Consider the following 121,896-nt stretch of genomic DNA (forward strand, 5'->3'; position numbering starts at 1 on the left):
TTTACAAGGTGACTGCAGTTTTCAGTCGGTTAATTGTATAGAAATGTGAGTACGCCAGGTTTTATAAATCTGACTTTCTTTTTTTGACATGCAGGTATTTTTTTTACGCCCGAATCCACGCAGAGTTTTATAAACGAGACCCCTGATTCCTTTCGCATGTCTCCAGGTTTCTATGTGCAGGTCTGGCAGTGACAATTCCACTTCATGGAAAGGAGGTGGTGGGGTGCCATTTACAGCTTCGTCTTACTTATAAACTTACTTAACTCTTTAAGGCAGGGGTCTCCAACCTTTATTGCCCTGAGAGCTACTCTAAACAAAATGAAAATGGCCGAGAGCTCCTCATGTTTTCTAACATTTCTTCTAATAGCTTATTTCAGCCCAAACAAACTGAATATGCTTGTGTCCACAAACTGAATAAGTTGGTGTCCACAACTCACATTTTGCATTAAAACATCACAAAAACTATTTAGTTCACCTGCATGTGCATTTTCTAGTGTATGTCACACTATTGAATTACAGTCATATGAAAAAGTTTGGGACCCCCTCTCAGCCTGCATAATAACTGACTCTCCTTTCAACAAAAAAAGATAACAGTGGTATGTCTTTCATTTCCTAGGAACATCTGAGTACTGCGGTGTTTACCGAACAAAGATTTTTAGTGACGCAGTATTTAGTTGTATGAAATTAAATCAAATGTGAAAAACTGGATGTGCACAAATGTGGGTCCCCTTGTCATTGTGCTGATTTGAATGCCTGTCACTGCTCAATGCTGATTACTTGGTGTGATGAGCTCGTTACGCCTTGAACTTCATAGACAGGTGTGTCCCATCATGAGATATAAAGGGATTTAAGGTGGTCAATTACAAGTTGTGCTTCCTTCCCTTTGACTCTCCTCTGAAGAGCGACAGCATGGGATCCTCAAAGCAACTCTCCAAAGATCTGAAAACAAAGATTGTTGAGTCTCCTGGTTTAGGGGAAGGCTACAAAAAGCCATCTCAGAGGTTTAAACTGTCAGTTTCTGTAACTGTAAGGAATGGAATCAGGAAATGGAAGGCCACAGGCACAGTTGCTGTTAAACCCAGCAGGTCTGGCAGGCCAAGACAAATACAGGAGCGGCATATGAGCAGGATTGTGAGAATGGTGACAGACAACCCACAGATCACCTCCAAAGACCTGCAAGAACATCTTACTGCAGATGGTGTATCTGTACATTGTTCTACAATTCAGCACATCTGTATGGCAGGGTGATGAGAAAGAAGCCCTTTCTGCACTCACGCCACAAACAGAGTCGCTTGTTGTATGCCAATGCTCATTTAGACAAGCCAGATTCATTTGGGAACAAAGTGCTTTGGATTGATGAGACAAAAATGGAGTTATTTGGTCAGAACAAAAAGAGCTTTGCATGGCAGAAGAAGAACACCGCATTCCAAGAAAAACACCTGCTACCTACTGTCACCTTTGGTGGAGGTTCCATCATGCTGTGGGGCTGTGTGGCTAGTTCAGGGACTGGGGCCCTTGTTAAAGTCGAGGGTCAGATGAATTTAACCCAATAGCAACAAATTCTTCAGGATAATGTTCAAGCATCAGTCACAAAGTTGAAGTTACGCAGGGGTTGGATATTCCAACAAGACAATGACCCAAAACACAGTTGGAAATCTACAAAGGCATTCATGCAGAGGGAGAAGTACAATGTTCTGGAATGGCCGTCACAGCCCCCTGACTTGAATATCATCAAAAATTTATGGGATGATTTGAAGCAGGCTGTCCATCAAATTGAACTGAACTGGAGAGATTTTGTATGAAGAATGGTCAGAAATACCTCCACCCAGAATCCAGACGCTCATCCAAGGCTATAGGAGGACAGCGTCTAGAGGCCAAAAGGAGGCTCAACGAAGTATTGATGTCATATCTCTGTTGGGTTGCCCACATTTATGCACCTGTCTAATTTTGTTATGACGCATATTGCATATTTTCTGTTAATCCAATAAACTTAATGTCACTGCTGAAATCCTACTGTCTCCATAAGGCATGTCAGATATTAAAAGGAAGTTGCTACTTTGAAAGCTCAGCCAATGAGAAACAATAATCCAAAGAATTAATAATAACGATTCTTTACATTTATATAGCGCTGTTCTCACTACTCAACACACTCTCCATACAGGGAGGACCCAGGAAGCGAACCCACAATCTCCTTACTGCAAAGCAGCAGCACTACCACTGCACCAGCTGTGAGGTGTTAAGAGGGGTTCCCAAACTTTTTCATATGATTGAAAACATGAATGCTGTCAAAACAAAACAATGCAATTCCAGATACACCGATATGACATATTCATTTGTCATTTTGTCACATGTCACTTCATTCACATGTGTGATGTGTTGTTTAGTGAGTCAGATGACTGGCACTGAGGTGTGTGGTGGAGTGGAGCCCCTCAGGTTCACTCTGATGGAGTCATTTCAATGTCCGTCTGTCAGTCTTGTTCTGAACTTTGACTTCATGACATTCATGTCAGACTCACAGAGGAATGGAGACCCAAACAAAGCAGACATTTTCAGAGCTGCTTGGTGAAGATTCTTCTAGTTATCTGCCTCTACTAAGCTCCAGAAATGCTGAGAATGCTGTTGAGACTTTAACTGTACATTATTTTATAGGTTTACTAATATATAATTTACCAGTAACGGCGCACTGCAATTGTTTTTCATCCTCTTCCTTCCTCTGTACGTTTATCATTCGTTTGCTCAGAGGTTGATGCGCTTGCTGCCACCTGAGCAGCTCTTCTTTTCTCCACCCTAGCGGCCCGCTTCTTCTCTCCTTCTGTTGGCATCTTTTCATGATAAAACTGATTAAGTCAGTGTTTGTGTTGCAATTACTTCGTACTTTTCCTTAATTTTTCACGTAAACTGGCACTTAAGTCTTCAATCTGCCTCAAGAATGATTTAAGATATGAAGAGGTAGGGGAAGTGACAGTGAAGGTGGTAGGGATGAGAATGGCACCCGTACGCATGCGTCACACAGCTGACCTGCTGGCCACTGCCGAGAGTTGATTCTACAATAAAATAAAATAAAAATAAAAAGAGAAATAACCTTGGAGGTCAATCATCACCCAGAAAGCGGATAGTAGACCTCACGTAGTATATGTTTAGCAAATTTCAGGTCAATCGGTCAAATGGTTTGCGAGCTACAGATGATTTAAAATTCTGGACAGACAAACGAACAGCCACGGTAGCGTATTATATAGAAAGATAAAATCCAATGTTTGTCTGTCGGTCCGCTTTTCACGAGAGGACTGCTTAACGGATTTAGATTGTTTTTTTTCTTTTCTAGAATTTTCTGGAACATTCCGGTTGATTTTGCGACTTCTCTCATTTTGCTATCACAGTTCACTTGCCGTACCGATTTACTTGAGCGAATCCAAGATCCACGCGATGGGCCGAGCGGAGGGGCCTTCCTCAATCACTCGCCAGCTTCGGGGCGTGAGCTTTAACTCCGCTTAGCTAGCGAACGAGAGAACAATTGAATTCAACTTTGTTTGATATATAAAATCAAGTGTCACTTAGGTCTTGATGAGTTTGAGTCCGGATATTCTCTTCAGTGTCTGCCACATTGAAAAGAGAGACTGCAATTCAGATTGTGGATCGTGATTTTGTGTTAAAAGGATCGTGATGTGATTTTTTTTTTAAAGATCGCCCACCCCTAATTTGACTAATCAAGTTTTCAAATTTATGTAGGATTCATTAACCCTTTGGTGAGCTACTTGGAAAGGAGTAGCGAGCTACCAGTAGCTCACGAGCGACGTGTTGGAGACTCCTAGTTTAACTCTTTCAGGGCTGATGTCGACTTTTATCAAAAGTAGGAGTTGACGATGGTAATCAACTGTAAACTGTGACAAAACCAACTGTTATGTTTTAGTTGGACTCTCGCTGTTTGAAGGAACATGAGACTCATTGGTTTGACCGAGATTTCCTGTGCTCGCGTAGCAAGGCGCAAACAACGGCAAAAATGGGACTGAGAGATCAAAATGAATGTGTATAGCAAAATACTCCGCAGACGGACCTATTATCTCTGAACTGGACTATGACTTGTCAGACTCTGATTTTGATACAAGTGATGGAAAACGAATGTGAGGCTCCAGCTTCAGCTGATTGGTCCCCAGCTAATTGTGGTACTAGATAGATAGATAGATAGATAGATAGATAGATAGATAGATAGATAGATAGATAGATAGATAGATAGATAGATAGATAGATAGATAGATAGATAGATAGATAGAGTGCATCCAGAAAGTTTTCACAGCGCATCACTTTTTCCACATTTTGTTATGTTACAGCCTTATTCCAAAATGGATTAAATTCATTTTTTTCCTCAGAATTCTACACACAACACCCCATAATGACAACATGAAAAAAGTTTACTTGAGATTTTTGTAAATTTATTAAAAATAAAAAAACTGAGAAATCCCATGTCCATAAGTATTCACAGCCTTTGCCATGAAGGTGCATCCTGTTTCCCCTGTTCATCCTTGAGATGTTTCTGCAGCTTCATTGGAGTCCACCTTGTGGTAAATTCAGTTGACTGGACCTGATTTGGAAAGGCACACACCTGTCTATAGAAGGTCCCACAGTTGACAGTTCATGTCAGAGCACAAACCAAGCATGAAGTCAAAGGAATTGTCTGTAGACCTCCGAGACAGGATTGTCTCGAGGCACAAATCTGGGGAAGGTTACAGAAACATTTCTGCTGCTTTGAGCACAGTGGCTTCCATCATCCGTAAGTGGAAGAAGTTCGAAACCACCAGGACTCTTCCTAGAGCTGGCCAGCCATCTAAACTGAGCGATCGGGGGAGAAGGGCCTTAGTCAGGGAGGTGACCAAGAACCCGATGGTCATTCTGTCAGAGCTCCAGAGGTCATCTGTGGAGAGAGGAGAACCTTCCAGAAGGACAACCATCTCAGCAGCAATTCACCAATCAGGCCTGTATGGTAGAGTGGCCAGATGGAAGCCACTCCTTAGTAAAAGGCACATGGCAGCCCACCTGGAGTTTGCCAAAAGGTACCTGAAGGACTCTCAGACCATGAGAAAGAAAACTCTCTGGTCTGATGAGACAAAGATTGAACTCTTTGGTGTGAATGCCAGGCATCACGTTTGGAGGAAACCAGGCACCGCTCATCACCAGGCCAATACCATCCCTACAGTGAAGCATGGTGGTGGCAGCATCATGCTGTGGGGATGTTTTTCAGCGGCAGGAACTGGGAGACTAGTCTGGATAAAGGGAAAGATGACTGCAGCAATGTACAGAGACATCCTGGATGAAAACCTGCTCCAGAGCGCTCTTGACCTCAGACTGGGCCGACGGTTCATCTTTCAGCAGGACAACGACCCTAAGCACACAGTCAAGATATCAAAGGAGTGGCTTCAGGACAACTCTGTGAATGTCCTTGAGTGGCCCAGCCAGAGCCCAGACTTGAATCCGATTGAACATCTCTGGAGAGATCTTAAAATGGCTGTGCACCGACGCTTCCCATCCAACCTGATGGAGCTTGAGAGGTGCTGCAAAGAGGAATGGGCCAAACTGGCCAAGGATAGGTGTGCCAAGCTTGTGGCATCATATTCAAAAGGACTTGAGGCTGGAATTGCTGCCAAAGGGGCATCGACAAAGTATTGAGCAAAGGCTGTGAATACTTATGGACATGGGATTTCTCAGTTCTTTTATTTTTAATAAATTTGTAAAAACCTCAAGTAAACTTTTTTCACGTTGTCATTATGGGGTGTTGTGGTAGAATTCTGAGGAAAAAAAATGAATTTAATCCATTTTGGAATAAGGCTGTAACATAACAAAATGTGGAAAAAGTGATGTGCTGTGAATACTTTCTAGATGCACTGTAGATAGATAGATAGATAGATAGATAGATAGATAGATAGATAGATAGATAGATAGATAGATAGATAGATAGATAGATAGATAGATAGATAGATAGATAGATAGATAGATAGATAGATAGATACTTTATTAATCCCAAGGGGAAATTCACAGTATATTGACAATATTCACCAGGTAGAACTGCCACTTAACAATGATAAGAGGTAGAGACCACCGTGATCGCTGCTGCCCCACCCACGTGAAGACAGCCTGGCAGCAAACCTGCCGCACATTCTTCACAAACTGGCAGCCACAGCATGCAGCAACAGACGTTTTATGTTGATTTGTGTGTGAAACCATTGCTTTTCAGAAACTGTTTTTTTCCAAAACAATATAAAACATCTGCAGCTTCAAGCTGTGGCCGGCAGTTCGCCGTCTCTTGTGGCTCGAGCTGCTCACGGGCAGCAGGCTGGCTGCCAGTCTGTGATTGCATGGCAGGTGGGTGAGGCAGCAGCAGCGGTCGCAGTGCAACGCCATCAGATTTGTAGCTCTTGTCACTGTAGGTGACGGTCGACTCATGTGAATGCTGCCATAGACACATCAACTACACAGACCTGTCGGGCACCACAGTCGAGGACCAATCAGCCGATGCCACTACCTCACATTCGCTTTCAACATCAGAGACTGACAAGTCTGACCCCAAGACAGCGATGATATGCAAAACGTCGTCCGTGGAGTATTTTGCTTTGCACATTCACTTCAATCTCGTGCCAGATGTCATTTTTCCCGTCTCTTGCTCCTCGCTATGAATGCTGGGAATCCTTGGTCAAACCAACGAAGCTAACGTTCCTTCTATCAAAGAGAGTCGAACGAAAATACAACGGTGAGTTTGGTGACCATCGATTACTGCCATCAGCCCCATCTTGTTGACAAAAGTCGACATCTGCCCCACTCCTGGAGTGTGGACCACCAAGGACAGTCTTTCCAGCGTCTCTTGTCACCATTTGTCCCCATCCGAGTCCTGTCAGCTTGATTTCAGCCTCAGGGTCTCTTTTTCAAGTGTGTCTTGGTCTACCTGTTTTCTTCTTGCCTCGGGGGTTCCATTTCACTAAAAATAATCCATTTTATTTATATTGCGCCTTTCTCAAGCTCCTGACTGACGTATGACATTTGAATCTGATTTTGCCCAAAGTGGGGGACCAAGCCATCCCCCGCCTTCTCCTCAGGATCTCCTCTTTCAGGGGACACTGCTATGTCCTTTGCCATAGGTCAGCATCGCTGATGGTCTTTGGCCAATGAAAGTAAAGAATCCTTCACCGGTGCTGATTCACAAACGTCTGGATCGTTGTCATGGTGGTCTTGGTGGCTCTCCACAGAATGTTTCTATTGAAGAGACGTATCTTGGTGGATCTGTTGGTGTCTTTGGAGCTCCAGATGTTCTTGGGCTGGATGAGTGTTGCTCTTGCCTTGATGATCCCAGCCTTGACGTCCATATCTGTTCCTCCTTGCTTGTCCACCACACTGTCATGGTATGCGTGGACTCGTAAGTCCTCCAGGGGTTTCACCTAGGGCAGCAAAAGTGGTAGAGCCCACCCTGCCCATTTGGATAACTTAAGAGCTAATCATTCATTTACAAAACACATCTCAGCCCAAACGGAGTCCTTGGTGGTGTCCCGTGTGGGTGTCCCTTGAGTTTGCTGAAAGGCCACAAGGCACAATATTTTATGAGACTCAATATTATCAGACTTTGAGATTTGATCCACCTTGATGTCTGGATCACTTGCCCCTTGAGTTACCAAAATGGTGGAGGGGGTGGTGGTGAAGGTTACCCTCAACTTTCATTAACGGCACCCTAGACGACCACCTATGTCACCTAATGGTTAGACTGGCTCTCCTCAGGCTAAGAATCGTCACAAGGAGCTCACTGTTACAATCTGAAGTCCATTTTAGGGTAAAAGATGTTCAGAACTGATGCCAAATCTCAGCAGAGCTGGAACGGGCAGAGACTTAGCCGCTACCTGAGGTCCTCAGGCCCACCCTGTCTTCCTCAGCAGCGGCACACAGTGAAGCGTTTCCCACCACCCACCCGTGCACCTCAGTTCGTCCGCTTGGCAGTCAGTCTCTCAGCACGGCAGCTGTTGCTTTGTCGTTTTGCCCGTGTGCCAAGTGAAGATGTGCGCTGGCACTGAATCAAATTGTCAGGGCAGGCCACGTTATCGACGCGGCTAAGTATTTGTTCTTCTTGGATGCCCTCTGGTTAACTGCAAGGGCTTTTGTTGGAGAGGAGAAAATCCATCTGTGCGTCGATAATAAAGCCGGTGGGCCAGCGATGAGTGGTGCGACAGGAGATCAAAGGAGGGACCGGGGTGGGGTGGGGGGGAACCTGCCAGCAGACCATGGAAGATGGGCACACTGAGGCCTAGCAAGGCAGGCATTTTGGTCTTGTGAAATGTGTGTGTTTGTGTGTGAGGGAGATGACAACCTGTGTGCGTGTTAAATATATCTGCTGTGAAACGGTGCCTTGTGCATGGGAAAGGCGCTATATCAATAAAATGTATTATTATTATTCTGATTATTATTATTATAGTGTGTCTACATACACATGAGGTGTAATTGTAAGAGTGTGTGCGGTGGTGCAGCTGGTTCTTTTGATGTATACGTAAAGTTGTGAGGACACGTGTGTGTTTTTGTGTGTCAGTGAGAGTGTGTTTGTATGTCTGTCTCATTGGATGCATGAGCTGTAAAGTGTGTGTGGTGGGTGGGGTGACACTGTGTGTAAATGAGTGTGTGTCACTGTGTACACATTGTGGGTAGGAGAAAGTGTGTATGAGTGCGAGTGCAGGAAATGTGAATGTGTGTGTCATTTTGCACATATGGGGTGAGCGTGTGTACATGGACGTGTGTGTGATTGAGTTGGACGTGTGTATGTGCGTGTGAATTAATGCGTGTGACGTGTGAAAGTGGGAGGGTGTGTTCATAGGTGTGTCTCATTGTATGCACAGGTGTGTGTAAATGTGGTGATGTGGGTACGACTGTGCACTTGGACTGTGAGTGTCAGTGTGGGAGTTTTGAAAGTGTGTTTAATTTTGCACATATTGTAAGTGGTGTGTGTGTGTGTTAGTTAATGTGTCTGTGTCGTTGTCTGCATGAGTGTTTCTATTGTGTACATATGTTTGTGAAAATGCATATATGTATTTCCAGGTTGTGTGTGTGTGTGTGTGTGTCATTGTATGCAACAAGTGGTAAGAGTGCATGTGGTTGTATGTTGTTGTGTGTAAATGCTTGCGTTACTCTGATCATATCTTAATAATATGCGTACATTTTTATTTTTTTGCACATGGGTGTATAGGTGTGTAAATGTGTGCGTGAGAAACTGTGAGCTGTAAGTGTGTATGTGTTGACGTGCAGGGCCGAACTAAGACCTTTAGAGACCCCAAGCACTTTAAAGATTTTGTTGCCCCCCCCCCCATATATATGAGCTGCACTCACTCTCAGGGTCCAACTGAACGGGACCACTGACATGACCGAGATAAGACTGAGCACGTGAGCCTCGGTGGATCGTGTGGTGTTTACCAGATTCTAATTATGTCTGTAATCCCAAGATTAACATAAATCATTTGTTTTTGTGATTATTATTGCATTACTTGTTATATTATTATATACATTGAATGTGGGAGACCCTATTTGTGGACCCTGGTTCAGCTATATCATTTGCAGTTTTGCACCATAGGATTCATCGGAAATCCAGGAATGGAAAATTTCTGTGGTGCCCCCCTTCCCTTGAGCACCACAACCTATTTTGTTTAATGGCAAATTCAGCCCTGGGGACGTGCGTGTCATCTGTGGTGCTGAAGTTGTGTTTATGTGAGTGTGAATGTGTGTCTCACGGTGTGCATACTTGGTACTTCTGTGTGTGAGTGAGTGTGTGTGCGAGCATGAATGTGTTTGTATTAAAATGGCAGGTTGTCATTGTGTTCATGACAAGAAATGGACATAGATAGATAGATAGATAGATAGATAGATAGATAGATAGATAGATAGATAGATAGATAGATAGATAGATAGATAGATAGATAGATGTAAAAGGCACTGTATAATAGATAGATAGATAGATAGATAGATAGATAGATAGATAGATAGATATGAAAGGCACTATATGATAGATAGATAGATAGATAGATAGATAGATAGATAGATAGATAGATAGATAGATAGATAGATAGATAGATAGATAGATATGAAAGGCACTATATGATAGATAGATAGATAGATAGATAGATAGATATGAAAGGCACTATATGATAGATAGATAGATAGATAGATAGATAGATAGATAGATAGATAGATAGATAGATAGATAGATAGATAGATAGATAGATAGATAGATAGATAGATAGATAGATGTAAAAGGCACTGTATAATAGATAGATAGATAGATAGATAGATAGATAGAGATGTAAAAGGCACTGTATAATAGATAGATAGATAGATAGATAGATAGATAGATAGATAGATAGATAGATAGATAGATAGATAGATAGATAGATAGATAGATATGAAAGGCACTATATGATAGATAGATAGATAGATAGATAGATAGATAGATAGATAGATAGATAGATAGATAGATATAGATAGATAGATAGATAGATAGATGTAAAAGGCGCTGTATAATAGATAGATAGATAGATAGATAGATAGATAGATAGATAGATAGATAGATAGATAGATAGATAGATGTAAAAGGCACTGTATAATAGATAGATAGATAGATGTAAAAGGCACTGTATAATAGATAGATAGATAGACAGATATGAAAGGCACTATATAATTGATATATTTTACCAGTAGTGTTATCCCCTCTCTTGCCTGTTCTCTACATACTAAAATGCCCAATTGCATGAAGTACCATTGTGCGGACCCCGTGTCACTACGATTGCACACGCTTTGTCTAAATGTACTTCTACAACTTAATTTTAAAACCACAGATGGAGCAAAGCCAAACAAAACCAACAGGGCACTGAATGACAGGATCAGACTCCATTCAGCAGTGCGGTTCTCTTCACAGACCCCTTCCAGGAAGACCCCACATGAAACAAGCTGACAGACTCCGCGAGCTCCTGTGACTTGCCTAAAAGCAGAATTCAACGCTAACCACCGAGACAGAACGCTTCCCAGTACAAGGTGTACAACAGAACATGTCAGAAAACAAACGAAAACAACCAAAAGACCCCCCAGCCTGGCAGATTCCAGTTTAATTTTGTGGAGCAGCACGGAAGTCAGAATGTTGTCATCAACAGAGACAGAAGCTGATAAATCTTCACTCAGCACAGAACTTAGCACTTAATTGTGTCCTCGCTCAGAAGGGGGTGTCCAGTTAAATGCTCGATTCAGATCGCAGTGCTTCTTTCTGTCACATATCATGCCAATGCCCAATGCTTTCTTAACACAGAGACCAGGGTCGTTTTTGTCAAGCAATGTTGCGATATCGCATCTCACAGCAACCCAGCGATGAATTTTAGCCCATTTGAAAACAGCTAGAAACCACCTGCGCGAATCGGGGCAGCCCAGCTGATAAAACGCGCGTATAAAGCCCACCCATGTATAGCGCCGAGCACTTGTTAGCAAATCTGGACAGAGCTCATTCTGTGTCACTCACCTGTCTAATTCTACCGTCCAACACGAACACGCGTTCATTCGTAACGTCGCCAGCTGTGCGGCACCTGAAGGTGTCTCTAGTCGGGGGGGAGTACGGGGGGGAGTTAGGGTTGTGACGGGGCAGCAAACACACCTGGCCAGCACTTACCTGTACGCTCCAGCTCCGGTTTTTCTGCTCTTCCAGCGGCATTCCGAAAGTCGCCGGTTCTCTTCCAAGTCGTACGCGAGGCGCATTTCCGGAGATCTTTACCGGACACCGGGGCCGTTTTCTTCCTGGACAGCGTGGAGGAGACGGTGCCCATAGGGATGACTGCGCTGAACCGACCTGAGCGATTTGGACAGGCGCGTGCACGCGATCCACTGCACGCACCCGACGCTGGTGAGCACGCGCCGACACTGCGAGAGCTCATCGCGTAGAGTCCGTGCGCGCGTCCAGTGAGCTCTAATTAAGAGCCCAGCGTGCCGAGCAGTAATTCGGAATTGAAGATGACTGAAAGATCTGCAACACAAGCGTGGAGCAGCGGAGTAGATATAAAGCTTCTATACGTTTAGTTACAACCACTACGAAGAAGGTCAAAACAAATCAGAAAACAAACAAACAAACCAACAAATAATTAAATAAATAAAATATGGTTGCCTGAGTCTATAGAACCTTAAATTCATCCTTTGTTAAAGCTCCTTTTGATTTTCTTACATCATTCAGTCTGTCAGCTTCGCCCATGTTGACTTGGCCATATTGTGTCACCCCCCCTTGCAAAAATGCTGTTGATCCATCAAACTGTGAAGGTGTCTCCTATTCATAGCCCTCTACAGGACGCCCCACAGATTTTCAATTGGATTCGTGTCCAGGACATTCCAGAACGTTGATCTTCTTTAAGTGAAGCCATTTCTTTATTGATTTGAATGTATGCTCTGGGTGGTGGTCATGCTGAATGGTGGAATTCCTCTTCATCTTCATCTTCCTATGGACACCTGAAGGTTAGCATTTGATCATGATTCCCTCTACTTGACTGTAGTCCCCTTCAGTTATGGATGAAGAAAAGCAGCCCCCAAAGCGCAATCCTGCCATGCTTCCATGTGAGAATGGTCTGCTTTTTTGGTGTTGTGTTGCTTTGGCACCAAACGTACCTTTTGGAATTCGGATCAAAAAGTCCAGCCTTAGTCCTGTAACACCTTTAAACACATGGTTTTGGAAGATCAAATCAGGCTCTGATGTTTTTGTTTGTGAGAATAGTCTTCCATCTTCCTACCTGACCCTGTAGCCCAGACAGATGAAGATCACCAGAGGTTGCTGTCACACGTAGGGGGCAACCAGTACTGGCCAGACAGCCTTCCAGCTTCTTAATTGTTGCTGTAGGCCTCATGGCAGCCAGTTTTCTCCTTGTCTTCTCATCAGTTTTGGAGGGACGTCCTGTTCTTGGTAGCGTCACCGTTGTCCCAGATTTTCTCCGCTTGTTTATGATGGCTTTACAGTCACAACATCCATACACCAGATTGCAGCATACAGCGGAATGAAATGACAGGAATACAGTGCATCGTATCTGTAAATAGAGGACAAATGCTAGATGGGGTAATGAACTAAACTATAAAGGAAAAATAGATGATTATATACAGTTAGGTCCATAAATATTTGGACAGAGACAACTTTTTTCTAATTTTGGTTCTGTACATTACCACAATGAATTTTAAATGAAACAACTCCGATGCAGTTGAAGTGCAGACTTTCAGCTTTAATTCAGTGGGGTGAACAAAACAATTGCATAAAAATGTGAGGCAACTAAAGCATTTTTTGAACACAATCCCTTCATTTCAGGGGCTCAAAAGTAATTGGACAAATGAAATAACTGGAAATCAAATGTTCATTTCTAATACTTGGTTGAAAACCCTTTGCTGGCAATGACAGCCTGAAGTCTTGAACTCCTGGACATCACCAGATGTTGGGTTTCCTCCTTTTTAATGCTCTGCCAGGCCTTTACTGCAGCGGCTTTCAGTTGCTGTTTGTTTGTGGGCCTTTCTGTCTGAAGTTTAGTCTTCAACAAGTGAAATGCCTGCTCAGTTGGGTTAAGATCAGGTGACTGACTTGGCCATTCAAGAATTTTCCACTTCTTTGCTTTAATAAACTCCTGGGTTGCTTTGGCTGTATGTTTTGGGTCATTGTCCATCTGTATCATGAATCAATGTGACTGCTGTATTTAGCTGGATTTGAGCAGACAGGATGTCTCTGAACACCTCAGAATTCATTCGGCTGCTTCTGTCCTGTGTCACATCATCAATAAACACTAGTGTCCCAGTGTCACTGGCAGCCATGCATGCCCAAGCCATCACACTGCCTCCCTCCTGTGTTTTACAGATGATGTGCTATGCTTTGGATAATGAGCTGTTCCACGCCTTCTCCATACTTTTTTCTTGCCATCATTCTGGTAGAGGTTGATCTTGGTTTCATCTGTCCAAAGAATGTTTTTCCAGAACTGTGCTGGCTTTTTTAGATGTTCTTTAGTAAAATCCAATCTAGCCTTTCTGTTCTGGAGGCTTATGAGTGGCTTGCAACTTGCAGTGCACCCTCTGTATTTACTTTCATGCAGTCTTCTCTTTATGGTAGACTTGGATATCGATACGCCTACCTACCCTCTGGAGAGTGTTGTTCACTTGCTTGGCTGTTGTGAAGGGGTTTCTCTTCACCATGGAAATGATTCTGCGATCATCCACCACTGTTGTCTTCCGTGGACGTCCAGGTCTTGTTGCGTTGCTGACTTCACCAGTGCTTGCTTTCTTTCTCAGGATGAACCAAACTGTAGATTTTGCCACTCGTAATATTGGAGCAATTTCTCCGATGGGTTTTTTCTGCTTTCACAGTTTAAAGATGGCTTCTGTCACCCGCATGGAGAGCTCCTTTGACCGCATGTTGTCTGTTCACAGCAAAATCTTCCACATGCAAGCACCACACCTCAAATCAACTCCAGGCCTTTTATCTGCTTAATTGATAAGGACGTAACGACGGACTTGACCACACCTGCCCATAAAATAGCCAAAGAGTCAATTGTCCAATTACTTTTGAGCCCCTGAAATGAACGGATTGTGTTAATAAAATGCTTTAGTTGCCTCACATTTTTATGTAATCGTTTTGTTCACCCCACTGAATTAAAGCTGAAAGTCTGCACTTCAACTGCTTCTGAGTTGTTTCATTTCAAATTAATTGTGGTAATGTACAGAACCAAAATTAGAAAAACGTTGTCTCTGTCCAAATATTTATGGACCTAACTGTACATGAATAATAGGTAAGTGAATGGATGGTAATATTTTAAAATAAACAAACAAATAAATAAATAATAACACTATCAAAACATCAATAGTGACAAGTGAACAAATTCTTGAACAAAGCTATATGAGCATATCTGAAGGCAGGATGGCAGCACACAGCTCCAAATCCGGACCACCAAAGAGAAGAAGCTGTTGTAGAACCTGTCAAAACTGGTTCAGATGCTACAGCATATTCTGTCAGATGGAAGGGGGGCAAAGAGACCAGAGAAGAGGTGGGAGCGGTCCTCCACAATGTTACCGCAGGCTTTGCTGATGCATCGCTTTATAAAGATGTCTGTAATGGAGGGCCGTGGGGTCCTCATGATCTTTTCTGCTGTGTGCTCTGTCCACTGAAGGACATCACAGTCAGAGACCTTGCAGTACCCAAACCAGTCGGTGATGCAGCTGGTCAGAACACTCTCAAACAATGTCCCCTGTGGAATGGGGTGAGAATGAGGGGAAGATAAACTTGCTGCCTTCGGGTGTTGAAGAAAGTAGAGACGCTGCTGCCCCTTCTGAGCTATGGAGGTGGTGTTAATTGACCAAGTAAGGTCAAGTGCCTTGAACATGGGAAAGGTGCTATATAAACATAAAATGTCTTCTTCTTGTTATTGTAAGAGCCAATCTTAGAAAATTAATGTTTAATGGTAAATTCCTATAGGCGTTTGCTTAATTTCTATAGAACATCAGTTTCTTATAGGTACCTAGAATATGGTGTAGCTTTTCACCCCCTGGCGCAGTGGGTAGCGCTGCTGCTTAGCAGTAAGGAGACCCAAGGTTCGCTTCCTGGGTCCTCCCTGCGTGGAGTTTGCATGTTCTCCCCGTGTCTGCGTGGGTTTCTTCCCACAGTCCAAAGGCATGCATTAGGTGCATTGGTGATCCTAAATTGTCCCTGGTGTGTGTGTGTGTGCCCTGTGGTGGGCTGGCACCCTGCCGGGGGTTTGTTTCCTGCCTTGCACCCTGTTCTGGCTGGGATTGGCTCCAGCAGACCCCTGTGTCCCTGTGTTAGGATATAGCGGCTTGGAAAATGACTGACTGACTGACTGACTTTCACCCCCTGTAAGTTAACAGAAGAACGTTCTTAGCTAAATCTGAAGAGCGGAGTGTTAATTACACCAGTTCGGATTGATAGTTGTACTGCTAGCATGGACTGTTAGATATGATGGCAAATAGAACTGGAAATGGCCTGCAGTTTTCTGACTGTGCTTAACGTGTCTGACGTGTTCAATTTGCTTAACATGCCTCAGGCACAACTCTATGACCAAACTTAGACAAATGAAATAAGATATTGTGATAAGTTGCCCGGACTCAGACAGACGGACACCATTCTTAAGTCCACCACACGTTTATTGTGCATAATCACAGTCCAATAAAGTGCACAACCCAGTGCCTCAAGCACCAAACTCCCCCAAAGTCCAGGCCTCTCTCAGTCTCTGCCTGCTCTTCAGCCGCCTCCACTCTCCTGCACACAAACCTTGTCCACTCCTCACCCGACTCCAGTCCTCCTTGGCAGGGAGGCGGCCTCTTTTATAAGTGCCAGGTGATCCCCGACACTCCCTTGTGTGGCAGAAGTGCCGGCTGTGTTCCCGGAAGCCCTCCAGGTGTTCCCAGTCTTCTTCCCCCCTGCACTTCCTGGTGTGGCAGAAGTGTTGGGGTTCCGGGTCCTTCAGGCATGGGGGCGCCCCCTGGCAGAGACCACGGGCCCCTACAGGGTTGGGCTTCCAAGCCCTGCACCCGTGGCCCCCAAAGGAATCAGGGCGGTCGCCCCCTCATGGTCTGGAGGAGGCAAAAGCCCTCCTCCGGTCTTCCTGGGCGTCCCGGCTGGGTGCCACCCCCAGCCGTCTGCCACAATATATACGCCTTAAACTTGCACAGGACTTTTCTTTCCTTTAATACCATTTTTGTCTCTGTTTTTGTGTTAACTGTTGTGGAATATGACCCGGACACAGACAGGCAGACACCTTTAAATTACCCCACACACATTTATTTTGGGTCTCCATTACCATACACAAAGTCCAAATATGCACAAGTTACTCACAAGCCCCCAATACCCCACAGTCCAGGCCAATCAATAATGCCACTCTTTCTTCAGACCGCCTCCTTCTCTCCTTCAGCAACCTTGTCCTTCTTCCACCCGACTCAAGTTCCTTTCTGAAGGGAGGCGGCCCCTTTAAATAAGTACCCGGATGTGCTCCAGGTGTGTTCCCGGCAATCTCCCACCGACACGCCCCAGTGTGGCGGAAGTGCCGGCTGTCTCCCCGGAAGCACTCCGGGTGTCCCTGTTCCTCTTCCCCCCCAGCACTTCCTGGTGTGGCGGAAGTGCTGTGGTCCAGGGTCCTCCAGGTATTGGGGTCCTCCTGGCATTAGGGCACCCCCAGGCGGTGGCCACGGGCCCCTACATTTACATTTACATCATTTAGCAGACGCTCTTATCTAGAGCGACTTACAACAGTGCTTAGTAGTCTACGACTGTTCTTCAGTCTTTAAGGCTAGGATTAAATCTACTGTCATTAAACAAGTTACCGCTGACCAAGTTGTACACAAAACCCTGCTAGAAGAAAATAGTAAGTTCTTAGTACAAAAATTTTTTTTTTTTTTTGAGAAAAAGGGTAGAAAAAAAGTATGGGGACTTTAGTCCAAGTGCTGTTGAAAGAAGTGTGTCTTCAGATGACGTTTGAAGACAGTGAGGGTCTCCGCTGTTCGTACAGCAAGAGGAAGTTCGTTCCACCACTGAGGAGCCAACACTGCAAAGAGTCTTGATGCATGTCGTCCTCTTCTTTTAAGTAAGTGTGGTTCGAGACGAGCAGTGCTTGATGTTCTGAGAGAGCGAGAAGTGACACGCTGCTTAACCAGTGCTGATATGTAAGGTGGTGCAGTTCCAGTTTTGGCCTTAAAGGCAAGTGTTCAGGTTTTGAACCTGATGCGGGCAGCCACAGGGAGCCAGTGCAGGTTCCGCAGCAGAGGTGTAGTGTGTGAGAATTTGGGAATATTAAAAATGAGTCTTGCAGCTGCATTCTGGATCAATTGAAGTGGTCATGTTGCCTTTAGTGAAAGTCCAGACATCAGAGAGTTGCAGTAGTCCAGCTTAGAGATGACCAAGGTCTGGATGAGAAGCTGAGTAGCCTCTGTAGTGAGAAAGGGGCGGATTCTCCTGATGTTGTAAAGAAGATATCTGCAGGACCTGGAGAGGTTGCTGATGTGTGGAGAAAAAGACAATTCTTCATCTAGAGTGACACCAAGACTTCTTGCCGTTTTTGAGGGGACGATAACCGAGTTGTCAAGAGAGATTGCAAGGTCAAGATTCGGAGATGAGTTGCCTTTGATATACAAGAGTTCAGTCTTGCTGGGATTCAACTTGAGGTGGTGGGAAGTCATCCAAGAGGAGATATCAGCAAGGCAGTTTGAGATGCGGGTTGAGACCTGCTGGTCATCTGGTGGAAAGGAGAGAATGAGTTGAGTGTCATCCGCATAGCAGTGGTAAGAGAATCCATGTCCAGCTATTACCTTCCCAAGAGAACCTGTGTATAAGGAGAAGAGAAGGGGTCCTAGGACAGAGCCCTGAGGAACACCAGTGGTCAGACTGGGAGCCTTGCCAGGCAACCTGGAATGTCCGGTCAGCAAGGTAAGAAGCAAACCATTGCCAGACAGTGCCTGAGATCCCAAGACTAGAGAGAGTTTCCAGAAGTATCTGATGGTTGACCGTGTCAAAGGCTGCAGATAGGTCCAGAAGTATGAGGACTGAGGACAGGTTGGTAGATCTGGCTGTGTGAAGTGTTTCAGAGACAGCAAGAAGTGCAGTCTCGGTAGAATGAGCTGCTTTGAATCCAGACTGGTGAGGGTCAAGAAGGGCGTTATTAGATAAAAACACTTTAAGTTGGTTATAAACTGCTCGTTCCAGTACTTTAGAAAGAAAAGAGAGCAGGGATACTGGTCTGTAGTGGTTAATATCTGAGCAGTCCAGAGTAGGTTTCTTAAGAATTGGTGTGACAACAGCAGACTTAAAGGCAGTGGGAACATGGCCAGTCGTTAGGGAGCCATTAACTATGTGTGTGATGTGTGGGAGAAGTTCCTGAGAGATGAGCTGAAACATACCTGAGGGGATTGGGTCGAGTGAACATGTTGTGGGGTTGCTGGCCATCAGGGTCTGAGACACTTCCTCGTGAGAAAGTGGAGTGAAGTGATGAAGCTGGGTCGCACAGGTCGGTTGAGAGTGGGTGGGCAACATGTCAGTCTGAGGGAAGGAACTACAGATAGTAGCAACCTTATCCTCAAAGAATGTAGCAAAGTCCTCTGGTGAGAGAGCTGGGGAGACAGAAGGAGATGGTGATTTAAGCAGTGAAGAAAAAGTGGCAAAAAGTTTGCGAGGGTTGGATATGGATTCATCAAACTTGGTTCTGTAGAAGGAAGATTTGGCAGAAGTTAGGTCAGTAGCAAACTTTGATAAGAGAGATTGAAAAGAAAGGAGGTCACTGTTATGATGCGTTTTCCTCCATCTTCTTTCTGCTGCTCTTAGTTGTCTGCGGTTGTTTCGTAGTGTCTCCGACAGCCATGGGGTTGGAGAAGTACGTTTTGGCCTGGAAGACAAAGGGCAGAGTTGATTAAAGGAGTTGTGGAGAGAGGAGAGAAGACTGTTGGTAGCAGACTCAACAGTTGCTGTGCTTGGTTCAGCACAGTTAGGGGGAGATAAGGATGATAGGACAGCTGAGGAGAGAGAAGACAGAGAAAGAGAATTGAGATTTTTGCGGGTAGTCAACCAGCTAAAACTTAGACACAGCAATAGTCAGAAACAACACAGTAGCAGATTCTAATTTAACAACAGACAATATATTCTAGCTTACCAGAAGAAGAGACAGCTCAGTAGATATTAAGCACCCCTACAGGGTAGAGCTTCCAAGCTCTGTACCCGTGGCCCCCAATACAACCAGGGAGGATGCCCCCTCGTGTCCTGGAGGAGGCACAAGCCCTCCTCCACTCCTCCTAGGCGTCCCGGCCGGGCATGGGCGCCCGACGGGCACCACACTGTTTATCCTTCAAATTTTACGAAAACGTTTAAAATGAAGTTTTTTGGTCAGTGGAATTATTTGAATACTCGTCACACTGGTGCTTGAATCATCCTATGAAGCAACCTAAAAGGCTGCAGAACTTTGGTAAATTTGGAAAAATGCAGCTGCAATGTTTACTGTTACTAGGGGGCTTCACCACCCGCTCGCTTCGCTCGTCATCCCCTCCGGTCTGCGTTACGCACCAGCAACTTCGTGTCTCTGCCGCTCGCGTATGTGGACTTCACTTTCACCAGACAACAAATCTTTTAATTCTCATGGATTCGCCTCTTCATTGGGAGGCAACACTACTTTTCCCTGATGGCAACACGAATTGGCCGATCTACAAGTCTCCGACTTAAAATTTCAAGCCAAACAATATCTACATACTTCTGTCATATCACCTATGTTCATATACAGGTAGTCCCCAGGTTACAGACATCCGACCTACGACTTACGAACGGGGCCACAGATGCGACGCATGCGCCTCAGTAACTGCCGCTCCGTCATCTTCGGCCTGGGGATGCTGCAAGCTGGCTGGAGGGGCAGTGGCGGACCGTGCATTTCTCACCTAGGTCTTCAGTAGTGCTCTGTCTGAATTAACCCGCCCCTCAAAAACTAATTTATGGTTATAAAAAACATCTTAATATGCAGAAATACAGTATAAAGAGCCGTTGCATTGCAGATAGACAACTCCTGTAGCTACAATAAATGCCTTTATTGAACAGACAAAGCAGGGGTGAACAAGTTCCTTTCTACTGCAGCTACAGCCGCGACACACATAAAAAACATCAATAATAACTCATAAACTTGCAATATTATTTAGGAAAATCGCAACATTTTACTCACCAAAAATTCGTATTATTTGTAAACAAATTCCATCCTCTTCTCTTTCCTCAAAAACAGTTCAATTACTCTGTCGTACAGATTATCCATGCGCTTCAGTTCCGTCACGAAGTCCCTTTCTATCACCATCGAAGCTAATGCTGAAAGTCGAACCTGCCCTGTCGTATTTCTGGCGTAAGTTTTAATTCGCTTTAGGGGTGAAAATGTCCGCTCGACAGAAGCAGTGGCCACGGGAATGCTCACCGCCAAACATACCAATGTGTACAGCTGCCCCATGATGCTCTCATTCAGATTTTTCTGATGAAGGAAGTCAAAGAGATCAGTGGGAGATTTTCCTGCTAAATCATCCATGGCATATCTAAACCATCCTATCCAATCAACGGGTCTGAATACGGTGACGTTGCCGTACGCCTGCTAGAGGGCCCTAGTGACACCAACTCAAAATCTGATTGGTTGAAGCAGCAGTTTAATCAACATTTATTTTGTGTTAGAGGGCCTGCAGAACGTATTGTGAAGGCCTCCAAGCAGACTTCATTGACTTTGACCCTGCCTAGCAGCAAATGATGGCTGAAATGTGATTGGTTAAATGCTTTAATATGAAAATACATGTCTGGAAGCAGCACAACCATCGGAAAAGCTATGAAAGGAAGTGGACAGACTATTTGGAATTATCTAATAAGTATTCATGGACAAAATATAATTAACATCAGTTTGTGATTCAGATATTTTTTTAGGCCAGCAGAGAAGGCCTTTTAGGCCCTGACGGCCCACCACTGTTTGGGGCGATTTCGCTGCTCGCGCAGTGTAGTGTCCCTCGGGTGGCTCCCGGTGGCAAGCGGTTTCACTGCCCGCCCACCACACACGGCTGCCCCATTTGTTCTCAGTGGGCGGCTGGTGATGCTGCAAGTGGTGACCCTGTTGTGGCTGAACAGATGCCATTGACGGTGAACGGGGCGGTGGGGGGTGGTGGGGGGTAGTATTGTAGTGTGCATCGGATGGCTGCCTATTGAATGGGGCCGATTCACTACCCGCCTTTGGCTGCATCGTGTTTGTTTTCAGTGGGCGGACGCTGCAGGCAGCATACTGTAGTGGAAGTGACTGTGAGGTGGGCTGGTGATGAACCACCCCTCGCCGCCTCCATTCATTCTCAATAGCAGGCCTGCTTGTACTGTTATGCACATAGCAGGAAGTCGTCTCTTGTCAGTACACCAGACGTGTTGATGACGGGTGCCATCCTGCTGTGATAACGTGTACAGTGCTGTGCGGAAGAGCTCATCTTAACCCTTCATGTCTCTGAAACACAAATCTGATGCATGTGCTGGTGATACAGTAAAGAAGAGAGAAACCATCACCATGGAAAATAAAGTAGAAATAATAAAAAGGTCATAGAGGGAGGTGACACTCCATCATTCATTGGCAGAGCACTTGGTTACAGTCGGCCAACAATAGCATTTATTAAAATAATGTACCTGTTCCGACTTACATACAAATTCAACTTAAGTACAAACCTACAGTCCCTATCTCGTGCGTAACCCGGGGACTGCCTGTATTCAATCTCTTTCTGCTGTTTCGTTATTTCACCGAGGAATAATTTCCGTTTGTTTGCGCTAATGCGATCTTTCCTATCAGTTTTTTGAGACTTTTGAATTTTCGTACTTCCATTATCTCTAACCTGCTCCGCATGTGTATTGCGCCAACATTTTTTTTAATTTTTACGACGTTCTACTTTGTCATCTACTCTTTTATTTCCGGCCCTGGGTGTTGTTAAATGGCACAAAGTCTCTTCTCGCAGGACGTGAAAGTGTCTCTCTGAGAAAGTCATGTCTCGTCCCAGGCTAAAAAGTCTCGTCTCGTCAACAGGATTTTATTACTATAATAGAGGAGATCTATTTTACAGACAGAACTCAGTTTGTGCATCTCTGGAACTGCAGGTCTGACATTGTGGTCAGCAGCACAGGAGCGCCGCAGGGGACTGTACTTTCTCCGGTCCTGTTCAGCTGATATACATCAGACCTCCAATACAACTCAGAGTCCTGCCACGTGCAAAAGTTCGCTGACGACACTGCTATCGTGGGCTGCATCAGGAGTGGGCAGGAGGAGGAGTATAGGAACCTAATCAAGGACTTTGTTAAATGGTGCGACTTAAACCACCTACAACTGAACACCAGCAAAACCAAGGAGCTGGTGGTGGATTTTAGGAGGATCAGGCCCGTCATGGACCCCGTGATCATCAGAGGTGACTGTGTGCAGAGGGTGCAGACCTTTAAATACCTGGGAGTGCAGCTGGATGATAAACTGGACTGGACTGCCAATACTGATGCTTTGTGCAAGAAAGGACAGAGCCGACTGGCGTCCTTCAACATCTTTAATAAGATGCTGATAGATGTTCTTTCAGACGGTTGTGGCGAGCACCCTCTTCTACGCAGTAGTGGGCTGGGGAGGCAGCATTAAGAAGAAGGACGCCTCACACCTGGACAAACTGGTGAGGAAGGCAGGCTCTATTGTAGGCACGGAACTGGACAGTTTGACATCTGTGGCAGAGTGACGGGCGCTGAGCAGACTCCTGTCAATCATGGAGAATCCACTGCATCCACTGAACAGGATCATCTCCAGACAGAGGAGCAGCTTCAGCGACAGACTGCTGTCACCGTCCTGCTCCACTGACAGACTGAGGAGATCGTTCCTCCATCACACTATGTGACTCTTCAGTTCCACCACGGGGGGTAAACGTTAACATTATACAAAGTTATTGTCTGCCTGTATATCAGCATTGTTAACAATCTTTAATTTAATATTGTCTTTATCAGTATGCTGCTGCTGGAGTATGTGAATTTCCCCTTGGGATTAATAAAGTATCTATCTATCTATCTATCTATCTATCTATCTATCTATCTATCTATCTATCTATCTATCTATCTATCTATCTATTGTGGTCGAAGGTTCGAAACAACAGCAGACAAACACAAATTCAAACAAAACAACTTCTTTTATTATTTCTTGATCTTTCTTGGTGAGCAGAGACCCGCTGCAGAATGCGGACAGTTTGTCACTGACAGCATCCACGTCACAGGGGGCCCTTTGCGGTTTTCCAAACCGGCTTTTATTTCCTCTTAAGCACGTACACATAGTTATCTCATTTTTGCACCTTTACAAGTAGCCTTTCCTTAGAAGTGGAATGAACTTCTGCTTTTGCTAGCTAGGACAGGGTGCGGTCCCTAGAAAGCTGATCCACCCTTTATTTATTTCTTTTATTAATCTTATGGCTATTTTATATAATTAGGCTCTAATGCTTAATATCCTTAACTTTCCTTCATCACAATCTCAATGCATTTCATATAATTTAACACACAGAACTCTTATACTTGCAAATACAATATACATATACACTTTCTTATATATATTTTTATACACTCAAATACACACAGATAATAATCACCAAGGCGTTTTCTTTAGACTTGTTTACCCAAATATTCATTTGCACTAAGGCGTAGTCCCCAAATCTTCTTCCCCTCCCTTGGACTGGGTTAAAAGCCCTCAGCCCAAGATTATTTGTTCAACTTTTATTTAATACATTGATTCAGATTTTTATTATTCCACACTATCTATCTATCTATCTATCTATCTATCTATCATATAGTGCCTTTCATATCTATCTATCTATCATATAGTGCCTTTCATATCTATCTATCTATCTATTATATAGTGCCTTTCCTATCTATCTATCTATCTATCTATCTATCTATCTATCTATCTATCTATCTATCTATCTATCATATAGTGCCTTTCCTATCTATCTATCTATCTATCTATCATATAGTGCCTTTCCTATCTATCTATCTATCTATCTATCTATCATATAGTGCCTTTCCTATCTATCTATCTATCTATCTATCTATTATATAGTGCCTTTCCTATCTATCTATCTATCTATCTATCTATCTATCTATCTATCTATCTATCATATAGTGCCTTTCCTATCTATCTATCTATCTATCTATCTATCTATCTATCTATCTATCTATCTATCTATCTATCTATCATATAGTGCCTTTCCTATCTATCTATCTATCTATCTATTATATAGTGCCTTTCACATCTATCTATCTAAAAAAATGTACTTCTGGCCAAGTGGAAGGTCAGTACGCTCCAATGTCAAACGTCACCACTGTATCTGGTCGTGTTCAGCTCTGACGGGAGAGCGTCCTCCGCATGGGGAGAAGAGCACGTGGCTGTGATATCTCTGCCAATGAGCAGCTACCCTCTAAAACACACATAGTTCTGATCTTTCTCTCCCAAACATCAAACGTTACTCTTTAACAATCTCTAGATGGTAATGTTTGTTGAACACACAGGTATCGCTAGCTAAGCGGAGGCAAGGTGCCCTCCAACGCGTGGCAAGAGGTAGAGCAACTTGAACAGAAGCTGGTGCGTGAGTGAGGAAGGCCCCACCTGGCTCCCTACTACCGGAGGTCCCGCCTCCCCCACCCCTCGGCCTGTAGCCTCTCTACTGGATTTGCACAAATAAATCGGTATAGCAAGTGAGCTATGACACTTAACGTGATTAGAGCAGTCGCAAAATCAACTGGAATGTTCAAGCAAATTATAGGAAAAAACCCAATCTAAATCCGTCAAGCGGTTCTTTTGTGAAAAGCGGACAGACAGACGTTTTCAATTTTATATATATATGTCATCTGCCAGGGTCAACTGGTCCAAATGTAATGACTTTCTGATGGGCAAGTGGGACTGTCCTCCCCCAAGCCTCCCAAGTAGTTTAACATGGAATTCTAAGGTGTTTAAACATCTGGGAATTTACATTGGGAAGTCTGGAGCCACAGCTGATAACTGGGAGGGCTTAATTGATCAAATTCAGGGGAGACTGAAGAAATGGAAATGGGTGGTCACCAAGCTGTCTTTTCGGGGTAGAGTGCTGATTATTAATAATTTAATCGCTTCAATGCTTTGGCATAAATTTAGGTGTGCAGATCCTCCACTTTGGCTATTAAAAGAAATTCAGAGAATTTTGCTGGATTTTTTTTTTTGGGACAAAATTCATTGGGTTAAACGCAGTGTGGTACATCTGCCTGTGGATGAAGGTGGTCAGGGCTTGGTGGACATTCTGTGCAGAATTGAAGCTTTTAGGCTGACAGATGTACAGCGTCTCTTGTACGCCCCTCAGCCTTTACTGTGGAGGAGTTTGGCTTTCGCTTTTTATCATAGGGTTGGTAATCTTCATTTTGATTTGCAACTCCTTTTCATTGACATCAAGCGATTGTCGCTATCTGTACTGCCCGTTTTTTACCGCAATATGTTATTAATTTGGCACATTAAAACAAACAGAGTGGGACTTAATCTGGAATCAGTCTTCTTGTTACTTGAAGAACCCGTAGTATGGAATCCAACCTTGGAGTTTGACTCGGTCAGTTTGAACTCCCTGCTTATGAACAAAGGCTTTATTAAAGTAGCTGACTTTATTGATCCGATCAGCAACCAGTGGAAGTCTGAGGCAGCTGTGACACATGAGCTCGGGATTAGGTCTGTCCGCTTTGGGGGGTCGATTATCAACAAACTACAAGTCTCTTTAGTGCAATTGGGTGCAGGTCCCCTGTGGGAGGAGTTTTTCTCTGGTGATCTCATAAAAGAGGCAGAACCTCCTGAATGTGACATTAGAATTAAACCAAATGTAAAAGATTTTATCAGGCCTAAAAACTCAATTTTCAAAATTAATCACATAAATGTAATTTTGTTCCAAGATTTGTCAAAAAAAGAATTGTATGACTGGTGTCTTAAAGTGTCCCATTTTAAACATTTGAAGGAGATGACTGATACCCTCTGGAGGAACACTCTGTGTCTGCATGACACGACATCTCCAGCATGGAGGACTTTATATAAACCTCCCATTGAGAAAAGAGTTGGGGACCTGCAGTGGAGGATTCTACACGGAGCAGTGGGCACCAATTCATTCTTAAAAACCACTGGCGCCAGCGCAACAGATCAGTGTCCATTACACCTTCAGAAAGAAACAATTTATCATTTATTTCTGTATTGTACCAGATTACAACCATTGCTGAATTTCCTTGCCTTATTGTTGTTGAATTTGGGAATTGTATTTAATGAACTCATTTATATTTTTGGAATGTTGGTGTCAAGAATTCGTAAAAGAGAATGTTTACTTTGTAATTTTTTGTTAGGCCAGGCCAAGATGGCATCTTTAAAAACAAGAAGAAATAGAGATAAAGGTCTGAAAACCACTGACGCCCTATTAATGTTCAAGGTCCTCCTTCAAAGGAGATTGAAGATTGAATTTGCATATTTTAAACTAATTAATCAATTAGATGTATTTAGAGAAATATGGGCTGTAAATGATGTTTTATGTTCCATGGAAAACGAATGTCTGGTACTAAAGTCTGAGTAGGAAAACTTTACTTTTAAAATGTTGTTGAATTTTGGCTGTTAATTTGACTGCAGTTGTGTTATAATCTATATATATAAAATCCTTATGTGCGTCCAGGTGTCCGTGTGTGGGTGTCTTCTGGTGAAGTGCGCATGAGCGAGGCACGGTGCGATGAGCGATATTACTGTTAGAGAAAGTTAGAGGCGTTTTACGGAAATACAAACCAGTATTACTGCGAGAGGAAATTAAAGGTACACAATACAGTGACGCATATCACAGCCACATACAAGCCAGTATTACTGTCAGAGGAGATTAAAGGCATATTACCGACGCGCACACCTGTATTACCGCCACAGAAAATTAAAGGTATATTACGGACGTACAAGCCAGCGGACGTACAAGACGGTATCCTTCAATAAGGGTGCGCACAAAAAGGCGAGCCTCAAAAGGGCGCAGCGAATAAAGGTGCGCGTAAATAAAGATCTGCACCTGTTGCTCTTCACATATTCCAGAGCCATTTGAACTAAATTATCTATGCGCCCTTATTGAATAGAGCCGTACAAGACAGTATTACTGTCACAGAAAATTAAAGACACACAATACACGGCGGCAGCCCACGAAGAACGGTCAGCTCAGCAAGTGAACATCAACAAAAGAAAGGCTGAAAGAAAGAAAAATACGACCAACAAAAAGAATGAGGTCAGTTGTTAATAAAGGTCTCTTTAAAATGATCTATCTATCTACCTATCTATTATATAGTGCATTTCCTATCTATCTATCTATCTATCTATCTATCTATCTATCTATCTATCTATCTATCTATCTATTATATAATGCCTTTCACATCTATCTATCTATCTATCTATCTATCTATTATATAATGCCTTTCACATCTATCTATCTATTTATCTATCTTTCGAATTTTCATACTTTTGTTATCTCTAACCCGCTCTGTGGGACATGAAAGTGTCTCTCTGAAAAACTCTCATCTCTAGGATTTTTTTTATTATAATAGAGAGATTTGGTCCTTGATGTTATTAATAGCCAGGGTTTGATGGTCATACCCCCTCTCTAGTGGGCATTATTGGAAGTGCTTGGGACTACATGCTTTGGAACGCTCGGGGCTCAAACATCATGACAACTTTCTTTGTGTGATATTTCAACTGGTTTTGCCAGTTCCCTCATTTTTTGGGCCTGCTCTACCTGAAGCCAGCAGCTAGCATTTGGGGCCTGGCTGGACTAAGCTGAGCATCTATAGTAGGGGGAATAAGTATTTGATCCCCAGCTGAATTTATAAGTTTGTAACGGCCGACCCCTTACCCAGCCGGCAGCCACACCTCCAAGACCTGTGGCCTGGATAAATAACTGAATGTAAATATCAAGCCGTACCTCTAACAAATAAACTTTTCCCCACAATCGACGGTGTAAATATAAGCACAAAAGAAAAGCAGATATGTAAAAATAGATGATTAATTGTATTAAATGAAATAACAACAAGAAAAAATGCAAAATAAATAAATAGAAAAAATATATATAAATATCCCTCCACCACAGCAACAACATGACACGACCATATATAAATACAACAAACCCTCCCTTGCCCCTGTAACATACAGTGCATCTGGAAAGTATTCACAGCGCATCACTTTCTCCACATTTTGTTATGTTACAGCCTTATTCCAAAATGGATTAAACTCATTTTTTTCCTCAGAATTCTACACACAACACCCCATAATGACAACATGAAAAAAGTTTACTTGAGATTTTTGGAAATTTATTACAAATAAAAAAATTGAGAAAGCACATGTCCATAAGTATTCACAGCCTTTGCCATGAAGCTCAAAATTGAGCTCAGGTGCATCCTGTTTCCCCTGATCATCCTTGAGATGTTTCTGCAGCTTCATTGGAGTCCACCTGTGGTAAATTCAGTTGACTGGACATGATTTGGAAAGGCACACACCTGTCTATAGAAGGTCCCACAGTTGACAGTTCATGTCAGAACACAAACCAAGCATGAAGTCAAAGGAATTGTCTGTAGACCTCCGAGACAGGATTGTCTCGAGGCACAAATCTGGGGAAGGTTACAGAAAAATTTCTGCTGCTTTGAAGGTCCCAATGAGCACAGTGGCCTCCATCATCCGTAAATGGAAGAAGTTTGAAACCACCAGGACTCTTCCTAGAGCTGGCCGGCCATCTAAACTGAGCGATCGGGGGAGAAGGGCCTTAGTCAGAGAGGTGACCAAGAACCTGATGGTCACTCTGTCAGAGATCCAGAGGTCCTCTGTGGAGAGAGGAGAACCTTCCAGAAGGACAACCATCACCAATCAGACCTGTATGGTAGAGTGGCCAGACGGAAGCCACTCCTTAGTAAAAGGCACATGGCAGCCCGCCTGGAGTTTGCTAAAAGGCACCTGAAGGACTCTCAGACGATGAGAAAGAAAATTCACTGGTCTGATGAGACAAAGATTGAACTGTTTGGTGTGAATGCCAGGCGTCACGTTTGGAGGAAACCAGGCACCGCTCATCACCAGGCCAATACCATCCCTACAGTGAAGCATGGTGGTGGTAGCATCATGCTGTGGGGATGTTGTTCAGCAGCAGGAACTGGGAGACTAGTCAGGATGAAGAGAAAGATGACTGCAGCAATGTACAGACACATCCTGGATGAAAACCTGCTCCAGAGCGCTCTTGACCTCAGACTGGGGCGACGGTTCATCTTTCAGCAGGACAACGACCCTAAGCACACAGCCAAGATATCAAAGGAGTGGCTTCAGGACAACTCTGTGAATGTCCTTGAGTGGCCCAGCCAGAGCCCAGACTTGAATCCGATTGAACATCTCTGGAGAGATCTTAAAATGGCTGTGCACCGACGCTTCCCATCCAACCTGATGGAGCTTGAGAGGTGCTGCAAAGAGGAATGGGTGAAACTGGCCAAGGATAGGTGTGCCAAGCTTGTGGCATCATATTCAACAAGACTTGAGGCTGGAATTGCTGCCAAAGGGCCATCGACAAAGTATTGAGCAAAGGCTGTGAATACTTATGGACATGGGATTTCTCAGTTCTTTTATTTTTAATAAATTTGCAAAAACCTCAAGTAAACTTTTTTCACGTTGTCATTATGGGGTGTTGTGTGTAAAATTCTGAGGAAAAAAATGAATTTAGTCCATTTTGGAATAAGGCTGTAACATAACAAAATGTGGAAAAAGTGATGCGCTGGGAATACTTTCTGGATGCACTGTATAACAAACAATGAATGATATACAGAAATGAATGGTCATGAACTTGAGTCCGAGTATACAATTGTCCTGAATGTAGATGACTGGTTAACAGATATGTGGAGTGTTTGTATTTCCCGGTAAATGGAGCAACCTCACCGTGATTCCTCGGCACGTGGTGGATGATGATCCGAACCCGGGGTCTCTGGTGATGAGGGATGGAAGTCAGTCCAGCGAAAGGAAAACAAACTGGATGCAAATACGCGATGTGGAATACAGCAGGTACAGATGGTTCGTGGCCGTGAAAAAATGGTCTCCTTCTTTCTCCTCTCCCCTCCTCGTTTCCTCCTGATTGCTTAAATAGTCCTGTGCCAGATGTATTTGATAGTTAACAGGTGTTTTCCAATTTGGGGCTGCGGTGTCTTTCCATCATCTGTCCCCCTTTATGGGGACAACATTCACTGACACACACACAAACAGCAAACGGGACGATGGAAACAAGACGCACTCAGACTAACACTGACAACACTATTACTACTATGTTGCCCCGCTACAAGTTTCCTCACTTACAAAGAAATGAACAGTCTGTAATTTGTATGGTAGTTTCATTTCAATGGAGAAAGACAGAATATCGACCAAAAATCCAGAAAAAACACATAACATAAAAATTATAAATTGATTTGCATGTTATTGAGAGAAATATGGATGTGATCCCCTACAACCCAGCCAGAATTCTGACTCCCACAGATTGGTTGTGTGCCACAACAATCAATCAATCAATCACAGGTCCTCCTGATCTCAACTCGTGATGTGTATAAGGCACACCTGTCCACAGAATCCATTTCTTCCATTCCTTACTCTCCACCACCATGGGCAACACCACAGAGCTGTCAAAGGACGTCAGAGACAAGACTGGAATGGGCAACAAGACCACCAGCAAGAAGCTTGGTGAGAAGGTGATGACTGTTGGCACGATTTATTCAGAAATGGAAGAAATATAAAATGACAATCAATCACTCTCGGTCTGGAGCTCCATGCAAGATGTAGCCTCATTGGATGAGGATGATTATGAGAAAGGTGAGGGATCAGCCCAAAACTACACGGGAGGAGCTTGTTAATGATCTGAAGGCAGTTGGGACCACCACAGTCACCAAGAACACCATTGGTAACACACTACACCGCCATGGATTGACATCTTGCAGCGTCTACAAGGTCCCCCTTTTCAAGATGGGACATGTACTGTACAAGGCCATCTTAGGTTTGCCAGTGAACATCTAAATGATTCAGAGCATGCTTGGGAGAAAGTGCTGTGGTCAGATGAAACCAAAATCGAGCTCTTTGGCATCAACTCAACCCACCGTGTTTGGAAGAAGAGAAATGCGGAGGATGACCCAAAGAACACCATCTCCACAGCTGAGCCCGCACTATGGGCCTGTTTTTCTTCTAAAGGTACAGGACGACTTAACCATATTGAGGGGCCAATAGACCATAAAATCTTGGACAAGACCCTCCTTCCCTCAGCTAGAACACTAAGGATGGGTCATGGATGGGTCTTCCAGCATGACAATGACCCCAAAACATACCGCCAAGGCAACAAAGAGCAATTTCTAAAGAAGAAGCACATTAAGGTCATGGAGTGGCCTCCTAGCCGGTCTGCAGACCTCAGTCCCATAGAACAATGTGTGGAGGGAGCTGAAGCTTCGAGCTGCCAAGCTTCTATGGACAGGTGTGCTTCATACACATGACGAGTTGAGATCAGAAGTACAGGGTGAGGCAGAAAGGACGGACGTTTTTTACAAAATCACAAAATTAAATTTCTTTGTAAGAAAAAATAACATTGAAAGATTTGAGTTCATATTGAAATAGCATTTGACAAAATCAAGTGTGGAAAACAACATCTCCCATGTGGTGTCCGTTATCACTGATGCATTTCTGAAGGCGTTCATGGAAGTTGGCCTCCACTCTTTTCAACATCGTTCTGTCGATTTGGGGAACTTCCACGCGAATGGCTTCCTTCAGTTCCTCCAATGTATGGGGCTTATGCTCGTATACATGTGCCTTGAGGTGACCCCAGAAGAAATAATCGCACATGGATAAGTCAGGGGACCGAGGAGGCCACCAAACCTGGAAATGAGGTGACCAGGGAAGAAAGGGCGAATAACATCCATTGATGCTCTAGCTGTGTGGACTGCCGCCCCATCCTGTTGAAACCACACACGCCGGATTGGAATACGTTTTCGTCGTAATTCAGGTAAAAAGAAGTTGTTTATCATCTCGATATAACGCTCCGAACGATTACTGAGGCCAAGTTCAGAAGAATACTTCCGAGCAGATCGACTTGGACTGCGCAGCAGGGCTAGTAAGTACGCTTTCCACATTTTCAGGGGTACGTGCCGTTTGTGTAGCCCCCAGCGGTCTTTTGTTGATTAGTGTACCTCGTGTATGAAGTGCTTTAACCCAACGTAGGATAGTGTTACGAGCGGGAACAGCTTTATTTCTGTGGATATTGAAATGGCAACGAAACTCACGCTGAACTGCGGTAATAGATTGGTTGTTCTTGACAGAACAGTCGTACGCAAAAACGCGGTGTTCTGTCGTCCATGGCTCCATGGCTTCAACTAAAATGAAAATAAATAAATGCTAAGACTTCACGAATGTAACGCCACCTACCGCATATCCGTCACTCCACCTAGTGGTGAGTTCTAGCCATTTCAAGGATGTCCGTCCTTTCTGCCTCACCCTGTATCAGTAATTGATCGATCGATCAATCGATTAATTGATTGATTGATTATAATCTGTGTGCCACATGGGCACACAGCCAGCCTGTGAGAGCCAGAATTCTGCCTGGGTTGTAGGGGATCAAATACTTATCCATATTACTAAACGAGAATGGTAAACCGGATGGACGCAGGGACATCCGGCCATGGGCCGTGGACGCAAAAGACGTACTGCGCAGGCGCCCCCACATACACACCATACAAACCCCCCCCCCCCCCCCGCCCCCCCCCCCCCCCCCCCCCCCCCAACCCACGCAAAAGAAATCAGATGGAAAGCAACGTAAAATAAGACATGAGGCGCCGAACGGAACACACACAAAGAAGAGGATTCAGACCCACCACACACAAACACCCCCTCCACTAACAGAGATAAAAAAAGTGATGCTACGCGCCAAGAAAAAATGTCTTGGCTCCAAAAACGCAAAGCTCAAATAAGCAAGGGTTCAAAACGAAACACCTCGAGGCTCACAGATTAACCGACATACAAAAACGGGCAAGGCTCAATACAAACAATGAACGCCGTGAACTGCAACGTGCTTCTCACACAGCACAGGCAAATCCATTACAGCTCCAGGATAGCACATCCCAAATCCTGCACATACAACGACGCGCCTCTCAAACGGCACAAGCAAAACATACACGTCAAGGACATCAACGACAGACACCTGCTAAACGATTGCGCCAGTTAGCTGACAACGCCTTCAATAATAAGTCCACTATTCATGAAAATTCATTGGGATTAATGAATGTCATTTGCAATCATTGTCATTCACTTAACTTCACAGAAGAAACAACTGGCAATACAAGTAATGAATTTACACGTTGTCAAAAGGGTCAGATTAGACTGCCTCCTTTACATTCATATCCTGCATATCTACAGAAGCTTCTAACTAACGAAGTACCTGAAACTAGAAACTTTACGAACTGCATTAGATCCTACAATAGTTCATTTGCTTTTGCATATACCGGAGTAAATATCATGTCACCAGAAGGCAATGGCCCATACTGCTTTCGCGTATGTGGACAAATATTACATCGCATTGGAACAGTGCCCCCTGAAACAAATCAAGAACGCAAATATGCACAAATCACGTCGGCACCTACAACGCGCTTCTGAAACCGCGGAAGAAAAAATGTCTCGGCTCCAAAAACACATGTCACTCCTTATTCAAAATACCGGTCCCAATCACAGAAACATCGGTATCCACTATGACAATGCACAGTAACAATGCACGTGACATCCGTCTTTCCACACTATTAATTATAGATGAATTTACAATGGCATCCAGTCACTTACTCAACACCATTGATAAACTTCTACAAACGTTGATAAATAATAATACACTATTCCCTTTGGAGGAAAAGTACTGTTATTAGGAGGAGATTTTAAACAGTGCTTAACTATTGCTCCACATGCAATGCGCTCACCTATTGTTCAGTCCACCTTAAAATACGCGGACAATTGACATTCCGTTGATGAATAATCATTTTCCCTTTGGAGGAAAGGTACTTTTATTAGGAGGAGATTTTAGACAGTGCTTGGCTATTGCTCCACATGCCATGTGCTCAACTATTGTTCAGTCCACCTTAAAATAAGCGACGACGTCATACATAAACAACAAGAGACCGAACTACAATACATATACAGGCGCGAGACCTGATTGTTGATAATACGAAGAAACGAACAGTCCGCATATTAACAGTGAGTGCGATCCTCCTTATTACTTATCCATATTCCTAACGATAAAGATCAAACAAGTCATCAATTCACGATCACGGGTACAAAACTAGACGGCTCGAGTAACGGGACCACAAACACGCACCCGCATCAAAAAAAAAAAATTCACGTCACCTACAACGCGCTTCAAAAAAATGTTACGCGGACAATTGGCATTGCTTTCAAAAGATACACTTAGTACAAAACATGCGATGTCCAGATCCCGCATATAACAATTGCTTATTACAACTGAGAGATGGTACACTCACCAATACAGATGTACTTCACCCAGATATTATTACAATTCCTCAACCCTTTATCTGCGACGACTTACTTACGGAGATATTTGGAACAGCAATCTCATTAGACCAAATACCCCTTTTAACACAACGGACTATATTCTGTCCAAAAAATATTCATGTGCATCACATTATTAACCAGGTCATTTCATTACTTCCTGGAGAGACACGGCTCTTTCTAAGCTCTGACAAACTTGACTCTGATGACAACAATGACCATCTTAATTTCCCCTTAGAATATTTGAACACTATTAACCCAGCCAGATTACCACAACACAATCTTAGCCTTAAAAACGGAACAATAATCATGCTATTAGGAAACCTTAACACTAAACAGGGTTTATGCAATGGCACACGTTTAGCCGTCAACACCATGACACACAATGTTATTCAAGCGACAGTTCTTACCGGATCACATGCTAACAATACTGTTCTAATTCCTAGAATTGACCTTACGAGTTCTAACCTGGAATTACCTTTTACACTTAAACGGCGACAGTTCCCCATTACACCTGCCTTTGCCATGACCATCAACAAATCACAAGGACAAACCATGGACAAGGTTGGCATCTTCCTCTCTGAGCCCGTTTTTGGACATGGGCAACTTTATGTTGCCTTCTCACGAGTTCGACGTTCATCTGACGTTGAAGTTAAGGTCATAAATGCTCCATGCCAAACCTTTACACTGTACCAAACACTGAATTGTTTGCTTCCTATATGCGTCATCTACACCTTCACACTATGCTATATCTCATTCATACATCACGCTCTTTGTAATTTCCCAACACCAGGGGTTGGCGAGCGAAGCGAGCAGTGGGCAGAGCCCCCTAGTTTCACTCTATGACATGGATATCAATTTAGAACTTTTATATAATGTATTCCTTCTGGATTTTTGGTCGATATTCTGACTATCTATTAAAACAAAACTACCATAAATATTAGAGACTGTTCACAGTAAGTAAGCAAACATACAAATTCAGAAGGGGATCCAATAATTATTGGCAGATCTGTTAAGATTCTGGCCTGATTCTTGACTGAATTTTGGAGGCCTCAGCTATTTTGCTTTGAAGGAAGACCCAATCCTAACAAATATAAACGGCTCAAAAAAATTAAAGGATCACTTTGAAAACACGTCAGATCTCAAGGGAAAAAAAAATCTTGCTGGCTCTCTCTACTGCTCTGGACTGATATGGTGATGTGTGAGGAACGAAAGGATGGAAATGAAAATGATCAACCGACAGGGTGAGGGCTGAACTCAAAGACACCCCGAAAATCAAAGGGAAAAGTGAGGAAGCAGGCAGGCGAGTCCATTTGGCCGAAATTTCATTGCAGCAACTCCAAATCGTAATCAGTCATTTTTATGTCCAATGCCTGACAATGTCCTAATGAGACGACAGATGGTGTCCTGGGGGATCTCCTCCCAGATCTGGAGCTCCTGGACAGGCTGAGGTGTCTGATGGACCAAAACACAATGTCCCACCCAGAGGTGTCCTATTGGATTGAGGTTAGGTGAGTGAGCATGGGGGTTGGGGGGGGGGGTTTCATGGGGCTTGGGTGCCAGTCAATGGTATCAATTCCTTCATCCTCTCGCCACATGAGGCCGGGCATTGTCATGCACCAGGAGCCACTGCACCAGCGCCGGGTCTGACAATGGGTCCAAGGATTTCCCCCCGATACCTAATGGCAGTCAAGGTGCCGTTGTCTAGCCTGTAGAGGTCTATGCGTCCCTCCGTGGATATGCCTCCCCAGATATATCATCACTGACCCACCACCAAAGCGGTCATGCTGAACAATGTCACAGGTAGCATAACGTTCTCCACGGCTTCTCCAGACCCTTTCACATCTGCCACATGTGCTCAGGGTGAACCTGCTCTCATCTGTGAAAACGCCAGTGGTGGTCCTGCCAATTCTGGTATTCAATGGCAAATGCCAATCGAGCTCCACGGTGCCCATTAGAGGATATCGGGCCCTCAGGCCACCCTCATGAAGTCTGTTTCTGATTGTTTGCTGAGAGACATTCACACCAGTGGCCTACATGCCTGCTGGAGGTCATTTTGTAGGCTCTGTCAGTGCTCATCCTGTTCTTCTTTGCCCAAAGGAGCAGATACTGGTGGGTCCTGCTGATGGGTTAAGGACCTTCTACGAGGGGCCCTTTGCAGCTCTCATAGAGGAACCGCCTGTCTGTCTCCTGGCATCTCCTCCATGCTCTTGAGACTGTGCTGGGAGACACAGCAGACCTTCTGGCAATGGGAGGCACATATAGATGTGCCACCCTGGAGAAGTTGGACTAGCTGCGCCACCTCTGTAAGGTAAAGGTATGGCCTCATGCTACCAGTAGTGACACTGACCATAGACAACTGCAAAACGAGTGACAAAGCAGATGAGGAGGGAAAAATGTCAGTGGCCTCCCTCCACCTGTTAACCCATTCATTCCTGTTTTGGGGGTCTTCTCAGTGTTGCCCCTCTAGTGCACCAAAGCAGCTGAAACTGATGAACAAGCCCCTCTGCTCCTTAACTGACCAGATCAACAGCCCACAAGTGTCACTGACTTGATGCTATACTCTCATTGAAAAGGGGTCCTTTCATTTTTTTGGAGCAGTATATATATATATATATATATATATATAAGATGATGAAACATCCGTCTGTCCAGCGGCCGTGTCCTTGTCAGGTGTAATATCATCCGGCAACTACAAGAGGGCAGAAATGTCCAATGAAGAGAGGCAAGTAGCCAGCTTATAATAGTAAACCGTATGACACACTTTCATGCACTTGGGCATCATGCCATCCACAACAGGGCTGGAATGTTCAACAAAGAAAGGAAATCAAAATCACAAAGAAAGAGAGATGTAAGGGATGACATATCCGGTGAACAGAGGTTTATAAAGGTAGGATGTGAGCAACGCAGATGGACTTACCATTGTATCATTTTAATAAACGGGTTCTTTGCTAAGCAAGCAACAAATAACCTTGTGGCCGGGTGCGGTAACGACAGCTCAGAAGACAGCAAAGACTTGTTGTGGTGCCAGCTGGGTCATCTCTTTTATTGTCTGGAGACTGAAAAGTCAAACAAAGATAAATGAGCATCTCTTGAAAAGGATACAAAGGCAGTCACTCAACTGGCGGGTTGTTCTGGCCAGTAATGACACCTCCTTCTGGGACACCCAGGACCTTTTGACTGCTGGACTAGAATTGTCCAGGTTAAATGCCTTCATCAGGTTGCTTCTAGGCACTGTGGGGAAAAAGAATGAGATGCCAACATTAGTGACAGCATCCCCGCTTGTCCCGGTAGGCTATTACATACTTCAACTGAGCCCATGAAGAGGTCCTCCAATGCACATGCGTGACAATCTGTAAGGAAGTGGATTTTTCGCCAAGGCAGAAAGTGTGTGAGGCCTCCTTAAAGCTCCAGGAACTTCAAGATTTTCAATGGTCAGCCCAGCAGAGGTCCATCCAAACTCAGCCAGTCCCAAAGACTACCTGCTGAACGACTAGAAATAAATGAAAATATAACAAAAGTCACACAAGAGGAGGGATGACAGTACACCCTCAGCTTGCATAAAATGGGCAAGCAGAGAATCTTTATAATTCGAAGAATTACAGAAGAAACATCGAAAAATGCAAAGAGATGCTTGACAGAAAAAGAAAAAGCCTTAGCAAACACGTCCCAAAACGATATTCAAAAAAATCGGAATCCTTAATTAGAGAAAGAATACGATTTACAGCCGACACGTTTATCCAAAGCAACTTATGACATTGGAGATACAATTGGCTATATTTCTTTTTGTTTTTTCCAATTGGAGCACTGGTGAGTCAACTGAGTTGCTCAGGGTCACAGAGTGTCAGTGGGGGGATTTGAACCCACAACCTTAACCACTGTGCCACACTACATGCCTATCAGAAACGTCCAACAAAGCAGATAGAACTTACCTACAAATGAATGATGCCCTGCTCCTGAGCCTTCTCTGCTCACTCACATATCCAGAGGAAGATCTCAGGATTTCGTCTGTCAGCTAGGGTCCTTCCCCTGGCTGAGGTTTAAATGCTTGTTTTATGTCATTGTCAAACATTTTGCATGTGTTCCTATTTCTTTTATTTGTGATTTGCAGTATTCTTTACGTTTTATGTATTTGTGTTATGTTCCATGTGTTTTTTGGGTGGTCCCTCCGAAGAGACAGAACCTCCCGCCAATCACTGGCAGAAACTACTTCCCTGCCCTATCCTAAAAAATGCAGAGAGTCTCCACACCATTCTTGGTGCTTCATTTCGAATGTACTCTGGAGGTGGTGAGTCCTTGTATTTGTGTGTATTAAGAAAGAGGACAAAGACAATGATAAAGTTTTGGGCTGACACCGCAAAGGTAAAAAAATAATAAATGCTTTTCAGCAAAAGAAACATCTCAAGGTGGCAACACTTCTGGTTTTAAATGCAAGCCAGGCATGAAGAGACAGGTCCAGGTTGGATGGACACTGGAAGTGACATCAGAGGTGGTGAGGTTGTCAATCATTCGGTCTGCAGAGGGAAGAAGAGAAGAAGTGTTAGAATGCAGCGCCACCCTGTGGATCAGTGAGGAGTTACCACTGCCAGAGCCTTTAAGGGAACTTGTGTGACAGTTGGAGAGGCCAGCCCTGACACAGACAGACGTAGGACACCAGTTCAAAGCACACAGGGCTTTTATTTTCTTTTTCCCTTGTGGGAAACGCCTTCCCTGTTTCCCACAAGTATAACACACAGTCCCAAGCACAACACAATACTTTTTTCCTTTTCCTTCTCTTTCTCCTTCACTCTCCTTCTGGCAAGCTTCGTCCTCCTCCTCCTGACTCCGGCTCCCGGAGTGGTGGCTGCTGGCTCCTTTTATAAGGCACCCGGAAGTGCTCCAGGTACGTGATGACCTATTTCTGGCAGCACTTCCGGGTGAGGTAGAAGACCTGATCTGTAGGGCTCAGCAGCAGCAACAGCAGCACCCCCTGGCGGTGCCCATGGATCCCAACAGGGCTGCACCAAACTTCAACTCCCATGAAGCCCTGTGGGAGTCCTAGGCACCGTTGCATCTCAGGGGGGCTGCAATCATGATTCCAGGGGAGGTACCATCCTGACCAGGTTTATCCTCCCATCCCAAAGGTCCATACAAGGGAGAGGCATCCCAGCTGGGCAAGGGCCTCGGCTGTCCTCCACACAGTATTTCAGTCAGTCAGTCATTTCCTAACCTGCTTAGTCCTGAACAGGGTTGCAGGGGTCTGCCAGAGCTATCCCAGCATGCACAGCGCAAGAACAAACCTTGGGTGGCAGTCCTTCACAGTGCATACACACACACACACCCCAACCACACTCTAGGGTCAATTTAATATCTCCAGACCACCTAACCTGCGTGCCTTTGGACCGTGGGAGGAAACTGGAGCCCCCAGAGGAAACCCACACAGACACGGGGAGAACATGCAAAGTCCACACAGGGAGGACCCGGGATGTGAACCCTGGTCTCCTAATTGTGAGGTGTGAAAAAGCATAGCTGCAAAAAACACTTCCAAGGTTGTCCACTAGAGGGGGATAAAAAAAAACACTGTCAAAATATCCCGCCTAGAACACAAAATGGCTGAGATGAACCTTGATCAAATAATAATAATAATAATTCATTACATTTATATAGTGCTTTTATATATAAAAGGTGGATTTTAAGAAAAAAAAAAAAAAAAGGCTGTGCGAGCCTCAAAGCTCTGAAGAACAAAGCGATACACAGAAAACAATATAACCAGACCACCTAAACTGCGTGCCTTTGGACTGTGGGAGGAAACTGAAGCCCCCAGAGGAAACCCATATAGACCAAGGGAGACCATGCAAAATCCACACAGGGAGGACCCAGGATGTGAACCCTGGTCTCCTAATTGTGAGGTGGCAACACTACCACTGTGCCACACTGTGCCAGTATTTAATGTGCTTAATAATTTTTTAGATTTTTTTGACATTTCATTTTGTTTTCCTTGGGATTTTGTGTTGGGACTTACCTTATTGTTTTGAGAAAATCTTATTGTTTTGTGCGCCACGGTGCTTCATTTTTTTTGTTTTTTGTGAAGAATAAATCATTTATCTTATAAAGATTCCATGAGGCCCTTTTTGTGTCATTCCGGGGTTTTTGACAGGATTTCCCCCTTCTAGTGGGCAAATTTTGGAAGTGCTTTTTGTGACTTAGGTGCTTTGGGATCTCCCAGTCATAACATAATCAGGGTGGCTCCGTCTCCTTTGGCTCCACCCACACAGGCTTAGGAACCGCAGAATATTTAAAAAGACAGAACCTAGTAATAGAATGACAAATAAAACCAACATAAACATATGAAAAACAAAGTGAACAATAAAACATTAATTCAAATGGATACATCACAATACCAGCCTCCTGAGGATGCCCTTGGCTTTGAGGATCCAACACTCCCACCGATCAGCTATCAAAGGCCTCCGAGGGGCAGAGCTCATTTTTCTAGTGTCTGTCTCTTTAAGACACAGCAGGTATGCGCAGACGCAGCTCCAAAGTGCCGATTTCATCAGGTGTGCTCGCTGCAGCTACAGATGGACGCCTTTTAGAAGCTCCACGGTTTTTTGGAGAGCGGGATTAGCTTCTCTTACAAGGGGGTCTCGAATATCAAAGTGAAATGAGACGAGAGAAGCAGGCGTACACGGAACAAAGTGAAAGCAGGAATGTGACGGCGTAAGGAGTAACATGAATCAGCTGAGCAAAATGAAAGTAACTGAGCTGCAGATTAGGCCTTGAATAAATCGTGAAATAATGTCCGTCCAGAGATTTTAGAGGGGGTCCCCAGCCCTGTCAAGTAAGCTGCATCTTGTCTTTAAAGTGTTTTTTTACCTCCTTGTGATGTAGCCAATCAGAATCAAAGTGTAAAGTGCACCTTTATTGGTTGTGTGGGTTACCATTGCGATGTGGGTGTGGTAATGGCACACAGCAGTCGGGCTGAAGAGGAAGGTAAGTGAAGTAGCTGAGGTCGTCTTAAGGGGTGAGCGGGGTCCGACTGGGTGGCGGTGGGCACTGTGGGACTTGTGTTGGTGTTGCAGGATTCTCGTGTGACGTCGTTGCTGGCAGGGAAGAGTGCTGAGGTGACTGAATGGCTAACTAAGTGGCAGCTCTTTTTAAAGCAAGTGGTGTCTCACTGGCATCCTTGTTTGATGAGACCACCACCTGTATCCTTTTCTTCTTCGCTCCTTGGAAAAGGCCCTTGAAGTGCCACACTTCTACGTCCTTTTTTTTTTGTCACACACACTTAGGCGACGCAGGTGGCCACACTGGGTGCCGTCATCTGAGAGGTGCCATTTATGAAAGTTAAGGGGTGCCTCCTCCGCACTCAAGTTTTCGAACTCTGATAATACTGGGTGGGTGCAATGACCCGCTGGATGCCACTTAAGAAAGCAGAATTGTGCACACTCCATATGCTAAGAGCCACAGGCTCTTTAAAGTCTGTGGTATATGAACAAGGGGGTACCATTTGTGCCACACTCTGGACATTGAGCGGGGAATAGGTCATTGACTGGCTACATGCTATGGACAGCGAGGGGTGCCATCCCTCCACCCCACCTAGGGCTCCAAAGGGGCTTTGACTGGCACTGTGCACACTGTAGTAATTTGTTTGTTTCTCTTCTTGTGTCCTCTATCTTTCCACTCACTAGATCCATTATGTTTTGACTGGCAAATGAAGGCATAGTTAGGGCAGACAAGGAAGTGCCCCTGTTTTAAATAATGTGCCTGCTCTCCCACTGGCTTTAGATTCATTTTTGAGTAAAGATGAATTGTTTATTGCTTTATTAAACCTTTTGTATTTATACATTGCCTATAAAAAGTATTAACCCACCGCCCCCACCCACCGTTTGGGCATTTTCACATTTCTTTTTTGTTTGACAACATTGAATCACCGTGGACTGAATTTGACACACTGACCAGCAGAAACAAGACTCAAACGTGAAAATGGATCTCTGCAAAGTGGGCTGAATAGGTTACAAATATAAAGCCCCTTTAATATGGCACCCCTAAAGCATCACTGGGGTAGCCAAAGGGGCTTTAGCAGTCCCCGCATAAGGCGGAGTGCTGGCTCTTTGGCTAAGGATCTGGACTTGGTGCCTAGAAAGTTGTAGGTTCACATCCTGGTAAGGGATCCCACTCTGTTGGACCCTTAACCTGAAAATTACTCCAGGGTGTCACGAAGTGCATGGTGTCCTACAGCACCCCCTGGTGGTGCCCACGGATCACAACAGGGCTGCACCAACTCCCATGAAGCCCTACGGGACTCCTAGGCACTGTTGCATTTCAGGAAAGGTACTGTCCTGACCAGGCTTGCACCCCCGGTCCATACAAGGGAGAGGCGTCCCGGCCGGGCAAGGGCCCTGGCTGTCCACCACACAGTATCGCAGGGGTCTGCCAGATCTATCCCAGCATGCACGGCGCAAGAACAAACCCTGGACAGGGTGGCAGTCCATCACAGGGCAAACACACACACACATACCCCAACCACACTCTAGGGCCAATTTAATATCTCCAGACCACCTAACCTGTGTGCCTTTGGACTGTGGGAGGAAACTGGAGCCCCCCAGAGGAAACCCACACAGACACGGGGAGAACATGCAAAGTCCACACAGGGAGGACCCAGGATGTGAACCCTGGTCTCCTAATTGTGAGGTGTGAAAAAGCATAGCTGCAAAAAACACTTCCAAGGTTGTCCACTAGAGGGGAGTAAAAAACACTGTTGAAATATCCCGCCTAGAACACAAAATGGCTGAGATGAACCTTGATCAAATAAAAGGTGGATTTTAGCAAATAAAAAAAAAAAAAAAAAGGCTGTGCGAGCCTCAAAGCTCCAAAGAACAAAGCGATATACAGAAAACAAAGTCCCAAAATCATGGTCAAAAACACAGCAGAGGTTCAAAAATATCAAGAAACACAGTCCCAGTACGAAATCCAAAAATGAAATCAAAAAACAGAGCAGGGGTTCAAAAATCCAGGAAATCAAAAACACAGGAAACACTCCACTCCAAGCACATTTAAAGAACCGCCAGGAATCATGGGAGTCCCTCCCTTAAACAGGGTGGTGGGCCGTTCCTGCCGGTGATTGGCAGGTGGCTCCGCCCCCTTGGGGATCCACCCACAACACACAAGGGACATAAGTAAGGCCACATTCAATTAAAACGATCACAAAGGAAAATGTATATAATAACAAAATAAACATTAATACAAGTAAATGGCATAAAATAACACTAAACAAACAAAAAACACCAGTGTGAATCCCAGCCTGGCGAGACATGCTGGTTAAAACATGACACAGGGACGCTGTAATGACTCTGACCCCCAGAGGTCATGTAAAAAGTCAATTAGCAAAATATACTGCTCAAAAAAATGAAAGGACCCCTTTTGAATGAGAGTATAGCATCAAGTCAATGACACTTGTGGGCTGTTGATCTGGTCAGTTAAGTAGCAGAGGGGCTTGTTCATCAGTTTCAGCTGCTTTGGTGTACTAGAGGGGCAACACTGAGACGACCCCCAAAACAGGAATGAATGGGTTAACAGTTGGAGGAGGCCGCTGACATTTTTCCCTCCTCATCTGTTTTCTCACTCGTTTTGCATTTGGCCACGGTCAGTGTCACTACTGGTAGCATGAGGCCATACCTGGACCCTACAGAGGTGGCACAGGTAGTCCAACTTCTCCAGGATGGCAGGCACATCAATATGTGGCATTGCCAGAAGGTTTTCCTGTGTCTCCCAGCACAGTCTCAAGGGCATGGAGGAGATTCCAGGAGATAGGCAGTTACTCTAGGAGAGCTGGACAGGGTCCCTCATAGAAGATCCTTAACCCATCAGCAGGACCGACCGGTATCTGCTCCTTTGGGCAAAGAGGAACACGATGAGCACTGGCAGAGCCTACAAAATGACCTCCAGCAGGCAGGCAGGCCACTGGTGTGAATGTCTCTGAGCAAACAATCAGAAACAGACTTCATGAGGGGGGCCTGAGGGCCCGACATCATCTAGTGGGCATCGTGGAACTCGATTTTGCATTTGCCATAGAATACCAGAATTGGCAGGTTCACCACTGGCAGGCGCCCTGTGCTTTTCACAGATGAGAGCAGGTTCACCCTGAGCACATGTGACAGACATGAAAGGGTCTGGAGAAGCCGTGGAGAACGTTATGCTGCCTGTCTCATCGTTCAGTATGACCGGTTTGGTGGTGGGTCAGTGATGGTCTGGGGAGACATATCCATGGAGGGACACACAGACCTTTACAGGCTTGACAATGGCACCTTGACTGCCATTAGGTATCGAGATGGAGTCTTTGGCCCCATTGTCAGACCCTGTGCTGGTTCCTCCTGGTGCATGACAATGCCCGGCCTCATGTGGCGAGAGGATGAAGGAATTGATACCATTGACTGCCCTTCCCCAATTGCTCACTCGCCTGACCTCAATCCAACAGAACACCTCTGGGTGGGACATTATGTTTCAGTCCATCCGACAACTCAGACTGTCCAGGAGCTCAGTGATACCCTAGTCCAGATCTGGGAGGAGATCCCCCAGGACACCATCTGTCGTCTCATATGGTGGGCATACAAACTACTGAGTACGACTTGGAGTTGCTGCAATGAAATTTCGGCCAAATGGACTCACCAGCCTGCCTGCCACCTCATTTTTTCCCTTTGATTTTCGGGGTGTCTTTGAGTTCAGCCCTCACTCTGTTGGTTGATCCTTTTCATTTCCATCCTTTCGTTCCTCACACATCACCATATCAGTCCATACCAGTAGAGAGAGCCAGCAGGATTTATCTTCCCATTGAGATGTGATGGGTTTTCAAAGTGTGCCTTTAATGTTTTTGAGCAGTTTATATCAAAAATAATAATTTGTTCAATGGAGGTCACCTGCCTGGCATTTCATTTGATTGTACCTGAGGGTCCGACTTGTGGTGAGCCACTCTAGTGGTCTAACCTAACCTACAACAATGAAGCTTTTTTGGCCAACAGGATAAACGTCATTATCTGAAATTCGCCATCCTCGTTGGTGGGCTCTGGAGATGCTTCTCTGCAGCTGGCTTGTGAGGGGAAAAATGAATGAAAACCACAATATGAGGAACTCCTGGAGGAAAACCTGATGAGGTCTGCGAGAAACCTGCGGCTTGGGAGAAGAGCAGCGAGACAACAAGCCCAAAGCCTAAAGCCAAAGCTACACAGGAAGGAATCAATCACAGAGTCCAGAAGGCAATCCAATGGAGAATTTGTGGCTGGGCTTGACAAAAGCTGTAGACTTGGGATCAGAAAAATGGCAGAACTGATTGAGAAAGAGAGCTGTGCACTCAGACTTAAGGCTGTCATGGCTACCGACGACTAAATGAAGAGAATGAACGCCTATGACTAAGTTTCCCAAGCTGTGGACCCTAAACGCAAACCCCGCCGACCCCTGGGCAGGCACCCAGAACACCCTTATGACAGACCTGCCCATGGCTGTGGAAAGGAACCAATGATAAGGACTGTGTCTGGAGATTTGGGGTTCAGTGACGCCCCCTAGAGGTCATTCAGTGACCAACAATGTCAGTCAGTCAGTCAGCCATTGTCCAACCCCTATATCCTAACACAGGGTCATGGGGGTCTGCTGGAGCCAATCCCAGCCAGCCCAGGGCGCAAGGCGGGAACAAATCCCGGGCAGGGCACACCCACACACCAAGCACACACAACAGGGACAATTTAGGATCACCAATGCACCTAACCTGCATGTCTTTGGACTATGGGAGGAAACCCATGCAGACACGGGGAGAACATGCAAACGCCACGCAGAGAGGACTCGGGAAGCAAACCCAGGTCTCCGTACTGTGAGGCAGCAGCGCCACCACTGCGCCACCGTGCTGCCCTGACCAACAATGAAATGAATACAATCCCCATAAAATACACATTTTTTAACTAATAAAGCATGTACACAATATATTTTTATCTGCATCCCGGGTCCTCCCTGCGTGGAGTTTGCATGTTCTCCCCGTGTCTGTTTGGGTTTCCTCCCACAGTCCAAAGACATGCAGGTTAGGTGCATTGGCGATTCTACATTGTCCCTAGTGTGGGTGGGTGTGCCCTGCGGTGGGCTGGCGCCCTGCCCGGGATTTGTTCCTGCCTTGCACCCTGTGCTGACTGGGATTGGCTCCAGCAGACCCCCATGACCCCGTGTTAGGATATAGCAGGTTGGAAAATGACTGACATATGGCATAAAAGAAAATAAAGTGATTATCATAAGTACAAGCAAATTAGAAGTCTAATCAAATGCTTGCAGGGTGTCTTTCGGGAAGATACAAGGCTAACGTGCTTAAGAAGTTCACACTTAAAATCGACACATACAGTATGGCTGCAGAGGTCTGCAGGTGGACCCCTCTCGAAAATACAGCCATTTACAGAAAAAAAAATCGGGAGTAGTCTCCCCTCGACTTTCTCGTATACTCAGATATGAGGATGGATATTTGAGGAGTACACCGCAAGGCAATGATTATATTTTTATATTATGTATTTAAAGAACCATCAATAACAAGTACAATCAAATTAATAATATATTGAAAAATTATTATAAAAGTAAAGTTGGTTAAATCGGACTCTGCAGCTGCAGAATAAAAAGGTAAAGTACCACTTCCGGTTAGCGGAAATAGCCCAAAAGTTGATAGAAATCTACGTTTTGTACCAAATCAGGAAGTGCAACAGATTAGCAAGGAGGAAGTAAGGACAGCGATGTAGTGGATGAAGAATGGAGAGAGCATTGGTCCAGATGACAAACCTGTGGAACAATGGAGGTGTTTAGGAGAGACGGCAGTGGAGTTTCTAACCAGATTGTTTAATGGAATCTTGGAAAGTGAGAGGATGTCTGAGGAGTGGAGATGAAGTGTACTGGTGCTGATATTTAAGAATAAGGGAGATGTGCAGGACTGCAGTAACTACAGGAGGATAAAATTGATGAGCCACAGCAGGAAGTTATGGGAAAGAGTAATGGAAGCTCAGTTAAGAAGTGAGGTGATGATTAGTGAGCAGCAGTGTGGTATCATGACAAGAAAGAGCACCACAGATGAAATGTTTGCTCTGAGGATGTTGATGGAGAAGTTTAGAGAAGGCCAGAAGGAGTTGCATTGTGTCTTTGTGGACCTGGAGAAAGCAGATGACAGGGTGACTGAGAGGAGCTGTAGTATTGTATGAGGAAGTCGGGAGTGGCAGAGAAGTACGTAAGAGTTGTACAGGATATGTATGAGGTAAGTGTGACAGTGGTGAGGTCAGCGGTGGGAGTGACGGAGGTGGGATTACATCAGGGATCGGCTCTGAGCCCTTTCTTATTTGCAATGGTGATGGACAGGCTGACAGACCAGATTAGACAGGTGTCCCTGTGGACTGTGATGTTTGCTGATGACATTGTGATATGTAGTGAGAGTAGGGAGCAGGTTGAGGAGACCCTGGAGAGGTGGAGATATGAGATGAGAGGAGAGGAATGAAGGTCAGTAGGACCACCAAGACAGAATACATGTGTGTGAATGAGAGGGAGGTCAGTGGAGTGGTGAGGATGAAGGGAGTAGAGCTGGTGAAGGTGGAGGAGTTTAAATACTTGGGATCAACAGTACAGAGTAATGGGGATTGTGGAAGAGAAGTGAAGAAGAGAGTGCAGGCAGGGTGGAGTGGGTGGAGTAATTTGTGACTGACGGGTATCAGCAAGAGTGAAAGGGAAGGTCTACAGGACGGTAGTGAGACCAGCTGTGTTATATGGGCTGAAGACGGTGGCACAGGAGACAGAGCTGGAGGTGGCAGAGTTAAAGATGCCAAGATTTGCATTGGGTGTGACGAAGATGGACAGGATTAGAAATGAGGACATTAGAGGGTCAGTTCAGGTGGGACAGTCTGGAGACAAAGTCAGAGAGGCGAGATTGCGTTGGTTTGGACATGTGCAGAGGAGAGATGCTGGGTATATTGGGAGAAGGACGCTAAGGATAGAGCTGCCAGAGAAGAGAAAAAGAGGAAGGCCAGATGGGACAAGCAGAACTAGATGCAGAGGGCAGAAAGATATGGAAGAAGATGATCCACTATGGTGACCCCAAACACGAGCAGCCGAAAGAAGAAGAAGACTTGTATGCAACATTTGGTTGACTGAAGTGAAAGCATACTCAAGTTATCGTGTTTACACACACACACACACACCCACACATACACACACACACACAATTCCAGAAATGGTATTTTCGGACTCAGGGAGGTCTAAAACATCAAGATTCCTCAAAATCTCAAAATGGAATTGATGGAGGATTCCAATACTTTTCCCCCACACTTTATATACGAGAAAGTAAAAAAAAAAAAACGGGACTGTCTGCACACGCTTGACATTTTTCTTTCTTTTTACAGCCATGAAAGCTCAAGACAGGTGGACCTGCTCAGTTTTCTGGTTTCTTTTTCTTCACGTGGACACCTCATGGGCAGGTAACATGACTGATTTTGCTTTACCAGACTTTGCTATAAGCAAAATATTTTTGTTTTTTTTCCACTGCATTTGTTGCTGTGCTGGTGCAGTCGTTAGGACCGGAGCTTATTCCGACACTCCATCTTCCAGGGATTTCACTGGTTTAGCGGTGTCACAGATGGCTGGGGTTCTTGTCCTGCCAGGACGCCTCTTCATTCTATGGACCAGGGGAGCAAGCCTGGTCAGGACAGTACCTCTCCCGGAACACTAGATGGCAGCCTCCCTGGGTTGCATCGGGGCTACAGGCATGGGATTTTGGAATTTAAGCCTGTTGGGGTCCATGGCCACAACCAGGAGGCGCTGCAGTGGTTCCTGCATAGATATAGAATAACTAGATGCCTCATGACCAGCAGCATCATACGTCAATGTTGCCGCCATATTGCGAGTGGCACTGCTGTGGAGTGATATAATGGATAAAGATGCCTCACACATGTGCTGCTTGGGATTGTACAAACCGCTGTACACTCCAAACCAGATCACAGGGATTACATTTCTTAGGTAAAGCTGAACAAGTGTTTTGGTTATATTTGGCCATTAGAAAATCCTGTTTTATAATCTTAACTTTAGCGACACCAGGCTAAGCTAGCAAAGCTATGCATTTATGTGCTCAAGTGAGCCTCCGAACAATGTTTTGGCTAAATGTATTTAGTCACTGACTATGTAGATTGTTGTTAGCTGTTAACATTTCTCAAACTCTGAAGGTTTCCCAAAGAAATCCACTTCAGGAAGCAGTGGGAGGTAGCAGATTTTGAGAAAACTGTCCTGTGATGTGTGCCGTGCTAGTTTTGGTAACAGATGCTGTACCGGCATCATGTGATCAAAGCTACCACTCGCTCATATTAAAAAACAAAGGAGGTTTGATGAGTCCTTCTGAGGGTCCAGTCGAGGTGGTCAAAGTAGCTGAGCATGTTATCCGACAGTCGACATTGGGGCAAGCTGTCAGTGGATCTTTGATCAATCAGTTTGTTCAGGCTGAGATTGGTTCAGATGATGGGGCACATTGAGGAAACACAGTTTGAAACTGACAACCATCATTTTATGCTCATGTCTTTAGTTGTGTCCGTCTTCCACAAACTATATTGCCAGACTGAATACTCTCAAATTACAGGATCTGAGTGAGCGAGAGGGAGTGTAAGCCTGTAGGAGATCAGTGAGGTTGTGGAGAGCTTTAAATGTTCAGATCCGTATGTTGTGTTGTATTCAATAGTGAACAGGGAGCCAGTGAAGTTGAGAGAGAATCGGTGAATATGTTCAGTGGATTTAGAAGAGCAGGATATTATCCTGGCAGCAGAATTTTGAAGAAGTTGTAAGCGATGGATACGTTTTTGTGGGATGCCAGATATAATAGCATTACAGTCATCTATACGTGAGGTGACTCGGGCATTAACTAGCACTTCAGCACTAGTTGCATAAGAACAGGAAGATGGAAGAAGGCAGTCCGAGAAATGTCATTTATATGGGAGGAATTTTTTAATAATAATAATAATAATAATAATTATTATTATTGTTTAATCCATCCATCTATTATCCAACCCGCTATATCCTAACTACAGGGTCACGGGGGTCTGCTGGAGCCAATCCCAGCCATCACAGGGCGGAAGGCAGGAAAGAAACCATGGGCAGGGTACCAGCCCACCGCAGGGCACACACACACACCAAACACAATTTAGAATCGCCAATGCACCTAACCTGCATATCTTTGGACTGTGGGAGGTGTTATAATATGTTTTGTTATTAAGTTTAATGTCACTGTTCTCTGTGGCCACTGTTATGGATTCATTCATACAAGCAGACCAAGTATGGTACGCAGGGGCTCAGCATTTAGAATTGCCGAGCCAAGCACAGGATTAGATGGCCAAAGACAACTGGAGAATTTAATAGTCAGCCTAAAGACAGACTGGTATATTTCTGTCCTCTGTCAGCACAAAATCCTCTTTCCTTGTTGGGAGAATGAGAACTGTATGTTCTGTAGCTAACAGGCAGAAGATTATGTCCTCCGTCCGGAAAATCCTTTCAGCGTGGCGACGAAAGATGGCAGACTGCGTAAATCAAGACTCCCACATTCTTGATAGAGTCTGTCATAAGCTTCCCGTCTGTAATACCGCGTAAGCCGATATTAAACAATGCTAAATTATCCTTATACTTCTTATGTAATCTTGTAACCGCCATATTGCATTCTGGGGGTGGGGATAACACCTTTTTAATTTATAATTATTTAAATTCAGGTTAATTAAAATGGCGCAATTGAAAAGAACACATTTCCGGAGAGCTAATGCCTCTTAAGGAAACAGGAGGAAACCCACGTAGACACGGGGAGAACATGCAACCTCCACGCAGGGAGGACCCGGGAAGCGAACCCAGGTCTTCTTACTGCGAGGCAGCAGTGCTACCCACTGTGCCACCGTACCACCATTATTGTTTAACTAGCCATGTGCGCCCAACTACGTTGCGCGTGTTAAAGTTTTCTGCGAAGGGCTCCCTGTTTAAACGAGGCTGCCAGTCGTGAACCGGGCCCTTCATCGCACAGCATTATGATTTTTTATAAGAGAAACAAAATTACAAAACAAAACCCTTGGACATTGATTCGATAGGAACGGCCTACTCGGGAATCACTGTCCGAATCGTAATTATGTGGTGGTGGAGGAGCATTTCTGCTTCTCTCCGTTCACAGTCCATCTCGTTTTCACGACGCTGTCGTTTCCTCTCACGATCTCTTCTCAACCTTTCTCCAATCTCGCAGGTTGCTTTGTGGCAATCCAAAGAGTAAGGAAGAACCAATGCTTCTTTCTTGAACTCCAAACGTCGACTGATGGAAAATCACAGAAGTGTGTCCGACTTATATACTCTGACTCCAAGAAGCGGGTGAACATTCGATTTGGACGAAGTGCTGCCAACGAGTGTCGATAGAAACAGAAAAAAACACGGTCTTGACAACAAAGCAGGTGTCGACGCCAGATCTAAACACAAAGAATGCTATCGACAGTGTTTGTAAAGAAAAGTAACAACCAAGGTAGTGTCAGGGGAACATGAATTCGTGGACAAACAAAGATCAAGATCCAAATGAAGATTATATATAAAGATTAGTTAATTTAAAGCACAACAATTTGTTTAGTTTGAATGTCTGTGTTTTGAGGTGTGACTGGAGTACTACAGTCTTCAGTAGTATAAGCCTGGAGGAGATTCTTAATGCAATGCCTATGTTTTAGCTGTCTCTCTACTGCCATCTAGTGCTGCTTCTTCTAATTCATTCGCAGACAAACAAAGATCAAGATCCAAATGAAGATTATACAGGTGCTGGTCATAAAATTAGAATATCATGACAAAGTTGATTTATTTCAGTAATTCCATTCAAAAAGTGAAACTTGTATATTAGATTCATTCATTACACACAGACTGATGTATTTCAAATGTTTATTTCTTTTAATGTTGATGATTAGAACTGACAACTAATGAAAGTCCCAAATTCAGTATCTCGGAAAATTAGAATATCAATTAAGACCAATGCAAAAAAAGGATTTTTAGAAATGTTGGCCAACTGAAAGGTATGAACATGAAAAGTATGAGCATGTACAGCACACAATATTTAGTTGGGGCTCCTTTGGCCTGGATTACTGCAGCAATGCGGCGTGGCATGGAGTCGATCAGTCTGTGGCACTGCTCAGGTGTTATGAGAGCCCATGTTGCTCTGATAGTGGCCTTCAGCTCTTCTGAATTGTTGGGTCTGGCGTATTGCATCTTCCTCTTCACAATACCCCATAGATTTTCTATGGGGTTAAGGTCAGGTGAGTTTGCTGGCCAATCAAGAACAGGGATACCATGGTCCTTAAACCAGGTACTGGTAGCTTTGGCACTGTGTGCAGGTGCCAGGTCCTGTTGGAAAATGAAATCTGCATCTCCATAAAGTTCGTCAGCAGCAGGAAGCATGAAGTGCTCTAAAACTTCCTGGTAGACGGCTGCGTTGACCTTGGACCTCAGAAAACACAATGGACCAACACCAGCAGATGACATGGCATCCCAAACCATCACTGACTGTGGAAACTTTATACTGGACCTCACGCAACGTGGATTCTGTGCCTCTCCTCTCTTCCTCCAGACTCTGGGACCTTGATTTCCAAAGGAAATGCAAAATTTACTTTCATCAGAGAACATAACTTTGGACCACTCAGCAGCAGTCCAAAGGCGAGACGCTACTGACGCTGTCTCTTGTTCAAGAGTGTCTTGACACAAGGAATGCGACAGCTGAAACCCATGTCTTGCATACGTCTGTGGGTGGTGGTTCTTGAAGCACTGACTCCAGCTGCAGTCCACTCTTTGTGAATCTCCACCACATTTTTGAATGGGTTTTGTTTCCCAATCCTCTCCAGGGTGCGGTTATCCCTATTGCTTGTCCACTTTTTTCTACCACATCTTGTCCTTCCCTTCGCCTCTCTATTAATGTGCTTGGACACAGAGCTCTGTGAACAGCCAGCCTCTTTAGCAATGACCTTTTGTGTCTTGCCCTCCTTGTGCAAGGTGTCAATGGTCATCTTTTGGACAACTGTCAAGTCAGCAGTCTTCCCCATGATTGTGTAGCCTACAGAACTCGACTGAGAGACCATTTAAAGGCTTTTGAGTTAATTAGCTGATTAGAGTGTGGCACCAGGTGTCTTCAGTATTGAACCTTTTCACAATATTCTAATTTTCTGAGATACTGAATTTGGGACTTTCATTAGTTGTCAGTTATAATCATCAAAATTAAAAGAAATAAACATCTGAAATACATCAGTCTGTGTGTAATGAATGAATCTAATATACAAGTTTCACTTTTTGAATGGAATTACTGAAATAAATCAACTTTGTCATGATATTCTAATTTTATGACCAGCACCTGTATATAGAGATAATTGCCATTATTAGTGTATAAATGGATATAAATAATTGCATTTAAACGATTCGCCAAAATATGTTGTATGTAAACGATACTGTTTTAAATGTCATTGTTTCTTCATCAGAAAACCCAGTTTCCACGTCTACCTGTATTAGTTTAAATGGCACTTTTGCCACTCGCAATATGGCAGATGTGCTGACGTATCGTGTCGAATGGGCAACAGTGAATGCGCCGTCTATCTATATATGTCTATGGGTTCCTGAACCCATGTGAGTGGTTCTTCCGCCACACCCGGAAGTGCAGCCAGAAATGGGTCATCAAACACATGGATGGGCTATAAAAGGAGGCAACAGCCACGACTCTGGGAGCCAGAGTCAGGAGGTGGGGGACTAAGCTTGCCAGAGAGGAGAAAATATTGTTTGTGCTGTGTTTGGGACTGTGGAAAGGTAAGATAAGATAAGATAAGAACTTTATTTTATCCCGAGGGAAATTCTTTTGTCATATACATGCTCAGTGCAACAAGAGGAATAAAGATAAGGTAGTAAAGAGTTTAAAAAGAACAGTAGTAATAGTGCAAACAGAATAACAACTCTAAACAAAGTAACAAATAACTATAACTAATAGTTTGTTTTATAACTGTATAACTAATTTGTGCAAAGCAACAAACAACTATAACTAAAAACTATAACAGATATAACAGATATAGTGTTGTTATATACACAACAGTGTTGTTGTGCTTGTGGAAATGGGGAAGATGTTTCCACAAGGGGGAAAAAAGCAAATAAAAGCCCTGTGTGCTTTGAACCTGTGTCCTACATCTGTCTGGGTCAGGGCTGGCCTTTACAGCGGGTTTTCTTCACTCATCTCAAAAACGACATTAAGTGATGTCAGTAAACTGTCCAGTTGATAGCGTTTTCTGTGAAGGCTTTGTACCAAATATACCATTGATTTGTTTCCTGCTTTGAGCCCATACTGCATCGGGTTGGCTCCAGCAGGTAAACGTGACTTCTTTTGAATTTTTTAATGATTTGGTAACACTTTCGTTGAGGTACTGCAAAAATGTATCGATTACTCCTTTGCTCTTCATAAAACCAGTTATTCATGTCTGTGCAGTGTGGGGTATTGACATGTGGTAGAATTACCTGTTAAATAAAGGATAAATATCTCACATCAGGAGAAATGCATCTCAGCGAAGCCACCTGAGACCAGTGGCGTAGCTGAGTGGGGGGGGGGGGCATCTGTCCCTGGGTGCAGCACCTAAGGGGCGCCAAATTTCCCTTCCCCATTGAATTTTGGGAAACAGGAGGGGGCACGAAATCTTTAGTTGTCCCCGGGCGCTGAAAACCCTAGCTATGCCTCTGCCTCAGACCACTCCAAAGTGAAGCTCTGTTAGCAGGTCACATTGCAGAGATGAACAAACTCTTTACTGATGCCTTGTGAGTGTTATGAAGACCCAAAGAAGTGCGTGTTAAGGTCTCGTTACATATGAGTAAATGAGTGATAGATGCATTTCAGTAGTTCCTAAACTAAAGTGTGCGTAAATAATCACCAGGAGAAATATGAAGGTTTGGGGCGACCACCCCGTATACTTGGAAAAAGGCAAAAATGAAGCAATAGTATGACATTTACAGAAGCGAGTTCAAAACAGAACTGACGTAGATAGATAGATAGATAGATAGATAGATAGATAGATAGATAGATAGATAGATAGATAGATAGATAGATAGATAGATAGATAGATAGATAGATAGATAGATAGATAGATAGATAGATAGATAGATAGATAGATAGATAGATAGATAGATAGATAGATAGATAGATAGATAGATAGATAGATAGATAGATAGATAGATAGATAGATAGATAGATAGATAGATAGATAGATAGATAGATAGATAGATAGATAGATAGATAGATAGATAGATAGATAGATAGATAGATAGATAGATAGATAGATAGATAGATAGATACTTTATTAATCCCAAAGGGAAATTCACATACTCCAGCAGCAGCATACTGATATAAAAAACAATATTAAATTAAAGATTGATAACAATGCAGGAAAAAAAAACAGACAATAACTTTATATACTGTTAACGTTTACCCCCCGGGTGGAATTGAAGAGTCGCATAGTTTGGGGGAGGAACGATCTCCTCAGTCTGTCATTGGAGCAGGACGGTGACAGCAGTCTGTCGCTGAAGCTGCTCCTCAGTCTGGAGATGATCCTGTTCAGTGGATGCAGTGGATTCTCCATGATTGACAGGAGTCTGCTCAGCGCCCGTCTCTCTGCCACGGATGTCAAGCTGTCCAGCTCCATGCCTACAATAGAGCCTGCCTTCCTCACCAGTTTGTCCAGGCATGAGGTGTCCCTCTTCTTTATGCTGCCTCCCCAGCACACCACCACGTAGAAGAGGGCACTCGCCACAACCGTCTGATAGAACATCTGCAGCATCTTATTGCAGATGTTGAAGGACGCCAGCCTTCTAAGGAAGTATAACCGGCTATAACATTGTATAACAGTATAATTCTATATAGTACATTCTATAACAGTATAACATTGAGCAAGATGGTGTTTATATATCGGGTTGACTGGAAGGGGTGCGTCAAGGAGTGGGGAATCGGAAGTGAGGTCAGCAACGTCAGATGGGATTTCTATCCGGGGGTCTGCAGAGGAGGAAAGAGAGAAGGCATTAGTGGACAGTACCACCTCCCTGGTCTGGCGTAGCATTATATTTATTTTAACCCATCAGCTGCTTTCCATGCACATGTGTGTGACAAGTGTTACCGATGAGTTTTGCTTTGTGTCCTCCCCCACCATAACCTATCATCTAGGGGGGAGGACTGAAAGCTTTAGATTCGTCCAAAAATGTTGACGGAATTTGACGTTTTAATGTTCCCTGATGCCAAAAAGATTGATATCTCGATGAAGGGTGTGTGTCTGTCTGTGTGTCGCAGTTTCTCGAGGACAGTAGGATGGAAAAATACTAAACTCAAAACTTCAGCCTGTTACCAAATAAGATCGACGAACTGGCTGCGCTGGTGAAAAATGTCAGGACCTACAGAGAATGCAGTTTGTTGTGTTTTTGTGAAACGTGGCTAACAACTAACATCCCAGATGCTAACGTGGAGCTACCCAGGTTTAGCACAGTTAGAGCGGACAGAGACGCAAATACCTGCGGGAAGCAGAAAGGAGGAGGACTCGATCTCTGTGTCAATACACGGTGGTGTAACTCTGGACATGTAAACGTTAAAATCTCCTCTTGCGGCAGGGACATCGAACTGTTGGCCTTAAGTTTGCGTTCCTATTACTTGCCCAGAGAGTTTGGACACGTCATTGTTGTCATCGTGTACATCCCTCCTCGGGCGGACGTGGAGACAGCAGATGACGTCATTCATTCTGCTGTTGCTAAGTTACAAACGCAGCACCCCGAGGCACTTGTGCTAATCGCTGGAGACTTTAACCATGTGACGCTGGACAAAACATTACCTGCCTTCTCCCAGTATGTGGACTGTAACACCCGGGGAAATAAGACTATTGATTTACTGTATGCAAACGTTAAAGACGCATACAGTGCCACCCCGCTGCCTGCGCTTGGGAAAGCAGATCACAACCTGGTGCTGCTTCAGCCTCACTACACACCAAGAGTGAGGGTCCTACCACCAACCACACGCTCATTCAGGAAATGGTCCCCTGAGGCAGAGAATACTCTGAGAGACTGCTTTGAAACTACAGACTGGGATATCCTGCAGGGGTCACATAGTGAGAACACTGAGGAGGTTGTTGACTGCACTACTGACTACATCAACTTCTGTATGGACATTGTAGTTCCAGTAAGAACAGTACGCTGCTATGCTAACAACAAGCCATGGAATACAAGTGACATCAAGGGCCTTTTGAACCAGAAGAAAAGGGCTTTTAAAGGCGGTGATCAGCATGAGCTCAAGCACGTACAGAAGGAACTCCGAGTCCAGCTCAGGGCGGTGAAGGAGCAGTACAGGAGAAAGCTGGAGCAGAAGTTGCAGAATAACAGTATGAAGGAAGTGTGGGATGGGATGAAGATCATCACTGGCTGCAGCTTGAAGCGGGGTGCCACCATTGAGAGAGACGTGAAGAGAGCAAACCAAATGAACAAATTCTTTAACAGGTTTGACCAACCTAACCCACTCTCACCTCGGAGATACCAGCACAGGAGTTTCCAAAGGTATCAAGTCCTAGTGAGCTGAATGACTACCGGCCTGTCGCTCTGACGTCGTATGTGATGAAGACCATGGAGCGGCTGCTACTTTACCACCTGAGGCCACAGTTCTACCACGCCCTTGACCCTCTGCAGTTCGCATACCAGGAGAAGGTGGGAGCAGAGGATGCCATCATCTACATGCTACACCGATCCCTCTCCCACTTGGACAGAGGCAGTGGTGCTGTAAGAATTATGTTTCTGGACTTCTCTAGCACCTTCAACACCATCCAACCTCTGCTCCTTAGGGACAAGCTGACAGAGATGGGAGTAGATTCATACCTGGTGGCATGGATCGTGGACTATCTTACAAACAGACCTCAGTATGTGCGTCTCGGGAACTGCAGGTCTGACATTGTGGTCAGCAACACAGCGGCGCTGCAGGGGACTGTACTTTCTCCGCTCCTGTTCAGCCTATATACATTAGACTTCCAATACAACTCGGAGTCCTGCCACGTGCAAAATTTCGCTGACGACACGGCTATCGTGGGCTGCATCAGGAGGAGTATAGGAACCTAATCAAGGACTTTATTAAATGGTGTGACTCAAACCACCTACAACTGAACACCAGCAAAACCAAGGAGCTAGTGGTGGATTTTAGGAGGACCAGGTCCCTCATGGACCCCGTGATCATCAAAGGTGACTGTGTGCAGAGGGTGCAGACCTATAAATACCTGGGAGTGCAGCCGGATGATAAACTGGACTGGACTGCCAATACTGATGCTCTGTGTAAGAAAGGACAGAGCCGACTGTCCTCTGTCTGGAGATGATCTTGTTCAGTGGATGCAGTGGATTCTCCATGATTGACAGGAGTCTGCTCAGCGCCCGTCGCTCTGCCACAGATGTCAGACTGTCCATCTCCGTGCCTACAATAGAGCCTGCCTTCCTCACCAGTTTGTCCAGGCGTGAGGCGTCCCTCTTTTTTATGCTGCCTCCCCAGCACACCACCGCGTAGAAGAGGGCGCTCGCCACAATCGTGTGATAGAACATCTGCAGCATTTTATTGCAGATGTTGAAGGACACCAGCCTTCTAAGGAAGTAAAAGCAGAAGTAGTGGTGGAGCTGCAGAGGTAGCCATCTCTCGACTGACTTCCTGCCTGTACTGATACTGCAACCAACAAATTACCACAGACTAGCAATAAGACAAAAAAATATCATGGCACTCACAGAGTTGCAGTCATCAGGGTACTTACTGGCCATGCCCTGTAGCATTGTTTTGAAGTCCCACTACACCCAGCTGGCATATCTTTTTTGTTCCGATCCATGCAGATGGTTCGCACTTTTTATTTCCATCAAGAAGATAGAAATACCTTGCATTTACTAATACATCTTTTGTTATTATTATTATTATTATTATTTCACAGGCTCTCATATGTTTGACGACTTCGACTTTAGGGTTTGTGTTGATTGGCACAGTTGGGGGCTGTGTGGCCTGCAGATTTTGTTTTTTTTTTTCTTCAGCCCTCTGGAGTTTTTTTTTTGCTTTTTTTCTGTCCTCCTGGCCATCGGACCTTACATTATTCTTTGTTAAGTAGTATTGCCTAATCTTATTTTTATATTTTTCTTTTCTCTTTCTTCATCTTGTAAAGCACTTTGAGCGACACCATTTGTATGAAAATGTATACTAGAAATAAATGATGTTGTTGTTGGCACTGATCCCCATGACTAATTCTCATGTGTTCGTCCCACAACGCCTTCCCTTACACAGACCCATCAAAAACTCGTTTGTTTGTACCACTCCACACCAATAATTAAAGTAATGCCTACCGGTGACCCACACCAGGCCCTCAGAGCCTCAACTGCAATGACCCCACCACTCTGTGACCAACATGTGGCCAATTTGACTTACAGTCCAATGGATGGTTCAAAATGGAGTCATAAGTTGGCGCACGACTATACTTAATAATAAAATTACATAAAAAAAAATAACAAAATGGAAAATAAACATAAGCCAGGGAACAAACCCTGGCTGTCACATCTGTGATCTGTAAGTAGTAAACGAAGTACAGGCGTGCGTGAGATCATCTGCTGCACATCATGTTGATTCTCTGAGGAACACAAATGTAATGTCCCCTTAGGGTCCTGTCAGTGGCGACATGGAAGGATCAGTGTCCTGAATGGGAGGCCATAAGGGATGGGCAGTATAACAGAAGGAGCAAGATGGCTAATGATTCCTATCCCATTCAGGGCAGGTGGGGTGTAGTCATTGGACTGGAACAGTTTATCCTCCAGTTTTATTCTCCCAGTTTGGATACCTACAGGGCATCATGGGACCTGTAGCATTATGGTATCAGAGTATCATGGGACCCTGTCGGGATCCCTGGCTGCTACCGGAGGGTGCTGCTGAAAGCAGCTTTCCCTATTTGGTGTAGCTTCTGCCTGACCTGGAAGTACTTCTCGCGGGCTACACCCTGACACCCAAAGTGTTCCCGGGTATGTATAAAAGGAGTCACCTCAATTCCATTTGAGAAGTCAGAGGACAAAATTCACCTGGAGAAGTGAAAGTAGAGAACATTAGAACACGCTAGATGAGAACAGGCCATTAAGCCCAACACTATCCACTTATTTCTTCCAAAAAAAACATCGAGTTTTGAAAGTCCCCAATGTCTTACTGTCTACCACACTACTTGGTAGCTTATTCTATGTGTCTATCGTTCTTTGTGTAAAGAAAAACTTCCTAATGTTTGTATAAATTTCCCCTTCACAAGTTTCCAACTGTGTCCCCGTGTTCTTGATGAACTCGTTTTAAAGTCACCGTCTCAATCCACTGTACTGATTCTCTTCATAACTTTAAACACTTCACTCAAGTCTCCTCTTAATCTTCTTTTGTTTAAACTGTAAAGGCTCAGCTCTTTTAATTTTTCCTCATAATTCAACCCCAGTAGCCCTGGAATCAGACTAGTTGCTCTTCTCTGGACCTTTTCTAGAGCTGCTATGTCCTTTTTGTAGCCTTTTGTAGACCAAAACTGCACCCAGGACTCCAGATGAGGCCTCACCAGTATGTTATAAAGCTTGAGCAGAACCTCCTGTGACTTGTACTCCACACATCAAGGCGGTATATAACCTCACATTCTGTTTGCCTTCTTAATGGCTTCTCAACACTGACTGGCAGTCGATAGCTTAGAGTCCACTACGACTCCTAAATCCTTCTCATAAGGTGGACTCTCGGTTTTCAGACCTCCCATTGTGTATTCAAACCTCACTTTTTTCTACCTATGTGTAATTCTTTACATTTACTGACATTGTCATCTGCCACAAATTTACCCAAACCTTTATGCTGTCCAAGTCCTGGAATCAGCCTGGTTGCTCTTCTCTGGACCTTCTCTAGTGCTGTTATATCTTTATGGAGACCAATACTGCACACAGAACTCCAGATGAGGCCTCACCAGTGTGTTATAAAGCTTGAGCAGAACCTCCTGTGACTTGTACTCCACACATCAAGGCGCTATATAACCTGACATTCTATTAGCCTTCTTATTGTCTTCTGAACACTGTCAGGAAGTCGATAGCTTAGAGTCCACTACGACTCCTTAATCCTTCTCATAAGGTGGACTCTCGATTTTCTGACCCCCCATTGTGTATTCAAACCTAACATTTTTACTTCCTACATGTAATTCTTTACATTTACTGACATTAAATTTAATCATCCACAAATCTGCCCAAGCCTGTATGCTGTCCAAGTCCTTCTGTGATGATATAACGGATTCCAAATTATCTGCTAATCCACCTTTCTTGGTATCATCTGCAAACTTAACCAGCTTGTTCCTTATATTCCTATCTAAATCATTTTATATTTATTAAAAATAGCAGCGGCCCCAGCACTGACCCCTGTGAAACACCACTCTTAACATCACCCAGTTCTGATGAGGTTCCTCGCACCATCACCCTCTGCTTCCGGTGTCTGAGCCAATTCTGCACCCATCTAAAAACATCACCCTGAACTTCCACTTCTTTTAATTTGATGTCCACCCTCTCATGTAGCACCTCATCAAATGCTTTCTGAAAGTCCAGATTAATAACATCATCTGCTCCACTTTGATCGTATCCTTTTGTTGCCTCCTCATAGATTTCCAGCATGTTAGTAAAACACAACCTCCCTCTTCTGACCCCATGGTGACTGTTCCTAATAACTCCTGTCCTTGCCAGGTGTTGCTCGATCTTATCCTTAATAATTCCTTCCATTAATTTTCCTGTGATGTATGTTAAGCTTACTGGCTTATAGTTGCTTGGATCTGCCCTGTCACCCTTTTTATATAACGGGTTGATATTTGCCATTTTCCAGTCCTTTGGAATCTCTCCAGTGCGCAGTGACTTTCTAAAAATATGTGTCAAGGGTTTATATCTGTACTCACTAGCCTCCTTAAGAACTTGAGGGTAAATATTATCTGGTCCTTGTGATTTGTTTGATGTCATCTTATTTAATTGAGCTGCTCTTCTCTCTCTACAATTTCCATATCCCTCAGTACCTCCTTAGTAGTCCCTGTTACCTCTGGCAGGTTATCCACTTGCTCACTTGTAAACACCTCGGAGAGAGGAAAGACAAAGAGAAGGAAGAAGAATTTTATTTGTAATTGTGCTTCTGCAACCTTGAGAAGACGCCTGTGATAGATATTTGTGAATAATAAAATCTTTATTTGAACCTAGGACTTCAGTTGGTGTGTTTGGGGCTTGGGGTTCAGTTGCGCCCACTACCTGTTACTGTCTCCATAACAAATGCTTATATTTACTATATTGTGTTTTGTAAAATGATTTCACAGCATAACCAACCGGATTTCTTTTCAGAACGATTTCAAGTTTCCGGAGCTCCTGATCCAATTACAGCTTTTGTGGATGACGACGTGATCCTCCCTGCTCTGCTCTCGCCACTTACTAATGCCACAGCGTTTGAAATCCGGTGGCTTAAAGATGACTTCACATCTCCGGTGCTTTTGTACCAGAATTACAAACTCAAGCACGGCAACCAGATTGAGGGGTTCAAGGAAAGAAGTCAACTTTTCCTGGAGGAGCTGATAAAAGGCAACGTGTCCCTGAAACTGCAGCGAGTCCGTGTTTCTGACGAGGGCCTCTACAAGTGCTTTGTGGACTCTGGGTCCTGGTTTGAGGAGGCTCACATCACACTGACTGTCCAAGGTCAGCACACGTTTATATGCTTCTCAGCTTTCTGCATTTGTATAGTTGGGGCGTAGCCAGGGAGGAATTCACCCACAGCTCAGACATGTTTTTTTTTCTTTTAGTCTTTCTGTTGTCTTTTAAGTATTTTTTGTTACTGAAAAGGGTTCTTTTGTGAATATTATTTTGTTTGTTGATTATTTTATATTTCTGCATTACAGTGGCAAGAAAATGCCTGTGAACCCCTTTGGAAATCACTCCATCTGAGTTCCACTAATGAACAAACATAGTCTGGTTTAGCTAATTACACACAATTGATCACACTGTTCTGGTCCTTTGTCACACATGCACCTCTGAGGTTTACCTTCTGAGCTCATCTAAGGTTAAGCACTGCCACTCTGGGACACGAGGGGGCACTGTTGCTGATCTCCATTTTCATCCCCTGAGAAACCGCCCACATAAGGGAATTGACTCCGCCCCTTTCAGTCCCCAGCATGGCTCATCTCATTCTGGAGAGAGCAGAACGACGAGTGTTAAGGTTTAGATTTAGGATCAATATGCCTTGTTATTGGTTTTAGAACTATTAACTATTAAAAGCAGATGCTTGACATCTTTTTTAAGTGTCTTAGACAGTGTGGAAGATCAGCCCGGACACAAACAGACACCAGGACACACAGATGCTATTTATTATTTTCCTACACAGTACAGTGAACCAGTCACAAGATATACTCAGCTCAGTCCTTCGTTCTTTTACTTTTCCTTCTGCTGCTTCCACTCCTCCTTCACAAGTTCCGTCCTCTGCCTCCCGACTCCGGCTCCCCGAATGGAGTGAAGTGAACCCTTTTATGTAGCACCCGGATGTACTACAAGGTGTGCCCTGATGAACTTCCTTTAGCACTTCCTGGTGTGACGGAAGTGCTGCCATCCGGGGCTCTGGGATCGTCCTGGCGCCCCCTGGTGGTGGCCCTGATGTAATTCAGGGGGGGCTGCCCTCTTGCACCCCGGAGAAGATATTGCCCACATTCTGGTCCTTCCCTTCTCCAGGTGTCCCGGTGGGGCAAGGTCCCCTGTCGTCTACCACAACAGGCACTATTATTTTACAGGCCACTGCTTTTATTTTTAATGCTTGTTTTTCACTTATGTTGTTTCCTATGAACTGTTATACTATGTGTTTTTTATTTAAGTTTAATGTCACTGTTCTCTGTGTCCACTGTTATGGACTCATTCATACAAGCAGACCAAATATGGTACACAGGGCACAGCATCTTCATTTAGAATTGCCGAGCCAAGCACAGGACTAGAGAGCCACAGACAACTGGACAATTGAATAGTCGGCCTAAAGACAGACCAGTATATTTTTGTCTTCTCTCAGCAAAAACCTCTTTCCTTGTTGGGAGTATGAGAACTGCATGTAGGCATTGCGCTATTCCTGTATTTTTTAAAGGTGGGGCTGGAATCCTTCCTGTCCTTGTTTGGACCTGGAGTGAAGAATTTGCACATGGAGCAACTGAATATAAGGATGGACACCTACGGCCAACACTTTGAAGCTTCCGGGCGGAAGAGTATGTCTTCCGTCCGAGGCCGAGCAGAAGATTATGTCTTCTGTCCGGCTAAAATCCTTTCAGCGTGGCAACGAAAGATGACGGACTGCACAGATCAAGAGTCCCACGGCTTGATACGTCTGTCATAAGCTTCCCGTTTGTAATGCCGTGTAAAACCGTCAATAAAGAGCTAGAATTATCCTAACTTGTCGTGTAAGCTTGTAACCGTCATTTTGCATGCTGGGTGGGATAATATCTTTTTAATTTATAATAATTTATAATTCAGGTTAATTAAAACGCCGCAATATAAAAGAACTCATTTCCAGAGAGCTAATGCCTCTTAAGGAAACATGAACCAAGGACTCTGTGTTTTTTGAGGGAACTGAATAAGGGAGCTTTTGTTTTGGGAGATGGTGGCTCTGCTGGGCCTACTGGCTGACCAAAGACTGAACTAGATTCCAAAAAGCCTTCATGGCCCTTAAACTTAAAGAAAAACCAAGCAATCTTGCACACTAGCGCTTAAACATTTTAAACATTGTGGAAACCAGGGGTGTACCTACCACCCTAACTCGTCACAAACAGGCAGAGACACCAGTTCAATCCAACACAAAGCCTTTTATTTAGGGAAAGGCACCCCAACAAATCGTCACAAGCAGAGTATAACTCTGTCCCTTTCCTTCAGTGCCTTGCAGTCCCCTTTCCTGGCTCTACACCTCATAGGCGAGCTTCTTCCACCTCCTCCAGATTCAGGCTCTCCAAGTAGTAGCTGCGGGCTCCTTTTAATAAGGCTCCCAGAAGTGCTCCAGGTGCTCGTTGACCTACTTCCGGCAGCACTTCCGGGTGTAGGGGACATGCTGCACCAAAGGCCTCAATGGTTCACCAGGTGCCCCCCGATGGTGGCTATGGGCCCCAGCAGGTGAGCTTCCATGCTCCAAACCCATGGCACTGCTGCACGCCAGGGGAGCTGCCCTCTAGTACTCCAGGGGAGGGTAGTGGTCTGGATTGGCTCTCTCCCCCGGACCTTCCATTATAGGGGCATCCTGGCCGGGCAAGGGCCGCAACATTCAGTATAAACATTTTTAAAATGCATTTAAATTTATATAGTAAGGCTTATGAATATTCCAGATGATCATGTTAAAAGCAAGCTCCTTTGTGTTAGCTGATTATTAAAACGGCCATCTCCAGCTGCTCAGCCCCTGTGCCGGTAAGTCAGACAGTATGTGGCTAATGACACAGCTGCCTGTACATGCAAGCTGTCACATTGGCAGATATATATATTGTCACAAGAATGACAAGCAGACATCATAAAAGTTTGGGGCAACCACCCGTATAATGTTCCTTGGCTGTGAAAAGGTAATTAAAGATTGTGAGTTGTTCACAAGACTGAGTCCAAAGCAGAACTGTTGGTATTGAATCAAGATGGCCACTTTAAAGGCCAGTGTAACACCTGCCTTGTGCCCTGTGTTGGCTGGGATTGGCTCCAGCAGACCCCCGTGACCCTGTGTTCGGATTCAGCGGGTTGGAAAATGGATGGATGGATGGATTTATTTTGAGGAAAAGGATTCTTCTCTCTCTTTTCAACTTTTAAAGTTTTACTCTGGCTGTTGGCCTTCTTCTCTTTCTCATTGGTGGGGTTTGAATTGAATTTAGTTTTGCCAAGTTTGACTGTAGAGAATGTTACTTGCTTTTAATCTTCTTCTTCTTTTGGCGGCTCCCGTTAGGGGTTACCACAGTGGATCATCTTCTTCCATATCTTTCTGTCCTCTCCATCTTGCTCCATTACACCCATCACCTGCATGTCCCCTCTCACCACATCCATAAACCTCCTCTTAGGCCTTCCTCTTCTCCTCTCCCCTGGCAGTTCTATCCTTAGCATCCTTCTCTCAGTATACCCCTCATCTCTCCTCTGCACATGTCCAAACCAACACAATCTCACCTCTCTGACTTTGTCTCCCAACCATCCCACCTGAGCTGACCCTCTAATGTCCTCATTTCTAATCCTGTCCATCCTCGTCACACCCAATGCAAACCTTAGCATCTTTAACTCTGCCACCTCCAGCTCTGTCTCCTGTGCCACTGTCTTCAGCCCATATAACATAGCTGGTCTCACTACTGTCCTGTAGACCTTCCCTTTCACTCTTGCTGGTACCCGTCTGTCACAAATCACTCCTGTCACTCTTCTCCACCCACTCCACCCTGCCTGCACTCTCTTCTTCACTTCTCTTCCACAATCCCCATTACTGTGTACTGTTGATCCCAAGTATTTAAACTCATCCACCTTTGCCAACTCTACTCCCTGCATCCTCACCATTCCACTGAACTCCCTCTCATTCACACACAAGTATTCTGTCTTGATGGTCCTACTGACCTTCATTCCTCTCCTCTCATATCTCCACCTCTCCAGGGTCTCCTCAACCTGCTCCCTACTCTCGCTACAGATCACAATGTCATCAGCAAACATCACAGTCCACGGGGACTCCTGTCTAATCTCATCTGTCAACCTGTCCATCACCATTGTAAATAAGAAAGGGCTCAGAGCCGATCCCTGATGTAATCCCACCTCCGTCACTCCTACCGCAGACCTCACCACTGTCACACTTCCCTCGTACATATCCTGTACAACTCTTACGTACTTCTCTGCCACTCCCGACTTCTTCATACAATACCACAGCTCCTGTCTCCTCGCCCTGTCATTTGCTTTCTTGTCTTTCCACAAAGACACAATGCAACTCTTCTGGCCTTCTCTGTACTTCTCCATCAACATCCTCACAGCAAACATCTCATCTGTGGTGCTCTTTCCTGTCATGACACCACACTGCTGCTCACTAATTATCACCTCACTTCTTAACTGAGCTTCCACTACTCTTTCCCATAACTTCATGCTGTGGCTCATCAGTTTTATCCCCCTGTAGTTACTGCAGTCCTGCCATCCTCCTTATTCTTAAATATCAGCACCAGTACACTTCTTCTCCACTCCTCAGACATCCTCTCACTTTCCAAGATTCCATTAACCAATCTGGTTAGAAACTCCACTGCCATCTTTCCTAAACACCTCCATGCTTCCACAGGTATGTCATCTGGACCAACGGCCTTTCCATTCTTCATCCTCTTCATCGCTGTCTTTACTTCCTCCTTGCTAATCCGTTGCACTCCCTGATTCACTATGTCCACATCATCCAACCTCTTCTCTCTCTCGTTCTCTTCATTCATCAGCCTCTCAAAGTACTCTTTCCATCTGCTCAACACACTCTCCTCACTTGTGAGTTTGCTTCCATCTTCATCCTTTATCACCCTAACCTGCTGCACATCTTTCCCAGCTCGGCCCCTCTCTGTAGCCCACCGGTCCTTTTCTCCCTCCTTGGTGTCCAACCTCTCATACAACTCATCATATGCCTTTTCTTTAGCCTTCGCCACCTCTCTCTTCACCTTGCGCCTTAGCTCCTTGTACTCTTGTCTACTTTCTGCATCTCTCTGACTATCCCACTTCTTCTTTGCCATCCTCTTCCTCTGTAAACTCTCCTGTATTTCCCCATTCCACCACCAGGTTTTCTTTTCCTCCTTCCTCTGTCCAGATGTCACTCCAAGTACCCTTCTTGCTGTCACCCTTACTACATCTGCTGTAGTTTCCCAGCTGTCTGGTGACTCTTCACTACCACCCAGTGCCTGTCTCACCTCCTCCCTAAACGTAACCTTGCAGTCTTCCTTTTTCAACTTCCACCATTCGATCCTTGGCTCTGCCCTCACTCTCTTCCTCTTCTTGATCTCCAACGTCATCCTACAGACCACCATCCTATGCTGCTTAACTACACCTGCCCCTGCCATTACTTTGCAGTCTTCAATCTCCTTCAGATTGACTCTTCTGCATAGGATGTCATCTACCTGTGTGCATCTTCCTCCACTCTTGTAGGTCACCCTATGTTCCTCCCTCTTCTTAAGAATAAGTATTCACCACAGCCATGTCTATCTTTTTGGCAAAATCCACTATCCTCTGACCTTCTTCATTCCTCTCCTTGACACCATACCTACCCATCACCTCCTCATCCCCACTGTTCCCTTCATCAACATGTCCACTGAAATCCACACCAATCACCACTTTCTGTCCCTTGGGTACACTGTCCATCACTTCATCCAACTCACTCCAAAAATCTTCTTTCTCCTCCATCGCACACCCAACTTGCGGTGCATATGCACTAACAACATTCATCATCACACCTCCAATTTCCAGCTTCATAATTATCACTCTGCCTGACACTCTTTTCACCTCCAAACACTCTTGACATGCTGTTCCTTCAGAATAACTCCTACCCCATTTCTCCTCCCATCCACTCCATGATAGAACAATTTGAATCCATCTCCGATCCTCCTGGCCTTATTCCCCTTCCATTTAGTGTCTTTCATGCACAACATATCAACCTTCCTTCTCTCCATCATATCTGCTAACGCTCTCCCTTTACCAGCCATACTGCCAACATTCACAGTTCCTACCCTCAGTTCCACTCTCTTTATCTTCCTCCTCTCCTCCTGACTCTGGACACGTCTTCCCCCTCTTCCTCTTCTTCTCCTTCTTCGGCCAACAGTAGCCCAATTTCCACCAGCCCCCTGTTGGCTAACAGTACTGGTGGCAGTCATTGTTTACCAGGGCCTTGACTGATCCGGTATGGAAATTTGTATTGTTGTCTGCATATTGATTTGGAAAACGTTTACACTGGATGCCCTTCCTGACGTAACCCTCCCCATTTATCTGGGCTTGGGACCGGCACGAAGAAACACACTGGTTGGTGCATCCCTTGTGGCTGGGGGATTTTAATAAATTCAATAAAATATAAATAAATAAATAGAAAAATGAGCTGTGCCCAACTCTCTGGGCTCATTTCATGAACCGTGACAGGCTTTATGTGCTCTGCACTGGTTTCCTAAGCTGTGCAGTAAAGTCTAAATTCTGACTGCCTTTCTGAAGACTCTGCCCATTTTTTCTGAAGATTTCTCCACAAACACGAGTGGAGCTCCTACCTGAATTTTGATGCACCCAAGTGTGACGGTCTGGGTTGGCTCCAATGCCCCCCTTTGTCATTCCTGGGAGCCTCCTCCACCTGAAACCGTCGATAATTATGAACTGAGGTGAGAAGGGAAATGAGGACACACACATGCAGCAAGGGGTAGGTGCACAAAAGTGTCAAATGCTTTTATTAAAACCAATCCAAAAACTAAATTCCCTTGATTGAAGCCATGGGAGGCCATTCCACTGCAGAGCACACATGGCCACAGTGGGCCAGTTGAAAGCCTCTTTTTCACTGGTAACGTGGAAGAGAGGACGGACCAACCAGGAGTGAGTAAATAATTGAGCTGGCTTTTAGGATTTTAATCTTAACATTTCTAACTTCTCATCGCCTCTTGTCTGTTTCTTGGTAGTTTTGGGGACTCAGCCTTCCATTTCCGTCAGCTCCACACAAGACCATCAGACCCTGCTGGAATGTAACTCTGAAAAGTGGAACCCTCAACCAGAAGTGGTCTGGAGGGACAAGAATGGAAGAGATGTGACACCCCTCTCCAAAATGCACATCGAACGGGACAGCGAGGGTCTCCTCAAAGTGAGCAGCATCATTCCTGTGGACCAGCAGGTCAGCGTATTCTCCTGCATGATGAGGAGTTCGGCTCCAAAACCGGCTTGGCCTTCAGAACTCAGCATCTACAGTGAGTGAGGATGCCCTACATGATTGTCCTAATCTCCTGATGTTTTCCCTCAGAGTTTCTTCTTTGCCCTTACATATCGATTTCGCAGATATTTCCATTTCTGCATGCAGAACCTTTCGTCTTAGCCCAGGGTTTGGTTGATTCCCCATGAATCTGCATTCATGTAGTTATCCCTGTATGTGTTTAATATTGGATTGTGTGGGTGTAGCTAGCGACACTTCACATAACTGTTCCTCCAATGAGCGCACGTGTTCTTGTGTAGTCGACGAGCACAGGCCTGCACAGGGACACATAGTTCTGAAGGTACACGGTTGTCAATGCATCAACATGGGAATTTAGCCCTCGAGCTCACACCAGTTAAGTTACTGCACTTTGTTCATCCCACCCATCACTACTACTGATTGGATGTTTTAGTGATGTCTGCAGACTGGCCCTTCTGCAATCAGGGGGAGCACCAAGAGAGGACGGTCATACTTGACTGTAGAGGAAGTGAGGATCGCAACAAAGTTTGGACTGGTCTCATAACACAGAGGGACTAGAGAAGAAAGGGCAGAGCAGACTCTTCTTCCTTAGCAGACTGTGTTCCTCTAATATGGGAAGTGACTTCATTCACGTCTTGTACAGCTCTGTGATGGCCAGTGTTGTGGGATGGGCTGGTAACGTCACTTCAAGAGAGACCAACTGTGGAATAGCGGGTTCGCAGTTTCAAGAGAAAAGGGGCCAAGTTTTACATCTGTAAAGTCGTGTCACTCTCTGTGGGTGCAATTGCACGGCCGCGGGGAGTTAATTGAAGTAGTTGGAGCGAGTCGCACCTGCATGTGTGGGTGCGATCATTTGCAAATACTTCATTGGCTTCCTGCGGTGTGTGATTAAGGCGCTGCGCCCATGGAGGTGTGTGTGTGTGTGTGTATATATATATATATATATATACATATTAATAAAAGGCAAAGCCCTCACTGACTCACTGACTGACTGACTGACTCACTCATCACTAATTCTCGAACTTCCCGTGTAGGTGGAAGGCTGAAATTTGGCAGGCTCATTCCTTACAGCTTACTTACAAAAGTTAGGCAGGTTTCATTTCGAAATTCTACGCGTAATGGTCATAACTGGAACATGTTTTTTGTCCATATACTCTAATGGAGGAGGCGGAGTCACGTATCGCGTCATCACGCCTCCTACGTAATCACGTGAACTAAAAACAAGGAAGAGATTTACAGCACGAGTCAAACGTGGGAACGAAGGTAAATGACGTTAATTTTTGACTGTCTTTTAATACTGTGTAAGCATACATATTAACACATGTGCAATTAAACATGTGCATTTACGGGGTGATTTCTCAGGCTTAAAAGCTCGCCTTTTATCAAACGCGGGAACAAAGGTAAATCATGTTGTTCACTGTCTTTTAATACTGTGTAACCATACATATTAACACATGTGCAATTAAACGTGTGCATTTACGGGGTGATTTCTCAGGCTTAAAAGCTCGCCTTTTACTAAAAAGGTAAATGCAAAACTATTTTCAATCATTCTATGATCTGCTTCTCACAACTGAAGGCACCGTGGCTGATGTTACGTCACTTGCTGTCCAACCATAAGCGTTACCTGGTAGGTAACCGGCCACTCACTTCACTCCCTTACGGGAATCGAACCTCTGAGGTTTTCTTTTGTTCTTAATTAAAATTTAAAACCAATATTTCACCGCTGCTAAGCCCCTCTAGCGCTGACGTCCGAGGTTCGATTACCGTAAACAAGTGCAGTGAGTGTGTAATTACATTCACGGCATTCGTAGTCTGATTCACAATCTGATTGTATGGGTGGTTACCTACCAGGTAACGCTTATAGTTGGCCACCAAGTCAGGTCGAAGTGATCAGTCGAGTAAAGGCAGCTTCACAAAAAAACAGATCCTTAACAAACTGTTATTAGTATATTTTCCCTCAATTTAAAAAGGTTTTATTTTCTTCTTAATAAAAATTTAAAAGCGGTACTTCGCCGGTGCGAAGCGCGTGGATTTGACCGACTGACAGATACAGACATATTCATGAGTGCAGGTACTTCGGAAAGAAAGCACCGTGTAAACCTAAAGTTTAAATTAAGTTCATAGACCTACAAAAGGTTGCCATTCATTTGAGGCAAGATTGCTTTTCTTCTGTACAACTATACGTTGCATTCTCAAGAGTGTGCTTGCACGGCTTCGGATATAGATATATATAGATATATATATATGTATGTATGTCTATATATAAATATGTAAGCTTATAAGTACTGCCTTACTTCTCTTTAAGAAAGGAAGATGTAATGATACTTGATTTAAATGATTCCATGTCTTGGTGGGTTTGCTTAGCTTATTGTCAATATCTTTACACCTTTTTTTAAGACTTATTGACTGAAACGGGCTTTCATGAAAAAAGTTAGGGCTTTGCTACAGGATACACCCTCCACAAGTTAAGCAAGTAAAAATAAAATATATATTTCTGTTTTATTTAAACCTTTTAAGTTCGTATGCATAGCCCCATTTGGCTGTTTAATTTTTTTCTTTCTTTCTTCAGTAATATTTAATCTCCTTAAAGAAAAAGAACATATCCATTTTACTTTTTTTGTATCTCTTTAGTAATATTTTAGTGTAAAAGGATAACCAGTATTTAAACCTTTTATGTTTTTGGCAGGCTCATTCCTTACAGCTTACTTACAAAAGTTAGGCAGGTTTCATTTCGAAATTCTACGCATAATGGTCATTTAAACCTTTTATGTTACTTTATAAAGTTATTTTACACAATGTTGAAAAATTAATAAGAAAGCTACATATTTTGGCAGCTGCTGCTTTCATTTTCAATGAAATGAAACAAGCTCTCCAAGAGAAAACCTCAATGAAGAAGAAACAGTTTGCACTATCTAAAAAGGAGAAGCCCTCATTTATAAAGGTTTGCTGCAGATGACTTAACTGAAAATAAATGAATTGTTCCTATATGTATAATACATATTTATCTATTTGACTTATGCCTTTATTCCACCAACTTACAACATCCATCCATCCATCCATTTTCCAACCCGCTGAATCCAAACAGGGTCACGGGGGTCTGCTGGAGCCAATCCCAGCCAACACAGGGCACAAGGCAGGGAACCAATCCCGGGCAGGGTGCCAACCCACCGCAGGACACACACAAACACACCCACACACCAAGCACACACTAGGGCCAATTTAGAATCGCCAATCCACCTAACCTGCATGTCTTTGGATTGTGGGAGGAAACCGGAGCGCCCGGAGGAAACCCACGCAGACACGGGGAGAACATGCAAACTCCACGCAGGGAGGACCCGGGAATCGAACCCAGGTCCCCAGGTCTCCCAACTGCGAGGCAGCAGCGCTACCCACTGCGCCACCGTGCCGCCCAACTTACAACATCTGAGGTACAATTTGTTACATTACTTTTGTTTTTTGCAGCACAGGCAGGTGAAGTGACTTCCTCAGGGTCACACAGTGGTGTCAGTACCAGGATTTGAACTGACAAGCTCCGGGTTTACTGAAATATTACTGAAGAAAGAAAAAAAACAAAAACGGGCAAATAGGGCTATGCATACAGATGTCCATCCATCCATTATCCAACCCGCTATATCCTAAATACAGGAGCCAATCCCTGCCAACACAGGGCACAAGGCACGAAACAAACCCCAGGCAATGTGCCAGCCCACTGCAGGGCGCACACACCCACACACCAGGGACAATTTAGAATCGCCAATGCACCTAACCTACATGTCTTTGGACTGTGGGAGGAAACTGGAGTACCCGGAGGAAACCCAGACAGACACAGGGAGAACATTCAAACTCCACGCAGGGAAGCGAACCCGGGTCTCCTAACTGGCACCTTTCACTGCGCCACCATGCCGCCCGCATACAAACTTAAAAGGTTTAAATAAAACAGAAATATATACCTTTATTTTCACTTCCTTAACTTGTGGAGGGTGTATCCTGTAGCAAAGCCCTAAGTTTTTTCATGAAAGCCATTTCAGTCAATAAGCCTTAAAAACAGGTGTAAAGCTAAACTTGCAGCACTGCTATTCAATTACACTCTCCTAACGCCTGTCCTAAGGGGAGATACTGTGGGATCTGGGCATCCGTCAAAGCACCAATCACAGGCCCGATTAGAAAGCGGGAAGCTGTGATTTGTCGTCTCCCTCCCATGTAACAATCACAGCCCGTGTTACAACACACTATGTATGTATGTATATATGTATATATGAAGAGGATGGATGGATGGATGGATGGATGTATATGTGTGTATTTATGTATGTGTGTATATGTATGTTGATATGTGTATGTATATATATATATATATATGTATATATATGCATATGTAGATATGTTTATATATGTATATGTATATATATGTTTACATAACCTCTTTAACACACTACTTCTCCGCTGCGAAGCGCGGGTATTTTGCTAGTATATATATATATATATATATATATACAGTAACCCCTCGTCCATCGTGGGGGTTGCGTTCCAGAGCCACCCGCAAAATAAGAAAATCTGCGAAGTAGAAACCATATGTTTATATGGTTATTTGTATATATTTTAAGTCCTTATAAACTCTCCCACATGGTTTATAAATATTCCCCGTACAGTTATACAGCATAAACCCTTTATATTCTCTTAGTTATTAGGTAAGATTCGTTGAAATTATGTATGTAAACACAGTTTATATACTACTCACAAACATACGTATCGTATATCATTGTGGAGTTTTATTTAATACGTAATACAGTTTTAAACATATTGTAATTGAGTAGGTAATATAAAAATACGTGAAAAATCTATAACATGTAAATGCTGTACATAAAACCAAAATGTTATTTTAAAGATACTGTAGAGTGTCTCCGATATCACATTTGTTACAGCCATTACGATAGACAGGCCACCGGCAATAAATACCAACAATGCAAGGAAAAACTTGTATAAAATGTGTGCACAGTTACAATAAACATACATACATGTACTAAGTACGTAGAAAAATAGTTTTGGGTACTCACCAACTTGTCAGATAACGATGACATTTACTGCACTGTCACAGCTGTTCTAAAGGAGCCTCTTCAGGTGTAGCACCGCCGTCGTCTTCTTCCACTGAAGGCGTACTAGGCAGTGTTTTGCGTGTAAGGAACATCGTGATGGGCAGTTGCTGGCGCTGCTTTTCATTTGTGTAAAGAGGTTCCTATACACTTCCGTGGCGCCGTCAAGAGCATTTTTAAATTGCAAAGGACGAATCATTTGCGGGTCCCATTCTTCAACTGATGTCTGGAGATCTTTTGCTATTCGTCGAATGGTCGCGAGACGCTCGAGAGTTAGCACAGCACCCAGGAGCTTTACCGCGTGCTCTGATTGGGTAGCTTCTCAGCCATCTGCCAATAGCGTCCCTTGTTTCAAACAAGGGACGCATTTGAATTCAAATGGGCAAATCAACTGAGTAAGCACACGTACTGTAGACCGCAGACATCCGCGAAGCAGTGAAAAATCCGCGATATATATTCACATATGCTTACATTTAAAATCCGCGATGGAGTGAAGCCGCGAAAGACGAAGCACGATATAGCGAGGGATCACTGTATATATATATATATATATATACAGGCTGGCACAAAGGAAAGAGAATGGATCGAAGAAAAGAGAAAGAAAAAAAGGAGGTTAACGGACATGAAAGAACAGTCTTAGCAGGACGATCTGGTCACTTGGAAGGAGACTGCACGAGGTGGGGCCCCTCAAAGGAGAGTAAGGCTGTAGTACTCTAGGGGCTAATCCAGGGGTGGGCAAAGTCATTCCTGGAGGGCCGCAGTGGCCGCGGGTTTTTGTTCCAACCCAGTTGCTTAATTAGAAAACAATCCTTGCCAACAGATAGATAGATAGATAGATAGATAGATAATTACATTTCATGGCTTGTTAGTGTTTTAACTCTGCTATGTCAAGTAATTCTCATATCCTAGATTTTTTTTTTCCATTCTAAGGACATCATCCAAATACTTTGTAGTGTAAAACAGACGGGTAATTCTCAATCCTTCAGTTTTTTCTCTTCTCTTTCCTTCCAAGTATTTAATTAAACGAAACAGTGCACGATGAATACACACAGGCGTAAAGGGTAACAAGCAAAATGGATAACTGCTGGTTTCTTTTGTCATTTGCATCTTATTGTTAATAAGGAGCAATTAAAAACCGAGAATGCAGCTGTTTAAGACTTACAGTAAATAAGCAATAAGGGTTCATAATCTTAACGAGGGAGATAACTAAAATGAAGCAGAAGTGTTTCTAGAGCAATAAGTGCTTCTTATTAAGCAATTGGGTTGGAACAAAAACCTGCAGCCACTGCAGCCCTCCAGGAGCGACTTTGCCCACCCCTGATCGGGTGGAGTGGAGTGGGGTGAGCAAGGCAGGTGTCCTCCCGATGGATCTGAGGAGCGACTACGGGAGCGTGAAGGAAGAAGAGAGGAGAGCCGACCTTAGACAGTCTGGCCGTGATGTCCTTAAGATAGCCAAGACGGAGGTCGGCCGAAAGGAGCTTGTGGCTGTTTGGGTCTCCACCAGCTACTGGAGCAATGGGTGAGCCGGGGAGGATGAGATGAAGGTGTGCTGAGATCGGGATTAGAGAGACTGCCTTTTAACTTCTGATTTTAACCTCTGATTTTTAAGAATCATTTATTTATTGTTTTCTCCCAACTTTTCACTGTTTTTATGGATTTATTTATTTATTGGAACTGTGGAGTACTGCACTTTGGTCACTGTTTTTGATTTTTATTGTGTAATAAAAGCACCTTGGCACTTTTTGGAAATATCCCCCATTGGCTTCATTAGAGAAATGTCCTAACTTGTCAGCTCATCTCGGTGACATTACAGATGGTGTCGGGTTCAAGAGCTCCTGGAAGTCAGATGGGAGCCTGCAGCGAACCTGCATCGTCACACCCACCAAATCAAGAAGCTGATTAAAAGGGCAGGCTCAGTTATGGGACACACTCTGGACCCCTTGAAGGTCGTAGTGGAGGAGAGAATGAAAACAAAACTGAGTGTCATTATGAACAATGCTGCACATTCTCTGTGTGACATGCCAACACTGAGGACATTCAGCCAACGAGTCATTTGGCAGAAGCATGTCAAGAAATGTGACTGGGAGCCCTTTATACCAACAGCGATACACCTGTATAGTGCCTCACTGGGATTGGGACTGCCAAGTCAAAAGTTTTCTTTTGTTTATTTTTAATTTTCATCCTTTTTAATCATTTTAGTGTGTGTTAAGACCATAACGTGTGTGTGTATTTATTTTTTTTCTTATCTATGTGTATGTTACGGCCAAAACACAAAGTTCTGCCAGTTCCTAAGTTGGCCGGCCATTTCGCATTTTGGTCGTGAGGTGTGGCGAAAGTCCGATTACTAGAAATGACCAGTGTACAGTACAGGTGCTGGTCATAAAATTAGAATATCATGACAAAGTTGATTTATTTCATTAATTCCATTCAAAAAGTGAAACTTGCATATTAGATCCATTCATTACACACAGACTGATGTTTAATCAAATGTTTATTTCTTTTAATGTTGATGATTATAACTGACAACTAATGAAAGTCCCAAATTCAGTATCTCGGAAAATTTGAATATTGTGAAAAGGTTCAATACTGAAGACACCTGGTGCCGCACTCTAATCAGCTAATTAACTCAAAAGCCTTTAAATGGTCTCTCAGTTTAGTTCTGTAGGCTACACAATCATGGGGAAGACTGCTGACTTGACAGTTGTCCAAAAGACGACCATTGACACCTTGCACAAGGAGGGCAAGACACAAAAGGTCATTGCTAAAGAGGCTGGCTGTTCACAGAGCTCTGTGTCCAAGCACAATAATAGAGAGGCGAAGGGAAGGACAAGATGTGGTAGAAAAAAGTGGACAAGCAATAGGGATAACCGCACCCTGGAGAGGATTGTGAAACAAAACCCATTCAAAAATGTGTGGGAGATTCACAAAGAGTGGACTGCAGCTGGAGTCAGTGCGTCAAGAACCACCAGGCACAGACGTATGCAAGACATGGGTTTCAGCTGTCGCATTCCTTGTGTCAAGCCACTCTTGAACAAGAGACAGCGTCAGAAGCATCTCGCCTTTGGACTGCTGCTGAGTGGTCCAAAGTTATGTTCTCTGATGAAAGTAAATTTTGCATTTCCTTTGGAAATCAAGGTCCCAGAGTCTGGAGGAAGAGAGGAGAGGCACAGAATCCACGTTGCGTGAGGTCCAGTGTAAAGTTTCCACAGTCAGTGATGGTTTGGGGTGCCATGTCATCTGCTGGTGTTGGTCCATTGTGTTTTCTGAGGTCCAAGGTCAACGCAACCGTCTACCAGGAAGTTTTAGAGCACTTCATGCTTCCTGCTGCTGACGAACTTTATGGAGATGCAGATTTCATTTTCCAACAGGACCTGGCACCTGCACACAGTGCCAAAGCTACCAGTACCTGGTTTAAGGACCATGGTATCCCTGTTCTTGATTGGCCAGCAAACTCACCTGACCTTAACCCCATAGAAAATCTTTGGGGTATTGTGAAGAGGAAGATGCAATACGCCAGACCCAACAATTCAGAAGACCTGAAGGCCACTATCAGAGTAACATGGGCTCTCATAACACCTGAGCAGTGCCACAGACTGATCGACTCCATGCCACACCGCATTGCTGCAGTAATCCAGGCCAAAGGAGCCCCAACTAAATATTGAGTGCTGTACATGCTCATACTTTTCATGTTCAGACCTTTCAGTTGGCCAACATTTCTAAAAATCCTTTTTTTTGCATTGGTCTTAATTGATATTCTAATTTTCCGAGATACTGAATTTGGGACTTTCATTAGTTGTCAGTTATAATCATCAACATTAAAAGAAATAAACATTTGAAATACATCAGTCTGTGTGTAATGAATGAATCTAATATACAAGTTTCACTTTTTGAATGGAATTACTGAAATAAATCAACTTTGTCATGATATTCTAATTTTATGACCAGCACCTGTATATGCTACTTTGGCCGGCCATTTCGTGAAGTGGTGGGAAAACCCTGGCCAAAATTTGATGTGCTGATGTAAGACTGTCCGGCCGATTTCGGGCTTTGGCCGTAACATATATATTTATTTATTTTCTTATCTATGTATATATTTATTTATTTAAGGAGCTTCTGTTAAAAGCCAAACTTCCCCCTGGGGACAAATACAATTCTTTCTAATGCAATATAATCTAAACCTCAGAATCCTCACACGTTTCTGTTATTTTGCAGGTTTATCCCCAGGAATCAATAGATGGATGGTGGTGGTCATTTTACAGCTTGTTGTTCTTGTCACAGTGACTCCTCTTCTGATAACAAAATGGAAAAGAATGGAAGGTAACGTGTACTTTGAATTTTTCATTTAGGATATTTAGTCAAAGAAAGAGTTGGGGGCTCCAGTCAGGAGATGCCATTTATTGAAAAGCACTGTTGTGCTAATAGCACAAAGAGATGCCAGGGACAAGGACGTAGTCCTGAAAATGTCACACCAAGTATATCACACCTTCAGAGCAGCTTGGTCCAGTCTGCCTGACATCTACTGGTCAAATGATGCCAGAGGTAGAGTTTAATCTACACTGGCAGGAATGGGGCAGAGCGAAAGTGATGCCATCCTTCCTCTTGATGTTGTTTGTCCATTCGAGAAAGGAAGAAAATGGAGACTCAGTGAACAACTGTTGCACCCCCAAAATTAATTTTTTTCACAGTACAGAATCAAAGCCAAATGCAGCCTTGTTCTCCCTTTTATTAGGCTGGTGCCACCTCCTAGATGACTAGTGTCACATTTCGTAGCCTTAAGGCCCACCTGGGAATGGACCAGGGCTAATGGCATTGTCATCTTTTAGACCCAGGCCAATAACTCCATGCTAACGCGCCCCAGTAAGTCCTGTCCAGAATTCCAACTGCTGTGTGCTAAAAATTCCCTCTGGTGACGATAGATGGTCCTGCACACTTGCACTACAACTTCATTAAAAACAGGAAGGTGACCCCAGATAGGCTGTCCTCCCCACCAGGTAAGAAGGACCCCACGCTGCCCTCTAGTGGTTTGGTGCTAATAACCTATTAATACTTATTGCCAAAGGCTGATTGAAGACATAATATGTCATTTGACCAATGTATTGTCATAGCTTGTGAACAGCTAATCCTTTATTTAATAACTTGGGTTTATGTGTAATTTATGCTTTCTTACTGCTTTTGTTAATTTTGAATTTTTAGTTATGTTATGAATTTTTGTGTTTATAGTTGCTTTTATTTATTATTCAGCAGTTGTGTATGGCTGCTCCTTGTGTTTTGTGGGGGGAGCCACCCATGGGGCGGGGCCAGCCTGACATCACCACACCAGAGCCCTCCCACTGGCTATTTAAGGCCAGGAAAGAGGAGGTGCAGGCAGTCTGCTCTGATCTTTGAACTATTCACCTGTTTTGTGTATTTACTGTTTTGTGTTACTATTAGATTGATAGAAAAGGCACTATATAACAGATAGATAGATAGATAGATAGATAGATAGATAGATAGATAGATAGATAGATAGATAGATAGATAGATAGATAGATAGACCTTTATTTGTCCTCACAGAGAAATCTTCCTTTTTACAGAAGCTCAATAAATAAATACATTTTATCATATTATGACAAATGTTGGATAATGGATGGATAGATGACACACAACAACCCCCCTCTCAAATACAGAGTCTGCTCTGCCCTTTCTTCTACAGTTCTCTCTGTTACAAGGCCAGTCCAGCCTGTCACTGATGTGGACCCCCACATACTTGTAGCAGTGTATCACCTCTACGTCCACTCCCTGAATGTTGATCGGACATACAGGCCTTTTTTTGTGCAGTGAAAGTCAATCACCAGTTCTGTGATTTTGCTGGGGTTTAGTTGCAGATGATTTTAACACTTCTCCCCCTGACTCCTCCCCTCTGTCTCATTGTCTTCATCAATACACCCCATTAGTGCAGAATCACAGGGAACTTCCTCAAGTGACCTGTCCTGCTGTTATATTTATAATCTGTGGTGTACTGAATGATGAGTAAAGCACTCACATGACGAAACAGCTTGGGATCCCGATTTGGCATCCCCCCTGGCAGGCACACAGTCCAGTCTCGTCCTCTGGAAATAACCATCTGTCTATCACAGCCAGGTGTTCCGTGGGTATCCCCTTGGCCTGATCCAGCCGCTCAGGTCCTCAACAATGAGGATCCTCCGAACTGAATCACCCTTGGGAAAATGTGCCATCCCTCACAATGCAGGTCATGTGCCTCATTCGGGATTCTATGAGCAGCACGAAGTTAAACCAGCGGTACCCAAGGATTCTCTGAAGAGACACAGTACTGAAGGAGTCCAGCCTTCATCTCATGTCACTGGATAGCATCCATGTCTCACAACCATATAGAAAGGAAGCACCAGAACTCTAAAAACTTGGACCTTCATCCTTTTACAGAGATATCAGGAGCGCCACACACCCCTTTCCAGCGACCTCATGTTCTTCCAATCCATCTACTGACTTCATAGGAAGAGTCACCAGGGACATGAATGTCACTGCCGAGTTAAGTAAACCTCTCGATGAGGTTGACACTCTCTCCGCAGACACACACAGTGCTGACGGCTGTGCCCAAGGGGTCACTAAAGGCCTGATGTTGGTTTTTATTAGGACCCTCGCAAGCCCAGACACTCAGACTTCTTGCTCAGTCTCTCAAGACTCCTGATCAGAGCCTCCATTGACTCTGCAAAGATCACAGCATTGTCACCAAAGTCAAGATCAGTGAATCTTTCTTCACCAGCAGATGCCCCACAGTTGCTGGACCCCACAACCCTGCCCACCATCCAGTCCAGGATGGGAGCAAAAGTAGACCCCTGACAAACCGCAGAATCAACTGGGAAGAATGCAGAGGTTCTGCCTCCACTCTGCACAGCACTCACAGTACCAGTGTACAGGCCGGCCATAATATCCAGCAACATCAGGGGGATCCCGCAAACCCTCAGGATTTCCCACAGGGCAGCTCGATCAACTGAGTCAACCTGAGTTAAAGAGAAGGCAAAGCAGGGCTTCATGTCCCGGTGCCCCTAAATGGGCTTGATGATTAGGGTTGGATTAATGTAATGCTGATGTTTTATTGACCACCATTCATATCTTATGTTTCATTTCTTTTGTAGATATGAACCAGCGGTATGACTCCATAAGTAAGTGCCATGTTTTTCTTTATACAGTCAACCGTTGCGAATTGCGGGTTTATGGTTCATAGATCTGCCTATTTGAGGGTCTGTCATCAATTATTCAATGGAGTTATTTGTTCTTTGACCTAATGCCGAAAATAGCAGACAATGTTGTAGCAGTGCTACTTAAATGGACTCCAAATCCCAGCAGCCCCAGTGGTACTGGGCCATTGCAGCTTCGCAGATTGCTGCGAGGGCTGCTGGGTGAAACAAGATGAAGCGCTACCACATGAAACCAGCAGGATTGCAATCGTCTGGCGTCTTTTTGTTTAAACACATCACTCCAAAATTCGATTGCATTTACACTCATCGATTATGGTTTTCTCTGGATGTATGTTCTGGTCCTGTGCCCACCTGTTTGTGCGATTTCATCTGGGCTGGAAAATTTTCTTCATCTGGATATCATTCCCAACTTCTACAAACCTTCTCTTACATCGGCATCACGATAGGACAAAACATTCCAGAACTTTCAGGAGGCTGGTCAAAGGGGAGTTCATTTCATAACTATGCCACTGTCGTTTGCATCTGCAAAACTAGATTGTATCTGTGTTTAGTTAAACATTTATTATCGCCGTCAGAAGTTTGGGTGGCTTTCTGCACACGTGACATTTGTTAAATTTCGTGTTGCTTAATTATTTATTGAATATATTCTTTTTTCTTTTGATTGAATTGACATTTACACATCTCTTCTTTTATCTCATCCCCCTTATCAGCACATTCCATTAGTGCAGAATCACGGAGAACTTCCTCAGGTAACCTGACCTGCTGTGTACAAAGTGGCAAGACAAGGAGACAGGCCTGTGCCTTGTGGTGCTCCACGTTGCTCACACAGTCCCAGAGTGTCACAAACTGCGGTTCTGCTCAACTGATAGTCCATCATCCAGGACACCACAGGCTCATCCACCCACATATCTCTGAGTTGACCCTGATGCATCTCATGCACGAATTCCCTAAACCGTATCTTTGCAACAATAAGTTTTGTGTTGACAAAAAGTCTCCAAAACTGCAGCGCCCGTAAGAAAACAAAATGACAGCTCAGAGGATGTGTACAAATGACAGATTTCTTCTACTGTGAGTGTTGAACCCAACGAGGGAGTCCAGATTATTCTCCGTAACAAGTTGAAAGTTCCCCGACTCATAACAGATTTCTAGAAGGAGTGTCTCATTTGTCCGGTGTGTGGGCCTGTCCCCTCTTGTGTTCACCTGTGTCCGTTTTCAGCACTGTGTGACACTCTGGACACCTGGAGCACAGCTGGCTGATGGAGACATCGTCCCTGACAGCAAACTCATTGGTATCCCAATTGGCGTCCTTTAAGATCCATGCACGGCGGTTTACTTAGTGGACTCCCTCATGTGGTTATGGAGGGTAACTGCTGGGTTCAGAATCTTTATAATAACTTCCATTAACAATCAACTATTATTATTATAAATTATTATATAATTTCTTCACTTCTTTACAGAAAATTTATTCATAAGGTATAATCTTGTTGCAGTACTCTATCCAAAGCTGAAAGTGGTCATCCATTGTAAACCACTTTTCTACTAGTTGTGCATATCTGTGATTTGTAAGCCTATGTTTTTGTTACTTATTCATCATTATACTTACCTGATTTCATTTGTTTTTCCTTTCTTGTAAATATTTCTTTGACATTTCCTAAAGTACGTTGAGATACATCCTGTCCTTGAAAATGTGCTATAGAGAAACGTGAATGTTGTTGTTGTAAAGCTTAGTTAGCAACAGTTACAGTGAGAAACAGAAGTATTTGAACACCCTGTGATTTTGCAAGTTCTCCCACTTAGAAGTCATGGAGGGGTCTGAAATTCCCATTGTAGGTACATTTCCACTGTGAGAGACAGAATGCAAAAAAAAAATTCAGGAAACCCCATTGTATGATTTGTACAGAATTTATTTGTATTGCACTGCTGCACATAAGTATTTGAACACCTGGCAATCAGCAAGAATTCTGGCTCTCAAAGACCTGTTACTCTGCCTTTAAGAAGTCCACCTCTACTCCACTTAGTAATCTTAATTAGTAGCACCTGTCTGAGCTCTTTAAAGACACCTGTCCACCCCATAGTCAGTCAGACTCCAACTACTACCATGGGCAAGACCACAGAGCTGTCAAAAGACACCAGAGACAAAATTGTGGACCTCCACAAGGCTGGAAAGGGCTACGGGGCAATTGGAAAGCAGCTTGGTGAAAATAGATCAACTGTTGGAGCAATTGTCAGAAAATGGAAGAGGCTAAAGATGACTGTCAGTCTCCCTCAGACTGGGGCTCCATGCAAGATCTCACCTCGTGGGGTATCACAGATGATAAGAAAGGTGAGGAATCAGCCCAGAACTACACGGGAGGAGCTGGTCAATGACATGAAGAGAGCTGGGACCACAGTTTCAAAGGTCATTGTCGGTAGAACACTATGCCGTCATGGTTTCAAATCACGCATTGCACGGAAGGTTCCCCTGCTCAAGTCATCACATGTCCAGGCCCGTCTGAAGTTTGCCAATGACCATCTGGATGATCCAGAGGAGGCATGGGAGAAAGTCATGTGGTCAGATGAGACCAAGATAGAACTTTTTGGTCTAAACTTCACTCGCCGTGTTTGGAGGACAAAGAAGGAGGAGTTGCATCCCAAGAACACCATCCCTACTGTGAAGCATGGGGGTGGAAACATCATGCTTTGGGGGTGCTTTTCTGCAAAGGGGACAGGACGACTGCACTGTACTAAGGAGAGGATGCATGGGGTCGTGTATTGTGAGATTTTGAGCAACAACCTCCTTCCCTCAGTCAGAGCACTGAAGATGGGTCGTGGCTGGGTCTTCCAACATGACAATGACCCGAAGCACACAGCCAGGATAACCAAGGAGTGGCTCCGTAAGAAGCATATCAAGGTTCTGGAGTGGCCTAGCCAGTCTCCAGACCTAAATCCAATCGAAAATCTTTGGAGGGAGCTGAAACTCTGTGTTGCTCAGCGCCAGCCCTGGAACCTGACAGATCTAGTGGAGATCTGTGTGGAGGAGTGGTCCAAAATCCCTGTTGCAGTGTGTTTGCAAACCTGGTCAAGAACTACGAGAAACGTTTGACCTCTGTAATTGCAAACAAAGGCTTCTGTACCAAATATTAACACTGATTTTCTCAGGTGTTCAAATACTTATGTGCAGCAGTGCAATACAAATAAATTCTGTACAAATCATACAATGGGATTTCCTGATTTTTTTTTTTTTACATTCTGTCTCTCACAGTGGGAATGCACCTACAATGTAAATTTCAGACCCCTCCATGATTTCTAAGTGGGAGAAATTGCAAAATCGCAGGGTGTTCAAATACTTATGTTCCTCACTGTATTACAAAGTGTGACCAGAAAGATGAAGAGCTGTTGGTGTCAGCGGTGGCATACCACATATACAATCAGTTCAAAATCAGCTTACATTGTTCTTCTCTTTCTCTTTTTTTCCCCCAGTTCAGTTGCTTCATGTTTGGATCCTCCACAAACAACTAGGTAACTTCATTTTTATTCTTAACATAATAATCCCCAAACTTAAAGTGAAGCAAAATTAAAGGAACACTTTGAAAACACTCAGTGGGAAAAAAATCCTGCTGGCAATCTGTACTGCTATGGACTGATATGGTCATGTGTGAGGAACAAAAGGATGGAAATGAAATGATCAACCTACAGAGAGAGGGCTGAACTCAAAGACATCCCAAAAATCAAAGGGAAAAAATGATGCAGCAGGCAGGCAGGCGAGTCCATTTGGCCAAAATTTCACTGCAGCAACTCCAAATCGTACTCAGTAGTTTGTATGACCCCCCGTGCTTGTATGCTGATCTTAGTGAGATGATGGATGGTGTCCTGGGGGATCTCCTCTCAGATCTGGACCAGGGCATCACTGAGCTCCTGGATAGTCTGAGTCATCGGATGGACCGAAACACAATGTCCCACCTAGAGGTGTCCTATTGGATTGAGGTCAAGCGAGTGAGCATGGGGGCCAGTCAATGGGATCAATTCCTTCACCCTCTCGCCACATGAGGCCTGGCATTGTCATGCACTAGGAGGAACCCAGGTCCCACTTGACCAGCATAAGGTCTGACACCGGGTCCAAGGATTTCATCCCGATACCTAATGGCAGTCAAGGTGCCGTTGTCTAGCCTGTGGAGGTCTGTGCGTCCCTCCATGGATATGCCTCCTCAGACCATCACTGACCCCCCACCAAACTGGTCATGCTGAGTGATGTTACAGACAGCATAACGTTCTCCATGGCTTCTCCAGACCCTTTCACGTCTGTCACATGTGCTCAGGGTGAAACTGCTCTCATCTGTGAAAACCACAGGGTGCCCACCAGTGGTGGTCCTGCCAATTCTGGTATTCAATGGCAAATGCCAATCGAGCTCCACCGTACCCACTAGAGGATGTCGGGCCCTCAGGTCACCCTTATGAAGTCTGTTTCTGATTGTTTGGTCAGAGACATTCACACCAGTGGCCTGCCCGCTGGAGGTCATTTTGTAGGCTCTGCTAGTGCTCATCCTGTTCCTCCTTGCCCAAAGGAGCAGATACCAGTGGGTCCTGCTAATGGGTTAAGGACTATCTACGAGGGGCCCTGTCCAGCTCTCCTAGAGGAACTGCCTGTGTCCTGGAATCTCCTCCATGCCCTTGAGACTCCGCTGGGAGACAGCAAACCTTCTGGCAATGACACGTCTTGATGTGCCATCCTGGAGAAGTGGGACTACCTGTGCCACCTCTGTAGGGTCCAGGAATGGCCTCATGCTACCAGTAGTGACACTGACCGTAGCCAAATGCAAAATGAGTGACAAAACAAATGAGGAGGGAAAAATATCAGTGGTCTCCCTCCACCTGTTAACCCATTCATTCCTGTTTTGGGGGGTCATCTCAATGTTGCCCCTCTGCTACTCAACTGATCAGATCAATAGTCCACAAGTGTCATTGACTTGATGTTATACTCTCATTACAAAGGGTTCCTTTCATTTTTTTGAGCAGTGTATATTCCAGTATCATCCATAAGTTGTAATTGACTGTCTTTCCAAGTGGGTTGGTCACTGGATTGCCCTCAGATTTCCCACTGATTTCGACAGTTCAAGCTGTCAGGGACTGTGCAGCCAATCTGGACCATCACAGTCAGTTGTAAAACGCATGCATTTCTTAAATAGCTACTTCTACAATGAACATCACCGATCCTAAACAGGCAAGTAAAGGATCATGGGAAAGACTTTTGAATTGAAGCCCCGCCTCTCTCCACCTCCGGTCCTGCATAGGGGATGATCTTGTTAAATTTAACTATCTCGTGTCCTCATGGGCCAAACGCTTAATAAGTAGAAATGGCGATGTTAGACAATGGTGAACGGTCTATTGTCCCAAAATTTGGAACGTGTTTCAGTCATCCAGAGGTGGCCTTAGGAGTGGGCGGGGCCTAGGGCTGACTAACCCCACGTGGGGCCAATTACGTCAAACGCTGTTACCGGTATGTGTGGACTGTATAAACTTGCGCGTGAATTTAATAAAAATAATGTTAACATACACAGGATTTTCTCACTATAGTATTCAGCTAAATTTTTGCAAGATAACACCCGGACTTTTTCAAAATATAACGATATAATCTATTAAGAAAGTGCGTCACGATCTCTTCCACTCATGGCGTCAACAGCGATACGGCTAAACCAGTAATAAAACATTGCTTCGTGTTCCACTACCAAACACTTCCCGCACTGTTTCAACTCGGCCTACTGTAGCAAACTGAACCAAAGACTCGACTAAGAAACGATGGTGGGCTCTCCAGACACAAAGGAGTCCTAAGTGACAAGCCATGAGTTGTTCCCAAGTCAAAACTGAAGCCAACTTCAGCGACTAATGGGCTAGACCTATTTTAGGAAGGGGATTATACTGGCGACCCTTTTTGGGCAATGAAGGTGGACTATGGAATGTTTTCAAAGACATGCATGTACGGAATTTGACCTCGAAGAAGGATTTTTAAAGGGTTCCTCTGAGAAGCATCTCAAATATATATATATATATATATATATATATACTGGAGAATATATAGTAACTTGACAAATCCGCACGAACGGGACACGCAGACCTCAAAAGCGGTCGCCCCACTTGCCACCCCTAAACGCCGCTCTTGCAATCATCAGATTTGACCCGAGTGTGTATTAAAAAATAAAAAATTCACAAGGAAGACCACCCAATAAAGTGCTGTTGTAGTGTTTTCAATTCAGCTCAGGCGGAAGGGAATTTGCAAATCATTCCTTTGTACTTCTATTAGAATTGCTATACTCTGCCAACTTTATTGGGGATTGGGTTTAGAATTTATATTTGAACTTTATTAACATAAATTTAATTAAAAAACGCAAAAATCAACATGATCATATATTGTTCATAAATAAATGGTTACACTTGTATTCACTTATTGAATGTTCACTCAGTAATGCACATCTGTTTCTGTTTATATCTTTTCAGATGTGACAAGACGGGCGACAAATTCAGGTGTGTACTTGGGTTGGGAATGGCCAGGGACACCACCATGAGATGTTAGAAGAACATTTGGTGCTGTGATTCTTAAGGTTTTCTTGTGTATAATCAGTTTTGATTATGCATACGGTCATGTGAAAAAGTAATGACACCCCATGGAAACTGTTAACTTACTTTTTTAGAACATTAGAACAATCTGGATGTGAATTTACCAACAAAGCTCGCCGGTCCTGTCCACTTAATTCCTCCAAAGTAACATCAAGTCAAGTTTTGAGGGTCCCTAAAATCCTACTGCCCACCATACTATTCGGTCACTAATTCAATGTGTCTGTGGTTATCTCTGTGAAGAAAAACTTCTGAATGTTGTTGTGAAATTTCCCCTTCACAAGTTTCCAACAGTCCCCGTGTTCTTGATGAAATCCTTTTAAAGTCACCATCTCGATCTACTCGACTAACTCCCTTCATAATTTTCAATACTTCACTCAGGTCTCCTCTTAATCTCCTGTAAAGGCTCAGCTCTTTTAATCTTTCTCCATAACTCATCCCCTGTAGCCCTGAATCAGCCTAGTCGCTCTTCTCTGGACCTTCTCTTGTGCTGCTATGTCCTTTTTGTAGCCTGGAGACCCAAACTACACCCAGGACTCCAGATGAGGCCACACCAGTGTGTTATAAAGCTTGAGCAGAACCTCCTGTGACTTGTACTCCACACATCAAGACACTATAAAACCTGAAATTCTGTTTGCCTTCTTAATGGCTTCTGCACACTGTGCCAGTTGATAGTGTCGAGTCCACTACGACTCCTTAGTCCTTCAATTTTCAGACCTCCCATAGTAATTTGAACCTCACATTTTTATTTTCTATGTGTAATGCTTTACATTTACTGACATTAATTGTCATCTGCCCCAAATTCCCTCTAGCCTATATGCAGTCCAAGTCTTCAAATCAGCCTAGTCGCTCTTCTCTGGACTTTCTCCAGTGCTGTTATGTCCTTTTTGTAGCTTGGAGACCAAAACTCCACATAGGAGTCCAGATGAGGCCTTACCAGTATGTTATAAAGCTTGAGCAGAACCTCCTGTGACTTGTACTCCACACATCAGGGCGCTATATAACCTGACACTCTGTTAGCCTAATGCACGCCCTGTAGCCCTGGAATCAGCCTAATTGCTCTTCTCCAGACTTTTTCTAGCACTACTATGTCCTTTTTGTATCCTGGAAGTTACAAACTCACATGTACCAAAAAGCATTTTCATAAATGCCCACTGGTGGGGGGGGGGGGAATACCATCAGAAGCCCTGATTAGAAACCCAAAGGCAAGTCAAACACAGCAAACAAGTCCCAAATCAGAATCCAAAAATCATAGTCAAAAACAGAGCACAGGTTCAAAAATCCAGAAAATGATAAGGCACAAGCAAAGACACAGATATTCACAAAATCTCCAGTCCCTCGCATGTTCAAAATGAGCCGGCAGGAACCATGGAAGGCCCTCCCATAAATAAATAGGGTGGCGGGCCATTCCTAGTGGTAATCTCATTATACCATACAATGACAATAAAGGAAGAGTGCCTCGTATTTACAGATGATGATGACTGGCCTCTAAGTTGATTTTGATTTCCAAGGGCTCTCCTCTTGGCACTGTGTGCTGTTGGAAAACTAGGATGTATATTTGATGTCATTTTTATGATGAAATGCATTACATTTTTGTGTATTGCATTTTACAGACAAATTGTTAACTTTATTTAAATAATGTAGCCTGTTAATAATTAAACATATAGGGGTACGGTGGCACAGCAGTAGCCTCTATTAGTAGTAGTAGTCATATTTTACACACATTATTATTATTATTATTAATATTATTATTATTAGTAGTAGTAGTAGTATTAGTACTAGTAGTAGTCATATTTTACACACATTATTATTTTTTATCATTATTAATATTATTATTATTATTAGTAGTAGTACTAGTAGTAGTTATATTTTACACACATTATTATTATTATCACTATTAATATTATTAGTATTAGTACTAGAAGTAGTCATATTTTACTCACATTATTATTATTATTATTATTAATATTATTATTAGTAGTAGTAGTAGTATTAGTACTAGTAGTAGTCATATTTTACACACATTATTATTTTTTATCATTATTAATATTATTATCATTAGTAGTAGTAGTACTAGTAGTAGTTATATTTTACACACATTATTATTATTATCATTATTAATATTATTATTATTATTATTATTAGTACTAGTCATATTTTACACACATTATTATTATTGTCATTATTAATATTATTATTATTAGTAGTAGTAGTACTAGTAGTAGTCATATTTTACACACATTATTATTATTATCATTATTAATATTATTATTAGTAGTAGTAGTAGTACAGCAGTCATCAAATTTTACACACATTATCATTATTATCATTATTAATATTATTATTAGTAGTAGTAGTAGTACTAGTAGTAGTCATATTTTACACACATTATTATTATTATCATTATTAATATTATTAATATTATTATTATTAGTAGTAGTAGTACAGCAGTCATCAAATTTTACACACATTATCATTATTATCATTATTAATATTATTATTATTAGTAGTAGTAGTACTAGTAGTAGTCATATTTTACACACATTATTATTATTATCATTATTAATATTATTAATATTATTATTAGTAGTAGTAGTAGTACAGCAGTCATCAAATTTTACACACATTATCATTATTATCATTATTAATATTATTATTATTATTAGTAGTAGTACTAGTAGTAGTCATATTTTACACACATTATTATTATTATCATTATTAATATTATTAATATTATTATTATTAGTAGTAGTAGTACAGCAGTCATCAAATTTTACACACATTATCATTATTATCATTATTAATATTATTATTAGTAGTAGTAGTAGTACTAGTAGTAGTCATATTTTACACACATTATCACTGCACAACAAAGTTTTTGCTTCTTGAACACTGTTGGGTGTTTCTTATAGATTTTTGGGTGCTGATCATGAATATCACATCAAAATGTACCCATCACGTACCGTTTCAGTTCAGTTTCATGATTAAACATTTTCTCTCCCGTAAGTGACTTATCAACAACGGTTTGTGCAGCTTGGGCATGTCCAGTCATGGAATCAGGTCAGGTTGGAAGCTGTTCTGTGGAAGTTGACATCCTGGGCAGGTCTGAAGGAGCTTGACGCTGTCTCAGCATGCCATAAAGGTGGCTTGCATACACCGATCCTGCTCATTTGGTTAATCTAGATAGTCAGTGTGTATGTAGAGTATCAATATAGTAAAGTATAGTATCTGTAGCAATATAACAGTAAGTAAGCTTGATGCTATAGACGTTTTGGTGTCGGGCGATATGTCTCATCAATGTCGTAACAGCCGTGATACATTCTGCTATATCTGTGGCGAACATACACTTGCGCCTCAGAGACATTGGATGACTGCTCTTGTGAAGAAAGATTATCATCTGTATTTCAGCTGGTGATCAAGACAAGGAATGGGTGCCTCACATTTGCTGTGCGACATGTGCTGTCAGTCTGAGAGCCTGGCTCAGAGGCACTCGAAAGACGATGCCGTTTGCTGTTCCGATGATATGGCAAGAACAGAAAGACCATGTGACGGACCGTTACTTCTGCTTGACTAATGTGTCTGGTTTCTCTGCCAAAAACAAGAAGTCAATTGAATATCCTAATCTGCCTTCAGCAATGAGACCCATGCCACATGACTTATGACAGTCTTCCAATTCCAAAACCACCAGAGGATTGGACCTTAGACAAACCAGATAAAGAAACTGCAATGCAGGGTACTGACAGTGACATTGACCCGGATTTTGAACCGTGCTCATCAGGCGATCCACATCTGATAACACAGTCCGAATTGAACGAGTTAGTCAGAAATTTGGGTCTGTCAAAAGCAAAAGCCGAGCAGCTGGGTTTGAGACTGAAAGGAATGGTGTTTGCTGTCACCAGATATGAAAATTTCTGTGTTTCAAGGCCAACATCATGATATAGCCAAATTTTTTGCACAAGTCGACAGTCTCTGTTTCTGTTGTGACATTGAAGGATTGTTCTCAGCCTTGGGTTGTGATCACAACCCGGAAGACTGGCGTATCTTCATTCATTCATCAGTGTTAAGCCTGAAAGCTGTTCTGCTACACAATGGCAACGTTTATCCTTCTGTACCAGTTGGCTATGCAGCACACATGAAAGAAATGCATGAGAATATGGAACTGTTGCTGAAGCACGTCCAGTACAGCAGGTACAACTGGAGTATCTGTGGCGATCTTAAAGTCGTTGCTTTGTTACTAGGACTGCAGCTCAGCTATACAAAGTACTGTTGTATCATTTGTGAATGGGACAGCCGTGCCAAAGAGTCGTACTATTCTCGACAGAACTGGCCACTCCATAAAAAGTTAGTTCTAGGACAGAAAAATGTGGCACATGAATCGCTTGCTGACCCAGCAAAGATATTTTGACCTCCTCTTCACATAAAACTGGGATTCATGAAGAATTTCGTGAACAAGGAAGGCGAAAGTTTTTCGTTATTTAAGACAGATGTTCCTAATAATAACTGATGCCAAGATCAAAGAGGGCATTTTTGTTGGCCCCCAGATCAGACATGTTATGAGTGACAAGTGGTTTGAAGATCTGTTAGTTGGGCTGGAAAAAATTGCCTGGAAACCCTTCAAAGTCGTTGTTGAAAATTTTCTGGGCAACTACAGAGCCCCAAACTCCATTCAGCTGGTAGACAAACTTCTCAAAGCATACAAGACAATGATGTGCAACATGTCACTCGAGATTCATTTCCTCCACTCACACTTGGACTTCTTCCCCGCAAATCTCGGTGCTGTCAGTGACGAACACGGTGAAAGGTTTCACCAGGACAATTGCTACGATGGAGAGATGGTACCAGGGCAACTGGAATCCGTCAATGCTTGCTGACTACTGTTGGACACTGCAATGTGATGCACCAGACATTGAACACAAAAGAAAATCAGGAGCAAAACACTTTGAATTCTGTTGAATTTAATAGCTTATGCGAAACATGAACGTGACAAAATACGTTATTGTCAGTAAACATATAAATGTCTACTTCTCTGAGTTCCTATGTGATGCAGTAAAACCAAAACAGTATTTGTGCATAGCCAGTAGGTACCTGTTACAATCAGCAAAAACTTTTCAGGAAGCAAGACTTTTCAAAAAAATTGTTGTGCAGTGTTATTAATATTATTATTAGTAGTAGTAGTAGTAGTCATATTTTACACACATTATTATTACAGTGGAACCTCTAGATACGAGTTTAATTTGTTCCAGCACTGAGCTTGTATAGCGAATTTCTCGTATCTAGAACAAACGTCCCCATTGAAAATAATGGAAATCCAGTTAATCCGTTCCGCATCCCAAATATATTAACATAAAAATCAATTTTCCTAACAAATAACACTGATAAATTATATATACTGTAGTCTACCTTTAATAAATAACACTGGTAAATAATATAACTGATTATTAAAAGAATCAAAACATGTGTCCAAAGTGCAGTAGAGCATTCAATAAATCTTTAAATAAATAATCCTTAAAACAGTTGTGAAGTGGAGGTTTAAAGTACATAAGAATAACAATCCTTTAACACGAGGTTAAAACGTCAACAGGAAGCAGTCTTCAAAGAACAGATGACAATCCCCGGTGCTTCTTCTCTGTTAGCGTCTCACCTGCTTCTCCCATGCGGGCTCTGCAACAGGCGAGACACTTAATGCAGCTGACCTTCTCTACACCGTCCTGCTTCAGCTGTTTGGCTCGCCTGTTCAGCTACACGCGAGCCTGTACTCGCTCGCTCTCCCGCACCGACTTCCTAATAATAATAATAATAATTCATTACATTTATATAGCGCTTTTCTCAGTACTCAAAGCGCTATCCACACAGGGAGGAACCGGGAAGCGAACCCACAATCTTCCACAGTCTCCTTACTGCAAAGCAGCAGCACTACCACTGTGCCACCTGTGTGGACAAACTGCTACGGATTCCTGCCTCCTCCTCCTGCAACCTCCGTTCTCTCTCCTCTCCTCTCCTCTCCTCTCTTTTCTTTTACTTCTTCTCCCCCTTAACCAGCTCGCGCTTCTCTATATATGCGGGGAAGACATGGCAGCTGCAGCCCATCAGCCACAGGACAAATCATGGATGTGGGCAGTTTCCCACCTGTGCACTTAGGTGAGAAACGCAGACACCGCAGATCGCCCTGCGGCTCGCTACTGCTACCATGCCCCCTCGCTAAGCCGCGAGCTATACCCACAGCCTGGCTCGTGGCTCGTTACGCGAGCCAATGCTCGTATTTAGATCTGAATTTTTCGCTCATACTTTCCTCGTATTTTGAATTTCTCGTATACAGAGGTGATCGTATCTCGAGGTTCCACTGTACTATTATTATTAGTAGTAGTAGTAGTAGTACTAGTAGTAGTCATATTTTACACACATAATTATTATTAGAATTATTATTATTAGTAGTAGTAGTACTGGTAGTTGTCATATTTTATACACATTGTTGTTATTATTATTATTATTATTAGTAGTAGTAGTAGTAGTAGTAGTAATAATAGTTCTCTATAAAATGTTAATTGGCTAAAATGTTGCTGAGGACCTTGTACTCCCGCACTTTCAACTATGAACTTTGACATGGTAGTCAGTGTTGCGGTTCTTTTTTTCTGTCATTATGTATATAAACTCCATGCTCCATTCCCCCACCCCATGAAGTATCAATTTGTGTGTCTGCCTGATGTTTTTTGCTTCTCTCTTTTAGAATGGAGAAGAATCATCAGTTCTGCAGGTAAGTATCCTGGTGGGCATCTTGGACCTTATCAGATATGTGACTTACTAGTCCAGTTACAATTGTGTTCTATCTGAAAGTATTTCCTTCTAATACAATTCAGTTTTGTAAAAATGTGTGTGTGTGATGGGAAGGTTCTGGTTAAGTGATAATGAAGAATAGTGATGAGCGAAACAAATCCCATAAAATTGAATTTGTAGCGAAACTCACATTTTATCTACACACACACACATACATACACATGGTATTTTGCTTCCAAAGAAATTTGTGCAATTCATACAAGAAGCATTGACATGTCTGGCAGCATTTACACGTATGTATTGCGAATCCGCCCTGCTGTCTTAACACGTGAGGTATAAGTTAACTCGCATGTCATTGAGACAGTCAAAATGTGACATATGAGAGAACTCGTACTTCAGTATTCATTGACTAGACACACAGTCAGCTTGCTGCTGCGACGTCCCAGTTACCTGCTATAGTGCTGCCATTTTGTGGATAGCCATTGAATTTTTTTTTGTTTGATAGCAACAGCTTGTGAAAAATAGTGTTTTAAATAAGAGTGCGTAGTTACATCACTGCAAAAAAGGTATAAAGCTGCTAATGATTTGAAACCACTAGATTGTTGCAAGATGAATATGACAGAGATTGAGATAGTGACACTCAATTGGATGAAGCAGATCCTGAGAGCTCTGGCACTGATGTGGATAGCAGCCCCAAAGGCGTTTCTTCATCACAAGACGTCCAAATTGTCACAACTGTCTGGACAGAATGACATGGACATTCTGTCACACACTGAGCTCAAACAGTCATCAACTACCAAATGCATTGTGGGTAGCAAACGTGGGCAGCGCAAAGAAACGTGTTACATTAGTGGCACATGTGCTTCTAAGCCTGCACTTTGCGTGGTGCCATACTTCTAGGGCTCTCATTCAAATGGAGACTTGTAGTCATGTTGCTGGTCAAAATAAAGTAATTAACAGTTTCTTTACACCTTCAACAGAGTTATACTGTTGATAATAAAACCATTGCTTGCTGATACATTTATTTACACTTTTTTTTTTTAGAACCTTAGAATAATCTGGATGAGAACAGGTCAATCAGCCCAACAAAGCTTGCAAGTCCTGTTCATTTAACTCTTCTAAAAAAAACAACAGATCAAGTTTTGAAAGTCCCTCAACGTCCAACTGTCTACCAAACTACTTGGTCACTTAGTCCACGTGTCTATGGATCTTCTTAATCTTTGCGTGAAATTTCCCTTTATCATGTTTACAACTGTGTCTCCATGTTATTGATTAACTCATTTTAAAGTCACCGTCATGATCCACTGCACTAATTCCCTTCATAATTTTAAACACTTCAGTCAGATCTCCTCTTAATCTTCTTTTAATAATAATAACAATTCATTACATTTATATAGCGCTTTTCTCAGTACTCAAAGCGCTATCCACACAGAGAGGAACCGGGAAGCGAACCCACAATCTTTTGCTTAAACCGTAAAGGCTCAGCTCATAACTCATCCCCTGTAGCTCTGAATCAGCCTAGTTGCTCTTCTCTGGACATTTTCTAGTGCTGTTATGTCCAAACTCCACCCGGGACTCCAGATGAGGTCTCACCAGTGTGTTATAAAACTTGAGCAGAACCTCCTGTGACTTGTACTCCCCACATCAAGGTGCTATATAACCTCACATTCTGTTTGCTTTCTTAATGGCTTCTCAACTCAGTCTGGCAGTTGAGAGTTTAGAGTCCACTATGACTCCTAAATCCTTCTCATAAGGTGGACTCTCGGTTTTCAGACCTCCCATTGTGTATTCAAACCTCACATTTTTACTACCTATGTGTAATTCTTTACATTTACTGACATTGTCATCTGCCACACATTTACCCAAACCTTTATGCTGTCCAAGTCCTGGAATCAACCTGGTTGCTCTTCTCAGGACCTTCCCTAGTGCTGTTATATCTTTATGGAGACCAAAACTGCACACAGGACTCCAGATGAGGCCTCACCAGTGTGTTATAAAGCTTGAGCAGAACCTTCTGTGACTTGTACAGCACACATCAAGGCGCTATATAACCTGACATTCTGTTAGCTTAACACACTCCCTGTAGCCCTGGAATCAGCCTAATCGCTCTTCTCCAGACTTTTTCTAGCACTACTATGTCCTTTTTGTATCCTGGGAGTTCCAAACTCACATGTACCAAAAAGCATTTTCAAAAATTGACCACTAGAGGGGGGGAAATACCGTGAAAAACCCTGATTAGAAACCCAAAGGGCTGAGACAAATTTTGATAACAAAATAAAAGTTTCATTTTCACAAAACTCTGAAGAATACAAGGAGATGCCTGAAGAGGCAAGTCAAACACAGCAAACAAGTCCCAAATCAGCATCCAAAAATCATAGTCAAAAACAGAGCACAGGCTCAAAAATCCAGAAAATCATAAGGCACAAGCAAAGACACAGATACTCACAAAACTCTCCAGTCCCTCGCACATTCGAAATGAGCCGGCAGGAATCATGGAATGCCCTCCCGAAAATAAATAGGGTGGTGGGCTGTTCCTAGTGGTAATTGGCAGGTGGTCCCTACCCTTGGGTAACCACCCATGAAGCACATAGGACCTAACATAGGCTACTTCTCTTTACCACTCCCCACACAGAGAAACATTTATTGTATTATAATAAAACAAGCATTAGTACAAAAAAATGGTATAAATGTAAACAAAACAAATAAGTGACACAACTTTGAACACCAGCCAGGGGGAAAATTCTGTCTGAAACATGACACTGATATGAGGCCTCACCAGTGTGTTATAAAGCTTGAGCAGAACCTCCTGTGAATTGTACTCCACACATCAAGGCGCTATATAACCTGACATTCTGTTAGCCTTCTTAATGTCTTCTGAACACTGTCTGGAAGTCGATAGCTTAGAGTCCACTATGACTCCTAAATCCTTCTCATGAGGTGGACTCTCGATTTTCAGACCCCCCATTGTGTATTCAAACCTCACATTTCTACTTCCTATGTGTAATTCTTTACATTTACTGACATTAAATTTCATCTTGGGCGGCACGGTGGCTCAGTGGTAGCGCTGCTGCCTCACAGTTAGGAGACCTGGGTTCACTTCCCGGGTCCTCCCTGCGTGGAGTTTGCATGTTCTCCCTGTGTCTGAGTAGGCTTCCTCCGGGTGCTCTGGTTTCCTCCCACAGTCCAAAGACATGCAGGTTAGGTGGATTGGCGATTCTAAATTGGCCCTAGTGTGTGCTTGGTGTGTGGGTGTGTTTGTGTGTGTCCTGCGGTGGGTTGGCACCCTGCAGGGATTGGTTCCTGCCTTGTGACCTGTGTTGGCTGGGATTGGCTCCAGCGGACCCCCGTGACCCTGTGTTCGGATTCAGCGGGTTGGAAAATGAATGGATGGATGGAAATTTCATCTTCACAAATCTGCTCTAGCCTGTCTGCTGTCCAAGTCCCTCTGTGATGCTATAACAGATTCCAAATTATCTGCTAATCCACCTATCTTGGTATCATCTGCAAACTTAACCAGCTTGTTACTTATATTCCTATCTAAATCATTTATAAAAATTAAAAATAGCAGCGGCTCTAGCACTGCCCCCTGCTGGTCACCACTCTTAACATCGGCCAATTCTGATGAAGTTCCTCACACCATCACCCTCTGCTTCCTGTGTCTGAGCCAATTCTGCACCCATCTAAAAAAATCACCCTGAACTCCCACTTCTTTTAGTTTGATGCCCAACCTCTCATGTGGCGTCTTATCAAATGCTGCTCCATCTTATTCTTAATAATTCCTTCCATTAATTTTCCTGTGATGCACGTTAAGCTTACTGGCCTGTAGTTGCTTAGATCTGCCCTGTCACCCTTTTTATATAATGGGATGATATTTGCCATTTTCCAGTTCTTCGGAATCTCTCCAGTGCACAGTGACTTCCTTCAAATATGTGTCAAGGGTTTATATCTGTACTCGATAACCTGTTTAAGAACTCGAGGGTAAATATCTGGTCCTGAAGATTTGTTTGATTTCAGCCTGTTTAATCTACCCTGCTCTTCACTCTCTACAATTTCTAAGTTCCTCAGAACCTCCTTAGTAGTCCCTGTTACTACTGGCAGATTATCCACTTCCTCACATGTGAACACCTCAGATAAATGCGAGTTTAGTTCATCCACTATTTCACTGTCTGTATCTTTTAATTCCCCTTCACTATTTCTAATGCACTTCACCTCCTCCTTGACTGTACTTTTACTACTAAAATACTGAAAGAATCTCTTAGGGTAGTCTTTCACCTTATCTGCTATATTCCTCTCCAACTGTCTTTTAGTCTCCCTGATATCCTTCTTAATGGTTGCCCTCACTTTACAATTCACCTTGGAGTTATTTATGGTAGAGTGGCCAGCTCACCTGGAGAAAGGAACGCTGCTCTGTAAAGGTTTGGCAACACCTTATGTTCCTTCTTAATCCATGAATTTCTCAGAAATGGGTCCAAAAGAAATTTCCAAAATGGCACTTGGAGGACTCTGAGAGAATGAGGGAAAACATCCTCTGATCTCATGAGACACAAATGGAACTCTATTGCTCATTGCCTGTCTTACACTATCACTACGGTGAAGTATGGTGGTGGCAGCATCATGTTATAGGGGGGCAGGGATATGGAGACTCATCAGAATTGAGAAAAGGATGAATGCAGCTAAATACAGAGATGTCCTTGAAGAAAACCTGCTCCAGTGTGCACACCACCTCAAACGGGGATAACGGTTCACCTTTCAGCATGACATGATCTGAAGCATACAGCCAAGACGACACTAGAGTAGCTTTGGGACAAGTCCCTGAATATCGTTGAGAGGACTGGAAAAAGTCATAGAACACACGATACAACACAATTTATTTTTGTAGAGCCGAAAATCACACAAGGAGTGCAACAATGAGCTTTAACAGGTTCTGCCTTTTGACAGCCCCCCAGCCTTGACTCTCTAAGAAGACAGGAGAGGTTAGGAGCCTGTGCTGATATAGCTCATTGTACATACACCCATCACATGATGAACCAACTCAGGATCCCAGATTAGGACCCGAGTGCAGCCATGCAACGGATGACACCTCAGCTCCACACCAGTTCAGATGGAATGGAACAGTGGGAGGTTTTGTTTTATGGTGACTGGAGTGCCAATTATTCCACTAATCCCCAGGTTTTTCCCTGCAGGACCTATATACAGGGCTGGAGTCAGTTTAACGTCATACCCAGGACGGAGCAATTGCAAGTTAAGGGCCTTGCTCAAGGGCCCAATGAAGTAGAGTCACTTTTGGCGTTAACAGGATTTGAACCAGCAACCTTCCAATTGCCAGTGAATCCCTAGCCTCAGAGCCACCACTCCACCTTGTCTTCTTGGAAAAACTCCCAAATAAAACCCTTGCAGGGAAAAAAAATGGAAGAAACCTAGGGAAAGACAGTTCAAAGAAAGACCTTTCCAGGTAGGTTGGGCGTGCAGTGGATGTCAAAAAAAAAGGGGCTCAATACAACACAGTACAATAGTAACATTAAAAGTTGTGGCAGATGGCCGGGGTCCATGCCCTGCCGGGACACCCCTTCACGGTATATTCTGGGGGAGCAGCCCTGGATGGTACAATACCTCCCCCTGGACGCTAGATGGCCACCCCCCTGGGATGGAGTGGTGCCTCGGTTTCCCGCAGAGCCCCATGGGAATTGCAGTGGGTGCAGCCCTATTGGGTCCCGCAGGCACCACCAGGGGGTGCTGCAACTGGGACTCCTGAGCCCATATGGGCAGTGCATTCGCCACACCCAGAACTCAGCAATCAACCACTTGGAGCACTTCTGAGTGGACTATAAAACGGCCCAGCAACCACCACTCAATGGCCACAGTCCTACCTTACAGATGGCGGAGTACAAGAGCAGGAGTTTTTAGAAGTAATCAATGACTGTTTTCTAACACGGCATGTTAAAGCACCAACACGGGGTGAAGCCTGTCTGGATTTAGTATTTTGTAATAATCAGGATAGAATTGAGGGTGTAGAGGTGATTGAACCACTAGGGTCACATGACCATAATGTAATACAGTTCTCAATATTATGTAAGAGTGCAGATGCAAAGACTAAAATTGTTAAGTTGAACTTTGGTAGGGCTAATTTTGAGCAGATGTGACAAAATCTAAGTAGGATACACTGGGATAAGCTTTTAAGTGTGGAGACAGTCGAGGAGCAGTGGAACATGTTTAAAAATGTTTTACATGTAATGCAGGACAGATACAGACCTAAATTTGGAATCAATAGGAAACTAAAAAAAACTCCACGGTGGATTAATAAAGATTTAAAAAAGAAGTTGCAAAGGAAAAAACTGCTTTATAAGGCATATAAGACTAATGACTGCAAAGTGAATTGTAGAGCGTATGAGAACATGAGGGCAACCATTAAGAAGGATATCAGGAAGGCTAAAAGACAGTTGGAGAGGAATATAGCAGATAAGGAGACAGACGACCCTAAGAGATTCTTTCAGTATTTTAGTAGTAAAAGAACAGTCAAGGAGGAGGTCAAGTGCATCAGGAATAGTAAAGGGGAATTAAAAGATACAGACAGTGAAATAGCGGATGCATTAAACTTACATTTTTCTGAGGTGTTTACAAGTGAGCAAGTGGATAACCTCCCAGAGGTAACAGGGACTACTAAGGAGGTACTGAGGGATTTGGAAATTGTAGAGGGAGAAGTGCTGCTCAGATTAAATAAGCTGAAATCGAACAAATCACCAGGACCAGATAATATTTATCCTCATGTTCTTAAGGAGGCTAGTGAGTACAGATATAAAACCTTGACGCATATTTTTAGGGAGTCACTGCGCACTGGAGAGATTCCGAAGGACTGGAAAATGGTAAATATCATCCCATTATATAAAAAGGGTGACAGGGCAGATCCAAGCAACTACAGGCCAGTAAGCTTAACATGCATCACAGGAAAATTAATGGAAGGAATTATTAAGGATAAGATCGAGCAACACACGGCAAGGACAGGAGTTATTCTAAGCAGTCAGCATGGGTTCAGAAAAGGGAGGTCGTGTTTTACTAACATGCTGGAATTCTATGAGGAGGCAACAAAAGGATACGATCAAAGTGGAGCTTATGATATTATTTATCTGGACTTTCAGAAAGCATTTGATGAGGTGCCACATGAGAGGTTGGGCATCAAATTAAAAGAGGTGAGAGTTCAGGGTAATGTTTGTAGATGGGTGCAGAATTGGCTCAGACAAAGGAAGCAGAGGGTGATGGTGTGAGGAACCTCATCAGAACTGGCCGATGTTAAGAGTGGTGACCAGCAGGGGTCAGTGCTAGAGCCGCTGCTATTTATAATATATATATAAATGATTTAGAAAGGAATATAAGTAACAAGCTGGTTAAGTTTGCAGATGATACCAAGATAGGTGGATTAGCAGATAATTTGGAATCTGTTATATCATTACAGAAGGACTTGGATAGCATACAGGCTTGGGCAGATTTGTGGCAGATGAAATTTAATGTCAGTAAATGTAAAGTATTACACATTGGAAGTAAAAATGTTAGGTTTGAATACACAATGGGTGGTCGGAAAATCGAGAGTACACCTTATGAGAAGGATTTAGGAGTCGTAGTGGACTCTAAGCTATCGACTTCCCGACAGTGTTCAGAAGCCATTAAGAAGGCTAACAGAATGTTAGGATATATAGCGCCTTGATGTGTGGAGTACAAGTCACAGGAGGTTATGCTCAACCTTTATAATGCACTGGTGAGGCCTCATCTCGAGTACTGTTTGCAGTTTTGGTCTCCAGGCTACAAAAAGGACAAAGCAGCACTGGAAAAGGTCCAGAGAAGAGCGACTAGGCTGATTCCAGGGCTACAGGGGTTGAATTATGAGGAAAGATTAAAAGAGCTGAGCCTTTACAGTTTAAGCAAAAGAAGATTAAGAGGTGACATGATTGAAGTGTTTAAAATTATGAAGGGAATTAGTGCAGTGGATCGAGACTGTTATTTTAAAATGAGTTCATCAGGAACACGGGGACACAGTTGGAAACTTGTTAAGGGTAAATTTCGCACAAACATTAGGAAGTTTTTCTTTACACAAAGAACGATAGACACTTGGAATAAGCTACCAAGTAGTGTGGTAGACAGTAAGACGTTAGGGTCTTTCAAAACTCGACTTGATGTTTTCTTGGAAGAAATAAGTGGATAGGACTGGCGAGCTTTGTTGGGCTGAATGGCCTGTTCTTGTCTAGAGTGTTCTAATGTTCAAAGATTTAGTGAGTCGAGAGGAGGAGGACGAAGGAGGAGGAGTGGTGGAAGAAGAAGAAAGTGTGTGGTGTGTTTTGGTGGTGTTTTCTTTGTACTGGGGACTGTGTTGTGCCTGTGGGGATTACTGGGAAGACGTGCCCCACAGGTGAAGAAAAATAAAAGTTTATTCATTTTAACGTGCCACTGGTGTGAGTCTGTGTCAGGTGAGGTTCTCATATAGCGCCTTTTGTTAAAAAGTACAGAGCACAATTCAACAGTAGATGATATCACACAATACAAATTGGATTTGTTTAGAGTCCTAGAGACCTCGGCCATCAAGCTTCCTCCCCCTATTGGCCATTCCACAGCTGAGTCAGCGCTGGGCCAGCCAATCCAATGAAAGGACCCTTCTACCCAACAATTCCTGTGATCCTCCATCAGAGATGACTTTTCCTTAGGCAGGCATGTGTGGATAGATCTGAAGATTGCAGTTCCCATCCAATCTAACACAGCTTGAGAGGACCTGCCAGGGAGAATGGGATAAACTACCTAAATCCAGGTGTGCAAGGCTTGTAGAGACTTTCCATACCAAGAAGATTCAAAGCTGGAATTGCTGCCAAAGAGGCCTCCACAAAGTACCAAATTAAGGGTCTGAATACTTCAAGGAGTGAGACCTTTCATTTTTTTGTATTTTCAATAAATTTCTGGTCGCATATGTTCACTTTGTCATTTTTGGTTATTGAGTGTAGCTTGATGGGCAAAAATGGCAAAAATTCTCCATTCGGCATGAAATCTATAATACAATAAATTATGCAGAAAGTGAAGGTGAAAGTGTTTAGGAAGATGCAGTCTTCCTATTTGACGTTTGGTTATCAGGGAGCCCTCCCATCTGCCACAGTACAGTTCTTCTGACTGATGGGAATTGTAGTCCCTATGAGGACACAGCTATACAATTGAAAAGGAAACAAAATATAGGGGGACAGGGAGTTTTAAATACACAAAACACCATTCTTCCTGGGCTAATGGCATGAATTTCACTTGTCGTGAAATAAGTTTCATGATTTATTTTTGCAAAGCTAAACAAATTCAATTTTGAATTCTGAATGGCTTTCTCATCCTCTTTAATAAAATCCCTGTGTGCGTCCAGGTGTCCATGTGTGTGTGTCCTCTGGTGAAGTGCGCATGCGCGGGGCACGGTGCGACGCACGATATTACTGTCAGAGAAAGTTACAGCCGTTTTATGGAAATACAAACCAGTATTACTGCGAGAGGAAATTAAAGGTACACATATTACAGCCACATACAAGCCAGTATTACTTTCAGTGAAAATTAAAGGCATATTACCGACGCACACGCCTGTATTACCGCCAGAAAAAGTTAAAGGTATATTATGGACGTACAAGCCAGTGGACGTACAAGACAGTATTACTGTCATAGAAAATTAAAGACACACAATGCACGGTGGCAGCCCACGAAGAATGGTCAGCTCAGCAAGTGAACATCAACAAAAGAAAGGCTGAAAGAAAGAAAAATACGACCAACAAAAAAAATGAGGTCAAGGTCCCGTGCCATTTAATATCGACTGTTCCTACTAATGTTTATGCACTACTGTTCTAGTGCCCGTTATTGTAACGGGCTTAATGACTAGTCACTAATAATAGGCTGAGTGGTTGCCCTGGTTAAACGGTCAATGATCATGCTGTGTTATGCATTCCACAAAAACAAATGTCTTGAAGAATGCAAGCCTTAATTTCAAGTAATAAATGCAGAAATACAATTAATTCAGTTCTATGCTTTATTGTTTTCAGCTGACGTGATTATGGACGCAGATACAGCACATCCTTACCTCAGTCTGTCTGAAGACGGCAAGGAAGTGAGAAACGTCGGAAAACTGCAGACTGTGCCTGATAATCCAAGGAGATATCTGGATTTTCACTCCGTTCAGGCTCGAGAGGCGTACACCTCGGGGAGACACTACTGGGAAGTGGAAGTCAGGAAGAAGATTGAGTGGACTTTGGGAGTTGCCCTAGAGATGGAGGGGAAGGGTGAGTTTTGTTCGGAGCCATACAGGAGGGTGCGCCTGAGGAATGAGAAGGAGTACTCGGTCGTCAGTGAGAAAGTGACTTCCCTTCTGGTGAGAAGGAAGCCGCACAGAATCGGGGTGTTTCTCGATTACGACGAAGGACAGCTTTCTTTTTACAATGCGGAGTCCAGGGAACACCTGCACACATTCACAGAGACCTTCAGTGGGAAACTCTACCCGTACTTAAGCCCCTGTTATAATTTACGTGGCAGGAATAGTGCCCCTCTGGTGATTCATCCTGTCAACACAAGAGCCTGAGTTTCTTTGCCACCATTTAACAGGTGAGCAGCTCAAAAAAGAAGGACACAACATGCTGAACTCAGAGACATGGCAATCAAAACGCTCCAGGCTTTGTCCACCACATTTTTACTATTCATTTGCAACAATTCTTTGCTGCCATTTTTGTTTTTAATCTTAAAGTTATTGATCACTTCAAAAATTCATTTAATCTTTTGTTTTATAGTCCTGCTACTTTCATTACAATGTGGTTGGGGTTGTCCTGGTAGCACCAACCAATGGATGAGATGCCAGTCTATCACAGAGATGAGGAAAAAAGCTAAACACTGCAGATGAAATCCTCCTGTCTGAACGTAGCTCATCAGGGAGTCCTCCCATCAGTCCCAGCACAGTTCTTCTGACTGATGGGAACTGTAGTCCCTATGCAGGCACAGCTACAAGATTGCAGATGAAATTAAAATATGGTGAGGGGTACAGGGACACCACAAAACACCAATCTTCCTGGGATAATGGTGTGAATTTGACTCATCGTGAAATAAGTTTCACAATTTTATTTTTGCAAAGCCAAAGTCAAGTAAAATGACCCATTTTATTGGCTAACTAAAAAGATTACAATATGCAAGCTTTTGAGACAACTCAGGGCCCTTCTTCAAAAGCTTGCATATTGTAATCTTTTTAGTTAGCCAATAAAATGGGTCATTTCGCTTGACTTCTCACTATATCCATAATGGCTAACATGGTACAACACCCTAGTACTGCAAAGCCAAACAAAATCAGTTTTGCTCGAATGGTTGTCTCATCACTAATAATAGGCTGAGTGGTTGCACTGGTTAAACAGTCCACGATCATGCGGTGTTATCCATTCCACAAAAACAAAAAAACAGAACACCACAGTTCTTCTGACTGATGGGAATTGTAGTCCCTGTGCTGGCACAGCTACAAGATCCATCCATCCATCCATCCAATTTCCAACTCGCTGAATCCGAACACAGGGTCACGGGGGTCTGCTGGAGCCAATCTCAGCCAACACAGGGCACAAGGCAGGAACAAATCCCAGGCAGGGTACCAACCCACCGCAGCAGCTACAAGATTGCAGATGAAATTAAAATATACACAAAACACCATTCTTACTGGGATAATGGCGTGAATTTCACTCCACATGAAATAAGTTTCACAATTTTATTCTTTGCAAAGCCAAAGTCAAGCAAAATGACCCTTTTTGTTGGCTAACTAAAAAGATTACAATATACAAGCTTTCGAGGCAACTCAGGCCCCGTTGCTCAGTCATGTTAAATTTCTTTAGTTATTCGGTTTGATGTGCATTCAGAAGGAGGATGTTGGCAGCCTCATCTGTGCGTCTACTGGTGTCGTTAGGCAGATTTGTGGATTTGAGTTTTGAGCACTGAACTCCGCATCTCCTGTGGCTCTTCAGTATCCGCTCTCTTAACAGAAGGCCTTTTGATGGAGTGTGACACACCATTTACTTCAAATGCATATTTTGTTGTTCATATTTTCATTAAGAGTTGATGCTTCTTTCAAACTTACATTAACTCTTACACTGTTACCATAACTGAATGACAAGAGAGCACACACAGCACCTGCGACGATGCATCGTTCACATTTACTGCTTGTCCATTGATGCCGTTGAATGCCAATGTCTAATTTGATGTTACAGCAAAGGTTTATTTTTAACATGTGTGATGTGCTCTCTGCACACATGACACACACTAAATGTCTAGAAGGGTTTTTTTTAGAAGACTTCTCGTAATCAGAAGCTTGCTGTATGTCAGTCCAGGTTATTTGAGAGCACCTCTGATCTTCCATCCATCCATTTTCCAACCTGCTGAATCCGAACACAGGGTCACGGGGGTCTGCTGGAGCCAATCCCAGCCAACACAGGGCACAATCCCGGGCAGGGTGCCAACCCACCGCAGGACACCTATGATCTTTACAGTTCTAAATGGCCGCCTCTGCTTTGAGCTCCACCTTCATGAGGTGCTGGATTAGTTTAGAAATGTGACACAGTGATTTAGGCTCATGTTGCTCGTTTATTTCATTCTCAAACGAGTCTCACAGTTCTCGTTCATTTGATTCACAGACTGAATCATTACCCGAGAAAGACTTGCATAATTCACTTCACATAATGTCTGATTTGAATTATGTACCTTAAATGTGTTACTAGGCTTTCACATAAGCACCTACCTGCCTCTGATCCCATCAATGAATCAAATAAATCAAAGGAATCGACTCATTTAAACTGGTAGTTCAAAAGAATCAAATCACTAAAGTGAAGTGAAATGCCTATCACTACAATGAACCTCTGAGGGACCTTCTGCCCTGCCTGAATTATAAAAGCAGTGGGCGGTGCCTGAGCAGTGACATAATGGTAGCCCCGCCTCTTGGAGTTTCACCCACAGAAAACAAGAAATGAAGCCTTGAGGTACAATACATAACATGAATGCACAATACATAACAATTGAATAACATGTACAGAAATCAATATTAACAATTACATAGAACAAAAAAACACATGAAGAATAATATTTCAAAGCCAACAATAAAAAAGAAAAATATACAGGTGCTGGTCATAAAATTAGAATATCATGACAAAGTTGATTTATTTCAGTAATTCCATTCAAAAAGTGAAACTTGTATATTAGATTCATTCATTACACACAGACTGATGTATTTCAAATGTTTATTTCTTTTAATGTTGATGATTATAACTGACAACTAATGAAAGTCCCAAATTCAGTATCTCGGAAAATTAGAATATTGTGAAAAGGTTCAATATTGAAGACACCTGGTGCCACACTCTAATCAGCTAATTAACTCAAAAGCCTTTAAATGGTCTCTCAGTTTAGTTCTGTAGGCTACACAATCATGGAGAAGACTGCTGACTTGACAGTTGTCCAAAAGATGACCATTGACACCTCGCACAAGGAGGGCAAGACACAAAAGGTCATTGCTAAAGAGGCTGGCTGTTCACAGAGCTCTGTGTCCAAGTACATTAGTAGAGAGGCGAAGGAAAATTAGAATATCAATTAAGACCAATGCAAAAAAATGATTTTTAGAAATGTTGGCCAACTGAAAGGTATGAACATGAAAAGTATGAGCATGTACAGCACTCAATATTTAGTTGGGGCTCCTTTGGCCTGGATTACTGCAGCAATGCAGCGTGGCATGGAGTCGATCAGTCTGTGGCACTGCTCAGGTGTTATGAGAGCCCATGTTGCTCTGATAGTGGCCTTCAGCTCTTCTGAATTGTTGGGTCTGGCGTATTGCATCTTCCTCTTCACAATAGAAAATCTATGGGGTTAGGGTCAGGCGAGTTTGCTGGCCAATCAAGAACAGGGATACCATGGTCCTTAAACCAAGTACTGGTAGCTTTGGCACTGTGTGCAGGTGCCAGGTCCTGTTGGAAAATGAAATCTGCATCTCCATAAAGTTTGTCAGCAGCAGGAAGCATGAAGTGCTCTAAAACTTCCTGGTAGACGGCTGCGTTGACCTTGGACCTCAGAAAACACAATGGACCAACACCAGCAGATGACATGGCACCCCAAACCGTCACTGACTGTGGAATCTTTACACTGGACCTCACGCAACATGGATTCTGTGCCTCTCCTCTCTTCCTCCAGACTCTGGGACCTTGATTTCCAAAGGAAATGCAAAATTTACTTTCATCAGAGAACATAACTTTGGCCCACTCAGCAGCAGTCCGAAGGCGAGATGCTTCTGACGCTGTCTCTTGTTCAAGAGTGGCTTGACACAAGGAATGCGACAGCTGAAACTCATGTCTTGTATACGTCTGTGCCTGGTGGTTCTTGAAGCACTGACTCCATGTGACAGTCCACTCTTTGTGAATCTCCCCCACATTTTTGAATGGGTTTTGTTTCCCAATCCTCTCCAGGGTGCGGTTATCCCTATTGCTTGTACACTTTTTTCTACCACATCTTGTCCTTCCCTTCGCCTCTCTATTAATGTGCTTGGACACAGAGCTCTGTGAACAGCCAGCCTCTTTAGCATGTGACCTTTTGTGTCTTGCCCTCCTTGTGCAAGGTGTCAATGGTCGTCTTTTGGACAACTGTCAAGTCAGCAGTCTTCCCCCTGATTGTGTAGCCTACAGAACTCGACTGAGAGACCATTTAAAGGCTTTTGCAGGTGTTTTGAGTTAATTAGCTGATTAAAGTGTGGCACCAGGTGTCTTCAATATTGAACCTTTTCACAATATTCTAATTTTCCGAGATACTGAATTTGGGACTTTCATTAGTTGTCAGTTATAATCATCAACATTAAAAGAAATAAACATTTGATTAAACATCAGTCTGTGTGTAATGAATGAATCTAATATACAAGTTGCACTTTTTGAATGGAATTACTGAAATAAATCAACTTTGTCATGATATTCTAATTTTATGACCAGCACCTGTACTATACTTAAGCCAGGGAATAAACCCTGGTAGAAACATAACAAAAATAGAAATAAAAATTATACCAGACACTTTACTATTCCTATTCACGATGAAAACAGGAGAATACATTTTTTTTCAGTAATAACTGTCAACAACAGGGGGTAACTAACTGACAGAGGCAGTCTTAGGGGTGGGCGGGGCCTAGGTCTGACAAACCCCATGTGGGACTGGTTATGTCAAACGCTGTTACCGGTATGTGTGGACTGCATAAAGTTGCCCTCAAATTTAATAAAAATAATATTAACATACACCAGATTTTCTCATTACAGCATTCAGCTAAATTTTTGCAAGATAATACGTGACTTTATCAAAATATAACTGGAGAATATAACTTGACAAATCTGCTCGAACGGGACATGCGGACCTTAAAAGCAGGGCCCCCTTAGGAGCGGGGTATGGGACGGTCGCCCCACTTGCCACCCCCAAATGCCGCACTTGCTGATAAAATGAATGATCATTTTGGGATGTAGTTCTGCTATCAGCTTGATGCAAACTTGAGTCTGGGTTTCTTCTGACAATGTTTTTGTGAGTTGCATGTTCCATATTGTAAAGGATATGGACTGGCAGGCATCTCATCAGGGATGGATGATGGTGTGTTACCCGCCCAGGAGATAATAACACTAATAATAATAATAATGATAATAATAATAATAATACATTTTATTTATATAGCGCCTTTCCCATGCTCAAGGCACTTACAGAATATAATAAAGAACGGCAGCGTATACAGTATATAGCATTGTACAAACCAGATAAATAAATAAAGAAGATTAAGAGAGTGAATTCTGAAAAAAAAGAAACAGACAACATAATTGATGGTCTCACACACACACAGGTTACATGAGCATCTTGACAGAGAAGTAAACTGAGAGAAGGGTAATAAAGTCAAATAGAACTAAAAGCCTTCCTGAACAGATGAGTTTTGAGTTGTTTTTTAAAAGAATTCATGGAGTCAGCTGACCTGATTAATTTCGGTAGGTCATTCCAGAGTCTGGGCGCTATACAGCTGAAGGCCCTGCTGTCACCCATGGAGTGTAGATTAGTGAGGAGCACAACAAGATTATAATTCATTACATTTATATAGCGCTTTTCTCAGTACTCAAAGCGCTATCCACACAGGGAGGAACCGGGAAGCGAACCCACAATCTTCCACAGTCTCCTTACTGCAAAGCAGCAGCACTACCACTGCGCCACCTGTGAGATTACCAGAATCAGAGGACCTTAGTGGGCGGGCAGGCACATAGTGATGGAGAAGGTCACTGATGTAGTTTGGCGCGAGGTTATTTAAGGCTTTGTAGGTTATTAGTAGGATTTTATATTCGATTCTGTAAGACACAGGGAGCCAGTGGAGACGGAGCAGGATGGGTGTGATGTGCTCGCTGCTGCTGGTTCGAGTAAGGACTCTTGCAGCTGAGTTTTGAATAAGCTGGAGCTATGATATAAGATTAGAAGGGGCACCTGCCAGTAGGGAATTACAATAATCGATGCGGGATGTGATAAAAGCAGGGACAAGTTTCTCAGCGTTAGAAAAGGAGAGGAAGGATCGAACATGGGATATGTTACGGAGGTGAAAGTAAGAAAGTTTCTTAATGTGATTTATGTGGGCGGGATAAGAGAGAGAGGAATCAAAAATGACACCAAGATTTTTTACAGTAGAGGCAGGTCTGATGAGATCACTGCCAAGATAGACTGGGAAGGAGCTCATTTTATTAAGTTGCATTTTAGTCCCAATTTGCAGGAGTTCAGTTTTATTGCAATTTAATTTTAAAGAGTTCTGCTCCATCCAGGTTTTAATTTCACTAAGGCAGGTTGTGAGCTGAGAAAGCTCTGATGAAGTTCCACTTTTAACATTGAAGTAGAGTTGAGTATCATCTGCATAAAAATGATAACCCAGTCCATAGCTACGGATAATATGGCCAAGGGGAAGCATGTAAATACAGAAAAGCAGAGGACCGAGGAAAGAGCCTTGAGGGACTCCTTGTGTGACTGGCGCTGAGCTGGATCTGCTCTTGCCAAGACTAACAAACTCTTGCCTATCAGTCAGACAGGACTTGAACCACTGGAGGGCAGTGCCAGAGATACCCAGCATGTTCTCCATTCTGGACAGTAGGGATGTCATGTCTGACAGTGTCAAATGCTGCACTGAGGTCTAACAACATTAGAAAGATTTGGATGAGAAGATCCCAACAGAGCTCACCACTCCTAGCCATTGGATCCTTCCAAAATGACATCAAGTCAAGTTCTGAAGGTCCCCTGACTTGCTACAGTCCACCACAGTACTTGGTCGCTTATTCTACGTGTCTGTGGTTCTCTGCGTGAAGATAAACTCCTATCATTTGTATGTAATTCACCCGTAACAAGTTTCTAGCTCTGTCCCCGTGCTCTTGATGAACTCATTTTAAAGTAACAGTTTACAGACAGTGCAGATGGATGGATAGCCTTGCTAAAATAGCAACTGTCCCTTTCCTGGTTGGAAGGCTAGTATACCGGAAGGATGGGATACAAAACCTAAACTTTGTCTTTGTACGCTCACCGGCCACTTTACGCTCACCAGTTCAACTGTTTGTCAAGTCAAATCTTTACTTAGCCAATCATATGGCAGTAACTCAATGCATTTTGGCCTGTAGACGTTGTCAAGATGACCTGCTGAAGTTCAAACCAAGCATCAGAAAGGGGACTGAAGTGACTTTGAATGTGGTGTGGTTGATGTTGCCAGACAGGCTGCTCTGAGTATTTCACAAACTGTTGATCTCTAGGGATTTTCACTCACAACCATCTCTAGGGTTTACAGAGAATGGTCCAAAAAAAAGGAAAATATCCAGTGAGTGGCAGTTCTCTGTTGATGCCACAGGTCAGAGGAGAATGGCCAGACTGGTCTGAGCTGATAGGAAGGTGACAGTAACTCAAATAAGCACTCGTTACAACTGAGCTATGCAGAAGAGCAGCTCTGAACACACAACACGTCAAACCTTGAAGCAGGTGGGCTACAGCAGCAGGAGACCACAACGGGTGACATTCCTGTCAGCTAAGAACAGGCAACTGAGGCTACAATTCACAGAGGCTCACCAAAATTGGACAACAGAACCTTAGAAAAATGTTGCCTGGTGTGATGAGTCTCGATTTCTGCTGCAACATTCAGATGGTGGGGTCAACAACATGAAAGCAGGGATCCATCCTGCCCTGTATCAACGGTTCAGGCTGGTGCCGGTGGTGGTGTAATAGGTGTGGGGGATATTTTCTTGGCACACTTTGTGCTACTTAGTACCAACTGAGCATCACTTAAATGCCACAGTCTACCTAAGTGTTGTTGCTGACCATGTCCATCCCTTTATGACATCAGTGTCCCCATCTTCTGATGGCTCCTTCCAGTAGGATAACACGCCATGTCACAAAGCTCAGATCATCTCCAACTGGATACTTGAACATGACAATAAGTTCACTGGACTCAAATGGCCTCCAAAGACAGCAGATCTCAATCCAGTAGAGCAACTTTGGGATGTGGTGGAACGGGAGATTCGTATCATGGATGTGCAGTCGACAAATCTGCAGCAACTGCGTGATGGTGTCATGTCAATATGGACCAAAACCCCTGAGGAATGTTTCCAGCACCTTGTTGAATCAATGCCATGAAAAATTACAGCAGTTCTGAAGGCAAAAGGGGGTCCAACCCGGTACTAGCAAAGTGTACCTAATAAAGTGGCCAGTGAGTGTATAACAGAATGTTTGGATTTCCCTGTTTATGACCTTTCTTTACTATTCAAAGAAATGTATTCATTAACAGATTTGTTTCTTTCCCCATTTAGCATTTTTTGGCATATACTGTAGTGCACTAGTTTTTCCATCTATCAAACCCGCTAGGGGCATGCAGGCAAAAGGCTGGCATACCAACCTGGTCACCCCTTTAAATGATAACAAAAACACTGTCGCCAGAAAAATCAAGATTAAATATGGCTACTGACTTCCTTGCAATCACTAGTGGTGACAACAGAGTCAGAGCTCAGTCCTCCTCACATGGGGGTCAAATTACTGATGCCACCTCCACTGGATTGTCCTCTTTTTATTGTGTTGGAGCAAGAAGGGGAGGAGTCTTCTCTGAGCAGTGTGGGTGTTGGCTTTTTGATGTTACTGGAGAAAGAGAAGATACTGTTAGTGTCAGCGCCCCCTCTCATCCAGGGGTGGAACTGCTTTCTTCACCAGAGACACGAAGGTGGTCTCTAGTGTGGAAGAATAATTTTAGGGTAACATAGCATTCATCTTAAAGAAATAGCATAAAGGGTTAATAAATGTGAGAAACCAAATAAAGGTCAAGTGAACAACAAAATGTATACTGAAATATAAGATTTGGTTTAGGAAAAATACTGAGAGGGTCAAGAATATAAAGAATGTACCAGAAGAAAGGCTGATGTAATATACAAAATGTACTGAAGGACGACTAAGAAATCAGCAGATGTCCTATAAACTAGAATGGATGCATTGATTCACACTGTATGTAAATTCAACAGTTTGTAAAATGAACCTCTATCCTTTGTTTCTCTCACCATTCTGATCATTCTGACCATGCTGTAACAGAACGCTTTTAAAGAATGCTCCATCCAAGGCATTTTTCCGAGGAGTAATTAAAAGATACAATGAACAGCTTTTCTCCTGCCTGATTACTGAATTGTCCTATTAAAGGATGTTTCTTTCTTTAATAAGATGTTAAATTTCGACCACACTAGACACGCATGCGTGACACCGCTTAGTGAAACGAAGATCTTGGACAAGCCGCAGACTATTTCAGGCGCAAGGCAGGAACAACACCTATACGGGATTCTTCCATCACAGGGTAAACACACACACGCACTCAATTTACCTCTGCCAGTTCGCCTAACCTGCATGACTTTGGACTGTGGAAGGAAACCAGAGCACCCTGAGGGAACCTTCATGGACATGGGGAGAAAATGCCAACCAAGTACTGTATAATAACATACATTTACAAAAGTGAAGAAGACTATTGAACTCCGCAGCCCATAAATACACACAGTAAATATGTACTTTTCTGTTTTGCATTGTGACCAGTAGGGGGTGTAGCAGCACTCCAAACTCCAGACACAATTTCTGGTAGAACTAAAGGCTTTTTATAAACACGATTACCTTGACAAGGTTTCCTTTCTTTTCCACTATGTGTTACAATAAACTTTCTGTTCAAACTTTCCCCCTCCACTCCTCTCAGCAAGCTTTGTCCTTCCTTCCCTCAGGTGAAGTGGAGCAGTCTGCTTTAAACAGGACGCTGGGAGTACGTCCGGTGCTGCCATGCTGCATCCAGGAAGAACTTCTGGGTCAGTCAGGAAACTCCCTCAACTGGGGGCATCTTCTTCTGTAAGCTACCCACGGTGGCTCCTACAGTCATGGCCAAAGGTTTTGAGAATGACCCAAGTGTTGGTTTTCACAAAGTTTGCTGCTTCAGTGTTTTCAGATCTTTTTGTCAGATGTTTCTATGGTATACAGAAATAGAATTACAGTGAACCCTCGTTTATCACGGTTAATCCGTTCCAGACTCTACCGCGATAAATGAATTTTCGCGAAGTAGGATTCTTTATTTATAAATTAAATATTTTCGCAGTTAGAGTATAGAAAACCTGTTTACGACCTTCTAAATATGTTTTTTAACATTATTAGAGCCCTCTAGACATGAAATAACACCCTTTAGTCACCATTACACTCGTATTACCCAATATATTAGACAAAATAAGAGAAAATAAGACATACTAGACATTACTAATATCATATTATTATTATTGTACTGTACATTTAATTACACACACACACACAGTTCTTACACACAACCACTAACCTATGACGGCACGAGCTCAGTGGGAGAGTCTTCAGGTTGTAAGCTGGAGCGCTGATCGCACCCTCAGGGGCCCCTGGGAAAACCCCTGAAACAGCTGACAGTCTACCTTCACATTGTTCCTTACCCTTCTTACTTGCGCTATAACGCGCGATAAAACTCTCACGCGGTACTCCGCTTACTTAAAAGTATTGTGCAGCGCCTCTCAGCTTTGGAATTGGTTGTTTTGTTTCTCTCTCTCTCTCTCTCAGACATTCTCTGCTCCTGGCAGAACTGTCATCTCTGACTTGTCATGGAGCATGTTTAAACTTTTGAAAAGAGACAAATGTTTGTTTGCAGTGCTTTGAATAAAGTTCCTTTTTTCTACAACCTCCTGTGTCTATGTGCAAATCTGTGACCCAAGCGTGACAAGGTGGTGCAGTATCTTCAGCAGGTGCGTCGTTGTCTTTTTCCACTGAAGGAGTACTAAGAGTAGGCAGTGGGTGTCTGGGTGCGCAGCTGAAGAACATCTTGATAGGTAGTTGCTGGCGCTGTCTTTTCATATGTGTGAGGAGGCTTTTGTAGGGTATTACCATCTTTGATCATATCCAAGAGTTTCACCTTCTCCTGGATGGTAAGCATCTTCCTCCGGCGCTTAGTTTCATTGTCAGAAGGCTTAGAAAAAGCAGCACGTTTAGGAGCCATCGTGGGGCTTAGATAAAAGTTCTCAGAAAGCGCATGCGTAGTGACGTAAGCGTGTATGAGAAAAAATCGCGATAGAGTGAAGCCGTGAAAGTCGAAGCGTGATATGGCGAGGGATCACTGTACAAGCATTTCTTAAGTTTCAAAGGCTTTTATTGACAATTACATGACATTTATGCAAACAGTCCATATCTGCTGTGTTTGGCCCTTCTTTCTTTTTCAAGACCTCTGCAATTCACCCTGGCAGGGTGTCAATCAACTTCTGGGCCAAATCCTGACTGATGGCAGCAGCCCATTCTTGACATAATCAATACTTGGAGTTTGTCAGAATTGGTGGGTTTTTGCCTCTTGAGGATTAACCACAAGTTCTCAATGGGATTAAGGTCTGGTGAGTTTCCTGGCCATGGACCCCACATTTTGATATTTTGTTCCCCGAGCCACTTAGTTATCACTTTTGCCTTATGGCCCAATGCTCCATCATGCTTGTCACCAAACTGTTCTTGGATAGTTGGGAGAAGTTGCTCTCACAGGATGTTTTGGTCCCATTCTTTATTCCTGGTTGTGTTCTTAGGCAAAATTGTGAGTGAGCCCACTACCCTGGGTGGAGAAGCAACCCCATGTGACATGAATGGTCTCAGGATGCTTTACTGTTGGTATGACACAGGACTGCTGTTGGTAGCGCCGCTCACCTTTTCTTTTTTCCGGATGCTCCAAACAATTAGAAAGGGGATTCATCAGAGAAAATGACTTTCCCTCAGCAGTCCAATCCCAGAATATCAGTGTGTCCCTGATGTTTTTCTTGGCTTCTTTGCTGCCCTTCTTGACACCCACCAGGCCATCCTCCAAAAGTCTTCACCTCAATCACACCTGCCTGCTGCCATTCCTGAGCAAGCTCTGCACAGGTGGTGCCCACAGCTGAATCAACTTTAGGAGATGGTCCTGGTGCTTGCTGGACTTTCTTGGGTGCCCTAAAGCCTTCTTCACAACAATTGAACCTCTCTCCTTGAAGTTCTTGATGATCTGATAAATAGTTGGTTTAGATGCATTTTTACTATCCTTGCCTGTGAAGCCCTCTTAGCGCATAGCAATGATGGTCCTTTTGTGGCAGGGCTGACATGCAGTGGTGTTTTGGGATTAAGTTCATTTTCATGAGAAAGAGGGACATTGTAATTAATTACAATTCATCTGATCACTCTCCAGAACATTTTGGAGTAGATGCAAATTGCCATCATAAAAGCTGAGGCATCAGACTTTGTGAAAATTAACATTTGTGTCATTCTGAAAACTAATGGCCACGACTGTACACAACCCAGAAGGGCTGGCCATTGGAACTACAACTCCCATGCAGCCCTGCAGGTGTGCACACGAACCACAGAGTTGTTGCTACCTATCATGATATGGGAACACAACCAAACTCATTCCATCTTTTCATTAACAAGGTCTCCTGGCCAACCCGTGTGTTTAACGACAACACATTTTATGATACTCATAATAATTAAACACTCATATTTTAAAATCCAACCATTTTTTTAAGTCAGGTTTTCCAAGATTATACAAATCAACAGATCTATACTAAAGCAATCCTTGCATTTTATGAGAAATGATGGCTTGTTCTCATCAAAGAAACATTCTAATGCTCTGATGAGGCGGCATGGTGGCGTAGTGGGTAGCGCTGCTGCCTCGCAGTTGGGAGACCTGGGGACCTGGGTTCACTTCCCGGGTCCTCCCTGCGTGGAGTTTGCATGTTCTCCCCGTGTCTGCGTGGGTTTCCTCCGGGCGCTCCAGTTTCCTCCCACAGTCCAAAGACATGCACGTTAGATGGATTGGCGATTCTAAATTGGCCCTAGTGTGTGCCTGGTGTGTGGGTGTGTTTGTGTGTGTCCTGCGGTGGGTTGGCACCCTGCCCGGGACTGGTTCCTGCCTTGTGCCCTGTGTTGGCTGGGATTGGCTCCAGCTGACCCCCGTGACCCTGTGTTCGGATTCAGCGGGTTGGAAAATGGATGGATGGATGCTCTGATGATGAAGAAGAAAGACAACGTGGCGTACCGGTTAAGGCTTTGGACTTCAAATCCTGAGGTTGAGAGCTCTAATCCCACTGCTGACACCACTGTATGACCCTGAGCAAGTCACTTCAGCTGCCTGTACTTCCAATTGGAAAATCAAAAGATATGGAACCAACTGTCAGATGTTGCAAAGGCACCTGCAATATAAATAAATAAATATGAGCATTTCTGGCTTGATTTCACCACATTACAGCTTCAGTGGTTGGCATGAAGAGGTAGCAGCAGTGCACAGTTAAACTTCACTAGGCAAGTGCATCTGCAGCAGCGGTTCAACAAACCACAGCGGCCTACGCAACAGAGGATGTGGTGTGGAGCAATGAGACAAAATGAGGTGCACTTCCATTTTTTTGAAGTTCAAAATACATATTTTTCATTTATGAATTTTCACAATTTCATAAGGTTGAACACTGCTCACCACCTTGGTCTGTAAAAACGTTATGTGGTGATTGAATCATTCCATTTACAGTTTACAGCTATGCAGCCCTAAATGTCATTATAACGACTCCAAGCCTAAAATTTAGTGGATTCTCCTTCCCAGACAGCAGATCAGGGCTAAATGCTCCACTGACTTATTAAGCTGCAACATCAGTATGGATATTCACAAGGCATGCTGGGAACTATAGTCCCAGGGGGCACCCTTGTTGGGTTCAAGGGTGCCACCAGAGGATGCTGTGGGGATTTGTAATCCCTGTTTTTAGGGACTTCCACTCGACCTGGAAGTGCTTCCATTGGGCTATGCCCTAGCACCAGAGGTACTCCTGGGTCTAATATAAAAGATGCCACTCAGTCTCATCCAGGTGAGTTAGAGTTGGGTGGAAGAAGGACAATGCTTGCCTCAGAGGAATGGAGTCGGAGGTGGAAGCACAGCTAGAGGTGGAAGTGGAAATGGAGGTGGAGGTGAATGTGTAGGTGGATGTGGATGCAGAGGCAGAGGTTGTTGTGGAGGTGAAAGTAGAAGGAAGGAAGGATGGAAGGAAGAAGGATATATTTGTATTTGATAGAGAAAGCCTCAGCCGGAAAAGGGTGGAGTGCCCTCTCAGGGTTGGGAGCGAGATTTTGCCTCAAGTGGAGGAGTTCAAGTATCTTGGGGTCTTGTTCACGAGTGAGGGAAAAATTGAGTGGGAGATCGACAGGCGGATCGGTGAGGCGTCCGCAGTGATGCGGGCTCTGCATCGGTCTGTCGTGGTGAAAAAGGAGCTGAGCCGTAAGGCAAAGCTCTCAATTCACCAGTCGATCTATGTTCCTACCCTCACCTATGGTCATGAGCTATGGGTAGTGACCGAAAGAACGAGATCGCGAATACAAGCGGCTGAAATGAACTTCCTCCGCAGGGTGTCTGGGCTCTCCCTTAAAGATACGGTGAGAAGCTCAGTCATCCGGGAGGGGCCCAGAGTAGAGTCGCTGCTCCTCCACATCGAGAGGAGTCAGATGAGGTGGCTCGGGCATCTGATCAGGATGCCTCTTGGACGCCTCCCTGGTGAGGTGTTCCGGGCACATCCAACCGGGAGGAGGCCCCGGGGAAGACCCAGGATATGCTGGAGGGACTATGTCTCCCGGCTGGCTTGGGAACGCCTTGGGATTCTCCCGGAAGAGCTAGAAGAAGTGGCCGGAGAGATCTGGGCATCTCTGCTCAAGCTGCTGCCCCCGCGACCCGA

General features: G+C 43.6%; 2 protein-coding genes across 3 annotated transcripts in view; one reads left to right on the forward strand and one right to left on the reverse strand.

The window, feature by feature from the left end:
- The window catches only part of pde1a (phosphodiesterase 1A, calmodulin-dependent), a 517,554-nt gene extending 505,698 nt beyond the window's left edge, over positions 1-11,856 (reverse strand). The window contains exon 1 of one of the 2 annotated variants that reach the window (XM_051930634.1): positions 11,660-11,856. In XM_051930634.1, the coding sequence (XP_051786594.1) occupies positions 11,660-11,813 (154 nt within the window). In that variant the 5' untranslated portion in view covers positions 11,814-11,856. The remainder of the gene's footprint in view (positions 1-11,659) is intronic. The other variant, XM_051930635.1, reaches the window with a different exon arrangement.
- A 29,748-nt stretch (positions 11,857-41,604) lies between these two features.
- Positions 41,605-109,008, forward strand: LOC114655314 (butyrophilin subfamily 1 member A1-like). The gene is made up of 10 exons (XM_028806212.2): positions 41,605-41,907; positions 49,469-49,543; positions 63,468-63,815; positions 70,745-71,026; positions 80,307-80,411; positions 83,228-83,254; positions 86,750-86,788; positions 89,759-89,785; positions 96,600-96,626; positions 106,684-109,008. Exons 2-10 carry the CDS (start codon positions 49,471-49,473, stop codon positions 107,214-107,216), a joined length of 1,461 nt encoding a protein of 486 aa, XP_028662045.1. The 5' UTR covers positions 41,605-41,907; positions 49,469-49,470; the 3' UTR covers positions 107,217-109,008.
- The last annotated feature ends 12,888 nt before the right edge of the window (positions 109,009-121,896 follow it).

Source organism: Erpetoichthys calabaricus, chromosome 8 (genome assembly GCF_900747795.2).
Source record: "Erpetoichthys calabaricus chromosome 8, fErpCal1.3, whole genome shotgun sequence".
NCBI lineage: Eukaryota > Metazoa > Chordata > Cladistia > Polypteriformes > Polypteridae > Erpetoichthys > Erpetoichthys calabaricus.

Bases quoted from the DNA above. Each gene is read 5' to 3' on its own strand.
- LOC114655314 (XM_028806212.2), top strand. From the start codon at position 49,471: ATGAAAGCTCAAGACAGGTGGACCTGCTCAGTTTTCTGGTTTCTTTTT. The intron at 86,789-89,758 runs GTAACTTCATTT...ATATCTTTTCAG, and splicing joins GATCCTCCACAAACAACTAG to ATGTGACAAGACGGGCGACA. The intron at 96,627-106,683 runs GTAAGTATCCTG...TATTGTTTTCAG, and splicing joins AAGAATCATCAGTTCTGCAG to CTGACGTGATTATGGACGCA.